The sequence below is a fragment of the Ciconia boyciana genome, chromosome 6 (genome assembly GCF_034638445.1).
Source record: "Ciconia boyciana chromosome 6, ASM3463844v1, whole genome shotgun sequence".
Taxonomy (NCBI): domain Eukaryota; kingdom Metazoa; phylum Chordata; class Aves; order Ciconiiformes; family Ciconiidae; genus Ciconia; species Ciconia boyciana.
The window spans coordinates 68,464,807-68,588,125 of record NC_132939.1 but is presented as its reverse complement, the minus strand read 5'-3'; the positions used below and the strand labels follow the sequence as shown (position 1 = coordinate 68,588,125).

The following is a 123,319-nucleotide window of genomic DNA, read 5'->3' as shown; positions in this document are numbered from 1 at the left end:
GCTGGCCTCCGAGCTGGCCTGAGCACGCTGGACACAGCCGCTGCGAGGAGGGGGCTGCCACTCTCCCCCCCAGGTTGCTCCCTTGGGCAACCCACTTTTTGATACCCAAACACCTATGGTTTGGGGCTTCCGGAGTTACATCGAAGCTCAGAGCCCCTTCCTATTACTGAGCTTGGAAAAAATGAAACTAAAATGAAAATAAAATAAAAATTACAATAAAAAAAAAAAAAAAATCCCTGCAACATGCGGTTTAGTTGTAAATGTTGCTAAACAGGAACCAAAAAAGCCCAGAGTCTCAGGGCTCTCCAGCCAAACGCCGAAGAGGTGAGAGCTGCTGTGCGAGCCCTCCCCGGTCGCATCCTCCGCCCAGGCTCCTCGCACTGCTCAGTCATTCCCCCCGCGCCCCCTCCGTGCCAGATCGCTCCTGTGCCAGCGATCCTCAAAGGGACGGACCGAACGCTTAATGGAGGCAATGAAGAGACGCTGCTCGGCTCAAGGCCGTGCCTCACACCAACGATGCTCCTTCTGGAGCTGTTGCCCCGCGTCTGCTGCCCTCCGGCACCGTCGGCTGCCCTGTCCCACGCTCACGGTGTCACTGGTATCACCAGCGTTACCTAACCCTGCGTCCTGCTCCTTTCCTGGACATAAATCCAGCATGGTCAGGGTGTGTTTTTTTTCTTTTCTTTTTTTTTTTTCCCCAGCTCATGAAATCCAGGCACAATTTTGCACAAGCTCATTTCCCGGCAAATTGTTTAGTACTTGCAAAGAGCCCTCTTTTTTATTGTCTGCCTGCATTTTTCAGCCATTCTGGAAGCAGGAAGGCACGTGCCTGGGCAGGCAGCAGCGCCGGGGCTGCCAGGCACCCGAGCCAGGGCGCTGAGCCCGTGGGGCTGTCAGACACAACCAGCCGGTGAGCGGTTTGATTTTTTTTTTTTTTGGGTGCACCATACACCCAGGTGCTTGCACAAGGACGGCAAGCCAAGGCACCGAAACCTGGACCTGCCGCGCCGGTGCTCAGCCCTGCTTTTCCAGGGTGGTGAGTGAGGCTGCTGGCAGCACCGGTGCATGAGAGAAGGGACGGGGCTGGGAAGGTTTTGGAAGAAAACTGATGTCTGGCTTTGCTAAACACAAGTCAGATGGGTTTCTGGTTTAAAAGGGTTGAAATCCACCCATGCAGTCCATCCCTCCACGCACAGGAGGGCTGGTCTCCTCCCTGCCTGCGGTGCCGAAGCCGTCCTTGAAAACCCACCAGGGATGGAGCAGGATCCCAGCGCTCTCCCCAGCCATCGGCAGCAGACTCCGGAGGTTGAGTCCTCTTGGCTGCAGGGTTTCTATGAAATTCATGCGACTTTTCTACAAGCCCAGAGTTTTTTCTCCAAGTGGGCCAACCCTGGAAATCTTCTCTTAGGGAAAACAATGCCAATGACTCTTAAGAGGACATATGGTCCTTGTTAGAGGCAAGACACCCGACATAAACATGGAAGCAAAAGGGAGAAAACAAACAGCTCTCAAGAAACGGACGGATTATACCAAGTGGCATGTTCCTGGTTTTGAGCTCAGAAGGGGGAGAGAAAAAAAAAAAGCCCAGCAATTTTCCTATTATTGCAAAAATATCCCATCAGAAGCAACTGTCAGTTGAGAAGCCTGAAGCCCCAAAGGGGTATTTAAGGCTCCATTAGCTGCCAGGAAAATGAGCTCCAGAAGGTGCCAAAATCCCTTCCTGCGCTGTGATACGCAACACCACCAGAAAGGAGTGGGAGGCTGGGAAAAGCCTTGGAGCAACCAGCCTACAGGGTGCCTTCTGCTCGGAAAAGGTCTCCAGACGAGCAGACTGCAGCCTCCGAAAGAACCTCGGATGGACCAGGACAGGATTCGGCCTCAGCTCCATTTTTTAACCTGTTTTTTGAGGACACCATAGAGGGCTGAAGGTGCCAGGGTCCCATCCAGCCCTGGGGAAGCCAAGAGGATCGCTCCCACCATCGGATGCATCCACGTGCTTTGGTGCTCTGCTGGATGGGTCTGCAGGGCTGGGAGAGGAGTTAAAAGAGGTCCTGGGACGTGCGTTTTTCTGGCCCACCTGGGTGGAGGGTTAGTCTGGGAGTCGGCTAAGACACCTTCCCCTCCATCACACCCATTGCTTTGGCCATGGGAACGGGGAGGGCTGGGGCTGCGGGTGCCCTGCCACCGGCAGCGTGACTGCACGTCCTCCCCGCCACCCTGAAGAAGCCTTCGAGCTGTGTGACGAACGAAACCAAAGCGAGGAATAGGAGTGGCCCATCGGAAATGGAGGTGCTGTCACAAACCGCAGCTCACCCGGCCCTGGAGTTTGCCATATACCGTATTTCCTTTACGAAGTTCCTGTTACAAAAGCAAGGTTTTAAAAATAACAGCCAAAATGTGCTTGTGGCAGCAACCTGCCGCGTCCATGCTGGAGCCGATCAATGCTGCATGGTTTCACTGGGGTTTGGGGGGACCAGAGCACTTTGCGAGGACAGTTTCTGAGTAGGTTGTGGACGAAGGGGTGCACCTGAGCTCTGCCTGGCCCCCAGCTGAGCCGGGCTCCCAGCTCGGCGGCCAAGGGCAAAGGCTTTGCTCTCAGCAAGGTGGGGAGAGGATCGGGGTCATGACTGGGGAAATACTATGCAACAGCGAGAGCTTCCTGTGCCAGCTGCCGAGCCTGAAGCCCCTGCAGAAGGAGCTTTCCTGGAGCTGGTATTTGGGGCAGATGAGCTGCACTCAGCCAGGCTCGCAGTGGGAAGAGGGGTTCCCTCCAATGTCCCCCCCTCCCACCCCACTCGTGATCAGACACTGGCCGCAGGCTGCACCCCCACGGGGAGCTCCGATGGCATATAGGAGAGGAGGGCAATGGGGACACGGTGTGGGGCTGGCCATGGGGCAGGGTGTTCTCCATGGGCTCCAGGTGCCTCTGGGGCCGTGGGGGACCCTCCTGCACCAGGCCGGCGGAGATGGCACCGGGGCTCATCGTGCCTTGGGGTGTTCGGACCAGCACTGGGGCTCGCTGCCGGCCCGGGGCTCCTGGAGCAGCGCCGGCACCACGGCCCGACGTGAACTCGGTGGACCCAGACCGGCACCGGGTATCGCCGGGAGTCGGGGAGTCCCGGGTCGGCACCGGCTCTTGCTGTGCCTCTCGGGGGTCCCAGATCGGCATCGGGGCTGGCCGTGCCTCGGGGCTCCCGGAGCAGCACTGGGACTGGCCATGCCACTGGGCTCCCAGATCAGCATCGGGGCTAGCCCGGCGTCGGGGCTCCCGGCCTGGCACCGGGTCTTGCTGTGCCTCAGGGCTCCCGGAGCAGCACTGGGACTGGCCATGCCACTGGGCTCCCAGATCAGCATCGGGGCTAGCCCGGCGTCGGGGCTCCCGGCCTGGCACCGGGTCTTGCTGTGAGCCCGGGGCTCCCGGCCCGGCACCGGGGCTTGCCGTGCCTTGGGGCTCCCGGCCCGGCACCGGGGCTCGCCCAGCCTTCGCGGAGCAGCAGCGGGACTCCCGAACCGCCACGGGGGCCGGCCGTGCGCGGGGCTGCCGGCCCGGTACCGGGACTCTCGGCCCGGCAGCGGGGCTGGCCGTGCCTCGGGGCTCCCGAACCGGCAGCGGCACTCCCGGCCCGGCAGCGGGGCTGGCCGTACCTCGGGGCTCCCGGAGCCTCACCGGGACTGCCAGCCCGGCTCCGGGACTCGCCGTGCCTCGCGTCTCCCGCAGCCGCAGCACCGGGGCTGCCGGCCCGGCACCGGGACGCCCAGACGGGCAGCGGGGCCGGCCGTACCTCGGGGCTCCCCGCGCGGCTCCGGGACTCGCCGCGCCCCGCGTCTCCCGCAGCAGCGGCCCCGCGGCTGCCGGCCCGGCCCCGGGACACCCGCTCTGGCCCGGCCCGGGGGCCGGCCGTGCCTCGGGGCTCCCGGCCCGGCGCCGGCTCTCCCGCGGCAGCGCCCGGCCCGGCGGCGGGGCCGGAGGGCGGCCCGGGGGCCCGGGGCGGGCTCGGGGGCGGCGGGCGGGGCGGGGGGAGCCCGCGGAGGGAGGGCGGCGCCGGCGGGGCGGGCGGCGGCGCAGTCGTGCGGCGGCGGCGGGATGAACGGGACGGGCCGGGGGCTGTGCGAGCCCAGCGGAGCGCTGCCGGCCGGGGCCCGCCCGCTGGTCAGCGCCCTCATGTTCTCCGCCGGGCTCCTGGGCAACCTCCTGGCCCTGGGGCTGCTGCTGCGCTGCCGCCGCGGCCCCCGCGCCCGCCCGCCCTCCCTCTTCCACGTCCTGGTGCTGGCCCTGGTGGTCACCGACCTGCTGGGCACCTGCTCCGTCAGCCCCTTCGTCCTGGCCTCCTACCACCGCAACCGCACCCTGACCGCCCTGGCCCAAGGAGGACACGTCTGCCTCTACTTCGGCTTCGCCATGAGCTTCTTCGGCCTCGCCACCATGCTCGTCCTCTTCGCCATGGCGCTGGACCGATGCCTGGCCCTGGGGCGGCCTTACTTCTACGAGCGCTTTCTCGGCCCCCGGACGGGCTTGGTCGCCCTGCCCGCCATCTACACCTTCTCCGCGGCCTTCTGCTCCTTCCCGCTGGTGGGCTTCGGGCGGTACGTGCAGTATTGCCCCGGCACCTGGTGCTTCATCCAGATGCACCTGGACTACCTCCAGCACGACGGCGGCAGGGAGGCGTCCGAGTTGGACATCGCCTTCTCGCTGCTCTACGCCACCCTGCTCCTCTTCCTCATCCTCTCCGTGCTGCTCTGCAACCTCAGCGTCATTGCCAACCTGGCCCGCATGCACCGCCGCGGGCAGAAGACCCGCCGGCTGGCCACGCTCGAGCAGTCCCGGGCGGCCAGCGGCAGCAGCCGACGCACGTTCTCCATGGCCGAGGAGATCGACCATCTCCTTCTCCTCTCCATCATGACCATCACCTTCGTCATCTGCTCCCTGCCGTTCACGGTGAGTGCGACCGCCCCTCCCCTGGGGTGGGGTCCCTCTCCCCAGCACCCCTGTTTCTCTCCCTCCCTTTATAAGGCTCCCCCCGCTCTGCTGCCCAAACCTCAAGGGTTGAGGTCAAAGCTTAGCTCCTCCTGAAGCTCCGGAGACCCTGGGTGTGCCACAAACTCCAGGCGATTTGCACATCCCACAGGGGACCGGGAGAATCACCCCCTGTATCCCCAGCGCTGGCAGGAGGATGGGAGGCAGAAGGATGGGGTGGCAGGGGGATGGGGTGGCAGGAGGATGGGGTGACAGGAGGTTGGGGTGGCAGGAGCAGAGGTGCCCTCCCATCCCGCAGAGGCTCCGAGGCCAGGGAGCATGGCCCAGGCAGGGTCCCGAGTATGGGTCCCATCACTGTGGTTCCCGGGAGCCGGGCACTCATGGTGGAGGTGTGAGGGGTGGCAGAATAATAAACTAGACATCCAAAGATGGGGATGAAGGAGATGCCACTGGGCTGGAGAGAGTGGGAATCTGTGCTGGGCAGGCAGAGTTATCCCAGATTTCTGTGACAAGAGGGAAGGATGGAGCTGGAGATGCGGGCAGGCAGCACCGACCTCACCGTTAGACGGAGGTCTCCACTCCGCCGCAACAACACCGAGGCGCGGGCACAGAGATGGGTGATTGCTGGGAACGGAGATCCGGCACACGGGCCACAGCATGCCTCGTCCCAAGGGTTGTGCCCACATCCTGTGTCCCAGCCGTGCGTGAGGCTTCCAGTGGAAATACGGGGTCGAAACACCGCGGCCAAGTGAGGGAGGGAAGAGACGAGTCCCCTGACTCTGCCCCGTGCTCTCCCCACCAAGGAGATGTTTTTCATCCGTCCAAGCCGTATTACACCAGCAGCATCGTGGATTCCGGAGCATCTCGAGCCACTCGTGTCCCCTGCCCCTGTGCCTGAGCCCGCCGTGGCGGGAGGTCATTTTGTTCCCATTAGAAGCGAGCCCCACCAAGGTTGGGAGCGCAGCCAGCGCTAATTTTGTGCTCATGGAGTTAAATAGATGCTACCTTCCCTTCATTCTCCCTTTCTTTTCCCAAGGGAAAAGAAAATAACCACAGGCTGTAGCCAAGCCAGGCTTTAAGACAAAGAAAAGACAAAGCAGTAACGTCTGGGCGCTCGTGAGCATCCCGGGAGCCAGACTCAACATCCTGAGAGACTCTTCAGCTCCCGTCAATGGGCCCACGCACACTGGGCGGCTCTCCCCATGTCCCGAAAAAGCCCGGGTTTGGGTGCCGTGGTTGTTACGAAGCAGGACCCCTTGGTGAGGACACGTGGGCAGGGCCCTCTGGGTCTGCTGGGGGCAGACGGGATGGGAAAGTGCCGCTGATGGGGATCCCATGGGTGCTGTGGTAGCAGATACAGCCTTATCCAGAAGCACAGCAGGCTTTTCTTTTCCCCATCGCCCGGCTCCCATGTGGGGTTGCGTTCGGGCTGTGTTTTGGCAGCGTCTCAAACCGAGCCGCCGAACGCTGCCGGTGCCTCCTTGATGCGACACTTTCTCTTCTGGCTGGGGCTGCCCGCAGCAGTCACCCTCCGAGGAGCAGCTTGGGCACAGGAACCCAGAGAGCATCAGGTCGCAGCACCACAAAATCCTTCCCAAAAAAGCCCCAAGCCCAGAGCCCTGCCATGCACCAGCCCTGGGTGGTACCCAACAGCTCCCGGCCGGAGGAGGGATGCTGATGCCTCCCGCGCCCCCAGCTCCCATCCCTGTCCAAGCATCCCCTCTCCCCCGAAGCGAGGGGGTGGCGATTCGGCCCGTATGAGTAAGGAGTGCTGAGTCACCCTTCCAGGAAGCTCCGTAAGCTGCTATGAGTCGGCATATCGCAGGAAGGACCAGAGCGGTCCAGAACCACGCATCCCTCTCCCTCTCAAATGCACATTGTAATCCCATGTGGTTTTCAAGGTGAGACCCACCACTTCCTTGAGCAGCTGCTGGCTGAATTGCGTTCGGGCTAAATGAAGCCTCGCTGCGTGCTGAGAGCAGAGCGCAGGTCTGGTTTTCGTTAGCAAGAAGTTCGTTTCAACCCGTGGAGGCAGCCAGTGTGCTGTGACAGCCCACATGTCCCCAAGAAGCTGCCCGGGGGCTGGCTCCTGGAAGCCCAGACCCGGCGTTATTTTTCCCCGTCATGTTTTACAGATCCGCGCCTACATGAACAAGTTCAGCAAGGAAGACAACCATGAGTGGGACCTCCTAGCCCTGAGGTTTCTCTCTATTAATTCCATCGTCGACCCTTGGGTCTTCGCCATCCTGAGGCCGCCGGTCCTGCGGTTCACGCGCTCTGTGCTGTGCAGCCAGGTGACCCCCGCGAGCCAGGACAGACGGACTCCGTCCTCCACAAAGACAAAACTGGCAGCACCGCTGGACCCCTGTGGGCAGTAGATCCATCGGCCTTTCCAGGAGACATCTGCCAGGCTGCGGTGAAGCACAGCCCTGGCAGATGTTAATGAAGCTCTGCCTTGCGGCCCATAAAGAGACGTATCTGCTGCAAGGGTGGGCCGGGTACGGGTGGCCCGGCCGGGTGTCACCGTGTGTCTGGGAAGCCCCTGCAAAGCCAGCGCGGTCTCTCACAGGGCAGAAAACACCATGGGACAGGACTGGAGGGGCTGATGAGTACCTGGATATCGCTGTCGCCCTTAGACGGGGCTGCTCCTGCCCGGCAAAGGGTGCAGGCTGCGTTCGGCCATGCTGCGGGAGGGTCGGGGGGGTGAAGCGCTGGGGGGCTTTGCTATAACACTACAGCTGGGGGGGGTGTCAGGGAGCAGAGCTTCCTGCTGCTGTGCTTCCCAGCAAGGTCCCCACGGTTGTTTTGGGCTGGAGGCAGTGTGCAGGCAGGGGTGCGGGTCCTGGGCACGGGCCTGGGCAGCCACTGTTGCTGCGAGCACCCATCTCTGCCCCCAGGTCCCTAGGGATCGAGTAGGAGAGGAAGAGAGCAGTGTATCCCCAAATATTCCCCTTTATTTGACAGGCTGGTTGCCTGAAGAAATGCGCTTTATCAGGTGTAGGTCTGTGTGCCTGTGTCTGTCTGTCTGTCCCCCGCCCCCAGAGATTTTAGGCTCTGGTGGGGGCCAGCCCAGCTTGTCTGAGGGGCACCAGGGCAGGAAAACAGCCAAACTGCGGCACTTCCCTTGCGCCGTGATGGCCAGCGGAGCTGTGTGGCCCTTCCTGAGCACCCATTTTGCAATTTTCTTTGCCCCGTAGTTTGTGCAGGAGCCAACAAGGGGAATAAAGAGCCCGACGGGGGAATGGGAGGTTTTGGTCACAGCCATGTGCTTTCCCTACAGCCAGGGCAGTGCTGCTGATGGGTTTTGGGTAGGGCTCGTCCTCCTGGGCTGCCTGACCAAGAGCCTTTGCTCATCCTCCTGCCAGCCTGGGACAAACCTGCTCAGGGGCATCGCTACTCTGGAGGTTTTATTTGGAGGAAAAAAACCCCCAACAAACCCCCAAACCCAACAAAACCAAAAAACCCAAGTGCAGAAGCATCCAGGTCATCGATCCTTCCCTGTCCCGCAGCATCCTTCAGCGCCACTATTTTGTTTTGTGGGATGTGCCTGTTGCTTTTCAGGGCTCTGGGCTGGTCCCCGCCGGGGTAAGGAGCATCCGACCCTGCGGGCGAGCTGGGTTTGTCCCGAGGTCATTGCTGCTGTTAGGGATTGCTGGGGGTCGCGTGGCTTCCGTTCGTGCAGCATCCGACAAACGCGGTGTGGTTGTGCTATTGCGAGCGGGGCGTCTCGTTGTCCGTTTGAGAGCTGCAGCTCTGCTCAGAAAGCCCAAAGGTGCTAAGGTTTGGACCTTTTCTACAGTTCGGTAGTTGAGGTGATGTAAAAAAAAAATAATTATTATTTAAATAATAAAGGTCTCTCAAAGGAGCCTGCTGAATCGTGTGTGGATTTGTGATGAAGATGCATGGCAGGGTAGATCTGGCTCCCGGAGGAAACGTGTCACCTGCCTGGAGCATCAGTGGGACGAAGCCTCGGCGATGGGGGGAGAGGGCAGGAGGGGAGGCTGGAAGGGGAAACGTGTGCCTCCAGTTTCCTAAAAAGTGAAAATAAACTGTGTTTTATAGCTGCGTCATGACATTTTTGCCTTACCTCTGCAACCTGGCCCTCGAGCTACAGAAATACCCCCACCTCCAAGCTCTTGCCTAAGACTTGTATATCCCGAAGCCAGGGAGAGGCAGACAAAGCTCCTACCTGTTATCAAAATACAAAAAAAAAAAACAAAACAAAACCAACCCACCCTAAAAAAGAGCCGAATTTATGTCACTTTTGTCAGGCAGCCAATATCCACAGGAAGTTTACTGGCCTCCGAAATGCGTGTGGGCAGATGTCAGGCACGGGCTGCTATTGCTCAAGCTCTGCCGGCGGGTTTCTGGCAGCGCCCTGCAGCTGGGGAGCGGCTGGGGGGGTTCGGAGGGGGGGAGGATTTCGGGCTGGGGGGTGCGAGATGTGCCTCGCACATGGGGCTGCAGCTGGGGTGCTCCCCACGCTGTTACGATACTCATGCAATTAAGTCATTAACCCTGTCGCTGAGCCCCGGGTCTCCAGATTTGGCAGACTCCCACGTGCCGCTTGGAGGTCACGGTCACCCCCTCCCCGGTTATTTCCCCATCCGTGCACGCAGCAGCAGCAAAGGCACTTTCTGGGTTCAAGGTTTGTGCACCTCGTTGTGTCTCAGCGGGTGCTTGGCTTGAAAAGGAGCCATAAGCTTTGGGACTTTATTTGTCCGGATCGTCATGACCTGGTTGCTCATGCTGGAATTTTGGGACCAGTTGCCTAATCCTCTTCTAAGCCAGAAGGAAAGGCTGCCTGGGGTGCAAAAGATGGAAAGAAAAGAAAAAAAAAAAAACCACATCACATTGGAAATGGCAGGGGGGGTCACGTCCCACAGAGAACAGCCTGCCAAGGTGTGACAGCGGTGGGAAGAGGACCCAGGGCCACCCATGTCAGCGCAGGGGACAACCCGAAGGCGGGATGCTCCCGGCGGCTCTCACTCCGAGGGTCTGCTCCCGCTGGCCGCCAGCTCGGCTGCTGACCACTAATTGCTGGCTGCTTGTTTTTTTGGGAGGTTTATGGCTCCTCATCAGGAAACACGGGGCTGGGAGACAGCCTCCCAGCATCCATCCCGCTGGGATCTGCTTTTCGCAGGGTAATGCTGCGGCGGAGTCACTCTCGTGTGAGCTGTCCCAAATAAGGGACAGGAGTCCTGGCAAGTGGGGTCAGGGAAATTATTTGGCTGAAATTTAATGCAAAAATAAAAAAGAGACATTGGTTGTGAGCTGGGGAGAGGCTTGGTCCAGGCAAGGAGAGGAAACCCCTGAGACCCGAGTCCCTTTGCCGTGATGCATCCTGCAGAGACGGGTCCCTCGCCCGGAGGTGCCGTGGGACACCGCTCTGCTTGGGGACCGCTCTATGTGCCGCTCCTCAGGGAGGGATGCGGTCTCAGCCCCCTGAGCAGGCTGTGCTGGCCGGGCCCAACCTCTGAGCTGCTGGCCACAGGTTACCCCCGAGCCCAGAAAACAAAAAAAGCAATCAGCCCTGCTTTTCAGATGAGAAAAGGGCCTTAATTAGAGCTCTGTGAGGACAGAGGGCCATGAATCTCTCTGTATCCTGAGCCACGAGCCTGCACAAAACTGCTTTTATTAGCATCATGCAGGAGCCATTACGAAAGCCAAATTAATTTGACTGTCTTCAGCTCAATCGACATCTGCTCAGCTTAAACGCAAGATGCCAAAGTGTAATTTCGTTGTCTGTGCCGACCCTTAATGATTTTTTATTTCCATACTGTGGAGCAGAGCCGGAAACCTGCTGGTGCAAGAAAGCGCCAGGCGGGTCTTTACGTCTGCCATTCCATCTGGAAATCAAGCTGCTGAAGGGGAGCGAGGGAGAAGCCACCCCCTGGGGACAAGGGACGGAAGCAGCTGCCCACCAGACTTATTCTTAAGAATGGAGAGGGACTTTCTGCGGCTGCCGGAGGGAGCGGGGAGCTGCGGGACGCAGGGGATCGGGACTCTGCCCAGCCAGCCGGAGCAGCCTGGGGGTGGCTCTGAGTTGCACCCTGCGATAGCGAGGAGGCCAGCGTCTGCCACTCCTTCTGCGCTGCCTCCCTTAAAAAGAAAAACCCAGGCGGTGGGGCATGGTTTGGATGGGAAATGATGGCGATGCGATGCAGCGTTTTTGGGAAAACGGGCATTTTTGGAGAGTAGAGAAGACGGGAGGGGAGCTTCCCTCTCGCTCGCTCCTTTTCTGGCTTGTTTGCAACTTCTCCTCCAGATCTGCGTGCCGGCAGCAAGGAGCGAGCCCTCACTTTTTGGCTTCTTTGGCCTCCTGGCTGAGCCCCAGTGCTTCAGCCGCGGCTCTGCTGGGGGTCAGGAAAGCCCCACAACCCCCTTCATGGGGGTCAGCAAACCCGGGCAGCATTTGGGGACAGCCTGCAAAGGTGGGTGATGTGCTGCGCTGCGTGCGGCAGAGCCCCGGCATCCCTGCGGAACGCCTCTGGGATTGCCGGGCCGGTCCTTCGGGAGGCTGGAAGGAAAGCAGAGCCCCGGGGAGAAGGGGAGAGCCAGGCTGGAGGCAGCTGCCCTGCCGAGGCGGCTGCGTTTCCAGGCAGAGGATGGGCAGCGAGCCCACCTTCCCGGGCTCCAGGAGGGCATGCGGCATGATAGCCATTAAAGCGGATTAAATGAATGAGGTGAGGAAGTGACTTAAGGGAAGATGGCACGGCTGGGCTCCCAAACCGGCTTTGCAGCAGTGCCAGGGCTTACCTCAGCATCAGATGTCAGAGCTGATGGCAATTCCCCACAGCCTGAGCGCGGGGAAAAGAGGAGAAGCGTTTGGCTTTACCGTAGCTGCCTTCTGCTTTTGCAGCTGGTTTCGGATCTCTGCATCCCCGCTTAGTAATGTGAAACCTTTCCAGCTCCTCTGGGTCCCTCGGGTCACCCCATGTCTCCCGTTTCTCTGGATTCACCGGCTCCCTTTTTGAGCACCGGGCACTAACACTGTCCTACAGCATCCCCAGAGGGGAGAGCTTGCAGTTTAAATCAGGCTGTATTTTACCTTACAGCCCAGTAAGCAAAGCCCATATCGGCTGCTGGAGTACCCCAGATCACATCACAGGCATAAAATCAGAGCCTGCCATCCAAAACCAAGAGCCAGAATGAGTAATTCCTGGCCCATCCCCTGTCATTACCGCAGCGGGGTTACCAGACCTGGGAAGCAGCAGGGCTGTAGCAGGGTCACCTCTCCCCAGCCACATTTTCAGGTTGGTTTTTTTTGCAATGTATGAATAATAACAATTTTTTTCTTTCTGACTTTTCGGTTCAGCATTGCAGGAAGGTGAAGGTCTCATCCTAGTTTTCCCCCAAACTGGCTGAAGTGCTGGTGTGTTGGCTGCTCGAGGGACTTGCTGGTTCCTGGCACGCTCCCAGGTCTCTGCCTCTCCCCGGTACCTGGCCGCGGCTTCGGGAGCTGATGCATAAGGGAGGAATGCGGGCTGGAAGCGCAGCCCTCCCGCTGCCGGCAGCTCCTGTGGGCTCATTTCTCCCCGCAGCCCGATCCAGGTTTCCCAAAGGGGTGAGCCGGAGGATGCTGGGGACGGCGCTGGGCCCCGGGGTGGCGAGGGCAGCTGTGCATCCCTGCTGGCTCCCAAGCCATCCTTGAGCCAAAAGAGGAAGGGCCGGAGGGAGCAGAGCCCCCCAGGGTCCTCCCCCTCCGGCTGGGGGACGTGCTGCTGCGGGAACGCCAACCAAGGGGACAACCGATGGGCTGGGAAAAATCCAGCCAGAGCTGGAAGATGATCTACAACTGACTGAAAACACAAGGAGGGAAAGTTGTACAAGCCCAACTGGGATGTGGAGCTAAAAATACAGCTGCCGTGGCTCGGTGAGGGGGCGAGCTGTCCCAAGGCCATTGCTTGTTTGTTTGCTGCGGCGATGTGCATGCGTGGTGGGCCTGGCACTTGCCCCCGGAGAAAGTTCTCTCCTTAAGAGCATCCAGATGAGGCATGTGATAATATATATTCTCATTTGCCGCTCTTTATACAGCTGATGCATGCCAAAGGGAGACACATCGCCTTTCCCCGAGCGGGAGAAGCCGGTGGCGAGGGCTGGACCACGCTTCCCCGATGGTCGCGGGCTTTGCCGTGGGGACACAAGCACCGCGAGAAGTTTGGAAGGGGCACATCAGGTCCCTGCTTGAAAGCCTGAAGCGGGCACACGTATGGGGAGGCTCCTGGAAGTCCAAGGTTTTCTCATGCCGAGCTGCTTTTTTTAACTGGATTTCCCTGAAAAGTGGAAACATCCGCACCCATCGAATCTGCAGGGAAATGCCGCCAATCTGCCAGCGATGGTGCAGTTCCCAAAGTGATCTAAATCTTAAAAAAATCTTCAAAAACAAGAGACTAAACAGTGTCAAACTCATGTCAAGCATCTGGCTTTTAAAAAGGCCATAAAAGTTAAGAGGCATCGCTGAGCATGATGGATCGCTTGCCTCTCTGCCCCGCGTGCGAAACGCTGCGACCTCGCCTGCAAACCCTGTTTATTAGGTAAAATCGGGACTCCGTTAGCAGTTTCATGAGCTGAGCTCATGCGAGGAACAGAGCAAAGGTCCCAGGGTTTCCAAGCAAGTCAGACCGTAAATTTGTACAGGGCTTTGGGTCGCAGAGCCGTGGCTGAGAAAAGCCACCGCCTGCTCTGGTTTTGCTGCGGTTCCAGCTGAGCCGCCCCAGCTGCAGAAGGTGCCAGTTTGTGGCTGAAGTAAAAACCCTCTAAAAAAACCCCACCACCTGAAAAAGCTTGTTTCTCTGAGCAGCCAGTCTGTGAACGGGGTCCTGTCATGGTCAAAACACCAGCCCTCCAGTCCTACGAGTCTGGCACGCTGCATTTCTCTGCCTCAGTTTCCCCTCCGTGCTCTGGGAGCATCTCTTCCCAGCATGGGAGCCGCGTCCCTCCCGCGGCTATTCCCCCAGCACCCTGCATCGATTGGGGAAACTCCAGAAAAATAATAAAGGGAATAAAAAGAGGGAATAACAACGGGGAAACCGCCGGGGTGCTGGGTTGGGGATGGCCTCTGCTCCAGGGCCCAGGGTCTGCCAGGCTGCAGCTGCCGGCTCCCTCCCGCTCCCGGCTGCGCCCGGCTTTGCTCCCGTTAGCGTTGGCAGTGACGAACGGTCCCTGCTCTGGCTCAGCTTTCCCTTCCCGCAGCCAGCCCCGCGTTGCCGGCACCGTGCTGTGCCGAGAGGAGCCCAGCCGAGCCGCCGTGCCGGCCCTGGCCCCAGCCAAGCAAGGATCCCCCAGGGCTGGCGGAGCGGTTCCTCGTGCTGAGCATCCACCGATCTGTCTCTCCCACCGCCTGCTCTGAAGAGCACCCACCAGATGCAAACATCTCCAGCCAGGCTTTTCCCAGCAGACCCTTCCTGGCAGCTGAATGATTTTTTTTTTGCATGGCCCTTTGCTCGGGTGGGATGCCGGGGAGGGGGCAGGATGAATGCACAGCGCTGCAGGGCTGCGCGGGAGGAGGGCTCTGCTCCCTGCTGCCTCCTCGCCCTCTGCCCAGAGGCACCGACACGGCACTGGGAGAAACCCCCAGAGCTCCTTGAGCCCATCGCCCTCCCCAAACCTGCTCCAGCACCGGTGTCCTCACTGACCTCCTTCCTTTGCTATTACCTGTAATTTCAACCCGAGAAAGCACCTAGAAGATGCTGAATAAGCAGCACAGCAATGGCTGGCAGGACCAGGATGGATAAAAACCACTAAGGGTGCCATTTGCTGGGAGCCCAATATCCCCAATGCCGCTGCCACAGCACGCCAGGGACAAGGTTTTATCTCTGTGCGTGTGTGGGGGCAGGAGGAGGTGGTGTTGGCTGGGACAGATGTGAAACGTCAAAGCAGACAGCGTTTTGAACAGACTTAAAAAAGAGACATAACTGTGTTTACAAGAAGCCATTCCAGGGCTATTTGGTTGGCCTGTGTTTATCCCCGGACATTCGTGCTACTAGAGTTTTGGCCACGCAGCTAATTGAGAGTGATGGAGTTTGTCATGCCGAGTGGATGTATACACGAGCGAACGTTTATTTGTCATGAGCAGCTGCTATTTCCTCTGCTAAAGACCTTTTTCATCATATTGGGGCTGGGAAATGCTCATTTACAGCTGGGAGGACTCCCCGAGGGCCCTGCGGAGGCTGGACCGACCTGTAGCTCCGTGAAGACGAGTCCTCAGCTCTTACTGTCAGCAAGCTGGTGCACGGCCAGTGCCCGGGGAAGGCAGGGCCAGCCCGTGCCCTGGCTCAGGGGCTTTGCCGAGTGGTCCAGGAAGCTGCTCGGGGTCTCGGAGAGATGGAGTGATTGCACCAGGCATCAGTTTTGGAAACCTCTTGCGTCCCGTGAGAGTGCTCCTGCTTCCTCCAGTACCCTGGGTCATCGCTGGCCCTGACGTCCCCTGGGGCTGTTCCCAGCAAGGCCATCGCCATCCCTCATTTCTGCTGCAGGGCCACATCCATGACATGGGTAAGAAGGAGCACGAAGCCTCTGCAGACCTCCTGCAGCTCTGCAAATGGGGATGGGGACAGAGGAAAGGGGGGCAAGAGAAAAGGGAAAGGAGAAAGGAGACAGGGGAAACGCTTCCAGGCTCTATCCTGGTGTGTTTGGCCATTGGGAATTGCCGTGCTCAGAAGGTTTCTCTGCGGGTAGTACTTTGCCATCAGCCCTCCGTTCATTGCCTTTTGCCTTCCCGAGCTTTGGCAACTAAATCAGCCTAGAAACCCGAGTGCTCCCTGCAAGATGCTCTGGGAGCTGGAGGCTTCTGCTGCCGGGGTGTCTGAGGGCATCCCGGGACAGCAAAAGGCAGAGCCCCTGGCCTGCCTGAGAGGGGTTCAGGAGTCAAAAACAAATACAAGGAAATCCAGGGCAGGATATCCGCTGGTTCAAGCAGCTGGTTGCCCCTTCGGAGAGGTCCTTCCCTCTGAGCATCCTTCCCGGGGCGGCTTGCTCAGCACTTTCCTCCTGGGCAGAGCTGCGTGTGCAAGTCGGGGCACTGGGGCCAGTTCTTCCTCCCAGGCCCGGCATTTTCCTGCCGGCGTTTCCCACCAGCACCGGCTACAGCCGCCCTGCAGAGCAGCTGGGCTCAGCTTCAAATAGCCGGTGCTCCCGTGATGCCAAAAGCTTCTTGAATAGCTGCTCAAGAGGCTCTTGATTGTCTTCATTATTGATTATTATGATGAATGTCCTGTAATTATTAGATTAAGTCATGAAGATTTGCAAAGTTTCTCATCAATAATCTCTCTTCCAGAGGGAGCTGAAGGGCCCTGGTGCGGCGCATCCTTTCTGCAGGGTGTTTGGGAGCATTTGAGCGAATATTCAGCATCTGACAACTTTTTAAGGCAGATCAGCTTTTCCCAGGCTTTGCAGCAATGCTTCCAGGGGCATCATCTGCCAATGCCCCCACACCTCCATCCAGCCCACCCAAAGGCCCCAGGAGCGCAGTCCCCGTCCCCTGCCAGGACAAGGATGCAGGTCCAGTCAGCAAACACCATCACATTGCTGGTCTATTTTTTCCCTCTCGGGGGAGAGCAGCTCATGTTTTCTCACATTTTTCTGAAGTCATTCTGTGTTTTTAGGACGCGCTAAGCCGGGAAAGATTTCTTCTTGTGGGCGTGTGTGCTTTGAGACTTGCCTTTGCACTGCAGCGCCCCGTCCCCCTCCTAGGGGACACCTTTGGGGTCCCCATCCTTGCAGAGCAGACCCTGCCCTCTGAGGAGGTCCCTGTCCTTGCAGGGGGCTCCTGTGGGGTCCTTGTCCTTTTAGGGGGTCACTGTGGGGTCCTTGTCCTGGCACAGGGGTCCCTGTTCTCATATGGGGGTCTTTGTCCTTGTAGGGGGTCATTGTGGGGTCCTCATCCTTGCAGAGGGTCTAAGCCCCTTGTAGGGTGTCCTTGTCCTTATAGGGGGTCCCTGTCCTTGCAGGGGGGGCATCCCTGTCCTCGCAGGGGGTCTGTAGGGGATTGCGGCAGCTGAGGGGAGCAGGGCTGCCTTCCACCGGGAACCACATCCCAGGGCCTGGCACACCGCGGGACAGCCAGCATGGAGGGGGACGAGGAGTCAGCTGAGAACTCCCCGTCAGCCTGCAGCTCTGCGGCATGTCCCCCCCCAGTTTGTGGGACGCCCAGCTGGCCCCAACACAGACCAACGGCCGCTGTGGTTTGGAAAAACCCACGCAAGGCTCCGATGCAAAAGACATTGGAGCGGGGCAGGTGGAGGTCACTGCAAGAAGGCAACGGCCAGGAGAGCAAAGAGCAATTAGCAAGAGCTGAGATTTGCAGAGAGTAAAAAAATGACAGCAGCGTCGTCAGCCCGCTGCCAGCTGGGTTTTGCAGGCTGGGAGGAACAAAAAAATACCTTTCTCTATTTGGGCAAGAAAATGGAGGGGGCCTATCTGTTAAGTCCAAGAAAAATACCTCCTATCCTTGATATCAAACAGCAGATGGAAGGGCTCCTGCGAAGAGCTGGGGCAACTGGGTCTCAATAACCTCCTGTTGGTGCAGGGACCGGGGACATTTGTGTGCCCGTGGCACTGGGACACCAGTGAGTCCAGACTGGGGGACTGTGCTGGGTGAAATAAGACAGTTCCCTGTATGAAGAGTGGCCCCGCTCCCTGCTGAGGGTGGGTGGCAGGGACCCCGTCCCCAGTGGAGCCGGGACTGTCACTGGAATTGGCTGGCGGTAGGCAAAGTGTGAGAAAACTCTCCGGGCTAAAAGCCCAGCCCTGTTTTCCTGGGAGAGTGCAGGATGCTTCCCAGTACTGCTGGAGCACTCATTTTCCCTGGAAATCCCTGACATACCACGGGAGGGTGGATGCACAGCGGTGTTTGCTCTCATCGCATCGTGGTGGAGCAGGGAAGACCTGTGGCGTGGGAGAGAGGAGAGCGAGGTTAAATGGTCCTTGCTGCTGATGACTCAATTTTCAACCATCCTTGTGATCTTGGGGGGATGTTGGTCAAGAAAAAAATCATGGAAAGCCAAGGAGGTCCAAAGGAAATGGGCAGCAGGAGGGTTGTGATTAAATGGCTTTAACTCATATCCTTAAAAACATAGATCTGCTTTGGGAGCCCTTTAGGAGAGGAGAATGTAAGGCTGGCCCTGCTGGCTCACGCTGAAGGTGTCTCAAGCTTCGTAGCTTGTCTCCATCAGCAGATGCTAGCTGGGATTTAGGGAAGGAGTCCAAGGGCAGGACAAGTCAGAGCAACCTCAACTGGCATGGTCAGCAGTCCCCAAGAGCCAACCCAGCCCCCCTAAATTCACCTACCCCCTTTCCGAAGGGACCACCACCCCACGGCAAGGAGCTCGGGGTCTAGCCAGGGATGTACCGCAGGTGGGAAACCCACCTCACAGGGACAGGGGACGCGGTGGGGTGTCCTCCCAGAGCCCCCCCAGCAGCGCTGGGTTGCTGGGGCCATCGGCATGGGGGAAAGGCTGGGAAGAGTAGCCAGCTGGCCCCGCTCCTCTGGCACCGCGGGACACGGCTTGCCAGGGGAATAGTCGAAGCTTTGCCATGGGGAGCCGGGGACAGCTGGGCTGTGTTGTGAAGCCCTTCCCGTTCCCTGGGAATCGGACTGCAGAGATAAAGTAAAATATCTGAGACCTCATCCCAGTTGGAGCTGAGTCCTTAAAACGGACCGTGCTGTGCTCCTGGCTGCGATAAAGGAAGAGAGAAATCCCTCCTGGTGAAAAATCCCGGCTTTCTCTCTTACTCAGCCCATGCATCACTTTGATGACCCACATGTCACCCCGGCATCTCGCTGCCTTGCTGCGTCCTCCGCGGCCAGGCTGCAGGAGAGCCGGGGAGAGATGCTGGCATCTGGCCATGCCCTGTCACCGAGAGCCCTCTCCGCTGTGGGGTGGCATCACTGGGTCACCGCGGTCCCGATAAGCCACAGGACTTCCCAAGCCATGAATCAAGAGGGATTTCCTCCAGCCGGTGCAGTGCTGCCCCGGGGTGACACAGCCTGAATCACGCTCCCGCCCTCCCGTTTCACTCTCCATGGCTTGGTCCGGCTTTGTCCTGACCTGCTTCGCTGCCAGGGAGATCCCCGTTTGCCCAGTCCAAGCACTGGGGACAGTCCCTGCCGAGCGTCCCGGCCTCGCTACAACCAGGCACAGGTAGCGAGGGACCTGTCTGCCTCCGATGCAGAAAGCCCTGCGCCCGCCAGTTGCAAACTGGGAGAAAGGACTGGGTGTCCCTCCGGATAGATGGGGAGAGGCAAGGCTGGATGCCAGCCCCGTCCTGCCCTACGCTGCTGCTGTCGGTCTCTGCTGCAGAAACAGCCTTGGTCCGACCCCGGACAGCCGTCCCGGTGTCCTCGGGGCTGGTGAGGATGCCACACAGGAGGTGACCCATCCCCAGCGTGGCTGCAGGCACCTCCGAGCCCCTTGGGACCAGTCTCCGAGCCCTGCTCCAACGTCCGCCTGCCTGAGGCTGCGGCATTGTGGCCGAGCTGGCAGCCACAAACGTCCCCAGCTCCTGACTCCAACCCTGCTGCAAATCGTGGGGTGAGGTTAAACGAACAGGTTGGGTTTCTGGTGGCTTTTTCTTCATAGATTCTAGGTTTTGCTGATCCCCCGGCGACAGGGATCAGTGGCAACACAGAGCAGCACTGCCCGAGAGCGAGGTGGGACCCAGGGACACACAGATGTCACCGCCAGCCCCGATGTGGAGTCACAGCTTTTGCCAGCACGTAGTTAAGGCTTCAAAAGCCCTTTGAGTGCACCCCTGGTGAGGAAGGCTCTGGTGAGGAGCTCAGTCTGTCTTCTGCAGAGAAGAAGAAGAAACGAAGCAGGTTCCTGCCCGCACCCGGAGCCTGCGGTGCCTCACTGCTGCCTCTTCCCCGACCCGAGAGGAAGAGCAAGAGGCTGCAGGAGAGGCAGAGGGACCTGGAGCTTTTGGGGTTTGTCCCTCTGGGGTTCTCAGCTGGCCTCCGTGTCCCCCAGGAGCCGGAGCCCCTGAGGGTGCTGCGTTAGAGGGTTGCAAGCTCATATTTTTCATGCTCTTCATTAAGGGCAGGAGGGAGGGGTGGCATCGTGCTGAAGGGGGACAAGAGGCTGGACCCTGGGGTCTGCACGTGGGGACGGCTCAGAGCATGGCCAGTTAACCTCGGGGAAACCCAGCTCTGTGCAAAGGGCTGGCAGCAGGCAGCCATGCCTGCCCGCGGGTGCTGCTGCCTGCAGCACGAGGAGGAAGGGTGAGTGCCACCAGGGTGGGGACCATGACAGGGGACAGCGGCCAGCGGGTTCAAGCGCAGTCGTTCACACCCCGGTTGTCATCTTAGCTCATTCCCACACCTGGGAGATGGGTTTCGACACCGCGCGTCCTTTCGGGAGCTGTGCTCTTCCCGAGGAGCGGGTGGGGGTCTGGGGGGAGACGGCGGGGTTCAGCAGGAGGGAAACGCGGAAGCCTGGGGAGGGTGCAAGAAGAGGCAGGATTATGGCTCTGGGCCCATCACCCCGGCGAGGAATCACACCCAGATGTCCCGGGTGCCTGTTGCTGCTGCCTGCTTGGGTTTATGCCCAGTTCCGGCTCAGCAGGAGCAGGCAGGGACTTTGGCTGAGGTTTTCCCAGCCGGATGGAGCTCCAGACTGGGTGTCTGGAGCAGGGATCTGCTGCACCCCTAAGCTTCTACCGTCTTCTGTGCCCCAAAACCACACAGCCCCCGGGGGAGCTGGGACCCACCCACGGGCACTGAAGGATGCTTCTCAGGGGGATGCCCTCACACAGGCTGCGTCTGGAGCCCCGGCTCGGGGGGCCTGGCTCCTTGGTGGGGGTCCCACCCCAGATGGGTCTCTGCCGGTGGAGCTGGTGGCAGCAGAGCTGTGACAGTCGCTGTTGGTGCTTCCCATGTGTCCCACCCCAGGGTTGCCTGGCCGGGCTGCTGCTGGGGATGGCGGGTGGATTGGGGACACGAGGACAAGATTTGGGGCCACCTGGGTGCTTGGCAAGGATGGGGCCGAAGCTCAGCTGAAGCCTGTGGTTGTCACATTGGCTCTCCAGTGGAAATACTGCATTGGAGTGACTCTGTCAGGATCCCTGTGTCCCCGTGAGCCACCCCAGAGCCCTCCTGTCCCCAGTGCAGGGCTGATTCTCAGGGCAGCTCAGTCCCCAGGGAATCAGGCTGCTCAAGCACTGGGGAGGGGACAGTCCTCTCCCTGCCACCTCCGAGCTCAGACAGTTCCCAAGTGACCCAGACACCAGGCTGATGTCTCATGATGGGGTCGAAATCTCTGCACCTGGCTGGGCGACTCATGCACCCCGCTTTTCCCCAGGGGCCTGCAAACCTGGGGGGAACGAGCAGGCTGCCCGGCATTGCAAATATGCAATACGCTGCCTGGTGAAAGGCTGGCGAGTCACAGCCTGCGCTCACCGTCCTGGGTTTTCCCGCGGGCAGTCGCCAGCAGCACATCTGGGTCCCCCCGCAATGAGGCTGAGCTATTGCCTTGGCTCCGGCCCTGCTGCGCTCAGGCTTGGGCAGGTCCATGGGGACAGGGACCCCTGCCTAAGGCTCCCCGGCTGGTGCTAATCCCTTTAGGCTCTCAAATATGTGGCTGTAGTTAAACAGAGAGGTTGAATTTGAACCTAAAGGTGCCGATTCCTGGGAGCGAACGGGGAGACTGTCTGGATGCTGGTACCAACATTTCAGCATCCATGTACTGACGAGGGAGGAGAGGCTACTGCTCGCCTCCCCAGCTGCCAGGTCCCTGGGGATGGCGTGTCTCCAAACAGTTCAGCCAAAAGAAGCTCCACAGACCCCACACAGCGGCACAGGAAGGGTAATAAATGGCCAGGCGCTGGCCGTGTCCCTGCCCTACCTCTGTCCCCCACGCTGGGAGCTGCCCCGGGCTGGGTGACTCTGGCCACTGCCCATGGACACTGGGCTGGCTTTGCTCCTGAAAGCATTTGCAGTTATTTTGGGGCAGTCACTGCCTTTCCAAATATTTGCCTCGGTGTTAGTGCCCGGCCCCGCTCGCAGCTGGGGCTCCCTCCTCTGCTCACTGCTGCACAAAGCTGAACTCTCCCAGCCGTAGCATCCTTCACACAGTCCCGTGGTACCTCCATGTCCAGGATCCCACCTCTCCCCACGGGCCACTTCTCCCACCTCCCCACAGCAGGTCCTGGGTGCACAGAGGGTCACCCAGAGAATCTCGCCAGGGTAACCCGGCCCTCCAAAGCTCCCGCTCCCCAACATGGGTCACTCCCAAGCCCAGCTGCGGGAGAGAAGACCCCAAGACTTAAAACTCAAAAGGGGCCTGAGGAGATGCTCCAAGCACTGCACCGAGAGGCTCTGCTGTCCACTCTCCTCCAGACAGGACCAGTCACGGAGCAAGGTTGGGCCAGGGACACCACGGCTTTCATCCCCGAGAGCCTGCTTCAGCCCTGGGTGCCAGGAGGTTTGTCCTCACCGGGGGTCCCGGTTTTTACTCTTTGCGAGTCCACGGGCAGAGTGAATTCAGCCCGTGAGCTTGTGCAGTTGCCAACAGAGAGGAACAACACCAAGTTTGGCGATACGACTATTTGTGTTGCAAGCAAGCCAAGAAATCCCTGGCCGATGGAGCAAAGGCCCTTCCCCACCTCCCCACCCTGCCGCAGAGCCGAGCATCGCCCTCCAGGGCTGGAGCGAAGCTGGGAGCATTCCCAGCACGGCCCCACCGTGGAACCGGCCCGTGTGTTACCACCGAGGGCTGAATCACGGTATTGCAGCCACCACTGCTCTTTCAACATAGAGAAAGGATTTGGCAACCCCATGGGCTATTAATAGAGCCGTGCTGTTTTCCCTGGGCCCCGTGCCGTGCTGGATGAGTGTTGGACAGCAAGGCAAACTCTAAGGGAGGCAAAGCAGAGTTTACCTAAGGAGAGGTCGGGCGAGTGGTGAAATAACCTGCCGGAGAGCAGGAACCGGAGCGGTGCCCTCTGTCCCCTTATCGCTTCCTGTCCCCACGCTGGCTCCACCAAGCCAAGAGGGAACAATGAACAATGGAGCTAGCGACGTGGCACCAGGGGACATGCCACCTCCGCTCCCCTCCCAGCCCTGCGGAACCCCGGGGGCTCCCGCTCTCCGGCGGGGCGGGGGGGAAAGACACTCTGAAGGGATTGCCATGGGATGGTCCATTTGTGGTTGCTGTTCTTCCAGTCTGGTCTTTGACTTCACCCATTGGGTATGAGAGTCACGCTGACTGGCCAGCAGCTTGAGCAGCAAGGTCCCTGCGTGGACACCCACATCACCCGGCTTGGGGACAGAGCCGGATGCTGTAGCGGTGGGTGTAGTCCCAGAAAGAGATGCTGGAGGTAGAGCATCTCTCTGTTGGGAAGGGAAAATACAGAGAAAAGGCGTTCTATGAGGAGCTGGTTGGGGCTGCTCGTCCCGGCTCCATCCCAATCTCCGGCTCCAGGAGGATGGAGCCGGTGGCACCGTGGAGACCCAACCCCTGCCCATGCTGAGCATGGAGCAGAAGGGATGGAGGCCCCATCACGGCCACCCTGCAAGCTACCGCGGGCAGCGTGGGGTTGGGTGCTGCAGGTACCTGCCCTGGGCCTGCACCGGGAGCACGGCCGTATTTTTAGCAATGGAAATGCCAGGCGGAAGAGCCACCCTACGCAACGAGGAAACCCATCCCGCCCAGCCGCCACCCCTTATCTCACATCCCAGCTCCATCCTGCCCCTGCACCCCCCCTTCCCCAGCACAGCTCCTCCGCCACCTCCAGCCGTGCCAATACGGCACCGACCGCTTCCCGTCCCACCCCAGGACCAACGTTTGTCTGCCTGTCTGTCTCCAGATTCCCCCCAGGTTGCTCCCGACCACTGTACTTCAGCCACCGTACTTATCAGCAGGCAGCAAGGGCATCGCGTGGGCTCGGGGAGCTGGCTTGGGTCTGGACAGGGGGACCCGCTGGCAGTGACAGACCACCCCAGGCACTGCCGAGCCACGGGACCCTTCTCCCATCCCCTCGGGCAATGCCAAGGGCACAGCGATCACAGCCTCAGGGTACCGGGATGGTTTGCATCACCCTTGTAAAATTGGATGCCCCCAAGGGTGGGCTGAGATCTGGCTGTCCGCCTGCCCAAGGCAATTTGAGAAAGCCTCGGCAGGAGACCAGCCTCACCCAGCGACTCCGGGCAAACTGCCACGGCCACAGCTCCGTCACTGCTGGCCGGGCCCGGCAGCAGGGGAAGGTGCCCCATGGCGGGGATCATGGCCAAGCCGTGCTGGAGAGGAACCTGCCCTGCCGGGTGGCGGCAGGAAAAACATCTCTGCCAGGCTGCGATGTGATGTGTGACTGGTCCCCACTGTCCCCCAGCCCTGCCAGACCCTCCGTCCCCGTACAGCAGCAGGCACCGATGAGCCCAAGAGACGCAAGCCAGCCCACCAGGTCTATGTCCTGCTTCACATCCTGGCAGCGCTGCCAGGAATCGCTGGCACGGCAGCTGCCTGCGCACAGGCAGATGTGTCCTTCCCATGCCCCCGCTCCTGCCTTGCAGCATCTCCCTCGTGGGGACGATGTCCTCTCCCGCCTCCTCCCTGCTACAGCTTTCTCTTCCGCCATCCTGCAGCTGTATCCCTATGGCAGAGCCAGATGAGAGCCTGGCCAGGGAGTGACGCTTACTGGGAGGGACCGTGGCCATCAGTGGTCCAGGATGGGCTGAGAACAGCTGATTTGGAAAATTCACCTTCCACCGCAAGGACTTGTCTTTCACCATCCTCATTTTGCTCAAAGGGCTGAAAAGCTGGGAGAAACGCTGGGATTGCTTCCCGATGTCCCGTGCTTTGGAGAGCACCCAGCAGAGACGTCGGTGGGAGCGTGCCGGCTCCTGAGTCAGCTGGCACCGAAGGCCCGAGGGCGGCAGACGGCGTGGGAGCCTCTGTCCCGCAGCGGGGTCCCTGGGGCTTTCATGCTGTTCAATCCATCACCCCTTGGCCCAGCCACGCAGCAGGCACCTCCGTAACCATTCCTCGAAAAGCTTTTTAAACATGGAAAACAACGTGCACCCTTAATATTCCCTCACACTGCTGCTGCAAGCCTTCCTCCCTCCTAACTGATGGTGATGGCTCTGCAGGACTCATCGAGGATGGCGAAAGACCACAGCACATGGAGAATTTCCTATTGTTTCGGACAATAATGTAAATTGTTTTGCTCTCTGGGACAAGCACATAATCCTTTTTTTTGTGTGTGTGTGTATCATCATATTATCTTCTGAGCAACCACTGATGTTCAAACACCCCCTGAAAGGCTCCCAAAATGCATGAAGTACGTGGGAATGCCAACCTTTGGCGAATCGCTGAAATAAAGTACCATCAAAAGAAGAGTTTGGTCTGAAGCCGTAAATAGTCAATACCGTATCAGTCAGGAAATCTACCAGTTCTTCAGCTCAGTGTGCACCTCACTAGCGTCATCTAGGGAGATAGCTCTGTGGTTTACCCAAACAGACATGTCTTTTGGTGTTAAATGATTGAAAAAGAAGCTGATAGTATGAGCGTTCATTGTGAACTTGCCTCACTTCAGCATCAGTATGTATGGAGACACAGAGAAGCGGTAGATACACATGCAGTCCCCTGGCGATCGCTGGCTGCCTTCCACTTCTTTGCCGAGTGGTGCATGCAGGACGGCATCCCGCTCCTCAAACCGGGCGTGATGCACTCCGTCCCTCGCAGCTGCCCCCCGGGTCCGGAGCTCTCCTTCCTCCGACTCCCTCCTCACTCAAGGCCATAAACACCCACTGAATATTTCTTTCTGCGCCGGTCGGTTTAAGAGCCATAGCTATTAAAAACCACCTAGTGCAGGAGTGTTTCCTCCAGCGAATGAGCGTGCTGTGGGATGCAGACCACAATCAAACTGCCCCCTATCCCTAACATTTTCTCCCTATCCATACATATCCTGGCACATATATGCCTCGACAGATTTCCCTACATGCCTGCTTGTGCTACGCAATGAAAAAGACATTTTGTATTTAAAAAAAACCAACAAAACACAAACCAAGAAACTCAAAGCCAGGCCTGTGCACCCTGATGTGGTCCAAGACCCTGACCCGCACCCGTGCTCGCAGTCAGCAGCTCCAGCAAACACAGCTGCCAAGCCAGTTGGATGCTCGCAGCGGTGGGACACAGACGAGCACGTCCCTTCCCCACGTCACCGCAGGCGGCCGCACAGGCAGCTGCAGGGACCCACTGCCTGGCCTCGGCTTGGGGCTCCTGGCAGCCCCAACCCCAGCCGGAAGGCTCGGGCTGGTGGATCCCCCTGTTGATGTGGGGGCTGAAGCCTGTAGAGCCGGGACTCCCCAGCCCTCCAGGCTTGCTACAGCCACTGCCCCTGGGAGCAAACAGTCCCTCAGCCACCAGCATCCCCACAGGACCCCACCGGATAGCCGTTCCCGACTCCCCATCGCTTTGGTGGCAATGCTCCAGCATCGATTAAGCAGCGCTGGGAGAGGCAACAATTTTCACAGCCATAACTGAGATGTGGCACTGACCCCTAGTGACAAGCTCCTGCCCCGATGCTGCACAAGAGAAGGGCTGCGATCGAAAAAGGACGCGCGGCCAAGAAGAGCGGGGATGCGGGAACGCTCCTCGTGTTGCACAAACCCTGCTGAAGGAAGGGATCCTTCTGCTGCAGGCTGGGGGAGCGTTCCCATAGGGGTGCATCCACCCCAGCCACCCCAGCCCAGGACACCAGCCTCTCCACTCACCACGCTGCGCCCAAGGCAGATGCAGATTGACTGTACTTGAGAGAGAATTTATTTAAGACGTCAATGACAAGCCCAAATATCGCACTTCGCCTGCACCAAGAGCAGTGGGAGAGCGATGCAATAACAGCAGCAGTGGCGTCAGTCGGGACGGGATGGGAAACGACCGACGTACAGCTCGTAGAGTGCAGCGTAACGACCTTATACAGCAGAGGAATGACGGGTACTCACGGAGGATCTGCTCGCGCCCTGACCTACTCCTTCCCTTGGGAATACTCAGCTGCATGGCAGGCTCTGATCTGCATGCTACAGTTTATTACTTTAAATACAAACATTTTGGCTCTAAGCCTGTCATAAAGTCCAAAAATGGTTTGTTTCAATTAAGGGCTTCAAGGAGAGCCCAGGACTAATAGTCTATTTCTGGGCATTTCAAAATACTCCCAACCATGAGGGCTGCTTGCAGGATGAGAAATAGAGACTTTACAATGCTCTCAGCAGCTCCTTACCATCATTTTTCCCCTCCTCAGTAACTTCAGAGCTGTGAGGAAGAGGAGCTGACCTTCCCGGCACATCTCAGTGGTGCTGTGGAAAGGAGCAGATGTTTATTGAAGAGGGTGGGAAGATCGTCATGGCATGGGTGGGAGCAGACAAAGCTTCCCTCCAAACACACAGCTCTCCCCAGCCCACATCCCACGCTGTTCTGCAGGCTCAGGTCCTCCAGCAAGGAACGACAGACCTTTTGCTGTCCCTAGGAGATGAGCAGAGGCTGGAAAGCCACTTCCCCAGGCCCTGCATCTCCCCACCTAGATACAGATGTGAAGCAGCTCCATCCCACATCAGGATAGCCTGTCCCCAGCACTGCCAGCCTCATCCTTCATCTCCCTCCCCTCATTTCCACAGCACTGGTCTTTCTGCAGACCTCACTCCTCGCACCGTCCCCAGCTCAGAAAGCACCCACCTCGCTGCTGTCACTGACAGCAAAGAAAAATTGAGGCTGCAAATAACCCCCAGGGCTTGTAACCAAGCAAATGCCAGCATTGAGCAAAGCTATCTTCCAATGTGCCTGCCCTCAGGATTTGCTGGCAAATTTTTGTCCTGGCTATTCATGGCTGTTGTGATGACCTAAGCTCTGGCCTTTGTAATAAAACTGCTTTAACCAGATACTCCCGTTACCCCTAAGGATGAACATGCTCACAAATTCAGTTCACAAATCAGGTGTAAACACAAGCAGGTGCCAGTTTAAGCAGCCCTGGAGTGGGTGGCATGCTTGCCCTCCCAGCTCCACGTGGTCACAGTGCAGATGTAATCGCTTTTTGAGCGCAGGGCTTGCTGACACACATCAGCAGAGCCGCTACCGCAACTTGGGGGAAAGAAGTGTGCTTTTTATCCTGCAATCACTCACCCCTTCCTGCTCAGGGGCAACCGAAGCACCTATGTGAGACATACAGAAACTACAGAGCAGGGCTGTGCTGATTCCACTTTTCAAGTGTAGTTCATTGCGCGGGCGAGCCTCCAGCGCGTGGCGAGCTCACCCCATCTCTCCCCCAGCTATGGGGCGGGCTGAGCTCCCTCGCAGCAACCTCCCTGCAGATCTGCTCTCACCACGTGCTGTGAAATGCAATCTGAACAGTGGGAGCGCCAAGGTGTGGGGTGTACGGACACGTTTCTGGCATCAGAAACCACAGCCACCGCAGAATGACCAGCACACTGCAGTGGAAAACTCACACTGAGACTGAGGGGCTGTTTTATCCCTTCACCATTAATTTACAGCTGAAAGCACTCCTCTCCTTGGTGTAAAGGCTCACAGAGGGCTGGGAAAATGAGGGGGTTTTCTGAGCACCATCCCAGACCTTTCACTGCCCTGGACAGGGGGATGCCCAGCTCTCACAGCTCGCTGTGTCTCTTGCCCTGCTTCTCCCTTGCCGCCAGCCTCGGGGCTGTCCCCCGCAGGTCCCTCCCAAGGGACCCGACCGTCTCTGCCTTGGTCTCCTGGGACGGCTCCTCCTGCACAGCAGTGTCCCCTCCTGGGCTTTCGGGTGGGTGCCACTCCGGCGTGTCCCTGTGGTGGTGGGAGGTGTGGAGGGGGAGCTCAGGCATGGCCGTCTCCATCATCTGGAGGAAGTCGTAAGCAGGAAGAGGTGGTTTCCAGTCTTCCTCAGACAAGGTACCTGAGAAGCGAACATAGTCCCATGTTAATAAGCTAAGAGTTATGTAGCCCCACCCCATGGACATTTCCCTTTCAAAGGAATTATGGCTTTTTTTGCTTTTGTAGTGAAAGCTAAATTAAAGATCATTTCTTAAAGATCACCCTCTTTCCTCCAAAACTAACAACGCCAGCCAAATTAAACCAGCCAAGTGTGCATTAATATTTACTGGAGCTGGCCAAGACGCCGCTCCCCAAAGGCTATGGGGGTCCGTCTGTCCTCAGACACCCCCGCTGCAAAGGTCACACTGGGCGTCTGTCCACCTGTGGGTGGATGTCTCATTCGGGTCTCAGATAACTGTGTTAATGACTGCGTATTACTGGCGCGCCATCAGGAGTGAGGGGAGACGGCTGTCCATAGGGGGAGGAAGTGGTCCCATTACGTAAGGATGCTCTTTAATTTATGCTTTTAAGATAGATCACATGGTTTGTAGCACTTAAAAGTTTGAGGAAGGAGGCTGTGATGGCTGGCACAGCCCTTGGCCATGCAGTGAGCTGCTCAGCCATCACCTCTCTCCTCTGGCACCCCTGAAAATTAAGGTCCCTATCTAGAGACCTAAATGACAGCCAGGTGCCTTTAGCAGTGGCGATGGAAAGAGGTGTGGGGGAACGGCTGGCCCACGGGGTTTTCCCAGCGATTACTCGGTCAGAAATGGTGTCTTCAGCTCCAGCGAGAGCCTACACAACCTACCCTACCACGATTTTGGAAACACTTGCTTTGAAAGGCTCATTTTAAAATTCACAAGGATCAAGTGGAGTCAATCCCATCGCCTTTCTGGAGCCTGGAGCAGGATGGCAGCCGGCAGTTCCCAAGATCCCTGTGGCACCCTATGTCTATGCATAACACACGAGGAAAGCACATCTCTGCTGCCTTCCTCCAAAGCTTCAGCAGGCTGATCAAGGCAGGAGGGATGCCGTGAAAAGCTTCATGGTACAAGCCAACCCTTTATGTCTCAAAGACCACAGCAAAGCACCAGCTTCGTTATCTTCTCCCGTCCAAAAAAATACTGGAAGGCACCTAAAGAGCAGCTATTTCTTATGCTGACAACTGGGAGTCAGGAGATTTTTTATTAGCAAGTTGTGTTTCAGAAGGTCTGTTCACAGGAACCGGAGAGCATAGCCAGGTTTAGGGATTATTGCAGGGAAGAGATGTCAATTCAGAACTATTCATGCTTGGCTCTGAACATTAAACCATCCCAAAGCAAACTCGTGAGTGTGGGTATTCTCTTCTGGCCGGACTATTTGTACTTCTCCAGCTCAAACTAGCATAGCTAGTTTTTCCATCATTAAATTCCAGGACTGAAAATTTATTGCACGTAGCATCTTCTCATAAACAGACCGGAGCTAACAGTGCGTGCTTAGGAGTGTTACAAACGCGAGTCCACTTACTGCTGGGAATCTCCAGTCCTGCTTTTAGCTTCTCCAGCCAAGACAAGATGTTCATTTCAGTGACGGACTGCTCTGATGGGAACTTGAATACCTGACCCCCGGCATGAAGGTTCACCCAGACAAGAAGAGGCAGCGAAGGCACGGTGGCAAAGTACGCCTTCAGGACCCCGCGTCCCACTGGAGTCTTCTTCCTGTTGGGAAGAGGAGGTTCAACTTGCTCACCAGCGGTTTGGCAGCAGAACAGGACTGAGAGCCAAGCAAGCACCAAAGCCACATCCAGCAAAGCACACGCTTTTGCCTATGGGACAGCTGTAGAAGCTCACCGCATTATTTATAAGCTCAATGCCTTAAGCAAGCCATTAGGGTCCAATGGAGAGGGAGCGGAGAGCAGATTAGATGCGTGAAGAAATCCTCGAGCAGGAGGAGCTGGGGCAAACTCTGTAGGAGGGTGTGAAATGTTCTTCACTGTAAGTTTTTAAGAACAGGTGAGACAGGAGTGAGACAGATCCTGCAGCCCCCTGTGGTTAGCCCCTGTTTGCAGGGAGAGCTACCAGCTCCCTCCAGCCCAGCTGCCGGCACTGCCCCACGCTGCAGCAAGTCCACAGGGGATGGAAAGGCAGGAGGTGATGCAGAGGGCTGTGCTCAGGCGGTCCAGCCCCTGGGCAGCTGCTGGGTGGCTGGCCGAGGAGCTGGAAGGGCAACTTCCCCAAGTGACACAGAGAGCCAAAAGAGGACATCGAGATGAAGGGACAGCAAGCCCACGAAGATGCTGAGTCCTGCCGGCACTATTTTCAGGCTGAGAGTGAAGCTCAAGGTCTGAGCTGGCTCTCACCATGGGATTGAGGTCCTCTTTCTAGGACTGTGCTACTCTTTCCGCGCCAATGGCCATATTCTGCTCTCTTTTGTGGCAATGCCCTTTTGCTCTGACAAAGGACAGCTCTTTCTTTCTCAGGAAAGGAAAGCAAAGGCAGATGTGTAGGTGGGGAAGTTCCAGGGGCTCTCACTTCTTATGCATTACTGGCAAACAGATCATCTTCTCTTTGAAAACATGTGCATTCCCCGTTAGCTAAACTTCAGCCCACGCTGCCAGGCGCTTCCCAGACTTCAAAGCATGTTATGATTAAGACAGTGAGGTGTCTCTGGGCTTGGGCAAAACAAATAGAGGCCAAAAATTGAAAATGCAATGAGGGAGGAGAGGATTAAAAAAAACCCCTCTCCTACAACTTTCTATTTCTTTAGCTCCTGGATTCATTTGGTTTCTTGAATATTTTTTAAGTTTGCCTCATGGGGCTGTCCCTCCTTCTGAAAACCTTCTTTCTCCCAGTCAACCATCAGTAACTGCCCTGTCGTGCTTCCCTCTAATTGCCGATGGAAAAATCACCATAAGACACTCCGGGAGGGCAAATGTACTTTTTTCTCCCACATGCGACAAAAACACAAATAACACCAGAGCCAGGGTCAAGCTACCATGCAATATCTTTGAGAACATTTTACTCTACTGAAAATTATTTCTGCAGTCAATTAAACATTTACTAATTTTACTTGGTCATGCAATTTTGCAGCTGCCCAGAACACATGCTGAATCATTGCTAAATGATTTGACCTCCCAACTCATGATGACTTCAGATCGAATAAGCACATCACCAGCTAAACAGTGTTTTCAGTAATTGCAGACTCAGTTTTTTCTTGCCCTGAAATGCTAAGAGTGAGCTAACGGAATGAAGAAAAGGGGTTTTTACACACTTACAAGTTCAACCAGCAAGCCACAAACGCTTGGTGGGGTCTTCCTTTTGCCAGCTTCAGCATTTCCTTGCTTTCCATTTGACCGATGTCACCATCACTGAACAAGATGAGGAAGGGCTTTCCAAGTTGCAAGTAGCGGGGCAGATTTTGCACGGTGATTTCTGGCTGCAAGACGTCAAAACAAGAAGTTGAGGTTTATGGGGAGGAGAGAGCAGGACAAAATTAGACTTTCTGTCCTTACGCGAGGGGTGCAGGGGCTAAGCAAAGCTGTAGGGTCCATGTTTAACACAAGCAGCTCGAAAACAAGTGGGGGTGCTGGGATCTTGGTGCACATTGGAGATGTCTACGCCCAACCCTGCCCATCGCAAGCCAAGTCTGTATGCGCAGCTGTGCGCTCTGAGATGAAGGGGTGTGAGCAGGGAAGGCAGAAGCAAGGCCAGCTCAGCCCAGCTCTACGTGTTACGGCTATAACCGGTCTCTGAAAGGCATGTGCAAGAGCCAGGGAGCAGAGCCTGCGAGAGGCCAAGCCACGACAGCAGCGGGTCTGTGACTATGAGCACAAGCCAGTCAATCGACTCCCAGGGTCTCCTCCCATGAGACCACACAGCAAACAGCAGATTTCTGTCCAGACTGTCTGATCCAAGCCATAAAATTTAAAAACAAACGTAACTCAGCATGATAGAAATAATGAGCAAACATATTTATTTTGCGCAGCTCCACGCTATAATCAGTGCTTCTGCAAACAACCGCAATGGAAAAAAGACACTTTTTTTTCTTTTTACTTACAAAAATGTCCAGCAATTCATATCTGATCATCCACACCATGTCCTGTGTGCTCTGTTTGGACAAAGCGATGCCTTCCACGCTCCGACCTCCGCTCCTGGCAAGGACGAGGGCTGGGGGAGACACCGCGTATTTACGGGATCTGAAAAAGAGGTATGGCAACAAGAACTGGCCGGGGGATTTGGCACGCAGCATACCTGCTGCACACAGAGCTGGCATCCCCATGGTGAAAAGTGGGGACAGAGATGTAGGGGAGGGAAAGGCTGCTGTTAGAGGCACAGGCATCTGCAGGAGGAAAGGGTCACATTCCCCAACGCCCCTTCTCCAGCCCTTGCCCAGTCCCGATTTGATGGGGAGAGATGGAGCTGACGTGTTCCCTCATCCCCTTCTGAAACAAGCACTTACTCAGCTCGCACCAGACGCTAAATATACACACACACAAACCCAGCAATTTCTTCTGTAAAAAGACATCAGCAGCTAAATAATAGGGAAAATCCAAAACACAACCATCTAAACTATTTGCTGGCACTTCTCTTTCATTTTCATGCCTAAGGCTAGGTGGTGCAAATACCCACGCAGTGCTTTACTCTGCCTTCCAAGCCGAGGCTAACAGAAGGTCTTAGACTCCATCCAAGGGACACCAATCTACACAAAATAAGCTCCAGGAGATCTAATTTTTGGCTTGGTGAACACAGGCAATTTTGCTGAAGTCCAGCCCCATGTTAGAGCAAGACACACAGCCTGCACAGCCTTCTCTTGGTGGAGAAGCCAGCTCATCCTTTGTTCCCCAATGTTCTTCTGGTAAGAGGGTTCATGGGTATTTAAAGAAAATCTGAGAAGGTGGAAAGAGCAAAAATAGGAGAAGTCTGAGAAATTAAAGGGCAGGGGGTACACCAAGATGGGAGAGCAATTTTCTGGAAGTTTGAGGAACTTCAGTCCTGAAGGCTCCAGATGTCAGTGCCCAGAGGAAGGGCGCGACAGAGGAAGTCATCTGCCTCGACAGTTTTTTTGGGGGTGTCTGTAGTTTATTTTTCAAAGGCTGCTGGCAATTTTTCAAAGGCTGTGACATCAGAATTGCTGGGGAAGTGAGTGAGGAGTAAAGATATTTTGGGTTGTGGAGGTGGGGAGGTGGAAAGCCTTTGATTCCCTTTTCAAAAGTGATGTGGTCCATCTTTTTTTTTTTCCTGTATGAGAAAGATGCAACACAGACTCAGCCTACTGCAGAACACACTACTTATTTTTAATGAAAGGCAGCTCATAGAAAAGCCATGTTACAATCTATTGCACTTCCCTCCGTGGTTTGCTCAGGCAAGTTCAGTTTGGACACTTATTTTAGCAGTTCTGAATGGGATGGAGATTTGTTCAAATTGGCTTTAAAAATCTCAGTGTTTGGTGGTTTAGGTCAACAATGACAAAGCAAGTGGAGGGAACTGCAGACAACACATTTCCATGATGTTCAGCTCATATGCAAGCCTTTCACTTCTCCATCACAGCACTTATCTGTCTGGAAATAATACACGCACTGCAAATTTCTACGAGGCATCCCAGATCTGCACTGGTATCTTGATAAAGAGCAGCAGTAATGAATGACTGTAGACTTTCCTGAGGCTATCAAATGTTGTGAATCCATTGCTCAACTGTTCTTGGATTTCTCCAAGCCATTTCAGCTTTTTAAATTTATCTTCATAAATCCAGCACTGAGCTAAGCTTTCCCCTTTCTGTCCGGACTCTCAAGCTCTGCTACTCAAAGAAGTTGAGTCTCACACTTCTGGTCATGGCTGGGAATCCTCTGAGCTACTAGGAAGATCCTTAACTTTCCTCTCTGTTGTTTTTCCAATTAACCTGTATTTGCCATTGATTAAGAATGGTAAAACCCTAGAAAATTTTTAAATTCGGCGATTTTAAACTTCTCAAACTTCCACAGGTTTTAAAGAGACTCTGGCTTGATCACGTCTCAGAGGAGGTAAGGACTCTTGCTCCCTATGTCTAAATACATCAACTTGTTCAGCAGCCTTTGATAAGGAAGTTTCTTATAAACTGCCAGAAAACCAGCAAATTCTCCATCTAATAGCTACAGCCTACCCCAAAACCACTTCTTATCTTACTGGTACCAAGTGGTTGTATTGTTGCGTACAACAGCTTTCTATTTATATAGCAGGGGCATTCGATGGGTACTATGAGACTTGCACTTAAATCAAAACCATCTGCAAACAAATACTTGGCAGGAATCTGTGACATCTAAGTATTTGAGAAATAAATAATTACTTCATTCAAAGCATTTCTTCCTTAACGCTTTTTTTTTTTTTCCCATTAGTTACCAAGCGGGCAGGTGCTTGCTGAGCAAACAGTTTTGCTAACAACATTCCTTGTCTATTTTGCATATCTTTTTCTCTGGGAAGAGGGGACTCAGCTTTCCGTGACTGGGGAGCCACAAATATTTCCTCCCTGAGTGTTTAGCTTAAAAGCTTTTCTTTTCTTAAGAAGGGAAGTGAGCCTGGCTCTTGCATAAGGAATTCCTGTAAGTGTTTACTTTCTACTTACAGTTGAGAAGATGACCATCTACAGTAGCTTCACCCACAAATCACAGCCAAAATCCAAACTTGGCAGAATGAATATCTAAATAAACTGTATTAACTATTCCAACTAAACAGGAGCACGCTGCAGACCACGGCTGGAGCAGGAGGATGGAGGTGTATTCTCGCATGTGACATCGCTGAGAGAACACAGGCTTTTTCTGTTAGTATCTTGTTTTGTAAGATCACCCTGCCCTCCTTTGCTTTTTTTCCTTCTATCAGCTGGGCTGAGATCCTTAGGGGAGAAAAGGCTTTTAGCTCGGGGGGTCAGGTTTTTCACCCTGATGCTACTGGTTGTGACTTCTGTACCTGCCATCGGCCAGGGGTCTCCCACCCCAGCACTGAAAAGGCCTGGCACTGTCTCGCCTCTAAGACCCAACCACGGCTGGTGCTTTGAGCACACCACAAAAATGCTCGTGTCTCATCAGACACGCTAGAGATGCATCGCATCTGTAAGAAACTAATGAAAATAATTCACTGTTGCATTCCTGGCTGTTAAACCCACACCTGGAAAACAGGTCAAGGACCTTCTGGGATTTTTAACTCTGCCTTGATAGGTAATTCCTGATGGAAATGAGATGCCAGGACAAGCTGAGGATTCCCCCTGGATCTAGCTGCATTTACAGGCACTGAAGCATCTCTCACAGTCTAATCCAAAGCACTTTGCCCCTTGCTGGAGTGAGTCTTAATGACACAGTGAAGTGCATGGACTGCTCAAATCCCATTAGCTCCAATTTGGCTTAAAGTTAGGGCCGCAATTGATGCTCTTATTCAATCAGGAACTGACCAAGAAAACCTTGACTTCACCTTCACCATATTTGCAGGAGGAAGGCTGCTATAGTCTTCCGGCACTCTTCCTCCAGAAAGAGGGCGCACCCACCCCAAAGCTCTGTCTGGAAATGGTGATAATGTCTTGCTCTTGCCAAGGGGAGGGAAACGCGTGGGCACATCTTTCAAGAAAAAAAGATCCAAGGTAAGATTAACTGGTGACAAGACAGAGGTAGGTTCTTCCCCATCCTTGGCAGCTACAAACATCTCGCAGCTGGATGCATGTCTACCGGGAAGCCGGATGAGACCAAAGGGATTTAAAGCCTTTCACAGTGCTGCAGAAAGGCAGTCTGCTCCACACCAAAGCAGCTCCATGGACGGACAGCATTTATTTCAGGGCTTTCCAACCATTTTCCAGCACCCAGACACAATGCCCGCTCCACCACTAGCCAAGAACTCCTTGGGACAAAGCCTGCCAGCAGTCACAAGCAGCCTCTCTTTTGGCTGCTCTTGGCAACTGGGGGAAACCATCAGAGTAACTCACATTTATACTCCTGGCTTTGCAGCAATCCCCTCACGCTCCCCTTCCCTATCCCCACCCCAGCAGGCACTTTTGCAGCATCAGGGCAGGGAAGAGGAGATGAGAAGGTGAAGGAACCGCAGACAGAGGAAGACCAGTAACAATTTGTCACTTCTTCCTGATGCAAAGAGAAGGGCAGAACTGTTTTTAATTCCTCACACACTGATCCTAGCTAGAGGGTATCATTTTTCCAGCCTGATTTTTTCCCATTGTAAGTTTGGTCCTGTTTGTATGAGGAACCCAACAGATGCATGGGGCCTGGCACAGCTGGAGGACTGAAAATACCTCGAGTGAACTTGAACAGCAGGAAGGGAGATGACCATTCATCACACCAGGGCTAAATGAGTTGACCGTGGACAGGTTGTAAATCAGTGGCAGAACCAGGGCTACATCTCCCTTTGGCTGAGTCCTGACCAACCTCCCTACAGGACTAAGTCACTTGTAGCTGTTTGGGGCTGCTGCTAAACACTGAGCATGGCGAGTAACACTTGCTCTAGGCATTGGCTTTCAGTAAATGCAGATCAGTTTGAATTCTCACCAAAGAAAAAGAGAAACAACTTACAAAGCCAAGGCATCATCTTCAAAATACATCCCCATCGTTACATGGCCACTTAAGACCCTTCCTGCCTCTTCGAAAGCTTCCCTGGCTGTAAAAAAGACAAAGATAGATACAAAAATAAACAATAAAAAGAGAAGCGTCAGCTTCCTCCTGGAAACCAAATCGCTGTCTGCATACATAACACCCTCCCACGGCAAACTGTCAGCTGGGAACAAAACTACGATTAGAGGCTCATGAGACATGGATGCGTCTCATGGCCGCAGGCTATGGGAGGAGGATTTGGCAATGGCCGAAAGGATCAGAAGGAAAGTTCCTATTCTGAGCATAGTATTTGCTCTTTACCCACCAGCACTGAGTTTCCAGGATCTGCACGACAGGGACACTGATGGAAAATGAAATGTCTTTAAGGACTTAAAGTCCCTAAGTGATCTTAGAAACAGGAAACCAATTATAAGCCTAAATAGAAATCTTGACAGTCCCAGTGACCTTTTGGAAATGACTTAACTGGAGTAGTGCTAACTGCTCAGCAGATAAACCAACCTCTCCCCTAAGTGTCTTTTGGTTTTATCCAGTTCCTCAGAGCAGGCAGAATCTGTTACAGGCATCCAGCTAGGATAGGGAGGATCGAAAAGCTAAATGCCTTGCAGAAACAGCGTGCTCCACCGCTTTGTGCAGCTGCAAAGAGAGGGCAGCACCCCTGCTGTCGCAGCTCAGCATAAACCCACGGGCAGTGGCTGCTGGGGTCCACCACTTGCCTTACCGAGACGGCGAGGTCAGGTAGAGGATGGGGAGGGAAAGACTGGGTTGGGGCTCTGTTGATCCATCACAGCTGAATCTAGCCGTGCTGAGAGACTGAGAGCAGAGCCCCAAAGTGAAGCTGACTCCAGAGCTGGTTTATGCCCTTATAAAACACCCTCAGTTTTAGGCAGCTGGATCCATGGGAGAGGCAAGCTTTGTGAGAACATGCAAGCCACAGTGTGTGAGCTTGTAAAATACAGTTATAGATCAGAGAGCAAAACTGCTGCTGCCAAAGGTAGGGTGAAAACGGGGCAGATTTCAACACCACCACCCCGCCCCCTTTGTATTGAGCAATTGAAAGCAACAAAAAAGGCTCTTCCGACTTAAGGAGAGTGAGAAATCACACTCTGGAGAAGTCGAGTTTTCCCAAGAGTTCAGGTTACATCTCAGATACAGCCATGATATATGGTGCTTCATAACTTAAATAAGGTCTCATTCAGAGACTATTTAGTGTTCCTCATAATGTTCACCGTCATATCACAACTGGCCAGCCCAAGCTCTTGGGACTGGTGACTCAGACCTCAATAGACAGAGGCTGGCTCACAACTGGTCACTTTTTGGTTCTTTGCCTCCTGCTTTCCAGCTACACTCAAAGATGTATTTTCCATTGTGTTTTCCTGGAACCACAGGGACCACAAGTTTTCCTTTACACTATTTTCCTTTCAAATGGAAGCTTAGATCCTTAAAGGAGTGGCTCATGGAGGGTTCAGACATTGTAGGAAACAACACACATACAACAAAGCTGGTTACACAGCTTGGCTGGTTCATCTTGTGATATAAAGAAACCACCGTTGGATGGGTTTGCTGTTGGTTTCCAGCTCTTTGGTCACTTGATTTTATCAGTGTCGAAAGAAAAGCAACCCATAGGACCAGCTGATAAGGACCACTGAGTACTTCACCAACAAACCCCTCGTGAAATTGTCCCTGTACCAGCTACCGGAGAAAAGGCCATGGGGCTGACCATCAGCCCTCCTTGTGCCATAAGGCATTAAAGGACACAGCCTGACATGGAAAGAGCAGGCTTACATCCAAACTTTCTCAGGAGAGCACTTCTACAGGCATTTCACTTTAAACCCTCACTTGAGACGTCAGCCCGTGTTGAAGTGCTGCCCTGCAGCGTCCCTGGCTGCAGGAATTCTCTCCTAAATCAGGACAACCTTCAGCAGAGTCCAGGCTTACTCCTTTCATCAGGGTCATCCCTGATGAGATCTTCCCTCGCTATCACACTTCCAAATTTTTCCATATTTTGGAGACTGTGCCAGACCCAGATCCACGCACTTGCCTTCATTTCTCAACAGCTCACAGCGATGGTCTCTTAGCTTTGTGCAAGAAACCCCCAAATTCACACAGCTCCACTGCAGACATGAAGCACTTCCAAAGAAGCTATTTAAGTATTTCCTAGAAAATTAGCCCCCTGAAAGCACAGTTTTAATTCCCTGTGGGGGCTGATCATGCACTGCAGCACATGCCTTGAGCTGGAATCCCAGCTACCTTCCACGACAGCTGCTGTGAATTGCACAAGCACAGCGTCACTGCAGGATTTGGGAACAAGAAGGAATAAAACTGCCAGATGAGGAAGGATCTACAGCTCCTGCAGAGTTTTCAGAGGCAGGATCTCAGCACAACCCCTTATTCCTCTAGCAGAAGGCATCTCATGAAACCATGCTCTCCAGCAGCACCTGTAGCATCTTTGCATGCCGCCTTCACTTGGTTTACACTGATGCTGGCAAGCCCTACGATGTTACCAGAGCTTTGCAGAACACAGGTATATTTTTAAACATTTGCTGCATGGTTTAGGAAAGACTCTTACTTCCAAGTATGCTTCCAGTTTCTGCATAGCAAACAAATTTCTCTCCTATAAATTCTCCAAGTTTCCAGGATAATGCTTGTTCATTGCCCTAGTAATACCATTCACTCCTTTGTAATAAATTTTAATTATGATTTTCCGACAAGCCTCTTCTAGCTCAGACCCACTGAAGGGCTTCTTAACATAGTTCTGACACTAAGTGTTGGAAAAAATCCAGGGCTTTATTTAACTGGACATCTCGTTGCTCTGTTTCAGTTAACTGGAAGTGGTAATGACACAGTGCGTTGCTGGTTCAGGTTAGAGCAGGAATTCTTGCTGTGAGAAAATAATTGGAAATTCCAGATAAGTCTGCAGGCTGATAAGAGCGGCAATGTGGTTTCCCTGACTCTGGCCTGGGTTTGGTGCCAGAACAGCTGGCTCCGGTTTTCTGCTCCTTCGGGTTGTTCTGCATGCCGCTCGAACACCCCTCAGGTTACAGGCAGTGCAAGCATCACGTACCTCATCTCCCTTGGCATCTGCGGCTCAGTTACCCCAGACTGCGGATGCCATTCCAGATTGCAGACTGAGTGTGCCCCGAGGGAAGAGGCAATCTGGCGGGCTCTGCACAGAGCTGTCTGGAAACCTCGAAGACTCTTGTTTGCACGGAAGGAAATTAACTTCTCCTATATAGGAAAGAGTCTGAGCTCACACATTCAGCTGGATCCAGGCAGGTTCCTTTCACGAACCCCTCTCACCATCCCCATGTTGCCCAAGGTCCTATCATGGGGCTAATCCAGGCTCCGCTACTGCAGAGAGTGGAATATGTGGAATAGAGGGGAGATTTTGGAGCTCAGCTGATGAAAACCAGGGAGAAATGGACTAAAGGTTTTTTGAGATCAGTAAGATATTCTGCTATATTTAACAGACTTAGACCCTCCAGACGGCAGCAGGCCTATCAGCTGTCAGCTGGCTCGGTGAACACAGCCCAAGTGTTTTCTGGTTGGTTCCAGACATTTTATTTTGTTCTTACCTCTGAGCACAGTGGATTCCCTCTGGACCTCTTAATGTGAGAAAGTAGTTTGGTTTGCATTTAACCAAAGTTTACAGGCATAACGGAGGTTCAAAATGAAAAACAGTCTGAAATTTTGATCTTAAGACAGATCAGAAAATTCTCCTTTTTTAATGTAGTAATTCCCAGGGGTAGCTGGTAACTGAGAGACTGTGGGGTTGGAAGGTCCTAGCTCTCCACTGTGGATTTGACTGAAGCATGACATGACGGTCCCTTTCCAGACTGACTTCATCCCCTCTCCCTTGTTAACATGTATGACGGTCACATGAAAAATCACCGTAGCTCGCGGGTCCATTTTCCCATCTTTCAGAAAGGCTGTGGAAACCCAGTGGATCCTGGACCACAGCTATGGCATGCAACGAATGATACTGGCGCAGCATCTGAGTGACTAACAGCACCCTATGCAGCAGGCAGGAGGGAGAGCGTGACTGCTCCAAGATTCAGCCGCTGGCCAGGACTAGATTGACCAAGACTACAAAGTGAGACGAATTCAAACAAGTTCAGAACACTCCTTCCGGCAACTTTGCTTACCATTTCTAGCTGACGGCCACCACGCTGGGGGCTGTGCCCACCGATTTCAAAGTCCACAAGGGGATTTCATTGAGTTATTCACATTTCATTCCTTTCAATGTAAGAAATTTGTATTTTACCTTATCGCTGCTTTGCTTTTTTTTAAAAAAAAAGGTTTTGGATTGCATGTTGGTTGCAAGGACTGGGACTACCACATTTGCAGGAGGAGGAGTCAGCAAGATAACTATCAATCCAATAGTGGAAAGCGCTTTCTTTAAGAAAGAATATGTTGTGACGTCTTGTACATGGACTGCAAGAAGAGGCTGATGGATCTGGGCTTGTTCAGTCAGAGGCTAAGAGGGGATTTAATGGCAGCTTACAACTACTTTGAAGGGGACTCATAAAGTCTTCAAGTGCTCTAAGCACCATGTCTCAATCCCTGTTGGTGTTGTCAGATGCTACCACACTGGGTGTAGTAAACATGCCGGGCAGCTGAACGTCCTCTGAGCCAGGATATGGACCTTAGGTCCCACATCTGGAATCACCTGCTATCTTCTTCTTGCAAAAATAAAAAGGGTGGTGCTAGGCAGGCTGTGATGTGAACAAACATGCTTAGAGAAAATGAAACACGGAGGAACTTCCAAGCACCTGGAATCATCCCTCTCCCATCAGGAATGAAGCTTAACCCACAAGTACCACACTAACCTTCACTCGAGGCTGTGCTAAATATTCCTAGAAGCGAAGTGTGGTGATAGGATGACAGCTCAGATGGAAACTCTCCTCTTAAATATCCTTCTGCTTCATCAATTGTGGCCAGCTTCAGAGGACAGGACACTTGGCTCCTATGGAAAGGCAGAGAAACAACATGGGCTGCCTTCTTCTTCACTTTTGGGATGAAGAGACAAAAGGGCAACCTCAATCCAGCAATGCCCCAACCCAATATGACAACCGTTATGTCTCATTGGAGACAAAAATCAGTCGCCTGGGAAGGAAGGACAACGCCTAGTCACCGAAAGGCACTGGAGCTGGTTATGGGGAAGAGAGAACAGCCCTGAGCCAAACTGGTTGCTCTGAGATCCTTGGGATCCCCATTAAAAACAACAGAGAAGGAATTCCAGCAAAGAGAGAGGGACAGTGACAACAGATGGATGCACTGTCCAAGAACAGATGTTCCCTAATATTGAAAAGCATAAAAAGTTATTAAGCTAATTTCCAAACGAGGTCTACAATCAGATCTGACATTATTTTTCTGAAAAGGATTTCCATTACACAGGCTGTGAAGTATCCAGAACATCAACTAGCAGACGTGCCAATCTTACTGTGTGGGGACTCATTAACAGACACTTACAGCATGATGAAACTGGTCAGTTCTTCAGTTCCCCACATGCCATCGTACATCACTGATCTCTCTCCCTTCTTGTAAATCTTGATGGTAGGAAACTGAGTGACATTCTCCTTTGTGCAAACACCAGGCCAGTCCCAGCAGTTTACCTGAGAGAGCAGAACCCCCCGAGTTCCTAGAGTGGAAAACAAATATGTATAAATAGTATGAAGGAAAAAAAAAAAGAAATGGTTGAAAAAGAGAGCTTTTTGTGAGCTTCTTTGGATATTATCGCATAGTTTTGTATTAACACTGCCAGAACTCCTATTTGCTTTGGCGTGCATCTTACACGGCTGGATCCTAACACACTGCATGCACATGGAGCGAGCCTAGGTGGGCTACCGCTGAGAAGTTGCTGGACCATTCCTGGAGTCAAATGCTGCTTTGTGTGGGCAGGATGTCAAAATCCAGCCCCAAATACACAATCCCTTTGAGTACGGTCTATCTCCCTCTTGAAATCATTCATGGATATGCCTTACACTTTTGAGCATAATAGTAACTATTTCCAGCCTGTGAATGTATTAAATAGCCCAGCAGGTGTGGATTGATCCAAACAACAGACCATGGAGAGAATAAACTCAGGGAAGTGGTAGGTTGCATTTCTCAGAAGGAAATTCCCAGAGACATTCACACCCGGCTGGTTACTCAAAGCAGCACCATGAAACCCTGAGGCAACTGTCCAGGAGCATAAGAGGCAGTAAGGAAAGGACCTTAGGAATAAGGCCAAGACAAAGAAACGATGCAGGCCCTCACTTACAGGAAAGAGGGAAGATAAAGCTTGGCATGGAGGAGGCTGATGCATTCAAGGCTTTTTCATTTGTTAAGGTGCCCAGTATTGAAAAGTGTCTGTTCTACCTAAAGCATTCAGCCCAATACACAAGAAGCAGTTAAAGGTCACATAAATGTGACAGACGTAATAGAGGCTGGCAGTCTGGTGGCATTCACCCTATCCTCCCTATGCGAGCTGCTCATCTCCAAGCCACTAGCAGGTATCTTTAGGACCTTAAGAAAGAGCCTGGGGTCTCCCAGGTAAGGGAGAGGGAAAGGGAAAGCACTTGGGAATTACAGAGCAGCCGGTCCAACTTTGGTTCCTGGTACTAAAAAAGATTTGTACGGGTCTCACCAAAGCGATAAACTCAAGGGATTCATAAGCAGTGAAATAAATGAAGGCTGGGTCCCTGCATGCTCTCCATGAGCCCAAGACACAGTGCCTGCAGCTCCAGCATGTCCTTATTAGCCTTTCTTTCACCTGCAGGTTGGGCGATGACCAGCACACGCTAAGTGTTTGTCCACAGCTAAGCCTGTGCTAGCCAGCTGGGAGATGAACCATCACCAGCTTCACTAGCCACCACCCCTTGGTTGCCAGCCTCGCCTAACCTGCCTCCTACCTCCTTGCAGGCTTGACCAAGGACAGCAGGGCTGAGTACAGTCCTCAGGCCATACGTCGCCCATGCCCACTGCAGGAATGCCATATCTCAGAAATCTTCATGCCTTCCCTAAATTCGTTTGAACAGGATTCAAGAGTTACATGGGAAAGATGGGATGAAGCCTAGAGACAAGCACACACATGGAGGCAGACCATTGCAAAGTGTTCTTCAGAAACCGGGGTCAGGGCAGGTCATGAGGATTTCTCAAGAGTACGGCAGATCAAAACAGCCAAGCTTTCTTCTCTGTCTGTCCTGGGTTTGATTCTGGTCACTATTTTCATTAAAGGCCTGGCTGATGGAATAAAACACACACATCCAATCTGCAAATGATCCCAAGCCCAGAGGGGCAGAAAGCAATTTGAAGGGTAAAGTGTAACAACAGCAGCATTCTGTGATGAGAAGCAGGATGCGCAGACATCATCAGTGCTGCAGAAAAGGGCAAAGCTCATTCTGGGGTGAACTCTCAACAGCATCTGCAAGACATGAGAGGAAAATGATGCTCTTCTGTCCCGGTGAGACCCCTGCAGAGCCCAGAGTCAGGCTGGGAAACATGTTTTTGGAAAGGCTTAAGCAGATGAGAGAGAATCTGGAGAAGTTTGGAAGACATGCCTCCTGAGGAAAAACCCAAAGAACTGTGTTTCTTTCAATTGGAAATTGCCTGGAAGAAAGAAACAATAAAATCTAACAATAAATAAAGTCTGCTCTGGAGGTGACAGTGAGATCACTCTCTCTTGCCAGCTGGGCAAGGACAAGCAACAACCCATTCCCAGGTAGGGGGGGTTGACCAAATATTAAAACAAGCTACTAAGAACCGAGCACAGCTGAGTCTTTTTGGCAGAGAAGCTGTGGAAGGGTTTTAATCACAGGTTAGAAACATGCCTGCCAGGGATGGGCAAGGCACCTCCACAGACAAGGGTGAAGGCAGAGGTGACCTTAGCATGTGTTTCTATCCCTTATCCCTACGTCCTTGGCATCCCACTGGATCATTTTCTGCAACCCTCATTTTAGGTTCTCCTTCACAGCTCACATGAGGAGTTTGCTGCTGTTCTGCCTTGTATCAAACTCAGGTACAGAAAAAGCAAGCGGCAGCACGGAGCTAAGGGTCTGCAATTCCATTCAGACAGTCAGGAGTTGTCAAAACACTCCAAGAGAGCAGAAATGGTTTGTGTCATTCTCCAGGCTCTGAAATAACATCTCAAATGAAAAGCCTGCCCCTGGATTTATTTCACACCTCTGATCCAGTACAGCTGGTTCCCATCATCTGTTACCACATAATCTTGTGTCTTGCCCAACTCTGAAAAATAATGACATAGAAATAGGGCTTTGATGTCTTGTTAAAATTGAGTTGCAAGGCTGCTCTAAGGTCCCTCAAATATGCGTTTTGGTATTTGGATACTACCTTGGGGGATTACATACCAAAAGTGCTCCAAAGGAGCCCCATCTGGCCTGAGGAAGACCTTGCACAGGATGATCACTCTCCCATCCCAATCTGCACCATATTATTAATCACTGAACGAGCAGCAGTTTCAGGAGTTGAGTAACTCAGCAACAGACTGTTCAGCCCTGTGGTCACTGTTGAGCTGCTGGGCAGGAAGAAAGGTGAAAGAGGAACACAAGATCCTACTGTTCTGTGATTTTAGGTGCTACCAAAACCAGCAACAGCGAGAACCTCTGTCCTAGGAGTCTTATAAAACCAGGACAAGACGAATCATCAAAGCTATAGGGAACAAGAAAAATCAAGAATCCCTTAAACTTCTAATCCTTTGAAGGGCAGGACTGGCATTAGAAACAGCTCACTTGAAGAGCTGGTCCAAAGGCTACGACATGAAAGAGAAGTTATGTATGAAGTGCTGCATTTCAGGAGGAGGAATCCAATATGGAATGGGAAATGACTACCCAGACAGCATCACACAATGGACTCCTAAATCCTTATTTCAGATTTAGGTTCCATGAAATTACATTGCTAAATCACGCAGATGATTTTCATGCCTTTGAACTACAACTTCAGACCCCTGTCTTTGGAAGTCAGTGAAGACTCCCAAGCACAGAAGAGGGAAGCAGAACTGCTTTTCATCACAGTATATTGCTCTTCTTAGATATTGGTTTCCTCTCTTCTTTGCACAAAAGGCCAATGACACACCTAAGAAATGCTCATCACTGTCTCACCTTCACATCTCCTGTCCCAGGGGTGCTGCTTCCATAAATTGACATCTTGCAAAAGAAAACAAGAGCGGCAGCAGTTAGCCCCAGAGGCAACGAGAATGGCACGCTCTTGCTGCAAAAGCAGAAAATGTGCTCAGTTCAGCAAGACCGGGATGCTTCTCTATCTCTTGCTAGATTGGATCTCTCAACAAAGGGAGAACACTTGGGGGGCTCTAAACTTAATTTTGTGATGATCTGCTGAACATCTGTTACTGGATGACTCACAGGGTCATTCCAGTCTCCAACCTCCTCCATTCCCTTGCACTTGATCTCATATGGCCTCTTCTCAGTGCCATTTTGCACAAAGAATTGGCATCAAAAGTGGGACCTGGTTCTGCAACTCAAAATGTGCCTCTCGAGTGGGTGAGTCATGCCTCAGACAGCTGGTCTTGGCTTCTCAGCCCTTAGGAAGAAAGCTCCACCTCAGAGAGCAGACAGGAATACCAGCACTGCTGGGGGAGCTGAGAGCTTGCCCCAAAGCCATACCCCATGTTTTATTCTCAGTCCTGCATAGCTCAAGATCTTCTTTCTGATCCAGACTTCTGTCCCTTGCACTGCCGTATATTCCCTCATCCTGGCCATAACTGAGAGCCCAGGGACCCCCATCCTTTTAGGTCTTCCACCTCCCCTGGTAGCCCGCCTGTGACCAAAGCTCCCCCCGCAGCAGAGAAAAGGATCTCCAGATCCACTAACGCAGCCGTTCCCTGTCCTCTCCGAGGCCACAGCAGGGAAAGCAGACTGGAGTCATTCCACAGGTCACATCTGGCCTGGGAGTCTTTGGTGGGACCTCAGTGATCACAGAGGAAAGGCGCTGACCCCAATCAGTTCATAATCTCTGTTGAGAATCTGCCTGTGGCTGCTTCCACGTACCGAGATTGCTATCAAATGATTCAAAAAACACATGGTGAAAGCCTGGCTGCGCAGAATCGTCCAAGCTTTGGCCACTGGCTCAGGAAGAGGGTTTAATCCACTGACTCTCCCAGGTTGCTCCTCTAGCTGGTCTGACTGCTGGGGAGTCTAAAAGAAACCCCAAACCATCAACAGCCATAACATCTCTAAAAACAACAACCCTCCCTGAGCTTTCCTGTTTATTCCTGGGATTTCAGTCCAGATCAAAGCTGCTGATGACTTTCCCTTCATGCAAACTACGAATGTGGAACCACTGTCATCCAAACCACAGCACTGTCTACAGCATTCCCAGGAGGGTTTCTTGTAAGCAACTCCCACTGCATTTGCTTCCCAGAAAGCTGGCTGGGTCCTCTGCAGACTCTGTACATGTCCCCATTGCTGAAAGCTCAGCCTGAATCCTGCTTGCACTCTGCAGGACATGGTGCCCAGTCCCAGAGGAGTGCCATCACTAGGGGAAATGAGCCTTGATTAAGAAGAAAAACCAAGAGAAGACACCAGCCACCTCCAGGGGTGCCAGAACAGCTCTCACCCAGATCCACGCGACTTCCCCACTGTGCTGCAATGAGTTGGGGATGAAGCTACCTGAGTGTCCCCTGCAGCCAGGGGGAGAAAGAGGTATCTCTGGAAGAGATTGAGGCCATGTAAGAATGATGCATGTGCAGAAGAACACACCTCTCTCCACTAACTGTAGAGAAGGATGGGGCTGAAGACCTGAAGGAAGCTGAATTGGGGCTTACACTGCTCAGGAACTGCTCTTGAAGGATCACTCCCTCCTGCCTTTACTACCAGACTACCCGATGCGTGCTGTCTTTAGGTGTTGCTGATTCTTCACCGTCACATGTTAATTATGGAGCTCTGTGGCCACCTGCAAGACTTCCCATGTAATTAAGCCAGTCTCCAGGCCCTGAAGGCACCATCATTGTAAATTATTCCTCTGACACTGTCCTGCCCCAGTGGATCTGGGCCTGCTCACACCTGTCTGTCACGCTTTCCACCAAAGCCGGGGCCAATTACTGCTCCTTTCCAAATCAAGTACTTCAAGATCTGATGTGCCACTGAGCACACTGATTTGCTGTGCAGCAGGTAGTGCTTCTCCTTGGTCTGTGCAGGACCTAGCACTGAGGGGCACAAACAGGACCTTGTTTCCGTGATGCAGGCTACAGTGCCTGCTGTTTGCCCCTCCGTGCTTCAAAGCCCACCCTGTGTCACCCACTGCCGCTGGTGCTTTGCCCTGGCCCTCTCCATGCTCTTGGGCATCCATCACGCAGTCACTGTGCCCACCAACATCACCGTCATCATCATCATCATCACCATCACCATCATCCATCACGCAGTCACTGTGCCCACCAACATCACCGTCATCATCATCATCATCATCATCACCATCACCATCATTCATCACGCAGTCACTGTGCCCACCAACATCACCGTCATCATCATCATCACCATCACCATCATCCATCACGCAGTCACTGTGCCCACCAACATCACCGTCATCATCATCATCACCATCACCATCATCCATCACGCAGTCACTGTGCCCACCAACATCACCGTCATCATCATCACCATCATCGTCATCATCACCATCACCATCATTCATCATGCTGTCGCTGTGCCCACCAACATCACCATCTCAGCTGCAAGGCTGTTTGGGCAGCTGGTGCGTACCGATTTACACCAACAACATAAGGCGACTGCAGAAGGCTGCATTCCCAGTCCCATGACTTTACAGAGGCACAAATGGACCCCAAAGATCCCTAAATAAGAAACAAAGGACTCTTCCTAAGCAACCTGATGTGGGTATGCCTTCCTTAAGAGTCTGAGGGGAAAAAATGAATATATTCTGGGTGAGGGAGTGAGGAACCATCAATATCCTCCCAGTCTTCTGGTTCCTACTGCCAGGATAGGTGTGTGCCAGCTGTAAAGCACTCAGACCTGTGGCACCTTACCTTTCAGGTTATCGGCTACCTCGGCGTAAGACTGCAGCACTGCCAGGGACACTGCCTCCCCTGAAACACAAGGAGAGACACAGCCCTGAGGGACATACAGGTGACAGACCAGCCCCACCTTGCTCTCTGACAATGTCACATTACGATTCTCTGCATCCTAAGGTTCTTCAAGCGCTGAAAGACTTGAAAGAAATAAGGAAAACTGGACTTTATGCTTCTGTGCAGCAGACAGCAACCAGGTTGTCCAGGCTATCCCATGAGCCCATGCTACCACAATTTCTCCTCTTGTCCTACACTCGGTCCTTGTAAAATGAAGGGTAAAAACCTATGAACATTGATCTATACATCTATAGATATATCTATCTATCATTGATCTATACTGAGAGATACTGTGTTCACACAGTAGCAGTCAATGAGAAGAACTGATTTAATCCAATTGCTAACAGTGGGCAGAGGCCCACGGGGCAGGATGCAGCACTTATTTATCGTTTAAACTTGTCTACAGGATCAGCATACTACAGAAAGCATGGTGAGCAGCACAAGCTTAGAGAAGGGACAGCCAGGCCCCATTTCATACTCACAGCTGGCATAAAACAGCACCACCGTCCGGGCAGTCTCCAAGAGGGCAGAGTGGAAGGTCTCCTCTGTCAGGACAAGGATCTGCTCCAGGGGCAGCTCTCGCTTCTTGTCCCTGGCAACTGCTTCCACCACCTGATCATCCTGAATGTCTATAAGGGACCCACAGCCGTGCATGAACACAGGTATATGCACAGGGCAGAGTGAACTGCAGCCCCCTGTGCCACCCCATCAGCACGTTTTCGGGGTGGCACAGGGGTGGCCCCCATTGGCTCTCAGCTGTCTCTGCTAGAGCCAGCACCTCTCAGCAGAGACATGGTGACTGTCAGCAGCGGGGAAGTAACTGCCTCGTATGGGGGAGTGGAGGCCCAGGCCCAGACACACATACAAACACACTGAAATGCACTTATGCCATCTCACACCAGTTGTGCCCTCTGATTTGAACACTATTCTTTAAGCATGTTGGCTCCTATAGGATCCTGCACCACTTTTTTTGGAAAACAAAACCAATTTTGTATGGAAAACAAAACCAATTTTGTATGGAAAACAAATGCGTTTTCAAGGAAGCATTAAAGGGCCAGTGTCTTCTCCCTGGGGAAGGCAAGTCTGGAACAGCTCTTAGAAAAACATGTCTCAAACCTTTCCAAAGGGACCGATAATTCTGAGGCGCTTCGTCTCATGTTTGAAGAGGAGACAGTGTTGGGTGCACTTTAAACTCTCATGCCTCTGAAGCTGGATGCATTCAAGCAGAAGCACCCCTCTCCCTCACGCAGCATCTCTGCAACTGTTCATCTAACAGCTGCTGATTTTCTTCCCTGGTGTGTCCCCTAAAAATTATGCCTGCCTGTCACAAAACTCCAGTGATCTGCAGAGAATAAAAGAGCCACTTTGTACATCCGTGATGTGACTGTGATGGTTTGCCTTGGATTTGCAAAAGTGTTCTCTAATGCCTTAACATATGCTTGCTGTCTCTAGCAGATGCTGATTACATGCCCTATCTGATGACAATCAGCTTTTCACTGTTTAGTTGCACACCTTGATTGTTATTCTCTTTTTCATCCTCATCTTCCTCCTCCTCCTCCTCATCCTCCTGGATTTGTTCGACCTTGTTCTTATCTTCCACCAGAGTTATAACTTCATCAGTGTCTTCCAAGACCAGGTATTTGACTGGCACTCCCTAAAGAAAACAGAATAAATCAGTGGGAGCAAAACATCATCCTCTGCCTATTCTGTCCACAAACCAAACTCAAGGCTGATGGGGCACCATCACCCAACTCCTTATTTTTGGGGTATGTCAACAGATTCCTAAAGCTGCCAAACAGGGGAGCTTCTGGGGTGTGTTTCTTTGACCCAATTTCACCTGCGCTTGAGTTTTTCTCACTCCAGACTGACTTTTCCTTGCCAGGAAGAAATTGTGGCTATGTGGGATCCTGTGGTGAAAGCGAACCCACACTCCACTTTCCAGCATCTTAACATAGATCCACCACTGTGAGAAAAAGCCCTGTGGCCAAACAGTAAAGGAGAGCGAGGAGGTACAGGGTCCACTTGGCTGTCCCCGCTCTAGAGGGGTGAGGCTGGGTCAGAGCAGCCCATCACAGCCTGGGAAACTGGCACAGAAAATCCTTTATCTCATGGTGCTCAACAAGAAGAGTGCTCCCAAGTGTACGTGGGCTGCCAACCCATGGAAAGAAAAGAGCAAAATGTATTTCTCAGAAATGAGACCTTGTCAGCTTAAAACTAGTTCTGGCACTGCCTCAGCGAAAGGCACTTCAGAGAAAATGAATTTTATAATGAACTGAGAGAAATGACAAACTGCTGGCACCTCCCATTGGCTCTAAGAGGAGAAACACAACATGCACATCTCTCACCAGGGCAGGGGAAGCCCTCAGGGGACACTCAGTTTCAGGTCTGATCCTGTATCTCTGCAATCACAAGTGTGACAGTTCAGGTAATCTGGGGCAACGTGTGCTCCCTGGCATTTGTCAGCGCTGAATTCCATCTTGCTTCACAAGCTGGGTCAGGTCCCTCCAGAGTTTAGCTCATCTTGATCAATCTCATTTAACTTACACCCTGCCCTTTTCCCAGATCACTGCCAGAGGCATTCGGTTACATCAGTTCAGCACAGACCTTTGGTTGTTTGCTCTTAGTTTTACACTCATTTCCTCTCCCATCTTTCAAATGCCTTTCCTAAGGGGTAAGGGTCTTTTGAATTCCAAATCTCTGGGGAATTTGCACTTGGACTAGTACCTTAGGTAGTTCACAACCTTGCGTCGCCTTAGGGTGTAATGGAGATGTCATCCTGCGGTTTGAACCCAAAGCAAACACTTGATTTTGTCTCCTGTAAGCAGGCACAATTGCTCTGCAGTACCAAACTCAGGCAGTTCCAAACACATGTGTGTATCTAGGGAAAGACGCTTCCCTTTGAGCTTCTAGGAAGGCTGCCAAATAACAACGGAGGCAAGCAACACCCCAACACCTCTCAAGAGCACCATGCCCAGACAGGGAAATAAGAGTTGTACAATAAAGAAATCCAGCATCTAACCTCATCTGGTGTCTTGAGAGCGACGTTTGACCGGAGCAGAATGTTCAAATCTACGAGGTCCCTTCCAAAACACAAAGTGAACATTAGGTGGTGTGACGTGTAAGGTCACCCCCTCCATTCAGCCCGCCTGGCTGGCAAGCCCACCTCTCTCAGGAGCACCATGTCCTCACGGAGTTGTGCTTCAGTGCCCCAGAGAACTTGCAGGAACCCAGAATCAGCATCAGTGGTAGAGAAATAGGCTCCAACTGACGTTCTGGTGGGACTGACACCACGTGTGCTGCATAACATGCCTATTTGGCAAGGGGCTTGGATTCCCCTTCTGTGATTTGGGTCTTTGCCCACGCACTGGTAGCCACATCCCAGTGCAGATGAGCTGCTGGTGGACTTCAGTCCATGAGTAAATACAGCCAAGAAGTGCCTCTGTACAGGGAGGTACCATGGTGGCAGAAAGCTGGAAGAAGAGAGCCCACACCCATCCTTCCTCCATCTCCTCCCATTTTCACAGCTGCCAGCAGACGTCCCCAAAGGCTGTGCAACCATGCCTATGGGGGCTGCACGCCTCCTTTGGCAAGACACCATGGAAGCATTTGCAAACACAAGCCAGTCTGGTGTACGCAGGCTACTCCTGAGCCTGTGGAGCAGAGATCAGCAATCAGTGGTCAATCGCAGAGGAAACCAACAGATTTCCACAGCACAGCTGCCCTATGGCCAGCCACAAGCATGTCTTATGTCCTCCTAGGGAACAAGCACGCTGGTCTAATTCAGAGAGCCCTTGTTGACTGAGGAGGCACCACTTACTGAGCAGAGACCCCTGCCACGTCCCAGCACCCAGCACCCAGTGTCCACCTCCTCTACTGGATCTCCTTCTGCCCTTAATTCAAGGGCAAAATACAAGCCTTCCATCTGTGCTAAGTTTCCTTTCCAAAATCTCTCTTAGTCTGACTGAAGTCAGCAAGAGACTCAAACATTTCTACACTCTCAGCCAGTCTGAAACCAACCTAATCTGATTCTGGACGAGTCCTTAAATGTGACATCCTCTCGCAGGATATAACCTAGTTTTACTGCCTCTCATACAAATCTGAATAAGCCCACTATCATCCTGGCAGTGGGGTAACGGAGCTCAGAAACACCACAAAAAGCAAGGAGAACCCCAAAACACCTGAGAGAAAATACCTGGACAAAAGGGCAACTCCTGCTTTCCCCAAGAGCTGCCAGGCCACAAACTCTGCTGTCCTCTTGTCAGCTTTGTAGGTCTCTTTCTGGCTGAGTATGAACACAAGTGGTAGCCCAAGCTGTAAGTGAACAGTGGAAACCTTCTCTGGGTCCTCAGCAACCTCTGTCTGGAGAAGAGACATGGTTATACCGCAGCACATCTCCACACTGTTGAAGGTACCTCAGCTCTTCTGCACAGTCCAAGCCACCATGTGTTCCCCAGCCACAGAAATAAGGATACCCTCGAGAAAAAGCCTCCAACCCCAATTCTAAAACATCCATCAAAGCAGAACCCCCACAACCCCAGTTAAACTGTTCCAACCTGTCATGACCCTCCCTGTTAAAAACCTGGGCTTTATTACGCATGTTCTTTGTGACTTAGCAACTTCAGATGTCAAATCTCCATTAATTTTTATTTACCTAGCATCCATTCCCCAGAGCAGTTTGAAAACCCCGGCTGCAACATGCAAGAGTTGGCATCTTCTCCCTTCCTGCCTTGGACATGCTGCTTCATGACAGCACGGAGCTGCTTAACGAAGCTGCCTTCCCTCCATGCGCCTAACCCAGGAGGCTGGCTGAAGAAGGCACTTCCCAGCTCATCTACCCGCCCTTTCGGCTGGGCAGAGATGTCACCAGTGGGAATTGGAGGCCTGCTGAAGTTCACTGCCCGGTGGGAAGAGGAGATCGGAGGGAGCCTCCTGCCCCTTGGGCTCACCCAGGCATGAATGACTGATATCAAACTCCCCAGGGTGCTGAGCATCCTGTGGGGAGCCTAGAGGAGCGGCTAAGGACTTTGGGCTTGTCTAGTTTGGAGAACAGGAGGCTGAGGGGCAACTTCATTGCTCTCTACAGCTTCCTGAGCAGGGGACGTGGAGAGGGAGGTCCTGATCTCTTCTCCCTGGTATCCAGTGATAGGACACATGGGAATGGTTCAAAGCTGCACCAGGGGAGGTTTAGACTGGACATTAGGAAGCATTTATTTATCGAGAAGGTGGTCAAACACTGGAACAGGCTTCCTAGAGAGGTGGTCGATGCCCCAAGCCTGTCAGTGTTTAAGAGGCATTTGGACAATGCCCTTAAAAACATGCTTTAACTTTTGGTCAGCCCTGAAGCGGTCAGGCAGTTGGGCTAGATGATCATTGTAGGTCCCTTCCAACTGAACTATTCTGTTCTGTTCTGTTCTGTTCTACTCTCGATGTCCCAGTGAAGTCCAAGGAGCACTTCCACCCCATTCCCACTCATGGTGCTTACAGACAACTAGAGGAGCATACACTGGTGCCAGGGCTCCCCGGAAAGGTCTAAGCAAGCTGAGCAGTGCAATGGAGTGTCGCTCCCATCCAGCCCCATGCCTGTTCTTTGCTTGGACCCAAGCTGGGAGCTTTGCATGGGGAAGGGGCAGATTCTCACGCTCAGCCTTGCCCTCTGCTCACACCTCCCTCATCCTCACATCCACCCCAGCTACCCTCACGCTGCACGGCCCAAGTGGCTCCTCTTCCCCAGTCATACCACCAGAGGGGCCCCCATGAGCTTGAGGTGCCTGTGGATGTTGAGCATCGTCAGAGTCTGCCCCATGGCTGTCCTCCTGCAGGGCTGCACCAAGTCCGTGGCCTGCTGGCAGTGGCAGAAGAACAGCCGAGCAGACGACACATCAGACTCATCATTGCTGTGAGACAGAAAACAAAAACCATGCTGAGCTAGGCATCCACCACCAGGTTTTAAAATGCCCTGACAGAATGACCATGTTTGCTGACATGTTTTACAGGGCAGATGATCCTCAAGTTCAGGGTTTGGCAGGCTTGGGGGACCTCTTCAAGGGCCCTACTACTCATAGGTACAATTGTGTCCAGGCGCTTTTCAGAACTGTGCTGAACATCTGATAAAAACCCTGGCTCACCGGATGTAAATGACCTCAATCCCAGAATATTTGGCTCAAGGACACAAATTAAGCTTTTCTCAGTGGGACCAGCCATGCCACTGCCATGGAGACCCTGGCCGGAGGAGGACAGCTGAAGTACAGCTTTGCTCATGTCTTTTACCTCACTGATGACATCTTTCAGACTGTATAAGAATATTCCACGTTTTGAACAGCACTGGTTTTGGCTGCACCAAAGGAAGCAGTGAGATCAAGTTCCCTGGATGGTTCCCTGGTTGGTTAGTGGTTCCTGCTCTGATACCATCACTGGTGTTAGCCTGTAGGTCAGCTTTGGAAGGTCACATTTCTTTTCTTACACACCCATTCCCCACCTCTAAAACAGGAATCACCTTCTTTGTAAAGGGTTTTTTTAATACCCCTCTGTGGAAGAGCAGGGTGTAGTATTAAGACTTCAAAGCCTGCCACCCCGGTTGGCTGAAAGCTATTAATGTTGGTGAAGCTACCACCATTTCATCAGCTAAGGAGGTGGCCTGCTGGTGTCCTCTCTGCTTTAAGCAGAATGAAGCCAATTCCTGTCCAAATGACAACCGTGCCATCTAGTGGCAGCCACAAAATGCTATCCCTGATCGTGATCCTGCAAGGACGGGATGGCACCTCGGGGAAGGACCACCTTGGTGCTTGCCCTGGTGTCACCTCTGAAAGCAGGCAAATGGTTGGATAAATGCTTTGCTGAAGATGCAACATGCTGTGTGATATTCCCACCTTTCTCCCCCTCAGTTTCCTGACTGCAGTAGGTCACATCAGCAGCAAGTCGCTTTGAAGGATCTGCCCTTCTAATGCAGCTCCTCCATTGGGAAGGGGATGGCCCGAGCTGGCCAGCTCCAGTGAAGCCACTGCATGGAAAGTCCCAAATGCAACACTCCAGGGAGCAGTGTCTCGTGCAGCTGAACTGCAGAACTCACTGCTGCCAGAAGTTGTGGAGATGAAAAGTAAAAATGTGTTTAAAAAATTCCAGTGGCTGTTAACACCATGATACAGGTGCAGCCCCTATCTTTGAGAGTCCTGAAACCTCTGACTGCCAGAAGATGAGAGGCTGCAGGCAACACACATCCATTCCCTCATACCCCTTGGTAAGTACCTATGGCCACTGCAGAGATAAGATATGGAGCTGGGTGGGCTTTGCTCCGACCCGTTATAGCAGTTCTAACCCTTCTCAGCTGGCCAGACTTGCTCAGCAAAGCACAAGGCTGAGTGTTTTAAGACTGTAACATCAGCTATGTCAGTCCCCCGCAAAACCCAGGGCTGAGGTTTGACCAGTCAGCTATGGAAAGGAGACAGTGGGCTCTTCTCCTGTAAAATCCCATTCAATGAACAGTCACAAATGGCATGGCTAGTCCATGTCCAGGAACACAAGCAGCAGCTGGGTTTGGAAAAGCAAAACAGATCTGGCTGTCCACCCTTGGCATAACATCGTAATACCATCCCAGATTTGAGCTGGGAATCTGAGAAAGCAAGAGTAGAGCAAAAAGTGCAGGGGAGCAGCTCTACCTGGTGTGTGTGTGTGCGTGTTTGGACATACCCAGCGTCTTTCAACAGCGTTGCCTCAGTTGTCAGAACAAACTGGTGGACAGTCCCATAGACAAAAGCTGCCTCCATCACAGCTCTGTGCTCTGGAAAGAGAAAGGCAAGACCAACTCATCTCAGCTCCCTCCAGATCTGTCTCTTCACCTTTCCCAGTTGTAAACATCAAGGCTCAGGCTTTCAGAAACTCTCAGTAAAAAGTCGCGGCTGTCTGAAGACACACTATGAAGGTAACTGAGTAACTGGAGCTGAACCCAGTTGCTGATCCCCAGTAAACACACAGAGGGTGTAAGTGAACCCATCCTGCTGCATAACCAGAGATCTGCCAATGGGTTTATTTATTTATTAAGATAGCAACCGCTGGCTTGCTTTCCCTCTCAAGTCCATCTCTGAAAGTTTGTGTGCTCCCCGCAAAACTTTCCTGGTGCAACTGATCCCTTTGGAAACACAGCAAGACAGACAGAGGTGGAGAACTTGTGTCTCAGTGGCCCTTTCAGGTTTCCTTGATCCTCCATTTGCAGGATTTTGGGTCAGAAACCCAGCTCCCTTGCATCTTAGTGAAAAAGGCTCTGGGAGGAGAGCAAAGATGAAAAGCTGAGTGTTAATACCTGCTGTCCCAGTAGCTGGTACATAGGCAAAGACCATGTTCGACCTCCCTTTCAATGCATTTTCAATGTTCTGAAGATCTGCGAGTGTTTCAACGTATTTAACTTCATTAAAGAGCAGGGCACTGTGGAGTCAAAAAAAAATCATTAGCAACTGCTTTCTTTCAAGAGTAAATTTGCAAACACATAACTGTGATGGGAAAAACAAGGTAAAATTCCAGCTTCCTGCTGGCAGATTGAAGATTCACAGCCAAATACAACTGCCCAGATGTGTGTTGGTGAGTCATCTCAAGGACAGAGATTTAACAGGGCCAAACCATACCAAAGAGAGAAGCAGCCTTCTGCTGGGCTGAGATCAGCCTCTGGAATATGTGGGGTTTGTATTTATGCAAAACTTTATATATATCAACAAGTGAAAATGGAAAGTCAATGATTTCACAGAGATGAATCTGGTCTGTACTTACAACAAAACGTTAGCAACAATGGAGTTCACGTCAAACAAGGCATCGGTGGGGAACTCTCTGATCAGCATGTTACCTCTGGGGAGGGAAGAAAGAGTATCACCAAAGAAACTATGAAAGATTAGCTACACTTATTAAATGAATTTTCACTCTGCTGAATACTTTCAGGTATCTGCTGGCAGGTATGGCTGGAAAGAAAATGTCAGGATTGAGTTTGGGGATTTAGGACCAGGTGTCCAGGCAATGCTGTTTTAGTGAAGTCACCTCTGTCACAGCCATTTCATTCAGCTTGTGGGGACTGTTGATGAGAAGCCCAGCACAGACTGACAGAAGGTCTTTATATACCAAGCATCACCCTGTAGACCCTCACCACCAGACAAAATGTTTCTGTGGGTCACGTACAACAGTCAACGAGAACTGAGCTGATACATGGACAAGCTTCCAGCTGACAACCCATGGAGAGACCAGGCGCTAAACCTTCGCATCCAGGGCGGATGAGCTAACCACACCAACAGGAAGAGAACCAAAGGGTGTTTCTTTCTAGAAGTAGATCGAAAACCTAGTGGACTGAGTGTAACTCTGGGGGACCTGGTGGTGGGAGGTCAAAAGGACAGAAGAACACTGATGGAGGATTTCTCTCATGGTTTCATGTAGCAGCACAGCCCTCTGCTGCTCAAAAGAACATGGGGCAGGATGGGAGGTTTCACACTGAGGACAAAGCATCTACTTTACGTGTGTTGGACCTTTTGGGGGTACTTTTCGCTAGACTCTGTATGTCACTGCTGTGCTCAGGGCTCCTCTCTTCCTATGCAGACATCTCTCTGATCGCTGACAGCATTTCCTCCAAACATTTGCACTGGAAAGCAATCACAGTGTGGTGCCCAGAAAATCCCCCTTACCTGAACAGGTAGGCTTTCCTTAATGCATTTTCTTTTCCACAGTATCTTGAGACATCCTCTTTGGGACAATTAACCTAGACATTGAAAGCACGTAATTAGACCTTCAGCTCCAAAGAAAGCACTACAGCTTTTTTCCATTCAAGGGCGTAAATACAGCCTTTCCAAACCCGCTGGGAGAGAAAATATACAACAAAATGGAGTCCAGAGCTGGGGATTGGAGTTTCTACTTCAGTTCTCCAGCTCAGCCTGCCTTGAATTGGGTCAGACGGGATCAAGCGATCTTATGATCTGCCCAGCATATTCAAAGTGACAGATCAATGCTTGCTTATTAAACTCAGCCTGTATCAGGAGGAAATTAAATACGTACACACGCATATATAAGCACTTCTTATAATCTCATTACACTTGCCTGAATTTGTAATTCCCTCACCTAAATCTGCATAAAGTTTCAGCTAAAAACTCCTTTATATGAAATATTTATTGCACTGAATCGAAAAGAAGTGAACCAACCCCATCCATCGTTCTTTGCAGTTTGAGCTGGCAGGAGGGAGCCGTGGAGGGAGTTGGGCAAGTCCCACCTTCTGAGTGAGACGAGCGGGCTGATGCCCTCCTGTGCAGCATGCTGGGGATCATACTCTTCCTTGTGCCATGCCCACGGGTACACAGCAATGACCAAGCAATTCCACGCACCCCATGCAGCTGCTGGGAGGCCAGATTAGATCAGCCAGCTAAGCCTGGTACGTGGGGTTGCCCATGGAAAAGAGCAATCTACGGGACAAATGTGAGTAGCTGAATGTTCCCTCAATCCATGAATGCAAATCAAAGTGCACAGGTTCATCTGCTGAGATTGAACTGGGAGGCCAGGAGCAGCTCAGGGCTGCCCCTGCCTGACCCTCAACACTGCCAGCCCTCTGCCTTGCTCTCTCTGTTTGGAGACACAGGCACAACATCAAGCCTCTCTGGGACACAGGAACCTGCCCGTGTCCCGCAGGCAGAAGGTGTGACACAACCCACAAGTAGATGTAAGGCCAGGGCAAGGGATAAAACGGGATGCCCTGGTCTGTCAGTACCTGCCTTCTTGTGGGGTCCCACTGCATCAGTCCCCAAGGTGGGTCGAGAGAAGCTCTGTCCACCCCGCAGGAAGCCCTGCAGAAATAATCTGCAGAAATAGCCTGTCCCGCTCCTCATCCCCATTTACCTTCACCACCGAAATGCCATAGTCCTGGAGGGCCTCGGCCGAGTTCTCAATCTGCTCCAAGAAGGGCTGGGCACCAGGAGAAACTGAAACACAAAACCACCATGGTTTCCATCCCTCCCCCTTACGGATGAGGCAGATGAGAGTACCCTCAGGGCAAGCACTGTCTGTGCTCTGGCATGGTAACAGCATGCTAAGGTCCCCATGCAAACATCCCTGGGACATCCAAGCAGACCTGAGCAGGGCAAACAGGGAGCCATGGCGTACCGCCGGCAGAGGTGCTGGGAGCTGGCTGGGGAAGGCAGAGGGACTGGGACTGGTTTTGTCAGATGGGTTGTGCTGGGCTGGGCTGCAGGTCCTCAGAGTCAAGAGCATCCTCCTGCCACACACTGAGACAGTGCTTGACACAATATGGTCTTGCTCTTACTCAGAGACTAAGGTATTTACTGAAGCAAAACCAATATGGGCAACAACACAAACGCCCACGGACCCCCCACCTTCCTTTCTAAAACACCCAGCCTCTCAATGCTGACGTGGGAGCTGTGTTGGTGTCTCAGGCCACGCTGGTGTCTGGGAAACCATACCTGGGGGTCATGAAGGAGCAGAACAAGAAAGGCAAGGCCAAGGATCTCCCTGTAATTCCTGACAGCCCTTAGTTCCCCTGTATGCAAGGGATCTCCCTTTCCCTGGGAGAGAAAACCACTACCATGGAAGAGAAACCCAGCCCCCTTGAGGGGACAACTTCTTAGGAGGCTGGGTTTCTTTTCCATGATACGTCCAGAAAACAATCCAGAAAATTAATGAAGAGGTTTGAAGGAGTGTGCCTGGGGACACAGCCAGGAAAGATCCCACCCCAAGAGGTCTCTGCCTGTCAGGAGCACTTGGAGCTGTGCAAACACAGATCTGCCAGATGAGCTTGATCAGCTCTTCAAAGTCACTTTGGGTTTAAAAATCTCAAGAATTGCCTCTTCATTGTTCCACCTTCACATACACCCTCACACATGCCTTTGCTGAAAACCCAGGCTGACATAAATGTTAAATACATACCATTATGGCTGAAATAAGCCAGGGATGCTCTGCCAGCTTGCAAGCTACTGAAATACTCCTGGGGGCTCAGCTCCTGCAGCAGCCTCGCACTTCCTCGTGTCGGGATGAAGGAAGCACAGCAGAGCAGGAAAGAGAAGGAAAAAACCCATCTCTCCTTTTGGGCTGACATGGCTGTTATCAGCTACAGGCATGGGAGAGTCACAACTGGGAAAAAAAATCAAAAACATAGACATATATACACAAACAAATATATGAGTGTCTTCTGTTTAGGTATGTGCAGCATGACTGTAATTTCCAGATGTGACACAAACATCTCGAGGATGTCATGAATTAGTCACTAGACTAGCAGGTGATTCAGGCAACTGTCAAGATGATAGCAAAGGCTATTCCCTTTCCTTGAGCGGTATCTGCAAGCGCATGGACCCTCCATGCTTTCAGTTCACGGCTGTTTTTCTTCCCTATTTTTTTTTGTTTTGAGTCAAACAGAAATTACACAAGCAGGCAGAAAACAGCGGCTGTATCATACAAAAAACCCGACCCAAACTGTCTCAATCCTCATTAAAAAGCTTTGAGGATGCCACTAGCCTTGTATGTGCCACTGATAGAGGTGTTCACAAAGGGACGGGCCATATTGCCCACTTCAGACCATGCCACATGATGTGGGGAGGTTCAAGAGCCCTCCTCTAGTGCCTGCCCCATCTCTCTGCCAGTCGAGATTTCAGCTACACCAAATGGGAGAGGGGTTTGGGCAAACTCCTCAGGCTTGTCACACCTTGCTCGGTCCAGCCTCATGTTATTCTGACATTGGTGGCACGGGAGGAAAACCACGACCCACGCCAGGCTGCAGGGCAGTCCGGGCAGTCTCCCTTCCACGCCGGGTCTCCAGATGGAGCTGGTTAGGAGAGGAGCTGAGGAAATTTGTGAGATGCTTCAGAGAATGGAGCAAAGACCAAGTGTGCAAGCCTGCTGCCAGGGTTCACCAGCAGCCCTCCTCAGGCTGCCCTGCCACAGCTGTTTAACTCTTCTGGCTCAGATTAAGGGGCTCAGGAGAGCTTCATGTGGACAACCACTACAGGATGAAAAAACACCTTCTTCCCACTTCATTCCCCTGTTTAATAGCAGGTTCCTTCGCAGCCTGCTCTCCAGGTATTGGCCTTTGCCCCTGCACATACAAGGGCACGGCTGGTCCCTGGTCAACGATGAGACAAAGCTGGAATTGAAGCCATGTAGAAGCTGTTTGCTTTGCATCATGAGCTGCAGCTGTTTTGGTTAACAAACGCCCCTGTGTCCCTGGACTGTCATTCCCTCCAGCACCCCGTCAGATGCTGTCAGCTTACTATCGCTGCTCTGTGATGAACCCAAACTCAAATGCTCAAAAACAAGTAGGCAAAGTCCCCCTGCCCTGCTCCAAGAGCAGGGAGTTAGTGAAAGCTAGGCATGCTCAACCTTCACAGGCTCCCTCTCCTGTAGCTGAGGTGTTTGGATCAGGCCTGAACGGCACAAAGGAACAAAGACAGAGCTGAGAAAGGCATTAATTTTTTTCTTTTCATCTGAAAACGTCCAGTTCTCTCCTTTCCAGCTTTGGGAAGTGCCAGGCATTTCTGGTCCTTTGCCCTCCCATCTGTTCCTCTGGCTTACAGAGGGGACAGAGATCGGGGCGGGGGGGCAATGTTTATTAAATGACAAACTTGGCTACAGCGGGATGGAAAAATAAACTCAATCCTGGCATGTGGGAACCAGCCTAGGTCAAATGGGAGAGCTTACTGTCAAGGAGGCAAGAGGAGCAGCCTCCAATGACTCAAAGACTTCACAGCGTTATACCTGGGGGAGGGTGCCAGTAGTTTAAAACACAACTCCAGCCTCTACCCAGCCCAGAGACCCCTTCATATCTCCTCTGGCTCTTGTAGTTTTTCTAGCATCCACCTTCTGCCCTCTCCACATCCCGTTGTGACTGCTGCTCTTCTCCTTGCACCTCTCCCAAAGTCAGCCCTGTCTGCCCCACCACGACCCTTCACTCTGTCCCACGTCCCCGCTCCTCCCCGTGCCCCCTCACTCTGTCCCACCACCCTCGACCCTGCTCCTCCCTGTGCTTTTCTCGCCCTTCACACAAAAATGTGTCCTCATCCCTTCCCTACTCATGTCCTCTCACCTCCTCCTTACTCCGTCTTGCCCAGCAGCTTCCCTCTGTGCCCCATCAATCCAGAGTCAAATATTCAGCTTTTAGGGCATTTCCTCTGTCACCTCTTTTCCATCAATGGAAAATTAACACCATAGGGCTGGAAACAGCCAGAACCTTGTACCGCAGCCACTTGCAGGATTACCAGAGATGTGTGAAAATACCAGGGATGTGTGAACCAGCTCTGTGTCACTGCTGGGACACCCTTAAGCCCATGGGGCAGCCTAGCACAGCATAGATGGTATGGAAGACCTGGATCATGTTTTCATTCTCATACCTCCAACACAGAGCCAGGCAAGGTGGTTAAGGCCACTGCAGATGACCTAAAATGAAACCAAGTACACCAGGGACACCCATCACAAACTCTCTTGTTGGCATAAATTGCTTGTGCCACATCAGTTTTGCTTGGGAATCCTGCAGCGGTAACCATGGGCTGGGATCCCCATATCACCTCTGTAATCCCATCTGCTTTCCCTGACACCTTGCCCCGCAGAGCCCTCGGCTGCCAATATTTATTACTGAGGAAGCTGCAGCATATTTCATTCAACGGAGGGTGGCGTGGGGTGGCTTTTAAGATACACAAGGCAAGGGATAACCACTCTCCTGGACTGCAGAGCCAGCCGGGTACCATCTCCATCATCCACGGGCCTCCCTGAACCCAGGAGAAACACCACCAACCTGGACTTAAATGCCAGTGACGTAAAATCTCCCACATCCCTCAGTAGGGTATTTTCCTCCCGGTGATCAATTACCTTCTTACAAAAAACCCTACACTTTATGTCTGGTGCAAATATGTTACACTGCTGCTTCTCCTTTGTTTTACCTTGTTATACCGGTATATTCCAACCTGCAGAGCCCTCAGTTGGAAAGTTTTAATTCCCTAGGTAGTTTTAATTCCCTAGGCAAGTTTAATACCCTAGGATGCTCCTAAATGGAGTCACCTCAGCCTCTCCTGTGATGATCAACGCAGATCAGGCCTTTTGGTGCAGCAGGTCATGCACCCCGCACCCAGCTAGTACGCCGTGCTGCTCGCCTGCCTTTCACGCCCTTACGGCAGCCGTTAACCACTGTGCTGCCCTCCCAGATCTGCAGGCAGAGGGGACACATAACAGCCCCCAAATCCACACGGGCTGACTCAACCTCTTAGCTACAGCAAGCTAAACAGGCTGAAGCACTCTCCCCGGCACAACTGGATGCCCCAGCCCAAACATGCCTGCTGTTGCTGCTGAAAAATGCAAGAGAGAGCATAACGCTGATGGCTCTTCTTGCACTTTGGATCATGCACACAGGTTTCCTTTAGGGGATCCAGAAAAACTCCCTGAAAAGCTCTCTCTTCCAGCCTTCTGCTCTGTGGATCCATGTGAATCCCTCCAGCCACATGTCACTGCCCGACCAGCAAGCACTTCCCAAAATGCATCCAATTTGCTTGCAGCCAGCTTGTCCAAAGACGGAAGCTGTCCCAACAGCTGTATTGTCTGCAAATTTCTTTCCTCCTGAAGAGATGATAAATAGGCTCTTCAGGGCCAAAGAAAGCATCCCTGGGATCCCACTGAAGCATATCTGGATGACGCTGACTCTCCGGTGACCACCCACTATCTGAAACTGTCACCCTGGGGCCACTTCACTGCCTGGGGGGGGCTAGGTTTGTCCCGCGGGTTTTTAATTCATCAGAAGACCACGCAAGTCCAAGTCACATGCCTGACAACTGTTGACATATACTGCTGACAACTGCTGAAATATTGCTTATGTCAAGCAATATTTAAGTCGTCTTTTTCTCCCGGGTAAGGCTATGTGTTAGTTTTATGGAATCCTATGGCTGCCCAGCAATAACCTCCCTTCCTTACCACATATTGCATTATTTTGCATATTTTTCACTACACGCTTCCCTTCCCTGCTCACCTTTGAAAAAGTGGCCAGCACCAGCCTTCTCCTAAGCAGCAGACAAGTCAGGTTAATTATCACTACCCAGTTTTGCTGGAACAGAGCTCAACCCAGCTCCTTTCAAATTTTCCAAAGGCAAGTTCTTTGATCCAGCTGACTTGAATAAGGTCAAGAAGCTGCAGTTCCCCAGCGTTTGGAGCTGGGACAGTGCTGAGATTGTTCTCCATCACTTTGGGATGGGCCTGCGATCATCGGTCTGAAATACCTGTTGGCCATTCCCACCCAGCCCTTCTCCCCAGCAGCCTGTGGAGGAGGCACAGGTTGCAACCTGCAACTACGAGGCCCCTACAGCCGTGCCCCGCCATCGTATGCTGCCGTGGCTGTGACCCTACAGCTGCGGGAAGATGTTTCCACCCGCGCTGGACGCTCCAACAAGCCTCCCAGCCAGGCTGTGATGCCGGGACCCACAGCAGATTCATGCACTGCTTCCAGCCAGAAACCAGAGCCTCGCTGCAGAGGTATTTATCCTGCATTTATCCACAAACGCTGTTTCAAGCCAGAGCACTGCCAGGCCTTTTGTGCATAGGCAGGCGCACTTTTCAACCAGCAGCATTTTAAGGACGTTGCGGATTGCTGCATAATCAGCCCGCGGTGCAAATCTGTGCCGGGGCAGCTCATGAGACCGGAGGCATATCTGGCACACTGTGTCGGATGATAACGGAGCTCCACTCTGCGCCGCCGCCTCTCCCCCAGCCTCTGACCCCCTGCACCAAACCTGCCTGATTTTCAGCGCAAATGCAAGATACGGGCTTGCAGTCAGGGGACAAGGGTGCCTACAGGGGTGGCTGGGGTGAGCTGCGGGAGCAGCATCTTGTAGCGCAGGGATCCTTCTCAAGGATCATCAGCAGAGGTGGGAAACACAGCGCCATCAAAGCGCATCCCAGCCTGCTGCCCAGCGTGCTTTGCCTGGCTGGTTTCTTTGCAGTGCTGCTCCCACACTGCCCCATCTCCTGCCACTTCCCAGAGAGTTTCACTTTCGTTTTCACTTCCAGGTCCCACTTCCCAGCACCCAGTAGCCCCGCTGGGCCTGGCTTGCTAGCCGAGGCTGCAGGAGGGACACGCTGCAGCCTTTCCCTCTGCCCACACCGGGAGAGGAGCGCTTCGATGCCCGTGCACAGCAGCCAGCCCGCAGCATCACCCACTGCTCCTGCACCACTGCCCCTATTTAGTCTGTCCCTGGGGACCAGCCCCCCAAAGTCCCTGGAAAGCAGCTGGCAGCACTGTGATGACGGACATTGCTGAGCTGCCTCCAAGATGGTTTAGGGATGTCACCTACCTGGGTGTCGTCAGCTGAAGTCCTTGTCCCTCCACCACGGCTGCTAGAAGAGCGTCACGCATGGAGGTCACCCCTTGGCCCCAGCAGTCCCCTGGGGTCGGTGGCCCGGCTGTACAGCTGGAGAATCTGCGAGGCAGCCTCGTCCCACACACTGGCAATGGGATGCCAGAAATAAAGCTGGCAGGTCTGTGCCAGTCCGGCCCTTCCAGCGGTGGGATCTCTGAGACCCGAGCTGAGATCTCTTGGTGGCAGGGGTCTCTCAGCTGCCTACCTGACCGCTACGATCCCTGCGCCTTCCCCACCGCCATAGGGATCGCTGCCCGTACGGAAGAGACAACACCGCAGGCTGCACCTACGGCAGCGGGGCTTCCTCCCGCACACCCACACAGGCCGCTGGGGGTGCCCAGATCCCCCCCGGCAGCTCCGGGGCCCCCTCTGGGAAAGCTCCCCGCTCCCTGCAGGAACCCCAGACCGGCCCCCGGAGGTACAGCGCTGCCGGAGCCCACCCCGCCAGGCGGAGGCTCTCTGCCCCGACTGCTGCGGGGACCCCCGGAGCCGTCCCCAGTGGCTCGGGGCTGCCCGGGGCCGCCCCGGGAGCTGCCGACCCCCCGCCGCAGCCCGCTCCCCTCAGCCGCCCTCACGGCCGCCGCCGCCCGCGCGCGCCCCCCGCCGCGAGACCCAGCGGCGCCGCGCGCGCTCCGCCCCGCCCCCGGGGAGGGCGGGAGGGGCGGGGGCGGGAGCGCGGGAGGCGGTGCCTCCACCCGCCGCTGGCGGTAGGCGGGGCGGGAGAGGAGTCCGGGGTGGGGGGGGGGCGGGGGAAGGCGGGCGGCGGCGGCAACCCAAGAAGCAAGAGGCGACCCACGGGGGCGGCCGTGAGTGACAGGCAGCGGCGACCACTCGGCGCGGCGGATGGGCGCGGTGGGGGCGGGCCGGCGGGGAGCCAATGGGGAGCGCGCGCTGTCAGGAGCGAGCGCCTCAAATAATCGGGCTCAGCTGATTGTCCCCGGCAGAGAGTTGTTTGGCGGCGGGCGGGCGCGCCGCGCAGCCAGGAGGGCGGGCGGCTCCCCTTTGTTGCATGGGGGTGTCCAGCCGGGGCTGAGGGGAGGGGCGGGGCGGGCGCGCGCGGCGACCGTTGGCGGGCCGTTGCCTCCCGCTGCCCCATGAGCGCGACGGCGGCGGCGGCGGCCCTCGCTGAGGGGGCGGCCCTGGCTGAGGGGGCCGCCGTGCCCTACGCGGTGGAGCTGGGGCTGACCGTGCTGCACACGGCGCTCTACGCCGCCCTCTTCCTCTTCGCCTACCTGCAGCTCTGGCTGCTCCTCTACTACCGGGAGCGGCGGTTGAGCTACCACACGCTCTGCCTCTTCCTCTGCCTGCTCTGGGCAGCCCTCAGGACCACCCTCTTCTCCTTCTACCTGCAGAACTCCCTGCAGGCCCTCCGCCTCCAGCAGCCCTTCGCCCACTGGCTCCTCTACTGCCTGCCCGGCTGCCTGCTCTTCTCCAGCCTCTGCCTCCTCAACCTCTATTTCGCTGAGGTAAGTTTTCTTTTGGGGGGGGGGAAGAACGGGCACACCGAACCCCCCACCCTGCAGGACGCCGGGGCTAAAGGCTCCTCTTCAGCCACCCCCCTGAACTTGCAGTGTGCCCTGAAGCCAGGCTTTGGGGTGGGATGGAGGGGGGGGTGTGTGGAGGTGTGCCCTGAGCAGGCTCGGTGGGAAAGGGTGCCGAGAGGTCTACCCTCAATGTCGGCTTTGAGGCAGGTTGGGGAGATGCAGGGTTGTGCCCTGAATCCAGGCTTGGGGGGAGGCACAGAGATTATGCCCTGAATCCAGGCTTGGGGGGGGGGGGGGGTGTTAAACAAAAAGTGTGCCCCGAATCCTGGCGTCAGGGTGGTGGGGTGCCGGGGTGTGCCTTGGCTGCAGGCGCTGTAGGGTGGTGGGGGGGCAGGCAGGCAGGCACATGCCCTGAATCTGGGCTTGGGGGGGTGCAGAGATGTGCCCTGCTCCCGGGTGGGGTTTTCCCCTTTGCAACCCTACGAGGGGTGGCAGTGCTACGGGGGTTCTCTTGGGAGACTGTTTTACATCTTTTTTTAATTGATTCCCCTTCTCTAAAGGGGACCAGAAAGTGGCAGCAGCAGGGGCTGCTCAGGCCTGGATTGATGCCAACCATTACGTCACCAGCTAGAGCCTCTTCTGCTATTGTTGCTGCGCTCCCTCCTTCTCTCCATCTCTCCGCTCCGCTGTGAACTGGGCTTGTTGTTCTGCAGCTTGTTGTCAGACAAAAACCCTGAGATCCCTCTGCCTCCCCAGACAACAGCCTGGGGCTGGAGAGGTGGGCCCCTTCCTAGCACAATGATCGCTACTGGGACAGTGCGGAGCTGCCTGTTGTTATTGCTGCCGAGCTGTATTCCTCCTTTTCTGGGTTTCCCATCACTTGTTTTGTGATTTTTATCCTCCTTTCTCTAGTCCTTTCACTTGTCTTTATCTTTTAAAGCCTTAGCTCTTCCCTCCCCTTCCTCTTCTGAATATTTTGTTTCTGCTCCAGTTTCTCGTGAGCAGCCCTTTGCTTGCCTGCCTTCCAGTTTGGTGACTTGTTTCATAAATAGGCAGTACTTTCCTTCCAGCTTTGTTGTTGTTGTTCAGATTCTTTGCTCTGCAGCTCTCAGCTGTTCACCAGCCTCACAAAGGAATCGCTAACACACAGCGAAATCGCTCCATCGCTCCGATGTGTCACTGATGGGAGTTATGATTTCATTTTCCCGAGGACATCAACATTCACATGATAATGTGAGACTTGGAGCAATTGGGTTGTTCAGCTCTTTTGGTTCTTCCCCCTCTGACACAAACACCTGGAAGCTGGGGTAAACTGCCCCTTGCAAAAGCTGTTGATGTTAGATATGCTGCCGATCGAGTGGCAGCAAAATAACAAATGGTGCATAGTGTGCATAATCCATCTTGTCTGTTAAAGGGAGCCTGACCTACCAATTGCTCTGACTAGTAGGTGTTTGTGTTCCTTGAAAGGCAAGCTGAGGAAGGGATCCCATGTTCTAGTGCCACAAAGTGGCTGGATTTCTGTTTTCCTCCAAGTCACTGGACTTGACAGCAGATGTGCCTCTTTGCACGCTTGTTAAAAGGCTCCTTTAAAGAACGGCAAAGTAAATTCCAATAGGTTCTCAGGCTTCCCTTCCTCCCATGATATCTGTTTTTCAGTGGACTCTGGCTGAATATACCCCATTTCTTTCTTCTTGAAGACCTAGAGCCAAGGGAAATCCTGTCTGAGGAAATAAGAGCTCAGAATCTAGAGTGGGGAAGGATAAAATGACTTATTAAAGTGGGTATGCATGCTTAGTTACAGAGAGGGTCTGACACTTGGCTGTTGCAAGCAGAATGGGTGTCCAGCACTTCGTGGTGTTTGTGGGTGATCTCACAGTGGTGGTAGGTGGTGAAGAGCTGTAGCTCCAGAGGCTTGGAGAAAGAGTACAGCTAGGTGGACTGAAAGCCTTGGTGCTTTTCTGTCTTCCATTTTAACAGAAGAAGTGATGCCGAGTAGTGATATTTGGCCTCCTCTGCTTGGAGAACAGGCTGATAAAACTAGCCCATCCTTCCCTTGACAGAAGGGTGCCGTGTGCTGGTAGCGAACTGAGATGTGCCTGGCTTGGCTGTGTTCAGGGCATCTCTTAAAGCACAGGAGGAGTTCTGTTAAGGGGGCTTAGGGTGTAATTAAACAAGAATTATCCCTACCTGGAGGAAGGAGGGAAGCTATGGTGGAACCACAGCAGTTTAGCTGAGGTGGCTCAAGATTTAGAGATGACTGGTATCTTTACTAGTGTGACTTCAAGCAGAACCTGCTGTGGAGGGCCTGCCTGTTCCCAATTCTTAAGGGCCAGTTGGTAGCAACCTGTAGAAGGGCACTGGGCTTCTGCTACTCTGGGGGTGGCATCCTGGTCTGAGATGTCCTCAGATAAAAGCATGGGCTGCTTCTGTGCTGGAGGCCTGGCTAATTGTCTTTGTACACAGTGCCTCCTTTGTGGAGATGCTGGAGAAATGGCATCTGTCTAAGCAGTGGAAGAAAATGTGGCCTGTGCAATGTTATTTGAGCTAATCTTGCTTGATTTACGGAGCTCCTCAGGCTATGTACGAGCTGAGGATGAAATGGTGCTGGGTGGGGGAAGAGGTCCAGGAAACAACAAATACCCATGGACAGCTAGCATTATTTTGCACTCCAGGCTGTTCTGGGGCTGAAATTAAAACTCATGAAACTGCCTAGTGTTCCTCCTTTCTGTGGGGAGAGGCTATCCTTTTCCTGTCCCCTCTTGGCCCCTGGGATTCCTGAGGGGACGTGGAGGCCTGACAAAATGTGTATGGGATGCTTATTTGGTGGTGATGGCTTCTTTTTGTCGCTGCCTTATTTCCACCTGCAACATCAAAAGGTGTAATGCCTTTTGCTTGGGAGTGTGTCTTCCTTTCTGCTTCAGCTTGTAACAGAATGAGTTCCTTTCCAGGAAATCTGAAGTTTGCAGTACATCAGGTCAGAATTCCTCAGATCCACTCCTAATCTTGCCTCAAACAGGCAGAACAAGGGCTCAGATATCTAACCCAGGGTGCTTTTCTGCCTTGCTTTTGGAATAGCTCCTCTGCTGCCGGCTAGACATCTGCTTGAGCAATGTTACCTTTCCCAAGAGCTTGCCAATTCCTGCTTTTCCCCAGGTCATTGTCAGGAGCACAGTACATGGAAATGTAGCCACAACAACCTCCATCTTGACCCTTTCAAAGACCTTCTTGAGCACTTGGCATCCTTGCCTCACTTGGGAGTCGGCAACTGTGTGCAGCAATGAGTAAGGCCTTCTGCTGGAGTGGTGAGGCTCTGACAGGCTGCTCCGCCAGACTGGCGTGCCCATGACCCTTAACCTGTCTGGGTTTCTTTAAGTGCTCCATTTGATTGGATGACATCAGCCTCTTTCATCCCTTGCTGCTCTAATTGCGCTGGAGCAGACACGCATGGAAAGAGCATCCAGCCTGGGAGCTGTTTGTCCTTACTGTCCTGTATCTTCCTGCCTTCTCAGATGGAAAACTGGAAAAGCCTCCACCCATTCTTGCACTCTTCCACCTTCCTCATCTAGCAGACACCTAGCATGTGCCCGCTGCCTCAGAGGGACAGCTGGTAAGGGGTCACTTAAACTCAAAGCTGCTCCATCCCATAGCTGATGATTCCCATGGGCTCCACAGTTTCCCAAATGAACAGGTGGTCATGCCAGCAACCAGCTATTCTGGGAAATCAGGGTACATGCAAGTTGCACCCTGTGTTCACGATGGCATAGGATGATCTCAGTATTAGTGGGGATGGTGACAGATCCTCCTCACAGATAGTTCCAACTTTTCCTCTGAGGGGTGGGTGGGGGCTTGAACACTTGTTATGGGGTATAGTCCCAAAATAGTCTGTGCTCTGCTCCGATGCTTGGTGCTGAATGACTGTGGCAAGAGAAGGAATCTAATCTGTCTGTGGATGCTCTTGCAACTGAGGGTGGGCTGTGTTCATGTCAAGGCAGGACATGGTTGTGTCTTGTATCTGGAGAGCCCAAACTCATGATTTCTGTACGGAGCAAAAGAGACTTTGATTCCGTCAGACAGACAAGTTTCCGGCTCTCCTGGATCTCTCAGGTCTGTTGTGAATGGCTGTACCAAAACCAAGCTGAAGTGCTATCTGAGGCTCAATGTTAGGACTAAGGTCCTGGCTTGTACAGGTACTGAAAGTGGTCTTTCGAGCTGTCTGTGGGATATGGTGTCTGTCACTTGTCATCTCCTCTTAGCAGCTGTGACACCTCCAGTCCACCTTCTAAGGATGAGTGTGTTTCTTAATGCTCTGAGAACATGCCCTTAGCAAGTTCACTTTCTAGACTCAGTGATGTGAGCAAGGTATTCAATTTTGTGAAATATATCCACTCATCACAAAAACAAAAGCCTCCAGCATCACAGGAGACTTTGAGGTCTGTAGCTCTTCTTGGCCTTGCCTTCTTCCCAAGTCTGTGGCTGATGTGAAGTGCTCAAAGGACTTGTGGCTCCAGAAAGACAACAGTATTGCCTAACTGTTATAAGAGGCTTGCTTAGGAGTAAATGTTCCTAGTCCTGCTACTCTGGGCTAGCAGAGACCTCTCTTCCCTATTTTCAGCAGGCAACTGCATGACTTCTGGGGCTGGCCTCTCAGCTAGGAACTGAAGGAACCCTCAGTTTGCAAGGGTTGCTACTAACAACTTGGCATAATGCACCTGTTTGAGGGCAGGGGTCTGTATTTCCTGTGTTTCTGAAGAACAGGACTACTGCTGAGCACTCTGCACTGGCTTCTTCACAGCAGAACCCTCTACATCAGCTGTCCTTGGGCTTTGAAAGCAGCAGAGCTAGTCCAGTGTTGAAAGGCTTGCAAGATTGTCTCAAGGATAAGAACCCAAAGATGCATTGTGAACACTACTGGTGTCACCTACTAACCCAGCCCCTCTGAAGAAAAAGCAATGTTCAGTCTTATGTCTTACTAAAACCACTGTAAACTGAGTGATGTCTGTTCTTTTCCTGAAGGTATAGGACTAAATAGCCAGGGGCTAATAAAAGTGTAAGGCTGGTGCCGTGGTCTCCCTCTGCTTTTAGTGGCAGCAGTCCAAGTGTGAGTCTCAGGTTGCCATTGCACTCTTAACCCTGCGACAGCTTTGTGTGCCTTAGTCCCCAGGGCTCAGGGCCATAGGGGAGAGTCTTGGGAGACTGGCTTGCACAGGGCTACTGCAGCTGTGGAAGCCAGCATCTGCTTTCTGTTAGCCAGTGGCATTTCCCTGCTCAGCTGAGGGGCTGTTCTCACCCAGGGTGATGACCTGGAATACAAGCCAGGGACTCTTGTTAGCTCTGCTGTTCAGAGGCTGCGGTTACAGTCTGCTCTTCTGGGAGTCAGAGCAGAGGTACAAATACCTTGGAAGGATTTCCCTGCTGTGTGAATGGGTGCTGAACCAAGAGGTTTCCCAGCTGGATGTCCTTGATGTCTGTTTTGACACTCCCAAAGTGCTTGAATGTAGCTTATAGGCAAACTAAGGATAGAGGAGGATTCAAGGATTTTTCTGTTTTGAAGTCACCACATGGGCCTTCCAAGGCCCAGGTTTCCTGTCACTCAGATGAGTTTTGGGGCTCAGAGTGGATTATGCCACAGTTCTGTACTTCTCTGGGCTGGTATAGGCCAGGACAAGAGGGTAGAGGGCTTCAGAGACTCCTTGTAGTACTGTGCTCCTCAGCCATGGAGGCTGGATACCTCCCTCTGCTGAAGTATTGTCTTGTTCCCCACTAAGTGCTTCTTGAGTTCATCTTCCCTCAGACTGGGGGAGAGGAGCCAGACAGGGAAACTGGCTCTCAGAACAGGGTTGCTGAAGCTGTCTAATGCCCTGTAGGAGGGCTTTCAAATGCTTGAAACTACTACAATGGATCAGACAACCCTCAAATCCTGAAATCTCTCTAGAAATCCTGTTGGCAGGAGCCTAATTTCTGAAGCTTCAGAGTGCCATTGCTACCTCAGTGCTGACTGGGAGGCAGGAGCCAAGAAATCCCATCAGAAAAAAAGCTGACTAAGGGTGCCTTGTAAGAGATGAGTGATCCTTCACTGCAGCCACAGTGTGGAAGCTGACAGGGAGGACTCCTTGCAGAAGCAAAGAAACTAAACCTCCACACCTATGCCATGATCCTACAGTGGTCTTGTGCTGACCACAAGTACAAGCCTGCCGGATCTGGCTAGATGGCTCTCTACCTCTTCCCAAGTTCCTTCAAAGTCTCTAGTCAGGACATGAGCTTTGTCTGCGATGGAATGTGACCTCAGCTGTGGGATCCTTCCTGGTGGGGTCTGTACCAGGATCTGCATTTTTCACAGGACAAAGCCCAGTTCCTGCCATGGCTGTGCTGAATCAGGGTGTGACAAGCAAGCTCCATGTAGCTCTGCCAGCATGCTGCTTTCCTCCTGCTTGTCCTGACCATGTGTGAGCACCAGTTACCTGTCCCCTTGCAGCAGGATTGCTCTCCTCCCATCTGAGCTGTGACTTGTGAGTGTGTTCGCACCTTCCTAAACTGTCCGTACTTCCTTAGGCTAGAAGTCCTGCCCCTGTATGCTTCAGCAGGAGCCACCCTTCAGCCCAAAGGGACGTGGAGGCTTGTCTGCCATATTGGAAAGAGTGCTGAATGTGAGCTGATGGTTCTTCTCTAGCCTTCCTGACCCAAATGGCTGGTGGTGCAGGCATGGCTTCAGTACCCCGCAGTCTGAGGAGAGGCCTGTGAGCCTTTGCTTTGAAGCACTGGTCCTTCTTGTGCAACTTTCATCTTGAGTCTCCTAATCCCTTGTGTGGTGAGGAGATTCACAGAACCCAGATCCACTCTTGGACAGAGTGCATGTTGCTTTGAAGAGTGAAATAGTCTGCAAATAACTGACTGTCATCTAATACACCTGTCTGTCAAGTGTGCCATGCAACTTGGCAGGCTGGGCCTTCCACCTCTGGAGGACTTCCATCTCAGAGTTACTTTTCAGGTGTGTTTGGCCTACAAACATCTTAAGGGTGGAGGAGCTGCGAGCTCCAAGTGCTTGTTACAGCCTGCAGGTCCATAATCTGATACCAGAGGGCTATTTCAGATCAGCTATTTGTCTTGCTAAAGCACAGCAGCTGAAGCAGCCTTCTCTAACAGGGAAATCAAGCATGACTGAGGTCCTAAAATACGCAGCACAGAACACTGGGCAAAGTAGATGTATTTTTGAATTATCTTGGTGACTGCTGAGTGCTAAACTCACTGCTTGAAGTCCTTAGGTGTGGTGTTAAAAGTCCTTGTCTTTACAAGGTATTTTAACACCATTATTATTGTGTTATGGGGTATTAAATATGTTTATGCCTGTTGGACACCTACCTTTAGGCTTGGCTCTCGCAAGAAAAAGAGTACCAGTCTTTCTTGCAGGTGGGTCCACTGCAAGACTTGGTGCTCATAGATAATCTAGAGTCCTTCAAGATGTCCAGCTGGATGCTGGCTCCCCTGTCATATACATCTTTAAGTCTAAAGGAGAACTGTAGGTCATGTTAAGTAATGCTGTGCAAATCTTTCCCCTAGGTCATATTCAAAGTGAAATGTGCAGCTGAATTCAACAAGTACAAGTAAGTGATGCTCTTTGAACGTTACCTTCTAACGTTGGCTTAAGGTGACCTCATGCTGCAGTGCTAGGAATGGGACTTTCAGACCCCAAAGGCTGAAGAGAGCTAATGCCATACCTAGCTGTGCTCTGACAAAGGATCAGTGTTGTGCCTTGGAGCAGGACTGGGACCTTCAAGGGTACCGAGGAAGCTAAAGCACATGCTGCATGCCTCCATACATGTCATTGGTGTCCCAGTACCGGTGCTGCTAGCAAACTAGATGAACTCGAGGTCATTCTGAGCTATCCCATCCCAGAAAAGATCTGCAGGATAAGGCTTGAGCAATAGGTGGGACCTGTGTTTGTGCAGCCCAGGCGCTTCCTAGCCATTTCCAGGGAAACCCACAATGGAAAATGCAAGCTCCAGTGGCTTTCAATAAAGAAGTTGCAGTGGTTGTGATGACTCATAGCTTATTGACTGAAGTTAATGCAGAGCTACAGCAACACTTAAAATCTGCAAGATAAGAGCCTGACTGTCAGAAGATGAGTCTCGTAACTCATGACTACTTACACTGCTCATGCATTATAAGAGCAGCTCAAACAAAGGAGCTGCAGACTTGGGCTGTCAATACAACCACTGAAACTTGCTGGAATGTCTGATCTTCATAGCAAGCAGAGCACTGGGCATGCTGGGAGGCCCTCTTGCCTGATGAGACAGGAGGGTGGTGCAGAATGAGCCCAGAATTTTCTGACTCAAACTCCATTTTTTTTTCCCCCGCCATCTCTCCAGGGTCCTGTTGTATCTGGGCTCCATATTTACCAGCCTCCTCTTCTTAGTTGTGAACTTAACTTGTGCAATGTTAATCCATGGTGGGGTCCCGGAGAACCAGCAGAGGTGGACGGTCCTTGCCCGTGCCCTAGTCAACGACAGCCTCTTCATCCTCTGTGCCATCTCGCTGGCTTGCTGCATGTGCAAACTGGGAAAGATGTCTTCAGCGAATGTCTACCTCGAGTCTAAGGTAAGTAAATGCCTTTTCAACTACACTGGAACTGCACAATCATCAGCTGGATTCTCAACTGGATCTGTGTGTGCTTACTCAGAGCAATGCTGGCCTGGTGGCACCTGAGCTACTCTTGCTCACATACTCCTTCCAGTGTGGAGGTGACAGCGCTTGGACTTTTCTCTCCAGAAAGTGCATGCTCCTGCTGTAGGATTGAAGGGCCCTCTATGTTTCAGGGGAATACATTGTCTGCAGCTCTGCTGGCACAACAGGAGACTTATGAGCTGCTTATGCTTTTCAGGTTTAGAAGGATAATTTAGGATTTGACTGGAAGAGAGGGTTCTCTAGGTAGCAGATGCAGTTTCTGCAGTATATTGTCACTAAGGACAGTAAAGGCTGCAGCACATTATCTCTGGCAGATGCATAACAATTCTCTGCAAAGGGGATCCCCCAGCAGTCCAGCTTTAGCTGCCTGCTTGCTTGAGCCAGAGGCAGTGCTTGCCTGTCCTGGATGAGATGAGCATCTTAGAAGGGGAGGAGAAGTTGCTGTAGGTCCTGCCCCAAAGCAGGATGACAGCTGAGGGTCTGAACATACACAACTCTTCTCAAGCAGGTAGGAAAGTGGATAAGCCACTGGCAGTCTCATTTTAGTGTGGCAGTAGGCCGCAATTAAGTGTGCACTTGAGCTGCCTCCTCTTCCTCTGGGAAGCCATATCACTCCTAATCAAAGGCAGTGATTCCAGGGTGGGGACCTGGCCTGTTCAGAAGGGCAGAGAGCAGTCTCTTGATGAGCCTGGAAACATCTGTAGGAAAAACTTGAGCACCTGAGCATAGTAAGGCTCAGGGAAGCCAGCTGCCTGGCTCTAGTCCTTTTGAGCTACTGTCTTTTCCCAGTAGTAGAGCTCCTCACCCCATATGCCCTGAATTGCTTCTTTCCAGGTGTCAGAAGGTGGGGCTCTGGCCTCCTGTGGAGACCTGATTCCCCATGTGCCTTCAATCAGGTGAATCTATATGGTCTTAAAGCACTGCCATGCCTGGCTCAGGTGAGGACTGCCCAGAGTGTAGAGCTCCTGGAGGCTGTTGGATGGCTCTGTCCCTGCTCAGGAAGAGGATGAAGAGGGTGACAAGCTGCCTTGCAGCAGACACTGCTACAAAGACATTCTGGATCCAGCAGCTGCCTTGCATTGGCTGGAGGCATCTCCTTGCTCCTTAGTAGGCCATCTGCATCACCACTCTGGTGGCTGCAGTCCACTGCCCCTTCTCTTGGAGAGGGCAGCTGAGTGAAAGCTGAGAGGGCAGCCAGAGCTGTGCTGTCAAGATTGAAGCTGAGGCTTTTTCTAGGAGAAGTCTGGCTCTCTTAAGCAGCAGAGAGCATTGGTGGTTGCCCAGAATCCACCATAGGCAGCTGCTCCCAGCTGCCTACTGGGTCTTGTGACAGCTATCCACAGAGGCTGCAGATTGCAGCCAGGTGATCTGTAATGAGACAGAAGAGCCATGACTAAGCTGAGAACCTGCTCACATCCCTGCTTGCATGGGCCAGGTATGCAGCTCTGACTGGCTCTGGACACTAATTAACTTATCAAGTTCACCCAGCAGTAGTTTACAAATGCAGTAACTTCCTCTAGTTACCTGCCCGAGGCTGCCTGTGGGGCTGTGCTCTTGTACAACATGCTCTAGAGAAGCCTGCTCTCAGGTGGAATACTCAACCTGACTGTCTGGTAGAGGTCTCTTGCATTCAAATGCTGTCTCCCTTCCCTGCCTTGGAGGCATTCCCTGATGTTGTGTTGTGGACGAGCTGCAAAAATAGGGTGGGGATGAGCAGAAGTGTTACAGAAATGCCTGAAAAGGCTGTCCTGCCTCCTGAACTCCAGCTGCGAACCTGCTGACTCAAAACAATACAGCAAGGCTAGAGGGGCCCGGTGAGGCTGCTGCCTCCACTGGAGGTAGGAAGGTTGGAGCCATTTGACACTTGAGAAGGAGGCTGTGCTATTGAGCTGCTGCCAGGTCCTATACTGTGGTCCTTGTCAGATGGAGACTTGCTTCACTAGCCTTTCTGCCTCTTATTCTGCTGTCCTGAATACCAAGGGCTCAGCTAACAGCACTAGAGCAGGCTGCATTCTTGTGCTTTGATGGTGTCACAGGGATTTGTCTGTTAGCAGCACTTTCATGCTGACTTTTCCAAGAGACAGTCTTGAACAAGTGCTGTAAAGCTAGGAAAATGGAGCTAGCGTAGCCATAGCTTGGATGTGGAGGGTCAATGAGATGTGCTTCTGGAGCTGATCGTCTCCCTAAATACAATGGCAAGTCAGCTGCTGAGATGTGTTTGTGTGCCCACTTACTGGCTTCTGCTGTGCAGTGATTGGTGGCTACCAGTAGCTGTTAGAAGACTTCACGGGTGTATTTAGCAGAGAAATGGAGACACTTTGCAGATCTTCAAGTAGCTTCCTGTCCCATGGCTAGCTGTCCGGGAAAGGTGGGTACTGTGACCTTCAGGTACCTCATGCAGCTATCCCTCTGACAGCAAGCATCTGAAACACTGTGGAGAAAGCCCCTCTTCACCAGCACAGGACAGCTAGCAGGAGGCACAGGTCCCGCAACATCTAGCCACCCTGCAGCACGCCGCTCTGTGTACAGCAAAGCTGGTGTGTCCCACAGCAGCGCTGGGGTTCAGGTGCTGGGTCTTTCTGCCTGTTCTCAGAGTTGCCCACCCCAAATACTTGGGCTTCTTTCCTAGACAAATGTGTGTTCAATGTCAGGGGTGCCAAACTGCTGCAGAGTGGACGAGCTGGGTGGACATGTCTGTTGCAGCGTCTGATCGGGGTGTAGAAGCAGCAAGACGATTTTCTTAATGGTTGTTGGTTGGCCTTCTGGAGACTACTGCAGTAAGGCAGCGGGTGGGATAGCATCTCTCTGGACCACCGGTTTGAAGCTGACTGATAAGATCCTGAGAATGACACTCCTGTGCCTCGAGTCTTCCCTCCTCCCTGGTGACACAGGCCATGTAGCTCTGCTACTGCAGTGAACTTGCCACACAAGGAAGCTCTTAACCAGCTCTGAATATTTTAGCAATAACATACAAATGTTCTAGGGCGTTCCTGCCTGCACAGCTTCTCATGCATTTAAGCGGGGGGGAATTGCAGCTCTGTAGGAAGGTCCGTATTAAAACTTTTTTCTTCCTGTTCTAGGGAACATCTGTCTGCCAGGCTATTCTTGTGGGATCTGTAGTCGCTCTTCTGTATTCCTCAAGGGCTTGCTATAACCTGGTAGCTGTGGCCATATCTCCAGACAGTGTTCCTGGTCCTTTTAACTATGGCTGGGACAACCTTTCAGACAAGGTAAGTGTCTGTGACCCCCAGTCCAGGGCTAGTAAAGTGAAAGGCAGTTACTCTACTGTCCTGTGAGGGCCTGTGCAGGTGAAGAGGGTGAATCCCCAGATGAGTGCTGGCTTTCTGCCTTCAGAAGCCCTGCTTGCTCTCTCCACCAGAGCAAACCTGAATCTTCCTCTACCTGGCTATTTCTTCAGGAGGGATTCCCTGTTGTGCTCTTCAATTTCAGCCTGCCAGCTCTTCTTCTGGGGGAGAGGAGGAACAAGTAAACTAGAGCAGAAAAGCAGTGCTTAATCAGGTGTGGCTGTGTGCAAGGGAGAGTCATTGGTGTGGGGAGGGAGCTAACAGTACCCTGGTAGCACACTGAAGAGAACTATCTCACTAAAAACAGTAGCAGCAGTCAGGTAGGGGTCACTCTTCTGGTTTAGGGACTCCTGTCTTCATAAGGGTTTCTCTGTGTTCCTAGTTCTAAGCTGTGGGCTGTGTCCAGCTTTGGGAGCTGTGTAGCTCTGCTGATGGCTAGGATTATACAGAGACCTCTAACTTCTCTCCACAGGTGCATGTGGAAGTGAGCGGTGAAGAATACGTAGTGTTTGGAGTGGTCCTCTTCCTCTGGGAGCTGGTGCCAACGACTTTCGTGGTGCTGTTCTTCCGGGCTCAGAGACTGAGTCAGAACTTGGTAGGCCTGAGCAAGCCGCTGTAGCTCGAGTACCCCTGTGCAGGGAGGAGCTCCAAAATGCCTGGGGTGGGGTGGCAGGCCTTTAGGAAGACTGTCAAATATCTCGCTTCTGGCCTAAATCTTTTCTCTTTAACAGACTCCAGCGGGGATGGTCAATAGTCACAGTTACAGTTCCAGAGCCTACTTCTTTGACAATCCGAGGCGCTACGACAGCGATGACGACTTGTCACGGCTTGGGGCCAGAGAAGGAGGGTAAGCATTGCTGGGCAAGTGAAAGCACAGCTGCCATTCTGCTGCCCTGTGTGGAAGCGACAGAGCTCGTGGCTTCTGCTTGTAGGAAAAAGTTTTGGTGTAAGAGGCAGCTTGGGCAAGGTGGATGGGGCAAGGAGCCTTCTGACTGAGCTTGATTTTGTTCCCTTCTGCAGCTCACAAGGAGCTATTTTTATTAGACAGAAGTGACCAGCTCTGAGAGGTGGATATCGCACTGGGTGCTCACAGGTAGAAATATGCAGTGGCTACAGACAGGAGGCCTCATCCAGGAGGGCTGATCTTGCTAGGATCCTTCCACAGCTGTGGGGGCAGAGGGCTCTTAAGTGACCTCCAGAGGAGTTTCTCCAGTGGACAGTGAGAGGTGGTGAAGTCCTGGGAGGGAGGTGGTCTCTAGGAGCCAACTGGGACAAAGCCCTGCAGGAGCACCAGGCGTGTGGGAGGATGGTCAGGTATCCCCAGCAAAACTGTAAGGGGAAACGTGACAGCCCTGTCCTTCCCTTGCCGCTCAGGGGTCTGAACTCCACCTGCCCAGGGCTGTAGTGAGCGGTTCAGAGGTTCTGGCTCTTGTTGACCATTTTTGTAGAGCCTGGTGCTCTTCTTGCACCCGTTTCCTCAAAGGCAGGTTCCTTGGAGATATCGTGCCTGCATGTCGTAGCCTGCTTCTGCAGGCTTGGATACCCGGATCAGTGCTGGGAGCAGAAGTTTTTCGTAGCAGTGGAGACTAGCCGCAGCCAAATTACTCATCTCTAAGAGTCCATGTTTGGTTTTTCTGTCTCTCCTCCCAGCTTGGCCACCCCTCAGTGCTCTGGCTGCTATGGGTCCCTGGCTGGGAATGACAGCTACGCGGTGGGTCCCCGTCTCGGCGGAACCGCTACAGACAGTGCCCCCTTGCTCTTTGCCGCAGGCGGCTCGGAGGTGAATAATCACCATAGCTCATACCCTGCACCGCAGAACTGAAGAGGCTGCGAGGTCCCTTTCTTCCCAGAAGTGGCATTCATGTATAGGATTGTAACCTGGTTTTCTCTTTCCTTCTTCCCTGAAGCATCTAACTCATCGACACAAACATTCCACTACCTGCTGCAGCTGTAAGCAGGACTGAGCCTATGGCTGCAGGCAGTTAAGCAAGAGAACTGTGACTTTAAGGTACCATGTAGCAAAGTGAAGCTGAACTCTCGGGAAGCTTTTTTCTTGGTCTGGTCTTCAAGATGTTGGCAGCTAAATGCACCAGAGCTTCCTCACTAGAAAAGAAACATCAAATGCATATTTGCACTTTTATCTGCACACTTGGAAGGAACGAATCTTGCTCAGACTGTGCTTGGTCTGAGACTGTTCTAGTTACTCTTTTAATTGCACATCCATAGCTGGGAGAGGCACCGTCTTCCTGCAAAGACGTGTTCCGTGAAGTACTCTGCATCCTGACTCACTTGGGAGTGTGAAGCTCTGTTAACCGAGCGCGTTACGGGCAGGGCCTCCTGCAGCGCATGCTAAAGCGTACTGTGCCATATTCACACCCGGCAGGGCTGATGCCTCTGGGCTGAGTGTGGTCTTGCTCTGACTGCTGGTCCTTGTTTCACCTGATTGCTGAACTGTCCTACCTAGGACTGTGGGTTCAAAGCTGAGCTCAAAGCATATCCTAGCAGAGGCCTGTGAGGGTGAGATCAAGTGCTCCTACTGGCGTAAAGATCACTACCTTGTAACCAACCCACTAGCTTATGGCAAAGGAAGAGGGCTGGCTTGGACAGTAGCTGCTGTCAAGTGAGGACTCAAGGCTTTATGGGCTGCTGCCTTCTGGGGAAGCTTAGAGCTGGAGCTGGCTCAGCAAGAGTGTGCGTGCAGGAACATGTGTGGCCCAAAGCGCATGTAAAACTAGGGCTGCTTTAACCGGTGGGGAGCGAGAGCAGTCCTGCTCCCCCTCCTCTTAGCCCATGGTGGGGCTCCCCTTTTCCCCCCTCAGTATTAAATTGCATTGAGCAGATACCCAAGAGTTTTAACCTGAAGTGAATGTGAAGCGGTGGGGTCCCCACCGTGGTGCAGGAGGTGTCTGTCTGGTTGCGGAGGCAAGGCCTGCTGTCGCAGAGGGGAGCAGCAGACACTGCGGAGCTCTGGTCCCTGGGCTCCCTGCTCTCCCCTCCCCTGCTGTGGGGCAGGGCTGGGGTCCCGCAGCCCTCCCACGGCCACAGCAGCTGTGGCAGCAGGGCTTAGTGGTGTACACAGGGTTTGAGTGTGCCGGGTCAGTCTGGGGAGAGGTTTCTCTGTCTCTCTTTAACCAAAATAGCCAAGTTTGACCTGGCCTATAGCTCCATGGGGCTCTTGGGGATGAGGCTTGATGTTATTCCTGGCTTGTCCCTGAGCCTGATGTGGGGATGAGCGAAGCAGCTTTGGACACAGACTTGGATGGAGGCACTGGTCCAGGGAGGGCCGCTGCTCTGACCTCTAGTGACAACCTGAACTGGAACCGCTTTTAACCTGCCTAGAGCTGCTCCTGCTGGTCAAACCCAAGTCTGACACTGAAGGACCCACTTACCTGTGCATGGAGCGGTACGGTGCTGCCTGGTTCTGGGTGTGGGACACTGGGCTGGGCTCTGGAGGGATCCCGAGGCAGCCTCAGTGTCCACCGCTGCGTGTGAGAGACCCCGAGCACTGGGGCAGCCCCGGCCTCTCCTCACTTGTTGTGTGCTCACTAGTATGGCCTGCTCACCCGATCCCCCACCTCACTTGTACTGAGCTAGATGTCACTTCTCACGCTGAGAACACCCTGTCCCTGTGTGGTCTCCTGTGCTGGCTTGTGGGCCTCTCCCTGCTAACCTGCTTCACTCTGGCTGGCCCAAAAAAAAGGGCTGCTTTTTAGAGCAGGCTCCGAGATGACAGCTTGCAGCACTTCCCTCTCGCTCTAGTACTTGAACTAGGAGCCCTGCCCTGGCTGCTGTGGCTCTCCTGGCTGCTCCACCTTCCGTGGTGTGAGGGACCTGTCTCCTCGCCTCAGCTGGGGTGCCGAAACAGGTTGCTCCATCTCAATCACTGCTTGACTTATGGCAAAGCTAATGAAGGACCTGAGCTTGGCGCGTTGCCCTTCTTTCTTCTCCCATAAGTCACCAAAGACAGTAAGTGATGCTAGTGGCCCCTGTTCTTGCTTAAATTCCAAAGCACTAGGAGCACTTTAAGTTTTTCTCTGGAGGGAAAGGAGTGTAGTGCAAAAAAAAAAAATTAAAAAATAAAAAATTAAAGGGCTACAGGCTCATTGTTCATATTGCACTGAAGCACACGACAACAATACGATCTTCCTGGCGTTAGGATGGCAGGTCGGGGCAGTGAGTCTTGTTGCTAATGTACTCGGGAGTGACTGGCAAAGTGTTTTGGTTTTATTCATTTGTACAGATGGCCGTTAATTTCAAAACTCTGACCGCTCCTCCTGGGGCCAGTCCCGTGTTTTACTGAAGTAATTTATAGCTGAGAAGTACAATGACTTTTTTAATGCATAGTTGCCTTTCATTAAACTTTTTTTTTTTTGGTATGGTTTAACAGTGTTTTGGCTTTGCAGTCAGGCAGCAGCTGGCTGCAACAGGAAGCTGTGGCCAATGAATGTACCTATTTGTTCTTCACTAAACTGTAACCAAGCACTACTATGTTGAAATAAAAAAAAAAAAGTTTCTGTGCTAGGTTGCTGGAGGCCTGGCTCTGTTTCTCTCTTGGTGTCACCCAGCTCCAGATGTGGTCCTCCAGTCCCCCTCGTCCTGGCCGGGGGCTCGGTTGGCTGTGCCGAGAGAGGCAGAGCTGTGGCTGGTACCCTGGTAAAGCTGCTTTTTGACAGGCTCCCAGGGCTGAGCCTGACCAGGTGCAGCTCGGTCTTGGCCAGCCCGTGGCTGCCAGGGAGCAGCACGCTGCGCTTCGCTCCAGTGTGCCTGCAGCATCCCCGGGAGTCCCTCCCTGGGGTTAAATCTGGTTGGGTGCAGAGCACCCAGAGGGGGTTTTTGTGAGGGGTCCTCTGCAGCTGTGGTTTTCTGGGGCTGGGGAGGGCAGAGCAGCATTCCTTCCCCCTGCCCTCACAGTGTGCTTTATCCTCTGATGTTTTTCGGGGCTGGCTGCGGCCCGGAGGGATGCAGAGCTTCTCCTTGTCCCCAGCTCATGAGGTACAACATGCTCAGACCGTGTCCTCTGCATCTCACTGCCTTCTGCTTCCACACCCACAGCTCGCAGGGCAGGTGGGGAGACACTTCAGGGTGGGGGCTGTGCTTTGTCCCTTTCTCAGGCCCTGCCATCCTTCCAGTGCAGCACGGAGCTGAAAACCCCAGCTCAGTAACTCGGTGCTTCCCTTATTTCCTTGCACGGGTTTATCTGCGTGGCCTTGAGCTCACCGCAGATCGCAGCAGCTTAGCTGGAGCACACGCTGCATCTTCCTGCGCAGCAGCACCTGCCCCCAGAGCGCGTGCTGGGGGGCTCGGGGTGAAAAGCAGGGTGGCTGCTGGGGCCGCCGCACCCCCTCGCTGCACCCTCGCTGCACAGGGGTGTCTGTCTGTTCTCTGGCAGCGCTGCCCACGCGCGAGCCTGTCCTTTGCCCCTGTTGTGAAGGCGGATGGTGTAATCGGGGCTGGCGCTAGCCCTGCCGGACCCGGCTGGCAGCAGGACGGGGTGGCTCGCCCCTTACTTTGCTGAGACAGACGAGTGGCTGTGGCTGACCTCTGCTCTGCCGCAGCAGCTCTCTGTCCTACTTCCCCAGCTGCTTTGTCCTTGGAGCGGCAAAATTCAACTTGGCTTCAGCCACCGAGCGACTCCGCGCCGCCGCCGAGGAGCAGCAGCCCTGGAGCGGGTACATCCTTTCCCTTTTTAGCCCTGCCCGGCTACCAGCGTGAGACGAGCAGATCCCAAGAGAGGACAAACCCGCTTTAATGGGGCGGGAAGGCCAATGGGTCCCAGCACCTGCTGCAGGAGAGAGGCTGTAACTCGGGCCCTGGCAGCGCCTGCTGCCCCACGGACAGTCGGGTGGGGTACAGAGGTACAGCAGAACGCTGGCTCCCCTTGCCCAAAATGAGGAGGGGGGGTACCTCCAGGCGCTGGCTGCAAGCAGAGCGGCTTTGCAGCCCTGTTTTCTGCCACACCTCTGGTTCCCAACAGCAGAGCAGGTAGAAGAGGGCTGTGCTCGCCCTGCAGCAGCCTCAGCCTCATGGTGTACCCACCTTCTCCCTCCCACAAGAGACCAAGACGCAGAGCCACGTTTTCAAGCATGCTTTTACTCCTCACCAGGCAGCAGGGGACCAGCGCTGCTGCTCCCACAGGGTTCCAGCCAAGACGGAGGCAGAAGGTTGGCCAAACGGCGAGTAGCAGGGTTCTTCCAGCGTGCTGCCGCTTGGTTCATCTCCCCTTGCCTTCAACAAGGAAGCAATGACTGAAGCCTACAACAGCAGAGACCATCAGGAACAGCCCCTTGCCCTGAGGAAGTGTCACCAGGAAGAGGAAGGCACATTTGTAGGGCAGCAGTTCTGAAGCACAGGGGGCTTGTACAATCCCTTGCAGTCCTGTTTTGGCAGTAGAAGGTGAGTGTACAGACACTTAAGTGACAGGCTGGTGGGAATCATGGAGCGGACAAGGAATTTTCCCCAAATTTATTCAGTGTCACAGTTCTTGCCCTACCTCCAGCTTCTGAAGGCAAAGAGACAGGTCGAATCCATCAACATAGTACAGCAATATTTAACGAAGTTGTTCAGAATGATCTTCCAATATATAAAATAAACTTAACATACAGTCCCCACTTTTATACAAATAAAAAAAAAGGTTTGTTTTTTTTTCCTTGTACACAATATGTCATCAGCAGGTTACAGACAATCAGCTGGGAACAGGAGGTCCAGCAAGCGGTCTTCACCGTGTAGTGGTTGGGAGTGCGATGGAATGATGGTGTTTGCCCATTTTTAGAGAACCCAGAAGAGCCGAACAGTAAAACCTTTAAGTCTCTCTTTTTTCAATGAATTCACCGCATATTTTGTAAGATGTTCCTGAAGTTTTCCAGTTCTCGAACGCTTGTTGAAATCCTGTGTGCAAGGAAAGCAAAAGGGAAACATTAGAGCAACATATGCGTCAAGCCTTATTTAAAATTCAAGAGGAAGGGACCGCTATCAAGTAAAGCTTCGAGCAGCTCTTGAAGAGAGAATTTAGAATTTCAGCTAAATTAGGTTCTGGTTCCAACCAGGCCCTTCACTAATTTCAGAGACTCTTTTTAAAGCAAACACTGAGACACACAGTGGAACAGGATGTTACCGAGAGCTCAGCAGTGATCAGACAAACCCATTAACTAGAGGTCAAGAAACAGACCATAATATTACCAGCTGTGCAGGCAGGTTGCAGAGTCTCCTCGCAATATCAGCTTGTTTATTCTGAAGGGTTTTGGTGGTTTTTTTGTTTGTTTGTTTTTGAATCGCCTACCTCATTTTCTTGCTGAACGCATTTTGCCCCTGGAGCACCAGCACGAGGGAAGATGCCAGATGGGCCTCGGAGGATCCAGCCCATGAGCACCTCTTCCGTAGAGGAGAGCTCTGCCCTTCCCAGCCACGCCAAACCTCTGTTTTAAGGAGGTTCTGAATAACCCAAATGGCTTTGGAACAAAAAGCAAGAGACAGAGGTCTGTTTTAAAAGGCTCTTCTAATCCAGATAGGTGGGACAGGAGGTTGGAGTCTGAGAAAGAGCAGCCTGGCCCCAGTCTTTTCACGCAGCAGAGGACTGCCAGGGTGAAGTTGGAGCTGGGCAGCAGAGGGGGAAGGGGAAGAAAGAAGGCGGCTCTTTGCCTGCCAGCCCTCGACTTCCTCTGCAAACGGACATTCAGAGGGTCTGTGAGTCTCCTGCATGCTGCTTCCAAAGGCTGTGTCGACACGGCACTAGAAAGGCAGAAGGAAGCCCAGCTCCCCCGGCCTAAAGGAACCCAGCGGCCGTGCTCAGGAGGGGACCACCACAAACGGCCCTGGGGAAGAGTACTTTTGGGTTTTCCAAATGTGATGGATGCGCATGAGGGTCTGCCCATTGCTGGCCGTTCACGCTGCAGAAGGTACAATCAGTAGGTTCGAAGTGAGACACAGCAGGACAGGACCCCTGAGCTTTAGCATCGGCAGCAATGTCACCCAAAGAATCCTTTGAAAAACCTGTTTGCCAGAAACTCCAGGTCTGTCAACACCACTAAGCGGTACTGTATAACCCGAGTGTCTGGCAGTCTCCTCTTGCTCCTCAAGGCCTCGTTACCCTCCTTCACTGCCAAGAACTCCTCATCCAGCTCTCCGCAAGGGCTGGACTGATGGATTCCTGCTAAATGCAACCACTGCAAACAGATCTGGGAAGGAATTGGTGGAAGCAAGAAGCCTGAAGGAAAGCTCTAAAGTGAGCACAGAACAAGAACAGCCACCCTGGTCTGGGGACAATGTGCTCCAAGGACAGTGTCACACAGTGTCTTAAAAATCACCAAATTCTTTGTCTCTTAAAACAAATGCTTCCTTGAATTCCTTACAGAAATGTAGAGTGTAAAGAAGTTGTTTTAAATTGTTCCAACTGTAGCACTCCATATTAACATCATCGGATACTGGAGAGCTTCTGTATGAGACAGTACGATCAGAGCAGGAGTTAACACCAATATTGCTGATGAGAACTGACTGTTTAAGCTTAAATGGGACGTAACACAGCAGCTTAGGTAAAAGGAGAGGAAAAAGTCTCAAACTAACCTTCCAAAAGCATTAAATAAGGCAACGATTTCTTGTCTTGTCAGCTGGAATCCATAGGAAGGGCCGCTTTCAGGTATCTCTTCTATCAGGTTTTCAGAGAAGAGGATCTTCAGCGCTGTACCCAAGCCCTGCGTCTGTGCGTGACAAACAAGAGCATTTGATAGCAGGGAGACATCCAGGGCCTGACTCGCAAGTTTAACTCTACTCCCTCCTTCATCTTTGCAAGGATTCCTGTTGCCATCATCTGAGCAGAGCAAGACCTGGATTTCACTTAACCCAGCTCAGAGAAGGCAGCAGAACGGAGCTGGGATGCCTGCTCTATTTAGCGTTACTGTGACAGCAGAGCGACCCAACAGAGGCTTTCTGTCTACATTTGACCACGTGTAAAATTCAGCGCAGATCTCGCCGAACCCACAGTTTTATAGCACCCTCTGCCTCGCTTGCCACAGGCTCTGCACCCTCTCCCCTCTCTCGGGGAGCAGCTGTAGCAGGTTAACCCAGTTTTCAACTGCAAAGGCAACAGGCAGCTGCTGCCAGGCCCAGCAAGCTGGAATCAGCACACTGCTCCCTCCCGACTGGGCTCAATAATGGCTCGAGCAGCCCTGATCTGTGTCTAGGAGCTGACTGGTATGTAAGAACCGCATCTGCGCGCACGAGTCCCATCAGATGAGGTGCTTCCAGACACGTCCCCAGCTGCTGACAAAGCTTACCTGCAACTTCCCCCACAGGCGACATTTGAAGCAGCCAACACAGTCCATTATCTTGGAAATATTCTTAAAGTGTAGCCTAAATTCCTCCTAGGGGAAAAGACATTCAAGTTGATCATAGTTATGCACTAATTAGGATTTCTTCTGTGTATTAATCCAAATCCAAGAATGTATTAATTCTGGACTTCAGGCTAAATTCAGTGGGACTGAGTTAGGGAAATGCTTCCTCAAGCGGGGTCCTCAGCAGCAGTTCCCCACTCTCCTGAAGGCACACCCTCCCGTCTGCAGTTACCCACGAGTATCCAAACCATTCAGAAAGCAAAATGAATTGGAAATATCTGATCCGGTACCTTGAGCGTACTGGGGTCCCTTTCAGATCTAGCATTATCCCAGCCACACATCTGAAAATACCCTTTAGACAGCAAGTGCCCCAAAGGGAAGGGCTGGCCAATTACCTTTAGTTTAGCAGCTTCCTTTTTATTCCCAGCAAAGAATGAGTTTTCATCAAAATGCAGTGGGAAAGACCTGAAATAGAAGGAAAAGAGTTTTATCTCTCCACAGCTTGTTTGTACAGCTGAAGTCCAGATCCACAGAAGTGTCTGGTTAGGTGCGCGAATGAAATTGATAGGTGTTAGACACTGGACATCTCTAAATGTCTTTTAAGTCAAGCTGCTTGTTTCTTAAATCTCTTGGAGGCTTTCCATTTTAGCTTGCATCTCACCTTGGAGACATTTTCAGCAATTGCTCTATGGTTTCTAAGCAATTGTAGTCTGTTTTCTACCAGACGTAAGCACTGAAGGCACAGGAGTGTGACAAGATAAATTCAAACATTGATTGCATTAGGAGACATGCATTTCCCTCTGGTTCCGGTATCTTCCATTCCTCTTACTCCAAACTCTGTCCAACAGCCCAAACCTCTGTTACCAACATATTTCAAATTTTTTTCTAGTCAAAAACACAAAGCCAGGACTGGTATTCCACAGATGAGTCAAACAGGTAGCCAATTTCAGGGCTGACACATAGGCGGTTATTAAATTAAACTCTGATAAATCAAAAAGGCAGCCTAGACTAGTAAACTGCGGGCTTAATTACCCTCTTTTGCAATTTGAATACAGATACCAATGTACTCGCAGCAATATTACCCTACTGCACAAATCACACTATCCCACTACAAGAACAAACCCAGAACCTGCCTTTCTAGGCGCTTTAAGCGAAAGGTTAAGAGATGCCAGGGTTCAAAGAGCCATTCTCCCCAGGTACCGAATGTAATTACTTGGCCAGATGGAGAATTTCCAGCAATAGGTTTTTCATTTCCGCATCGTGACTTTTATTCCCCGTGTACAGCTGGAAACCTGGGCGCTCAAAGAACGGCAGCACTTTGGATAGGGCCCGCAGCTCTATCAGGTAGAGAAAATACAGGTTCTTGAGTCTTCTGGGACCTTCCCCTCTGGTGATGACTTCATCAAATCTCTGCTGGAACTCTGTAACGTTGGGGCCCCATTTCTTCTCTGACCACGTATCTGAGAGCAAAAAAACAAGACGGGAGGCGGATGGGTATAGTTCTGGTTCAACTCCTCCCACCAGCCCAAGCTAAATGGTGAAATGTAACTCCAACCAGGGAGATCCAAGCTTTACAGTAGTCACAGCCTTTTCACTAGGCACAAATTGTTCCAGGGTCAAGAGAGGCATGCTTTTAACCAAACTCAAACCCCAACAAATGCAGAACTCCTGCAGACCTTTGTCAGTTGGTTTAAAACATGACCCAGGCTTACAAGCAAAAGCTAAAAATGGAGGCTGCCCATTTTAAACAGAGTTAAATCAGTTGAAGAGTTTCTCATCAGGTGAGCTGATTCTTTCTGAGAGCAGTTCCATGTAAGCTGGTGATAGCTCAACATTTGTCTGCAAGTGAAGAGGGCTGGACGGAAGCATCAGACAGGCTGTGAAGGTCTCTTCGTGCCTTCACTCCTGCCCACAAAAGCCCCCGACTTACTGCAGAACTCAGAAGAGGTCTCTGCTTTGGTCTGAGCGTCTGCAGAGGCAGACTGTGCAGGCCTCCTGATCACATTGCACTGGGAAGCAGCGTCGGGGCCAGAGGTTGGGAGACTCCCTAATGAACAGGGAGATCTTAAGAGAATTCCTTCTATTGTGGAAATGCAAGAGAGCAAAAGCAGCCAAGGCTCAGAGGAGACTGGCCTCTTTTCCATCATCAAGCCCACAGGTTTCACAAATATTTCTGTTTGCTCATCCTATCATGTACTTAAGATTAGATAAAGTATGTAGTGGAAGATACAACACAGTCGTATCAAGCTGATGTATTTAAAAAAAAAAAAAGGGAGAAATTTTATCTTCTAAATCACCAATGGATAACCAGCCCAAGAGGAAAGGACTCCTTCCCAACTCCAAGCTGAAGCAGGCTCTCTACAAAGTGATGACAGCACGGGCAGATGGGAATCCCTGCGTGGACCCAAGCTGAGGCAAGGAACACCTCCTCAGAGCAGAGATCATCTTCTGTAGCCTTTCACCAAGAGAAGCTATCCCTTTCTACACAAGCCAAGCACAGACACATACTTGGCTGCCTGTAGCCAACCTTATTTTCCTAATCCTCTCCGCAGTCCCAACTTGTCGCTTGCCTTTGATGTTTCTCTTGTTATTCTACCTCCCAGCTCTAACATAGTCTAACTCACATCAAGGCGAGGCCTATGTGGGCTGCAGAGACTTAAGTATAATTACTTAGTTAAATCTAAATTACTTATCCAAATTCCAACAGCTATCTCTAAATCTGTACTTGATTTTTGTAAGCTTTAGCAGAATAAAGGTGGTAGGCTTGGTCCACAGGTACTGCTCTAAACTGCCATGACTAAATCCTTCAGGAAGTCAGTCAGAACCTGCACCCCACGCTGCATGAGCAGCGTGCCACAGCCCTTGGCCACGTGAGAGACACAAATCATGTTTTCCCATCACCCTAGACTTTCAACCCCAGGGTTGAAATTTAGATTCTTCAGATAGCTACTTATGGACAAAGGCATGCAAAGGAAATGGAAATGGCATATGGAAACGGATCAAGGCTCTTGGGAAAGCCCAGCCAAGCATTTCACAGTCTAGGTGAGATTATTGCTAAACTGACCGTCATAAAGACAGGCTAGAAAGGGCCAGCCTCGATACGCAGTTAGAAACCCACTCCAAAATAACCTTGGAGGAAGAATAGAAGGAATACGTGCTGGAAGTCTTGGTACATAGCACAGTCCAGCCATTTTCAGACCTGAAGGCACATGGTAACTGCATTCCTGATTCTGTTACACAACCTGTGTGCTGAGGGAGGGAAGAGAAGAGCACAGAAGTAGGTCTGAACCCTGCTGGAACGGGCTCCAGCTAGCATTTAGCAGAACCAGAGAAGCATCCATTTAGGACTGACGCAGGAGAGCTAAGGCAGAAAGTAGCATTTACCTTGTAAAAGGTACCTGGCGCTCAAATGGATGTTGATGCTTGCATGGAGACCAGAAATGAGTCTGTAGAAAGCTCGTTTCTCTACACAGACACCTGAAAAGAAATGGGCACTTTAAGATACTGAAAGCATACGTTGTATTTTCCTCTCCTGGCTGTCAGACAGAAATCTAATCCCACCTGAGCGTGGCCAGTAACTCCCACCCACTCCCTCGCCATTTTGCATTCATCCCAGGAGGAGCAACCGAGTTTAGAAAAAGGATTACCTTTCAGCCACTTGTAAAACGTATGCCCTGGAAAAAAAAAGGAAAACAAGCACATCAGTTTGAGACGCCCTACAGCAGCAGGAGGGCTTTAACACACTGTGTCATGTTTTAGGCCACTTCTTTGGCCACACCTTTCAGAGCACAACAGGTTGATACACAAATGAGGCAGGGCAGTACCCTCCTCTCTGCGGCACAGGAGAGCAACAGCCACAGAGGGGAGGGTACTGCCCAAGCCTGATGCCCTGAAACCACCTCTGAGGCGGTTTGAGGCAGTTTCAGGACCTCTGCCCGCTGCAGTTTGCGGAAGCAGGGAAAGGAGCATCAGAAGAGCATGAAAATAGTTTTCCTCCTCACCCTTCTGACCGATGCTTTTATAACACAGTGTGGCACCAGCTAAACATAGCACATGGTCTTTCCCACCCATCTCAGCACAGGCTGAGGGGGCAGAAATGCTACAGAACGGCACAGCGTAAGGGGAAATAAGGACCACGGATCACTTTTCTCTTCTGGCCAGGATGGGGAGACAGGTATTTTTATTAAAGATAAAATAAAATAAAACAGGGCAACCAAGCATGTACAATCACACAAGCCAGTGTTTCACACTACCCCCTACTACATGCTTGAAAGTGATCTGGAGGACATAAACACGGATTTGGAGATAATTTGGAGACAAAGCCATGCTGTATACACAGGCTCAGTGCCGCAGGGGGCACACAGCTCCAGGGCACAGCCCTTCGCAGATGCGAGCCCTGCAGGGCCTAAGGCAGCTGGGCACCCAGCTCCTACCAGCTGTCAGAGGCTGCTGGGACTATGAGTCTTGTCAAAGCTCCAGCCTGAGAGCTGCTTTCTCAGCAATAACAAGCGCTGAAAAAAAGCACAACGCAAGTCCTGTTCCTGAAGGCTTACGACACTTGAGTGACTACCTTCAAATGGGACTTGTACTCTTAAAAAACTGCTGGTGCTTTTTAAGGTTCTGCACAAGGATGGGCTGGTCTCAGGGACAGGGAGCTCAGGGGGATCTCTCCACAGGGTCCCGAACACAGAATTTCAAGACAACTTCTGATTTTGCCTGAATAATGAGAATAATAATAATTTTGCTAACCAGGTGCATTATGGAATGGGAGAGCTCATGACAGCATGATAAAGATGCCACATTTGTTTCTGTTATCAGTAAAAACAAACAGAGTGCCACTCACCTCCATCGTCTCCTGATGAAAAAAAAGCATGAGTGGTGCAGGGAGAGAAAAGAGAAGATAAAAATTACACATGACCAAAATTAAACTGCAAAGCACAAGCATTAAGATTGCTCTGTTAATCTGCTCTGACAAGAGAGCAAGCCTCTCCAAGGAGGTTTAGAAGTGTTCTGAACACAGAAAATGTCACCTCAAACTGCAGCAGTGAACACACCAGATGAGCAATGCTACTGAATAACCTGACCAATGCAGGAGGGATCAATATTTGCAAAGGAAGTAAAATCACCACATAGCTGAAGCAGAGACCAGCAAACAGGGGACACAGGTGTCTACCTCTGCCAGGGATCTCCTGTATTACCTCTGACAGGATACTCAAGGACCCCATCCCTGTTTCCTGCCGTTTATTAGTCGTTTGCAATAACTCTCGCAGGTATCAGGTCAGATCCTCTATTTTCATGTCTTCCTGCTTCCTTATCTGCAAAACAGCAGTCCTTTCCTCTCCCCTCAACGTACCTGCGTTATTTCATTCAGATCTTGTCCTAAACAGAGGTGGTCAAGGGAAGCACTGATATTTTAAAGGACATGGTACATTTCCTTCACCAGTGCTGCTCCTGAAGTGCCACTCCTTTGCACAAGGGTCAAGGGAAGGGGGGAAAGCACCTACACGGTTTAGGGAAAATCAAGAGATCACCCCAGAGGGTACTGCTGGAACTGTGTTCAGGTCAGACAAACAGGGAGTGAGGCTGATGACGTTCTAGATGTCAGGGCAGGATGGGGCATCTGGAGACATGGGGTCTCTTAGCAGCCTGGGGCAAGAAACTCTTATGTTTCCAAACCCCTTCCCTACTCTCATTTACACTGTCTAGCCTTAGCCTCTAGGGCAGAGTTTCTCTTACTGGATGGTTTCCACAGAGGATCCCAGCCAGGTTCTTATTTCAGTCCGTCACAGATGGTTTGGCATTGCCGAGTACAGAAACCAGGGACCCAGGAGGAGCTCAGGGTTCAGTCCTGCCAGTCCCTCCAAAGCTCACGCTTCTTCCAGGCGTGGAGGATCAGACTTCCTTTCTCCATGGTGGGTGCTAGAAAAGCACACTTCCAGGTGCCCTTGCGTTAGCCATAAAATTCTACACTTCATCAAGAGCTACAACATATTTCTCATTCAGTAAAAGTAGCTCAGAGAGCATTGACTGTTCCTGGAGCTAGGATCAGCATGCTACTAAACCACTTAGTGAGATAAATAAATGACTCACCTCTACCAGATGCCAAAGGTCTTTTTACATTCTGAGGCCTAAGCGTAAAAAAAAAAATTCATTTAAATAAGATATGTAAATAAGCGACTGTCTCCTTGCTGTGCAGAAACACAGCGCAGCAGAAGTAGTCACTTCTCTGCAGTCAAATAGCCTAAGGAGATCTAAGAACCCCTTCTGTGCTTTAGCTTTGCTCAGACAGGAAAGGGGTAGAGCAAAATGTGGCTTTTTTTTCCCCTCCTTTCTTTAGAAAGAAAGAACAGCTAGGAAAACTTGAGTGTCTAGGTGCTAGTGGACATTATCCCATGGCCTTGGTGCAACATGATACACTAGTACGAATGGGGAGGAAATCACTAGGGAGATCAGAGCAGGCAGGACTACAGACCAGCGCCCACCAGTACTGTGCCTCAGCCCCAGAGGTACCCACAGCAGAGTTCAAACCGGCACACAGACTGGGGAGAGAGCTCCCTGCAATGGCCAGGGAGGACAGGACTGTGTGCCCAGGACCACGTCACACAAGAGACGTGCACACCCTGCCAGGCTGCTGTCTCGCCACACTGCAGTGCTTGCGCCGGGAGCCTACACCAGGGCAAGCTGTGGTCCAAAGAACAGCCAAGGGGGGCTCACGGGACAGCCACATGGCCGTCCCCTCCTCTGACAGCCCGCACTGCACAAACACTGCTGCAAAGATAGGAGGATGGGGATTAATGGAGCAGTTAAAGCACATGCAGCCCCTCTGCAAAAATCAGTGCCTGCAGGCTTGTGGAACCTGTCTCCCAAAGCACCTACTTGAAGCAGTTTTCTTCATAAATACTGTTCCAAATTTTCCAGGCATCCGGTCCTTTGTAGCCAGTGTAGCGTTCGGGATTCAGGAGTAAATCCACGTACTCCGCGTCAGGAGAATAGATGTCTGCAAAGCAGAGTGCTAGGTCAGTGACAAAAACTTCTGAAGGAAAATGACATCTTCCAAGGCTGGTCTAGCCACCCCTTTGCATACTGAACAGTCTTGCCAGCAGAGAGACCAGCTCATCCCTCTCCAGAGAGGCAGGTGCATAATATTTGCTATGCATCAACCCATTGCAGCGGGGCAAAGCTCTCTGGCCTTCAGAGCTATTGGAGCGCAAGGCCACTGATGGCAAAGCAAACTCTGAGCATGCTCCATCCAAACTGCTAACTTCCTAAACACAGCAAGACCCTGACCAGCAATGAAGCTTTGTCAGAAATATTTGCACCATGTTATTTTCAAAATACTGAGGGCGGGGGGATGGAAAAGAGAAGAAATGCTATATACGTTCCAGGCTTGCTGAAATATTACACATTGGCCTGGAAGTTCTGCAGAGGTGCTTAAAATCCCATTACAAGACTTGTCAGATCAAACAGGTCCCTATACCATCAGCTTCGCAGAAGCTGTCTGAAGAGTCATCGTGCCGTGTCCACTGGAGCACTGCCTGCTGGGCTTCCTTGCTGCAAAGAAAGTGAAAAAAGACTATCAGAAAGAACACGGATACTAAGTTCTCTTCAAGACAAGTACGGATTGTGGAAAAAGAAGTCAAACCTCAAAGAGCCATCAACAGCTCCAAGTCTCTTGGCTTCTTCACATTCTTCAGCAAGGTTATTGGCTTCTTCCGAATACTGGGTTGAAAAGCAAAGGGGTGGAGAGAGAGGGGGATTTAAAAAGTGGTTTTTCTGCTGTTAAAATTCTGCCTTTAATGCACTAATCAGTTTAAGCATCAGAAACACTTTTATGATTCATCCCACCCTGTATTTCCACAGGATGTCTGTAGATATTCAGAGGCTTCTTATGCAATTGTGATGATTGTTGCAGGGACTCAGAGCAGCCTCTGGCACTGCCATAGGAGCGTTTTGTGCCTGACGATACCTGCTCTTGGAGAAGTCTCCTAAACTGCTCTGCATCGGTGGAGGGGAATACCTGACTCCAGGACAGCCACCTCAAAGGCTCTATAGCACGCCAAACACTTGAAGAGGGTAAAAATTTAGCCACGAAGCACATCCCGACAAATACTGCCCATCTGATTAAGGCAGCTTTTATCAGCTGCAGTGACACACAACTGGTCCTATAAGCTGCAACATTTTGCGCACACAGGCACACCTACCTTGTAACTTCCAGATCTGATTCCATCGGGGACTTCGTCCTGAAAGACAAAATTGAGCATGTGCTACATGTGGGGCTGATGAGGCCTTTCAGCCTAATCTTTGAGAAAGATTAGGAAGGTTAACACAGTTTCTAGAAGTTAGAAGGTAATCAAAGCATTCAGCTTAGCTTTCAACACATCCAATTTCTGGCTCCTCCACAGACTAAGGTTAAGCAATATTCCTGGTGTTTTATTTTGATTTTTCGCAAGACTCCTCTTCTCCAAAGGTCGAGCAGCGTTCCACGGCTGCTATGTCAGGTTATGTTTTGCTTACCCAAGCACAAGGTTGGGGAAGCCAATATAAACTTCAGAGGAGCTGAAGTTGCCTCTGGTCAGCTGATGTCTGGCATCCTGTCTCCCGGTGATGCCAGCGCTCCTGGCGGGAGCCCAGGCGTCTCCTTAGATATTGCAACTCCCAGCCCCTCATATGCGTCATTCAAAAACTTCCCTTTTACCACTCCATCACATAATGCCAGGCTTGCCAGCCCTACACAGCCTGAGCAGTACATACAAGACAATCAGGCCCTAAATTCTCTTCAACTTCCATTTCCTCCATCAGTAGGAAGGTAGTAAAACCACTTCTACACTGCAGGAGCAAGTACTATGATGGCAAACAGCATAGGAATAGAAAAATTAAGCAATTAGAGTTATTTTTGTTGCTTTCAGAATGAAATGGACCCAAATAAAAAAAAAAAGCCCACCACAAAAAACCAGCACTGACACAGTCAGTTCTTAAAATAAGAACAACTTCTAGCTAGTACTAGTGTAATTGTAACATTACTCTGTCACACTGGTCATCATCATTACCAAAACCATCCTTTTTAAGGAAAAAAAGTATTTAAACAAAATTCAGGGTTATTTTGAGAAAAAAAAAAATCATCATTCTATTTTGGGTTTATAGTAGGTGCTTTTTGAAGACCAGAGGACTTCAAAAGGAGAAGCAAAGGACACTCGTTTGAGGGGTAGGGCAGTTGCTGAGAAGACAAATGAATGTAACATACCTGAGAATTCATATAAAAATTGATGCCCACACACACACCTGTACCAGATTCTTTCAGTGTGTCATATAAGCTTAGGTATTTTTTCAGCCAACAGCTACACTACATCAGGTTACCACAGAGTTAGCAGGTAAGGGGAACAGACACCTGCTTCACTGCAGCATACTTTAAATCATACATGAAAATAAACCAGCGAGTTGGAAAAATGCATGCAAGTAGCATCAGGAGTCCTCTTTCAACGAGAGCACCCATCGCCCTATCAGCATGGCATACCCCTGCGCACCTTTAACATAGCCACTGACTGCTCTAGAGACCCAGGAATGAGAGCGTAGGATGGTCTGTGCTGGCTGCCAACCCACAAAGCCAGGCTGGGTGGCATTGTCGCCACCTCTGTCAACCCAGCAACCAAGTTCTGATTCACTCACTTTCTCAGCCCCTTCTTTTCAGGCAGACACCTGCAGTCAAGATGTCTTCTTTTAGCTCAGCTAACAAAACCATTCTGTCCGGGATACAGGGACAAGAGTGTTTGCTTTTGTACTGAGAAACAGAGGATTCAGAAAGAGCCATTTCATGCAAAGAGAGAGGGCTGGAAAGGGCCTAGTCAAATCTGTCAGCCAAAACTGCAAATCAGTGTAGCTCATGGGCCAACAGGGTGAACATCCTAGCAATTAACACAAGAGGCACTTCTTGTAACAACGGTGGATTTGCCCAAAACCCATCTCATGAATACCAAAATAAAAGAGGCACCAGGACAAGTTTTTGGCCATTCACAAAGGGTCAGCTATTAAAAGCCTAGCCTTTCTTTAAACTTTCAGAATTTAGCATTTTGGCCTTTCTTATGCATACCAGTACTACTGCACCTAAGAAAGCTCGATCAGAGCCACAGTTTTGCTATAGCTACAATAACGAGAAGAGTAAGTCATTTGTCTGCTTCTTCCTCTTGGTCTGCAAAAGCCAAATATAGAATAGAGGTAAAAGAATGGATTTGGTACTTACAGATGGGCAGGGCTTTACGGCACAGTCTCTTATTCCACAGTGACTGTTGTCATTCCAAAAAGGACAAGGTTTCTTTAGGTTTACCTACAAATAACATATTATCCTATTACACATTTCCTCCGTGCAAACAAGCCAACCTTCCACACCACAGTTTAACAACACACATCTTCAGCGCCTCAGCGCAAGACTTCAGAATAACAAAACTTAGTGCGAGGTTGAGTGCAGTGAGAGTGGAAACAGACGGCGTTATTTATCTTAAAGTTGATGACACTCATTCACTTGTGTCTCATAGGAGGTGTGTGTGCCCATGCAGCCTGGCCAGGACTGTTTGTGGTAACACAGAAGACAAGTCACAAAGGCCACCGATTCCTAATCTCATCCTGAGGCTCCTGTTAAGCAATGACAAACTGGGTTTTGGCCAGGTGGTTTGTATCCTTTAGGAGCCAACAGTTACTATGGGGCAATCTTTGGCCTTGGAATATTGCTCATGTCATTCTCCGTGAATCTTAGGGGAAGTTTGCTCCCCATTGATTTTGTTTTCTTGTTTTGGGCATCTCGGGACTACAGCCTGCCTCCCTGTCAGAGGAGCAGGAAGAGGATGTGCTGGAGCCTGGCTGCCATCCTCCTGTGGCCAGAGCGCAGGTCTTCTGCTGTCAAGTCATCTGTGTTCTGGACTTGTTGGTGTGCAAGCCTTCTGGGCTTGACGGGAACAAATAATTCCTTGGTGTTTACCAGATTGATTGCTATCACTTATGTCCTTGTTATCAGTACAGGTTATTCTTTTAATCCTTGCTTTGCCGTTTCTTCTGGTGCTTTCACACACAGCCATTCCCATTCCTGCTTCATTCAGACCAATCTTAGTATTTCTGTTACAAATCCCAACACTGGCAGGGGAAAGGAAGCTTCTTTAAGAAGTCCTAGTCTTTCTCTTCTGTGAGTTGGTACCAAGTACCATTCTTCCAAAACAATTAACATTTAACAAGATTTTGTGGGTTTGGTAGAGAGGGGGAGCAGGGAAAAACAGCTCTACCCCAGCAATTTTATATATAGGCCTGTTCTAGTTTGCAGTGCTGTGAAGTTGGGAACTTTTTAAACTGTTCTTACAGAAGAGTAAATACTCGTTTTGTCTGTGGAAACAATCAGGCAACAGTCACTGTTCAGTATCTGTATGCAGCAGAGAAAATACTGCCCCATAACCCAAACATGCTCAAACAAACCTCACATTTAGTCAAATACATGCAATCGCACTGAATGGGAGCAGAATCCATCTAATGACAATGGTCTGGCAGTAACAGTAACATCAATTCACCTGAATGTCTGGTAACTAAACCAGGCTTTCCATGCCAATGGGGTGACACTATGAATACTCTCATTATGCCACGTGGATCTCTGGTCATCAACATTTTTGAGCCACAGCTCAACAGAAGAAGTCATTTCGTGGGTCTACTGCTTAAGTTCTTAAGAGGGAAAAATGCATAAGAAAAATCTTTAAAATCGTGCATCTTCTAAGCACGTTGTACCACATTAAGATTCTCCTGATAACAGAGGAGTCCCACTTACTGACTGCATTCTTAAAAGATCAGGATTAAAATGCAGGTATCTGATTTTAAGAAGATCAGTGATAACTTCAAGGAAGATTAAAAAAAAAGCAGCAGCACACAAAATAAATACAATTCTTGTATGAGAAAATTACCTTGTAGTATCTAAAATAGTCACTTTCCAGAAGTTCGTTCAGTCTAGGAAAAAGCTTGTAGTTGTTGAAGGCATCAATGGTTTCTACATCACAGGTGCAGTCATCTAAATGACCAGTAACCTGCCGGATAAAAAAAAAATCCCAAACAACCAATATGAACAATTTGGCCAGTACTTTTTAATACTGCAGATAATAAAACAATTCACAATTTTCTTTCCTTTTACCAGTGAGTCAACTAGTTAAGTTTAACCAGAATTAAACAACATTAAACCAGACTGTGCTGAATTGGCAGAGAACTTCTGATGCATCCTTTAGGATGTGTCCTGTACTTGTTGCTTGGGGACAGGCAGTTTTATTTGGGAACACTTTTCCTCTAACACATATTGATATATTAGAATTCACTGATGTCCAAGTAATAGGCATCAGACAGACACTTCCATCTCTAAAAAGCAGATATGACAGACACATTCGACTAGATTGCATCATACATGTACAGAAAACACACAGCCCTTGTCCACACATCAAACGCAGTTGTACGGATCACAGATACTTCCGTCAGGGCCAAATCCAGCACGACACAGGATATCGGCTGCTGTAACAGCTGTGAGCCATACACACTGCCAGCTCAGGCTCCCGTTTGAGACTAGCCTTCTCAGTATGCCACTCCTGGCAGGATGGCATACAGGTGAGAGCTGGCATTTGCATAAGGGACCAGTCAGGCAACAATAAGGCCACCGAAGATTACAGCACTCAAAGAAAGTCCTTGTTGTTAACCAACTGCGCTGCAGCCATTTGTTTGATTTAATCAGAACCACAGCAACTGCAACAGTCTCTCCTCGCCTCAGAGAGCCATTTGGCAAGAAAACATTTGTTCTAAATCTGATGGAGAAAGCCAATACTTCTTGCATCATCCTGAACAACTCAACAAGCTGTGTGCAAGCCCTGAAGAAAAAATAAAAGAAAAGGAAAAAAAAAAAGGTAGCACAAATTCAGCTACGCCTTTCTGACACGTAGTTTACTGTCTGGATGACAAAGTTGCTGCACAACGCAGAAGTAGTTTTGCTTCCCCCACACCTCCGATGAGTACTTGGGGAAATCACCCTGGCCAAAATGAAGTATTACTACTCATTCACTCTCAACAGCACGCCAGGGATTTTTCCTGGATGTTGATGTAGCAATACAACACATGGCAAGGTGCCATTCCCCAATATCAGATAAATTCAGGATTTTCAGACCAGACAGTTGTTTTAAATCAATATTGTTGATTTATGAAGCAAAGAATGGGATGTTTGCCACAGTTTGTGGTAAGAAACCCTCTTGCCACTTCTGTCTCAGAAAGCCTACAAAATCCTGGTAGCAGCCAGCACAGAAATGACGTACCCCACACTATTGTTCTAGGGGGTCATGTCCAATCTCTGCTTTCTCTCTGCACACAAGAAAGCTCGAAGCAGAGACAAGCAGAAGAAGCCTGGAAACACCGGCATGGGCAGCTGCTGTGAAGTGTGACAGAGCACACTGCCCAGTGGTGGCATAAAAGCTCCCCAGGGGAGGCCAGGACAAACAGGTAGATGGGGGATGCACAAGACCTAAGAAGGTGCTGGACTGTATTTAAGGGGCTTCCCCTTTTGTTACTTCTAAAGCACTCAACCAGCCTAAGGGTTGCTGAACACTGTGGGACAGCGAACAGAAGCAGGTATCGCCCCTCTTGCAGGAAAGGCAGCAGATGACCCAAGTCATAGGCATCTTGGCAGTCAGAACCAGGAAAGGGAGTAAAAATCTGCAGGCCTCAAGGAAAAACCTCCCTGATTCCAAAGCAAAGGTGCTACTCCAACCTTCACAATAAGGGCAAAATATATTAGTATATACAGAGAGAAAAGAAAGAGCCACGTGAGAAACATGAGCCAACTGCCTTGACGCATTTCTGGAGAGCCATTATCTGAATTATTCAGATAGTTCAGTAAGACCTACGCATCAACTTAAATAAAACCATTATAATTACTACAGTGGAAATTAAGGTTCCTGCCCTCCTTCCGAGAAGGAAGGCAGAAATGGAGCACTTGCCCTCAGAGCACATAGTCACACAAAACGGGGAAGGGGGGAGAAGAATAGCCTGGATTACGCATAGAGCACCTTCAAGGCAAGTGCAAGCTTCCTCCTGCCACCCTGGACAGAGGGGGAAGGAATCCAGGCTCTAGATCCAGACTGCTGCATAGCAGGAATTAGAATTTTGGAAACAGCTTTTTTCAAAAGGGCTTTGATATTTTGGACTCAGCCACACTGATCTAAGGGGGAGTGAAGGGAAATCCATTAGAGAGTGTCAGAATGCCCCCTCCACTTGAGCAAATAGTTTTTGTTAAGACACCTTATTTGGAGGCTCACTTCTGTTTCTTGGGTTCACACTGAAGCCCACCGCCTCATCCTCACACAGGTACCATAATGTCTCATGCATTTTGCATGGTAATGAAGATTAACAGCATAGCAATTAAGCTTTCCACTAGCCTGAATCACCCCTGTAAAAAACAGCAGCGATTTGCTAATCCAGTTACACAATTTAAAGCTGTTTCAAAATTAAAAAAAAAAAAAACACCACCAACAACAAACCACAACAAAAAACCAACCAACCACATTTCTTATTTCTTGGAAACCTGGCATCCTTTGAGGCAGGCAGCTTATAGATTCGGTCTAAAAGTGGCCTACAAAAAGATTTGTGGATAATCTTCAGCTGCTCTCTGTACCCACGCTAGACAAACGTATCACTCCAAGGAATGACATCCCTGTAAGAGGTAACATCGGAGCACCCAGCCAGCCCTCAACTGAAACGGCACGCACCACTCGCACCAGGCCTGTCTTCGCCATGTCTAGTGACCAATTCAAGCCAGAACCAACCTGGCAAAACATCATCCTGAAAACAATCCAGGGTGAAGCACTGCAGATGCTCCCACAATACTCAGGAGTAGATGAGGGTCATGCTTTGGAGATCTCCAAATATCCGCTGTTTGGTTTAGAAAAACAGCGGTGGGGAGATCAGCCGCAATGCCACCAAGAACACGTCTGTGAGAGCAGCACAGGCAAAGGGGAAGCACTGGGGAAAACTTGAGCTCTGCTCAAGTCAGAGGGAAAACTCCTTCTTCCTCCAAGGATTTCAGTCAGACTGTGCAGAAATGGGCAATTTCCTTAGCCTGCACATGGCTAATAAGGTATCACTGGCCTGCTTACCTTCCTGCTCTGCCTCCTAAGCCACCGGGCCGCTGAGAAAAAAAAAGCTCAGCCAGGCCTGGTGACGCCACCTGTATGTGCCCAACCTACTACAGTTCACAACCAAAGGAGCACAGAAGACAGCATCAAGAGCCAAGTCTCCTCAGAGACCAAGATGAAAGCCCCAGTGATGCTACCACCAAACAGCACGGACTTGCTTTAAGACACAGGGAAGCGGGCATTATCAGACCACTTAGCAGGGCATGGTCTTCGTCCCAGAAGTTCCCTCTTGCTCCGTGACCACCTGCCACCCCAGAGCCTGTTTCTTTCAGCCCTGTATGCAGCCAGAGACTCACTTGTTTTGGACTTCAATTCCTGCTGTCAGAGCAGTTGAGCTACAGCATGTGTCAAACATGCCCTGCAATGGGTGGTGCCTTAAAACACTTTCCTCCCACCTCCCCAAAATATTTATCTACATCTTCAGCCTGTAGTAATTAGAACAGTTGTTTAAGATGAAACATAAATTGATCCAGTCCCAAACACGTGCTATGTGCTTGCTGGCATCTGTGAACCGCTGAGCGGCAGCGATGGGCTGTGCTCCACCCAGCAGGGGTGTGAGAGCCTGGCATGAGACCGATGGGCAGGGCTGGGTTGGCCCAGTGGGAAGAGATGCAACGGAGCCGACGGAACAGACGCGACACAAGTGGCTCCAGCTGCTGAGCAAGCACTGAAGAAGGCGTTCGGCTGGTCCTCCACAATAGCCGCTCTCAATCCCTTAACACTGATGTACCCGCCTCGTGCACGTAACACGCGTTGAAACACCACCACACGTGGACTCCGCATAATCCTTGGGTTTGGCCTTGGCTTCAACTTCCTTTACCTCCATCCCAGGCTCCCGTCAGTCTGCTCTGCCCTCCGCTGCTGGTCTATCTCCCCCCACCTCCTTCTGCTTCCCCCAGTGTCACAGAAACGCTCCCTGGGCAGTGGATTTAGGGCTTTCTTCTCTTGCTACGGGCTCTGTCCCAGACTCATACACCACCATCTACTGCACAGCTGGGCAGGAAAGAAGGCAAACTCTTCTCTGCATCTCCCACTTGCAGCTACAATAGGGCACAGGGAAGGGAATACTACAGTGGCAGAGGAGTTGCTTTTAGCCTGTACCAACTTCACTGGCAGCTGCCTGCTCTTGTAGACAAGCCACAGCAGTCCTAGGCTCATGGCAAGCCAATGCTTTCCCTGCCGCCCCAGCAGAAGCTTCCTTGCAGTTGCCCTGCACAAGTGATTTGTGGCTCTGCCTGCCTGTGGCACTCAGTCCAGCTAGGTCTCCCCTTCACCCTTGCCAGCGCACTTGGAGCAAGTAGCTGGCAGCCAGGTGAGGACAGTCGTGCCCACCATCTGCCCTGGAAGCAGTATATGCCAGCCCAGCTGCTTTCCCCCCTATCTTTTGCCCAGAAAACAAGGACTGGGGCTTTCAGAGCTCACACAGAAGCAAAGCTCACATGGAGAGCCTCAGGATGGGGTTAAACCACAGAGGCTGAAGTGCTGTCTGATGGCACCTCCAAGGATGTGCTAACCAAGAAGGATCTGCAGCTGCTCTGCACTTGGAAGCTACCTCCTGAGCCACCCCACAGAGATCAGGAACTGTGCTAGGTATGAATTCCTGCCCCGAAGGCTGTTGGGTGAACACCAATTCAACAAGAACACAAGAGTGGCTTGAAAGTCTGTTGAGGTAACAATGAAGTAACTCTCAGTGCCTGGACTCACCCCTAATGACAGCATACTGACCACAGAAATGCCCCCGCAGGAAACCAGCCCTCTGCCAGACCAGAAACCTAGCCAAAATCCCAGTCTGCCAAACACCTGCAGCACATCAGTTTAATGCAGCTACATCAGTCTGTAAACAGCAAACAAGCAATAATTACAAGGAACACAGAGAATTGATTCATGGCTGACTACAGCATTAATGCAAACAGGATCAGCTGGGTGGGGGACGAGCTGCCTGTAAAGTTCGAGGGAACTCCAATATCGAAATGTTATTCAGCGCTAATGAGACAGATTGGGAAGCAGAAACAGTACGTGAAACTTAAGTGTTTTTAGTAACAGATGGATGTATCTAATAAAAGTTTCAGGACTGGTTAGCAACCTCTCTAAGTAAATGAAAAGCTAAAATAACAGTCAAAAAAAGCAGGTGAGGCATTGCTCTCAGTAGTACAGACAAGAGCACAACTCCCATTCCAGAATTATGGCCTGCTTAAGTCAGTGTTTGAAATACTGCTACAGCAAGCGCTCTCAAGAGCGGCCCTTGTCAACTGACCCAACATGGGCTGATGGACAAGTCAAAGCTCCCTACGTCAGGGTTTCTTCATCTGACAAGCCCATGAGACAGCAAGAGATGGTTCACAGGAAGAAACCAAAAGCTATACCCAGGCCTTCAAGTATATAAACAAAGGAGGGTAAAACACACCATTTAAGGCTTGCCCTATATTTTATTTGGTGGTAAATAAAAACCACCAGACCAATTCTGCACAAGATGATCAGCAGACTATTTTTTACAAAAAGATGAGGCAGCCCTCGTGTGTGTTTTTAAAAGGTTAAGTGGTTAGTAAGGCTAAGAAACACTGCCCTACGTAACACAGGGCTTTCCCAAAGGCAATAAAGTCTGGAAAAATCTTGAACCTGAACACTTTTACTGAAAACTAAACCAAAGCATACGCTACTCCATAAACAAGAAGCACGTTGCAACAAACCAAGAGTGTACAAAGTACAATGCCAGTTCCGCCTACCCAAGGAAAAAAGCCTGCAAGCCATTACTATGCCAGAATGCCAGTTCCTTTAGTGGTCAGGGCTTCTTATCCCATACCACACTCCTGACTCAGACCTTGATCCTTAGGAGACAAATTTCACTGTTGAACAGGAAGCGTACAAGCAAAAACCCTATAGAGATAGAGAATCACAATGGGTGATTTTCAGTTCTTTATCAGCCTAGCTTGTATTTACCATTTCCACAGGAAACTGTCAAGAGCCACCCAGAAGGCAAAGCCAAAGCCAAGGGCACAATTGCACTTGTTTTCTTTCTCCACCTTCAATTTCTGACTCACAATTAAGCACTGGATTTTTAATACAGCAAGAGGGAGCTCTACAATAGCTTCCTTTTTTTAAAAGGCAACAAAAATAAAGCACTAAATACGTTCTACCATCTTCATTCCTTGATCTTGCAAGTGTGCTTGCGCAAAGCTAAGTCAAAAGGAATCTGCATAGCCACCATTCCCCAGACCCAGCTATGTGGTCTGATCTCTTGGTCGACTATACTCAGTTCTCTCATTGCTGTACATCAACAGAAGTTCCACACGGAGTGCACCGAGTTCCACACGGTAATACACCTGGCATATCAGCAAGGGGAATTAACCCTGGAAGAGCTGGAACGAGTGGGGCAGCCCAGCTCACCCCTGGGCATGGCAGGGTAGGATAGCAGGCACACCTGCTGCAGCCACGCTCCCTTCTGGAGAGCAGAGTCGGGAGGAACAGCAAGGCAGACCTGCAGGGGAGGGGATGAGGCAGCTCCCAGACATTATAGTAACACACATCCCTGAAACATCCGACGAGAGGCACCTAGGTGGTTAGGGAAGAACTGCTCCCCTAGCTGACACGCTCACCTTTCCTGCAAGGGGCAGGGAGAGAATACAGTTAAGAAGGCAAGGAAGAGGGCACGGGGCTGCTCAGCGGGCAGAAGTCACCCTCCGAGTCCTTTCCTCTAGGCTTTCCGATGCTCGGAGAGGAGCCGAGGCACTGAGGCACCTGCACCCAGCGATGCTCACGGGAGGGTCCGCACCCCCCGTGCCCGCCCCGAGGGCAGGAGCCCCAGTCCCACGCAGAGAGTGCCGCCGCCACCGCCCGCCCTGCCCTGTCCCGTCCCGTCCCCCCGGCAGAGCCCACCTGGCAGAAGCAGCGTCGCTCCGCCGCGCCGGGCGGCCCGCGGGGCACCACCGGTAGTAGGAGAACGGCGAGCCCCAGCGCCCGCAGCAGCAGCCCACTGTCCGCCGCCATCTCGCCGCGCCAGCACCGCCGCCGCCGGCTAAAGCAGCCGCGCCGCGCCGCGCACCGCCCCTCGCCGGGGGCGCGGCCGCCGGCGGCTACGCGCCGCGCCGCACGCAGCCTGGCCCGGCCCGGCCCGGCCCGCGGGGCTGCCCGCTGCGGAAGGGCGTCCGGGTCCTCGCCGGGCAGCGGGGAGGTGGCCCGGGAAAGTTGCCCAACTTCTCGGCCGCGGTGACTCACTCGTACCGGGATGGGGTGGCCCTGCCGGGAGACGGGCGAGAGCCAGCCCGCGGTGGGGGACCCACGTCCGCAAAGGCGGCCCTGATGTGGCCACCCAAAGGTGGCCCTCTCCAGCGGCCCGGCACTGCAGTTCTGCCTCCTGTACCAGCGCAGAAAACAGCCCGGCGTCCCGAAGGAGAGATGTGGCCCGGGCCGGTCTTCTCCCGGCAGTGCTCTGGGTGCTCCCCGGCCCGCACGGAGCGAGGGGTGGCAGCTGGCCCTGCTCCGGGGGACGTGCTGGTAATGGGGTACCTGCCCACCCTCCGAGCAGGAGGGCGAGGGTGTGTGGAGCGGGGGCACACACAGGGAATGGCCCGCAGCCTTCGCTCAGCCCCGTGTCCTCACAGACCCACGGGCCTTTTGTCCCGGCTCTGGCTGCTCAAGGGGCACGTCCGGGTTCTCCTGTGCCCACAGGCCGCGGTCGCTCCTTAATCCATAAACTCGTATCAGTCAGCACTGAAAACAAACCTTTGCCAATTCAGTTAATGGAATTTATAATTCGGCTGTAAATAATCTAATGATTTGTCTTTTTCCTTGACATCTTCAAAGCTCCCGAACGGCCTAAACCCGGGGGGAGCCGCCTCTGACAGGAAACCCTGGCATAATGGCTGAGGAGAGGAGTCGTGGGGGGCTGCTGAGGAGGCTCGGCCTGGCCATTACTCCTGCCAGGCACCGTGGGACGCCCGTATGCACACGTATACACACATATAGATAAATACTGGCACGTACTTTGTAGGCGGGGCGGGCGGCCCGCACGACGCCCAGGAGTCGGCCCCCTGTTCGCGCCTGTCGCAACGCGCATGCGCCTCGCCGCGCGCATGCCCCCTCCCGGCGGGTGCCCGGCGCCCCTCCGCGGCGGCAGGGGGCGCTGCGGCGCGCGGAAGGGCGGGCGGGCGCGGGCGGGCGCGCGCGGGGGGCGGGGCGGGGCGGGCGCGCGGCCCTGCCCCCGGCGGCCATGGCCCTTCCCGGCATTCCCTATGAGCGGCGGCTGCTCATCATGGCGGACCCGAGAGACAAGGCGCTGCAGGACTACCGCAAGAAGCTGCTGGAGCATAAGGAGATCGACGGCCGCCTCAAGGAGTGTGAGCGCCGCCCCGGGGGTCGCCGCTGTGGGGGATCGCCGCCGCTGAGCGCCCCGGGGAGCCCTGAGGGAGCCCGGCGGCCGCCGCGCCGCTTCCCGCGCTTCGTCATGGGCCTGGCCGGGCCCCGGCGGGCAGCGCCGGCGGCCGGGCTGAGGGGAGGGCGGGCGGGCGGGGGCCGGGCCTGAGCGCTGCCGGCCGCGGCGGCAGGGCCTTGTGTCGCGGCTCCCCTTGGCAGCGCCGTGGCCGGTTTCCTCTCCCCTTGGGAGAGCCCCGCGGGGCAGCCCGGGCCCTGCGGACCCCCCTTGCGTTGGGGTGGCCGGGGGTCAGGCCCTGCCGCCTCCAGATCGAGCCGGGTCATTGTCTTTCCTCAGCCTTTTCCCCCCGTGAGGTTTTTCTGTCAGCCTTTTATTTTCCTGTTGCAAACATCCTCTGTTATATCGTTCTGGCAGTAGCATGTCCCCCCGTGCAAGCATCAGTGCTGTACGGCGGCGCTGATACCTTTGGATTTGAGCTTTTTGAATTCGAGATTGCGTTTTTAGGTGCTGTCTGCAGAGTGTTTTCACTCATAAGAGATGCCACTGTGTTGAGGGTGTGCAGACCCTGGAGTTGCTGAGCAGGGGCTCCGCTGTGCTTGCAGGAGGATGACTTACAGGGTGTGCAGATCTCCCACAGTCTAGCTCTACCTGCTGCTTTTCTGCTGGTAAAGGGCCTGGTCCTGAGTTACTGTTGGAGTGAGCGTTAGCAAAATCCTATGTTTCCTTCCTTTTCTAGTAAGAGAACAGCTGAAAGAGCTCACCAAGCAATATGAAAAATCAGAAAATGATCTCAAGGCCTTGCAGAGTGTTGGGCAGGTACGTAAGAGAAATGAGGTCGTAGCAGCCTGTGGTGGTGGTTGGCAGTGAAGTTGCCTGGAAGTAGCATTTCAGTCCATTTTTGGTATAGAGAAAGAGTAAGCGGGAATGGTACAGCTAACAGAAACAGGGGCCTTGCCATCAGGAACAGACACACTAAGCATATGCGTGTGTTTCTCTTGGTTGACAGAGATGTGTTAAAGAAATAAAAGTGCTGGCAAACAGTGTGAAATAGGAGAAAGAATTTCAAAGGTGCCAGTCATCTTCCATGTCCTGAAACATGTTTTGCAATGGTAATTTATCCGTAGGCTAATACTGCACTTATTCTTCTGCAGATTGTTGGCGAGGTTCTGAAACAGCTAACAGAAGAGAAATGTAAGTACCCCGGACTGTTACATTCTTTGAAATCTTGAAAATAAGCTTTTGTAGTTAAAATCTGGCTAAAGATTTGGAGGAGTAAAGAATTAGAGTATCGGTGATTGAGTATTGGCAGAAAAACATCACGTACTCGGTAGTTCGGAAGCATAATTCAGAGCAGTGAATCAAGTAAATTTGATTTATTTTCTTTGATCTTCTCTCTCCAGTCATTGTGAAGGCTACAAATGGACCAAGATATGTGGTTGGCTGTCGTCGTCAGGTAGCTGATCTATGTGAATATTCATTAAAAGTCTGCTTTGGTCTTGAATATTAGCATTGCTTTTCATAAACTGGGTCCTCAGTGGGATTAAGTGTTTTCTTCTTTAAGGTGCGTATGGCTATTTTATACTGGTATCTGCTTGCCCTCTCCCTTCGTAGCTGGTAGTAGTGTAACCTCTCAGTAAAGACAAAGCAGTCCAAAACATTCCTGGAACCTTGCACGTGTTTTATTCTTTTCATTGAGTTAAAGCTCTGTCTTTCTGCCTGACATTGAACTCTTTGAAAATTAATCAGCACTATGAAAGTTAATCAACTGTGTAAGGTCTCCCTCGCTGTGTTGTGAACACGGCATATGACCGTTACTGTCATAGTGCTGAGCTTTAGATTTAATGTTATATAACTATATATCTTTATGTATTTTTTTCTAATGCTTTTACACTCCAGTAAATAATTATGGTAGGCAAGGTCCCTGTTCTAAACACTCTGAAGGATTTTTATTTGTCCTTAATGATCTTAAAAAAAGCCTTGTCACTTCTAGTCTACAAGACAACAGCTTTTTTACCTGCACCAAATTCTATAGAAGTTAGACACTTACAGAACATTCGTTACAGCATAATCCATCTTCTGCTGTAGTCAGCAAGAACCACTTAGAGGTACTCTTTGCTTTTTATTTTTATACAGAAGTATAAGGGATGTAGTGCAGACATGGTTTAAAAACTGCTTGTTGGTTAACTGAGCACTGAATGTGACCCACTTACAGTAATTAAAACCCGTAGATCGGCTATTCCTTACCAGAGCTGCCTGTGAAGTAGGAACCACAATACTTAGTGAACGTGTTCTGCAACTGCAGAGCCATTAGGGGAGCAAAAGTGAATCTGTAGTTAGATTTTATGATGCTCATCTCTGACTTTGAGAAGTGAAAGCAAAGAAGAATATGTATGAAATGCCAGACTGTAAGGTGTCTCTGAACAGAGAATAGCAACCCCAGGGAAGGATCACGTATCCTGAGAAGGCAGCAGCATTTTACTTCGTTATTTTAATGCACTAAGTGTAAGATCTTTTAACAGCTGTGACCTCTCAGTGCATCTTGACCTGATTCCTTTATGGTGGAGAAAGGTCACTACAGTTGAGCTTTTAACACATCACAATTGTAGCGTGTTCTCCTGGATTACGGAAATTGTGAAAAATAGAAATTCCTTCAGTAAAAGGAGCACAGGTGTAGTATTGATGTTAGAAGTGGCTTTTCTTTCTCTTTCTGAAGAGAAACTGATGTTCAGTACAGAATTTTGAAATCTTCCTGATCCTATTTAAAGAAAGAAAATGTGTTTGCAAGACTAACATGCAGATGTTTTGCAGTACCCAGAATCTCTAGATTAGCTTAAGTTTTGTATGTGGAAGTGAAATTGAAGAACAGTGTGATAGCGCTTCAACGTACTAAAGTTAACCAGCTCTATTTAGATGATTCATCCATAGTGGTGGTGTGGTGGCTGTAAGAGCCAAGAAGCAACAAGCAAGTGGCAGAGCGGGGAGCCTGCTGTACTTTGAAGAATTTAAAAAGAGGGGCAGAGGGGGATTTCTAGCTGTCAGGAGCTCCTGGTGAAGGCCTGCAATTAACAATACTTAGCAGTAAGCAGTGAACAAAACTCATGCAGTAAGTATTTTCCTATGGTGTTGACTCTGTCAGTGGATTGTATATTTTTCAGTAAGGACGGACCTTTTCTCCTCCTTTTAGAGAGAAACTATTTCAGAAATGTGGGTACCAGTAAGTGTGTCAGTTCATGTAGTATATACACAGATATCCTTGACTTTCCTCGATCATACCAGTGCGATATGTTTTTGCTTGCATAAAACATCTGCAAGAATTGCTAGTATTGAGATGCTCTTTGAATATGTGACTTTAAGCTTCATCCTTTTCAAGATGTTACGGTGTAAACTCACTATTTTCTTTCACCAGAATGAACAAAATATTTTTCTGGAACGTAAGTATACCTCATTCCACTTAGAGGCACGGGAGGTAGTCTTGAGGTTCTGTGTTGAAACAAGAGATAAATGCTAAGGAATAGGTTGTGTGTGTATGAGCCTGGCATTGCAGCACGTACTTTCAAGTTTATTCTTCAGTAAAAATGCTCTTTGATCTTAAAAGATCCTTGATTTGATACCAGAGACTAAAAAAACATATCCATTATTGTTTTCAAATTGTCAAAATATCAAGGCAAATAATTTCCCATGGAGTGTTTCACAGACTAGAAGAACTAGGTTTTGACCAAAGTCCTTGTGGCTGCACTTCCCTGCTGAGGAAGGGGAGCGACGCTGTTTAAATTGAAACAAAATTACTTCCCTATCTAAAGTGCATTTCCTGAGGAATTCAAGGTCAAGTGGTTTCTCTTTGTTTTCTTCCCACTGCAGAATAACTTAAATCTATTGGGCAATGTTGAATCTGATAGAATTTCAAGCTTTTACAGATTTCTTAAGATTAGGCAGCTGCAAAGTGGTCTTGTTAGTGACCCCAGTAAGGGAGGAGTGACAGCTTGATCCTGAACACTACTAGAGACTGAAGAGCCCATGTAGGCAAGGGACCTTATAAATCCCCTCAGCAGGGGTGATGAGAAGCTTCAGGCAGTGCTTGCAAGCAGTTGTCAAAATCTCTGTCGTTCAGATGCCATGTCAGTAAAGCTCAGAATAAATAGGTTTTGTATTCTTCAAATGTGGTTTGAGTACCTCCTATTTAAAAAAAAAAAAAAGATAAGAAACTAGAGTGGTGAGGTCTCTGATTGTTGTTCAAGGTTGTGTTGTGTGAGAGGTGAGACTGCTCTCCTAGACCAGGTTTCTTAAAAACAAGGTGAGAAACGCAAGTTAGTTGTTTTAATCCAGAAGAATTTAGCAGGGTGTACTGGAATAGGACTGGTAATGTGTTTAAAAATCTCATTAAAATGGAGTAAGCAGACAAAAACTGCTGAGGCAGATGAGTAGGGCATCTGAGGTAAATGATAGCAAAAGAATAACAACTGGAACAGCTGACTTTGAAGATGGGATATAACTGGATATGTGAAAATGTGCAAATGATGGAGATCTTGGAGAAAAGAGGTTAGGAACATTTATTCACCCTGTCAGTCCAGAAATGAGAAAGCCATTGAGTAGAAGGGTGGCAAGTTCAGACTCAAATGGGCAGGCTGTTTGTGTGTCCTTAAAGGATTGCTTACTTGTTCTGAAACAGCTGGTCCTGTCCTATGTCGAGCAGAGGGGAGGATTAGATCTCTCACTAATCCAGTCAGATTGACAGCAGTAACAACAACAACAAAATAATTACAGTCTAGAAAATAGTATTTCTTTTCAAAAGTGGCAGAGGTAAGTTAATGACTTGCTGTTCAAGGTCTATTGCAACGTTAACAAAAATTCTTCCGGTGGTCTGGTTTAGTTTTGCTGGTGTCCAGTTGTGACAACCAACAGGTTCATTGGTCTAGGCCAGCTCCTGGATTGCTTGTCCCAAAGATCACTTTCCCCTGAAACAGTGGGGCAGCTTTTTCCCAGTTTAAGCATTCCCAAAAATGGTGGTGACGGGGACACGGTGTTTACTAAATGAGCTGCTTGGTGTGTAGCTCGCTAGCCTTGTTTTCTTCTTGTGTGTGATTGAGCAAAGAGTGCAAGCTGCAGTAAACACCTTGGCTAAAACCAGACATTGTTTTGGAGTGTGGTTCTAGTAGAAATACTTTCTTTGTGCCTAGCTCGACAAAAGTAAGCTGAAGCCGGGGACAAGAGTTGCTCTGGATATGACCACTCTGACTATTATGAGGTAGGTTTCTGCTCTACAGCTGCTCTTCTGCTTATCATATAAAGGGGGAAAAATAGTGATCTGAGTAGGTTACACAAAGGTTTGAGTAATCAGTTCTGTGATATCTTGTAAATGTTTTCTGCAAAGCAGTGCTTAAGTAAGGACAGTTACTTTGAGGGAAGACTTATGTGTCTGTTATATATGGTTTAAAAAGAAATTGCTTGTTCTTTAAAAAAAAGAATTCAGTTACAACTCAGCATTTTGAGCAGTTTTTTAAGCTTTTGTTTGGTTTAAAACTGGAAAAAGTGCTAGGTTTGGGGTTTATTCTGTTTTTTCAACAAACATCTTGTTATCAAGGTGGGAAGAGAAGAAATCATTTTCATAGTCACTGTAAAATTTATTGCAGTAACTTTATAAATGTTGCCTGCACAATGAAAAATGTCTACTCTTAACTCTTGTTTCCAGATATTTGCCAAGGGAAGTGGATCCACTGGTTTATAATATGTCTCATGAAGATCCAGGGGATGTTTCGTATTCTGAGATTGGAGGGTTGTCAGAACAAATCAGAGAGCTGCGAGAGGTATCCAGTATCTCAAAACACTTATCAAATAGTGGTATATGTTCTGAGTGAAGTTTTTCAGTGCAAAAATGCCTTACTGACGTTTGTCCTAAACTATTGTGAGACAGGCTGTTAAAGGATCCTATCAGACGAGTGGTTTCCATGTTTCATTAACTTAGACTGCATTTTCCTGTACTAGAAGATAACTTCTGAAGTGCTGTTTAAATGTTTTCCAGCTTTGTAATTGTCTTTGTGGCAAACAGCAGTGTGATGGCATGGTGCTGGTGCGCTCATACTGAAGTAATACTGTTAGTTTGGGCATCAGTGGTGCAGGCTGTGCAAGCCTGCCCAGGAACGCGGATGTTTGAAGACAAGCTCATGCTGCTGTGAGCCAACTGACTGTAATGGAGGTCGTTTGTGTGTTGTGCACACACCTTACAGTAGCAGAGAAAGATTATTTTAAACACCAAAGCTCTATTCTCAAACTGGGTTATAACTTATCTCTACTGTTACAGAAGCTTGGATTAAGATTAAAATGAAGAAAATCCTCTGAAGAAGAGGGTTAGAAGGATCCAAGACCCTTTAGGCTAAGGGAGTGCCGTAAAGTCAAGTGGGAGGGCATAGTTCGGATTGACAGCCAACAAACAAAACTTGAATTTTGCACAAAAACTACTAAAATTGCTCTGGGTAGTTGTGTTGTAACAGTAGCGAAACACTGTTTGAGCAAAGGGCACCAAGAGAAACAAACCATTGCAGAGCTGAAGGCTGAACAAGGGCAGGATTGCGGATCGATCCGTTAGATCAACCTGACGTTTTCTTACTTGATTGTTTCTCATACAAAATATGCTGCACGGGTAAAAAAGAATACAGGTATCTGGAAAACAGACTGGCAAGTGTACCATTAGCTTCCTGGGATTGCTGATCTATTTTAAAACTCAGAGTCTCAGTTTGTTTTTCTGTCTTTTCACAGGTAATAGAATTGCCGCTTACAAACCCAGAATTATTCCAGCGTGTGGGAATTATACCTCCAAAAGGCTGCTTGCTCTATGGCCCCCCTGGTGAGTCTCGTGAAGGGGTAGTGAGTGCTTAGCTGTCACTCTCAAACTGTGGCAATAGCCTTGTTTGTTTCTTTTTTGGTTTTTTCCTTTCTTTTTTTTTTTTTTTAAGTCGCTAGCATGCAGTGCTGGGTTACTAGTTAAACAGCTTCAATCTCTTGTCTGTCCAGGTACAGGAAAAACACTTTTGGCCAGAGCTGTTGCTAGCCAGCTTGATTGCAACTTCCTAAAGGTAGCGTAACTTTACTCTTGCACTCAGACACGTGCACACACGCTTAATCTGTTTGCACTCCAATCTCTTCACTCATGTGTCTTTCAAAAGGTGGTGTCGAGTTCGATAGTGGACAAGTACATTGGTGAAAGTGCTCGACTGATCAGAGAGATGTTCAATTATGCCAGAGATCATCAGCCGTGTATCATTTTCATGGATGAGATAGATGCTATTGGTAAGGCTAATGGCCTGGAGGATGGCTAGAGTTTCCTTTTAATGCTGAAATTAGCTATAAAGCTGCAGTCTGTCCTCTCGAAAGAGAGTGTGCATGCACGTTTGTTCAGAAGAAACGTAACAAGACAAGTGCTTCAGCTTCCTCCTGGAGCTGTTACAGCTATCTTAGAACCATACCTGTTCACATCTGGCTCGGATATTTTTGACTATATGAAAAAGCATTTTAAAATGTGTGCGTTTAACTCTTTAAATACCACCCCTCCTTCCCCCCCAGTTTAAAAGGGATACCTAATTGTCTTCAGACTTAATATTATATGGAGGCAAAAATAAAGTACTGTAACTTAGGAGTTTGGTATGCTGCAGGTGGTCGTCGTTTTTCTGAAGGCACCTCAGCTGATAGAGAAATTCAGAGGACTCTGATGGAGGTGAGTGTCTAATCCCTGACTACGTACCGTACAGTCCGCAGTAAATAATAATACAGGTATGAATTGTTACACTATCATCCGGCTTGTTAGAACTTTTTCTGAGTTGTTAATCTAAAGCTAAAAGTGAACTAGATGCTGCTTTTACAGAAGACAGCTGCACGTCTGGATAACTCCACCATGAATACAACTTGGAGACTAACTGAAAGAATCTTTAAAACTGCTAAAAGTATTTGGGGTATTTTCTCTTCTTACTGTGACTTGACTTTGCTACTGCTTACCGCATCTTCTTTGAAGGTTTGGAGGGCTTCCTCCTTCTTAAAGAGGGGAAAGTGGAGCTTGTCTCTTTCAGTCCCAAAAACACTTACTCTCTAAAATTTTAGAACTGTTACAGTTCAATTTTCAAAACTGGGAGAAGTAGTTGTATTTCTTTGTTTCTGTACTAATTGCTCTGGTAAACTGGGTTGTGTGAGGAGAATTTTAAAACCACTGGTGACAATTAAGAATGCTGAAGCTAATGGGAAACTTCATTGGCCTATGTTTGCAAACAGTTTGCCTGGTTCAAAAGAATGTGTCTGCCTTGCATAAAGAATTAAATCACCGTGATCAAAGAGCAAGTACTTTGAATCTTCACAATGACGTGTCTTCGTATGTGTGTATTAGTATTCTAGAGGCTGTTCTCCAAGTCTAATTTGAATGCCCTAGACTGAGTGCAAGACACTCAAAATGTGTCGGCCAACCATTGGCTCCTTTAGTACTTGCGCTGTTTTCATTGCCTTGTTGTTTTAGCCAAGTCTTCCACATTTGAGCTCTGTTTCGCTCAATATCTTTTTCTCTGGGCAAAGCATTTTCAGTGTCTCTCTTAAGCTCTCCTTTATTGCTTAGAGAATATGCAGGGAGCTGTGGCCTTCCCTTAGAAGGCTTGTAGCATTATTTTTTCTAATTCATCCGTACCGCTTTTATATCTTCGTGAAAGTACTTATGTGGAAAATAAATATAATAGATCACACTAGGAAGGTTTTGAGTAGTTTAAAAACAAACTTCTGTTTTCTATTAGTTATTGAATCAGATGGATGGATTTGATACTCTGCACAGAGTTAAAATGATCATGGCTACTAACAGACCAGACACGCTGGATCCTGCGCTTCTGCGGCCTGGAAGACTGGATAGAAAAATCCGTGAGTTATTACTTCACAGTGGCTGGAAGGAGGATATTATCCATATGAATTGTGGTTTTCTGGTTTTCTTAAAGCTGTAATTCTTTCTAGATATTGATCTACCAAACGAACAAGCCAGATTAGACATTTTGAAGATTCACGCAGGTCCTATCACTAAACATGGTGAAATAGGTAAGTAGGAAGCTACCTGGATATCCTTCCTACTTCTGTTTGTAAACATGTGAAGAGGGTGAGTTGTTACGATGACTCTGCCCTTCCAATTCCTTCCCTCACACCAGCCACACAACTTCCCCTCTCTTGGAATTGTACTTCTTTTTTTTTAATTCAGGATATGCATATCCTGATTGAATTGTTGCTAAATCTTCCTTTGTAAAGGAGAACTGAATATAAACCCTTGGAGAACAGGTGTAAAGTGGAAAATTAACATGATTCTCATCAGGTAGTTTCCTGTTTCTAAAGGAGTAGCTTAATGCAAGTAAACAGCATTTTCATTAGCCCCCCCAAAGAAAGAGAAATTGTTACTGCAGAAGTCTGAAAACAACACATAATCTTTAAAAGTCATGGAGAAACTTACTTTGGAATTCAGAGATGGCGTAATGAAAACCTTGTTGTCTGAAACAAAGCTTGTCTTCGGTTAGTGGTGTAGAGAGCTCTCTCCAGAGCTAAGGGGGAGAAGTATCTATCAGATAGAATGGGGAAGGTTTATTTAACGGCTGTGTTACTCTAAACTGACCAGTCTTAGTTCCACAGTGACACTTCAGAGCTTTCCTCAACAAAACTGTAATTGTGATTTGCCTTTAAAACGACGTTGGCTGCCTTTTATTTCCGTAAGGCCCCGCAGACCCTGCCTGCTTGTTCCCAGCCCCGTGCGACTCGCCCCCGCCTCTTTGCTGACACGAGCTATTCATGCAGCCAGGCAGCGTGATCTGGGTAGTGTAACTGATCTTGTTCACCATCTGGCTGCATGAACAGCTGCAGCTCAATAGAGGGGGTGGCTCGGGAGCGGCAATGAGCTGGGGGAGGGCGAGAAGGGATGAGGATTGCCTTTCTTAGCAGCAGCGTTGGCTTAAACATGCATGCGACTGTAGTCTAAGATAGAGAAGAAGCTCCAAAGCAAATCATGAACCTGAGGTAAAGTACTTCATCCTTTTTCTCCTGTCTTCGGGCACTGGAGTGGAAGCAGGGTAAGATCATTCCTTTACACCATTTAGCAAGGTGAGCTGTCAGATGGGTACTAACTAAATTTCTGAACGTGATGTGGGAAGACTGTGATGCTCAGCTTTGAGATCCTGAAAGGAAGTCCAGAACTTATCGGCAAGGTGGGGTGTGAATTGCATTAAAATCCTAAGATAATGAGCTCTTCAGGTTCCAGCATGAGATTCTCCTGCTCTAGTACTGGAGTCTACTGAAGACTCTCAACTTACCCAAGCTCGCCACGTTCGACATTGCTTAGTCCCCTCGCGTAATTTTTTTGACTTTCCAATTATGGGGAGACTTGTTTATAGCACGTTGTGCCACATGGAATTAAAATAAAGTTGAGGAATTTCTAATCTCTAGGGTTTTTTGCATTCTTAAGATAAAAACTGTCAGTTCAAATGTTTTGAATTTCATACAGAAGGTAAACTGTTTTCAAAAGTTTTGCAGAAAGTTGATAATTTTTTTTAATAAGCAGCCTTGCAAAAATTGGAACTTGCTGGAGGCTCAACAGACACAGTGTTTTAGAAATTGATTCTAGAAACTATAACCATAGCCACTTCTTTAGTAAATAAATGTGCATAAAATATCAGGCTTAATATATCAAGACATTAAATGCCTTTAGTAGATGCAGTTGTTATAAGCGGAAAGGGACTGAGTTATGATCACTTGGAGATAAGTTTTCTGGTTTTTTACATAATTTAAATTACGATAAGAACATTGCCTTGATGCAGCTTTTCTTGCATCTTGTGTCGATGCTTGTAACCACAAGTTAGTAACTTTGGGATTTAATTATATAATACGAGCTTTTCGGCTGCAATACATTTTTGTCTTACTGAAAGGGGTAATAGAGCTGATTATCTCAGTTAATTTAATTTACCAGTCTAGTGGACAGCTATCTATTAGCACTGAAATCAAAGTAAAGTGTTTCTTTGTTAGCTGGATATGTATTTCGTTGGCATGCGTAAAGGGAAGTGTGAATTTATTTCTAATTGGCATTCATGTTCTATGAACAGATTATGAAGCAATTGTGAAGCTTTCGGATGGCTTTAATGGAGCAGACTTGAGAAATGTCTGTACTGAAGCAGGTATTTTCTTAACTCTTAATTTTGATGTGCTAAGTCTTGGTTAATGCTAAATGTTTGAGCTGTTTCTCTGATACTTCTGTCAATAGATTAAAATCGGGAGGTCAAAAATGTTCTGCCGGAACACAGCGCATGTTCACTGACTCTCACTTTTTGTATTCCTTTCTTAAGGGCTAGGTAGCTTTTACTCAACAAAAATGGTAGCACCTGGATAGTAGCAAAATGCCAAAACAGTTGCATATTTCACAGCGTGTCACGCGTGTCTGGACTGTTAAGCAGAAGCAGCAGCCATGGTGACATGCCCTGAAGCTTCCATAGAACAACTTGAACAAAATCTCTTCTCTTTCTTCCAAGTTTCCTTATGACCTTCAGTCACATAGAACTTGATTGTTTACATCTTCCCTCTAAAGTTACAGACGAGTCTCTTATCGGGTCTGCAGATAAACCAGCTAGGCGTACAAACAGTCCAGCTGATGTGTGCGGATCTGCTGCCAGTTAGGAGCAGTAGCACTGCATGCACGTGACACTGCGCCTGCTAATATCCCCTGCCACACACAAGCTGGATCCACACAGAGTTACATGGGTTTGGGCACTCTCCTGTGACATGCATGGTGTAAAAGGTCTCTGTAGTTCAGGTTCAGCACGATGGGAGGGAAAAAACCAGCCATACCATTTCTGAACAGGAGCTGGCCTCTAAGCACTTACGGGCTGAGTATCGTGACATCTGTCATGCTATCGCATAAGAACTAGATACGTTCCAGGCACAGCGATGGTACCCATTTTTCTTTCCAAGTCTCTTAGTACCTGGGTGACTGGAGACTTAATACTATTTTATGCTTTTTCTACATTATAAATTCATTGTATGCTTAGGGTTTTGCCTGCATGGGAAGGCTGAGCAACACAGTAAATACTCGTAGTTTAAAACAAGTTAATACATTTCTTCTTAGGGATCACTGAAGAAGGTGATCTCAGAAGTTTTCGCACTCAGAAAGGTGACCTCATTGAAGTTTACTCCTCTTCCCGACATCCAAGAGTTGCATGTAACAGTCTGCATGCAGACAGTGTAACTTGGATCCTTTTTCACTTTAATTTCAGTGACTCTTTATGTGCTGTCGTCTCTGTACTGTTGCTGTGAGGAGCACCAACTTACTCTTGCTGTTAAATTCTTCTTCACAGGTATGTTTGCGATCCGTGCCGATCATGACTTTGTAGTTCAGGAAGACTTCATGAAAGCTGTTAGAAAAGTGGCTGATTCTAAGAAGCTGGAGTCCAAGCTTGACTACAAACCTGTTTAAATCAACCATATAATTTGTGATTGATTGCAACGTCATACTGGATTAATGTATAAAAAGAGAGAAATAATGTACCTCGATTATCATTGTAAGGTGTTTGTGTAACATGTATCTAGTAATTTGATAACACTAGTTGCAAGTTGGCTACAGAAGAGTGTTTTCTGTACAATTCTGAAATACAATATTCATTACAGTGCAGGTTAAGTAAAATGGGTGGAGATGTGTGCTCTCAGCAATTATGGCGTGAATTTATAAATGTGCCTGAATGGGTTAGCGGACTTTAAGAAAGTCAGTTTGTTTCTTGACTTTTTTTTTATATCAGTAAATTTCCTTCCCCCAAACAGTTTATGAATAAAACTTGTTTAAATCTGCTTATCTCTGTGTACCTTCTCTGTAATTCTTGAAGAGAGTTGAATTATGTGTCTTCAGTATTTGAAGAGCAACTTTTCTCTGGCATAGGGATTGTATTGGAGTCCTATGCCTTACGTACCAAACGGAGGCAACCTTTCCCTCAGACAGAGGAGGGACAAGTGGTATTTCCTCCTTCGCTGCTGAACTCTGGGAAGAGGATTTAGCTGAGGTAGCATTTAATTATTGCAAGTAAACAAGTCTTTTAAAATGTTTTGCTGTCTTCCCTTACGCTAGGATAACTCCTATCCTGAATGCCACTTATAGACAAAAGCATCAAAACGGAGGTGGAGAAACTGATAGCAGTTTGATATCTGGAAGTTTTGATTACAGCTTTCGGGGTGGTGGGAGAG

At 51.0% G+C, this 123,319-nt stretch overlaps 5 protein-coding genes across 8 annotated transcripts; 3 read left to right on the top strand and 2 right to left on the bottom strand.

Annotated features, from left to right (window-relative positions):
- Window positions 1-4,055: 4,055 nt before the first annotated feature.
- On the top strand, window positions 4,056-7,662 carry PTGER2 (prostaglandin E receptor 2). 2 transcript variants are annotated; one of them, XR_012043159.1, is made up of 3 exons: window positions 4,056-4,936; window positions 6,012-6,234; window positions 7,111-7,168. XR_012043159.1 is itself a non-coding variant. In XM_072865832.1 (2 exons), the coding sequence occupies exons 1-2, from the start codon at window positions 4,085-4,087 to the stop codon at window positions 7,351-7,353; spliced, it is 1,095 nt and encodes a 364-aa protein (XP_072721933.1). In that variant the 5' UTR covers window positions 4,056-4,084; the 3' UTR covers window positions 7,354-7,662. The 2 variants fall into 2 exon arrangements, 1 of the variants encoding a protein (XP_072721933.1); XM_072865832.1 differs by lacking the exon at window positions 6,012-6,234 and having other exon boundaries at window positions 7,111-7,662.
- A 19,061-nt stretch (window positions 7,663-26,723) lies between these two features.
- On the bottom strand, window positions 26,724-67,327 carry TXNDC16 (thioredoxin domain containing 16). The gene is made up of 20 exons (XM_072866197.1): window positions 66,701-67,327; window positions 61,308-61,511; window positions 60,264-60,346; window positions 59,066-59,139; window positions 58,170-58,244; window positions 57,709-57,830; window positions 57,099-57,189; window positions 55,153-55,309; window positions 53,608-53,774; window positions 52,435-52,495; window positions 50,928-51,069; window positions 49,898-50,044; window positions 49,317-49,376; window positions 42,794-42,962; window positions 42,151-42,287; window positions 37,286-37,370; window positions 32,806-32,944; window positions 32,024-32,184; window positions 30,277-30,467; window positions 26,724-28,852 (listed from the first exon to the last, which is right to left on the bottom strand). The coding sequence occupies exons 2-20, from the start codon at window positions 61,474-61,476 to the stop codon at window positions 28,569-28,571; spliced, it is 2,514 nt and encodes an 837-aa protein (XP_072722298.1). The 5' UTR covers window positions 61,477-61,511; window positions 66,701-67,327; the 3' UTR covers window positions 26,724-28,568.
- Window positions 67,328-67,773: 446 nt separating this feature from the next.
- Window positions 67,774-84,756, top strand: GPR137C (G protein-coupled receptor 137C). 3 transcript variants are annotated; one of them, XM_072866198.1, is made up of 8 exons: window positions 67,775-68,232; window positions 75,805-75,848; window positions 76,614-76,842; window positions 80,010-80,159; window positions 80,707-80,829; window positions 80,966-81,081; window positions 81,885-82,014; window positions 82,142-84,756. In XM_072866198.1, the coding sequence occupies exons 1-8, from the start codon at window positions 67,861-67,863 to the stop codon at window positions 82,196-82,198; spliced, it is 1,221 nt and encodes a 406-aa protein (XP_072722299.1). In that variant the 5' UTR covers window positions 67,775-67,860; the 3' UTR covers window positions 82,199-84,756. The 3 variants fall into 3 exon arrangements, with proteins under 3 accessions (XP_072722301.1, XP_072722299.1, XP_072722300.1); XM_072866200.1 differs by lacking the exon at window positions 81,885-82,014 and having other exon boundaries at window positions 67,774-68,232; XM_072866199.1 differs by having other exon boundaries at window positions 67,777-68,232; window positions 81,885-84,756.
- A 1,925-nt stretch (window positions 84,757-86,681) lies between these two features.
- ERO1A (endoplasmic reticulum oxidoreductase 1 alpha) lies at window positions 86,682-108,985 on the bottom strand. The gene is made up of 16 exons (XM_072866201.1): window positions 108,613-108,985; window positions 101,485-101,604; window positions 99,792-99,875; window positions 97,759-97,797; window positions 97,200-97,276; window positions 97,035-97,108; window positions 96,434-96,554; window positions 95,648-95,685; window positions 94,401-94,412; window positions 93,205-93,231; window positions 92,942-93,034; window positions 90,771-91,017; window positions 89,953-90,022; window positions 89,501-89,587; window positions 88,791-88,924; window positions 86,682-87,119 (listed from the first exon to the last, which is right to left on the bottom strand). Exons 1-16 carry the CDS (start codon window positions 108,721-108,723, stop codon window positions 87,059-87,061), a joined length of 1,395 nt encoding a protein of 464 aa, XP_072722302.1. The 5' UTR covers window positions 108,724-108,985; the 3' UTR covers window positions 86,682-87,058.
- A 943-nt stretch (window positions 108,986-109,928) lies between these two features.
- On the top strand, window positions 109,929-122,933 carry PSMC6 (proteasome 26S subunit, ATPase 6). The gene is made up of 14 exons (XM_072864645.1): window positions 109,929-110,072; window positions 110,844-110,923; window positions 111,259-111,298; window positions 111,508-111,560; window positions 115,282-115,349; window positions 115,794-115,908; window positions 116,858-116,945; window positions 117,113-117,174; window positions 117,265-117,388; window positions 117,751-117,812; window positions 118,867-118,987; window positions 119,078-119,158; window positions 121,198-121,269; window positions 122,443-122,933. Exons 1-14 carry the CDS (start codon window positions 109,946-109,948, stop codon window positions 122,559-122,561), a joined length of 1,212 nt encoding a protein of 403 aa, XP_072720746.1. The 5' UTR covers window positions 109,929-109,945; the 3' UTR covers window positions 122,562-122,933.
- Window positions 122,934-123,319: the final 386 nt, after the last annotated feature.

What these genes read in the sequence shown, in the direction of transcription:
- PTGER2 (XM_072865832.1), top strand. Translation starts at nt 4,085, where the DNA reads ATGAACGGGACGGGCCGGGGGCTGTGCGAGCCCAGCGGAGCGCTGCCG. An exon ending in TCTGCTCCCTGCCGTTCACG is followed by an intron (nt 4,937 to 7,110) that starts GTGAGTGCGACC and finishes CATGTTTTACAG; the next exon opens with ATCCGCGCCTACATGAACAA.
- TXNDC16 (XM_072866197.1), bottom strand. Translation starts at nt 61,476, where the DNA reads ATGTCAGCCCAAAAGGAGAGATGGGTTTTTTCCTTCTCTTTCCTGCTC. An exon ending in AGGAAAGCCTACCTGTTCAG is followed by an intron (nt 58,245 to 59,065) that starts GTAAGGGGGATT and finishes TTCCCTCCCCAG; the next exon opens with AGGTAACATGCTGATCAGAG. An exon ending in GGTGCTGTTTTATGCCAGCT is followed by an intron (nt 49,377 to 49,897) that starts GTGAGTATGAAA and finishes CTTGTGTTTCAG; the next exon opens with GGGAGGCAGTGTCCCTGGCA.
- GPR137C (XM_072866198.1), top strand. Translation starts at nt 67,861, where the DNA reads ATGAGCGCGACGGCGGCGGCGGCGGCCCTCGCTGAGGGGGCGGCCCTG. An exon ending in TCAACCTCTATTTCGCTGAG is followed by an intron (nt 68,233 to 75,804) that starts GTAAGTTTTCTT and finishes TCTTTCCCCTAG; the next exon opens with GTCATATTCAAAGTGAAATG. An exon ending in TTGCCGCAGGCGGCTCGGAG is followed by an intron (nt 82,015 to 82,141) that starts GTGAATAATCAC and finishes TCTTCCCTGAAG; the next exon opens with CATCTAACTCATCGACACAA.
- ERO1A (XM_072866201.1), bottom strand. Translation starts at nt 108,723, where the DNA reads ATGGCGGCGGACAGTGGGCTGCTGCTGCGGGCGCTGGGGCTCGCCGTT. An exon ending in GTTTTACAAGTGGCTGAAAG is followed by an intron (nt 93,035 to 93,204) that starts GTAATCCTTTTT and finishes ATTTCTTTTCAG; the next exon opens with GTGTCTGTGTAGAGAAACGA. An exon ending in AGGAAGCTGCTAAACTAAAG is followed by an intron (nt 89,588 to 89,952) that starts GTAATTGGCCAG and finishes CTTTTCCCCTAG; the next exon opens with GAGGAATTTAGGCTACACTT.
- PSMC6 (XM_072864645.1), top strand. Translation starts at nt 109,946, where the DNA reads ATGGCCCTTCCCGGCATTCCCTATGAGCGGCGGCTGCTCATCATGGCG. An exon ending in ACCACTCTGACTATTATGAG is followed by an intron (nt 115,350 to 115,793) that starts GTAGGTTTCTGC and finishes TCTTGTTTCCAG; the next exon opens with ATATTTGCCAAGGGAAGTGG. An exon ending in TTCAGAGGACTCTGATGGAG is followed by an intron (nt 117,813 to 118,866) that starts GTGAGTGTCTAA and finishes GTTTTCTATTAG; the next exon opens with TTATTGAATCAGATGGATGG.